At 48.2% G+C, this 142212-nt stretch overlaps 4 protein-coding genes across 16 annotated transcripts in view; 3 read left to right on the top strand and 1 right to left on the bottom strand.

The window, feature by feature from the left end:
• The window catches only part of dmtn (dematin actin binding protein), a 95801-nt gene extending 43000 nt beyond the window's left edge, over positions 1-52801 (bottom strand). Inside the window, exons 1-2 of one of the 10 annotated variants that reach the window (XM_048522869.2) lie at positions 52515-52801; positions 47089-47346 (exon numbers count right to left, since the gene is read on the bottom strand). The gene's annotated coding sequence lies outside the window, so the exon portion shown is untranslated. Of the gene's footprint in view, positions 1-37563; positions 37821-39753; positions 39880-47088; positions 47882-52504 lie in introns of those variants that run through there. The other 9 variants (XM_059641191.1, XM_048522870.2, XM_059641193.1 and 6 more) reach the window with 9 other exon arrangements.
• A 23099-nt stretch (positions 52802-75900) lies between these two features.
• Positions 75901-100999, top strand: lgi3 (leucine-rich repeat LGI family, member 3). Of its 3 annotated transcripts, none has more exons than XM_048522964.2 (8): positions 75901-76380; positions 87743-87814; positions 92579-92650; positions 92759-92830; positions 95965-96036; positions 96736-96905; positions 97582-97746; positions 99043-100999. In XM_048522964.2, exons 1-8 carry the CDS (start codon positions 76172-76174, stop codon positions 99858-99860), a joined length of 1650 nt encoding a protein of 549 aa, XP_048378921.1. In that variant the 5' UTR covers positions 75901-76171; the 3' UTR covers positions 99861-100999. The 3 variants fall into 3 exon arrangements, with proteins under 3 accessions (XP_048378921.1, XP_048378922.1, XP_048378923.1); XM_048522966.2 differs by lacking the exon at positions 75901-76380 and adding an exon at positions 76698-76781; XM_048522965.2 differs by lacking the exon at positions 87743-87814.
• Positions 101000-107285: 6286 nt separating this feature from the next.
• chmp7 (charged multivesicular body protein 7) lies at positions 107286-119307 on the top strand. 2 transcript variants are annotated; one of them, XM_048523131.2, is made up of 10 exons: positions 107286-107603; positions 109139-109310; positions 111337-111522; positions 114120-114253; positions 114830-114878; positions 115152-115271; positions 115564-115662; positions 116229-116289; positions 117743-117931; positions 118549-119307. In XM_048523131.2, the coding sequence occupies exons 1-10, from the start codon at positions 107335-107337 to the stop codon at positions 118617-118619; spliced, it is 1350 nt and encodes a 449-aa protein (XP_048379088.1). In that variant the 5' UTR covers positions 107286-107334; the 3' UTR covers positions 118620-119307. The 2 variants fall into 2 exon arrangements, with proteins under 2 accessions (XP_048379088.1, XP_048379087.1); XM_048523130.2 differs by having other exon boundaries at positions 117740-117931.
• Positions 119308-123902: 4595 nt separating this feature from the next.
• gins4 (GINS complex subunit 4 (Sld5 homolog)) lies at positions 123903-133761 on the top strand. Its single transcript, XM_048523033.2, has 8 exons — positions 123903-124075; positions 125172-125258; positions 127372-127485; positions 128169-128266; positions 129315-129403; positions 130017-130107; positions 131707-131819; positions 133640-133761. The coding sequence occupies exons 1-7, from the start codon at positions 123980-123982 to the stop codon at positions 131801-131803; spliced, it is 672 nt and encodes a 223-aa protein (XP_048378990.1). The 5' UTR covers positions 123903-123979; the 3' UTR covers positions 131804-131819; positions 133640-133761.
• Positions 133762-142212: the final 8451 nt, after the last annotated feature.

Below are 142212 nucleotides of genomic sequence, written 5' to 3'. Positions count from 1 at the left end.
AGTGCTGAGGGAGTGCTGCACTGTCAGAGGGTCAGTACTGAGGGAGTGTTGCACTGTCAGAGGGTCAGCGCTGAGGGAGTGCTGCACTGTCAGAGGGTCAGCGCTGAGGGAGTGCTGCACTGTCAGAGGGTCAGTGCTGAGGGAGTATCGCGCTGTCAGAGGGTCAGCGCTGAGGGAGTGCTGCACTGTCAGAGGGTCAGTACTGAGGGAGTGCTGCACTGTCAGAGGGTCAGTACTGAGGGAGTGCTGCACTGTCAGAGGGTCAGTAATGAGGGAGTGCTGCACTGTCAGAGGGTCAGCGCTGAGGGAGTGCTGCACTGTCAGAGGGTCAGTACTGAGGGAGTGCTGCACTGTCAGAGGGTCAGTGCTGAGGGAGCGCTGCACTGTCGGAGGGTCAGTACTGAGGGAGTGCTGCACTGTCAGAGGGTCAGTACTGAGGGAGCGCTGCACTGTCGGAGGGTCAGTACTGAGGGAGGGCTGCACTGTCAGAGGGTCAGCGCTGAGGGAGTGCTGCACTGTCAGAGGGTCAGCGCTGAGGGAGTGCCGCACTGTCAGAGGGTCAGCGCTGAGGGAGTGCTGCACTGTCAGAGGGTCAGTGCTGAGGGAGTGTTGCACTGTCAGTGGGTCAGTGCTAAGGGAGTGCTGCACTGTCAGAGGGTCAGTACTGAGGGAGTATCGCACTGTCAGAGGGTCAGTAATGAGGGAGTATCGCGCTGTCAGAGGGTCAGTATTGAGGGAGTGCTGCACTGTCAGAGGGTCAGTATTGAGGGAGTGCTGCACTGTCAGTGGGTCAGCGCTGAGGGAGAACTGCACTGTCAGAGGGTCAATGCTGAGCGAGCGCCGCACTGTCAGAGGGTCAGTGCTGAGGGAGTGTTGCACTGTCAGAGGGTCAGTACTGAGTCGCGCTGTTGGAGGGTTAGTAATGAGGGAGTGTCGTGCTATTGGAGGGTTAGTACTGAGGGAGAGTCACGCTGTTGGAGGGTCAGTACTTAGGGAGTGTGGCGTTTTCAGAGGGTTAGTACTGAGGGAGTGCTGCACTGTCAGAGGGTCAATGCTGAGCGAGCGCCGCACTGTCAGAGGGTCAGTACTGAGGGAGTGTTGCACTGTCAGAGGGTCAATGCTGAGCGAGCGCCGCACTGTCAGAGGGTCAGTGCTGAGGGAGTGTTGCACTGTCAGAGGGTCAGTGCTGAGGGAGTGCTGCACTGTCAGAGGGTCAGTGCTGAGGGAGTGTTGCACTGTCAGAGGGTCAGTACTGAGGGAGTGCCGCACTGTCAGAGGGTCAGTGCTGAGGGAGTGCTGCACTGTCAGAGGGTCAGTAATGAGGGCGTGCTGCACTGTCAGAGGGTCAGTACTGAGGGAGTGCCGCACTGTCGGAGGGTCAGTACTGAGGGAGTGCTGCACTGTCAGAGGGTCAGTACTGAGGGAGGGCTGCACTGTCAGAGGGTCAGTACTGAGGGAGTGCTGCACTGTCAGCGGGTCAGCGCTGAGGGAGTGCTGCACTGTCAGATGATCAGCGCTGAGGGAGTGCTGCACTGTCAGAGGGTCAGTGCTGAGGGGTTGCTGCACTGTCAGATGGTCAGTGCTGAGGGAGTGTTGCACTGTCAGAGGGTCAGTACTGAGTCGCGCTGTTGGAGGGTTAGTAATGAGGGAGTGTCGTGCTGTTGGAGGGTTAGTACTGAGGGAGAGTCACGCTGTTGGAGGGTCAGTACTTAGGGAGTGTGGCGTTTTCAGAGGGTTAGTACTGAGGGAGTGCTGCACTGTCAGAGGGTCAATGCTGAGCGAGCGCCGCACTGTCAGAGGGTCAGTGCTGAGGGAGTGTTGCACTGTCAGAGGGTCAGTGCTGAGGGCGTGCTGCACTGTCAGAGGGTCAGTGCTGAGGGAGTGCCGCACTGTCAGAGGGTCAGTACTGAGGGAGTGCTGCACTGTCAGAGGGTCAGTGCTGAGGGAGTGCTGCACTGTCAGAGGGTCAGTGCTGAGGGAGTGCTGCACTGTCAGAGGGTCAGTGCTGAGGGAGTGCCGCACTGTCACAGGGTCAGTACTGAGGGAGTGCCGCACTGTCAGAGGGTCAGTACTGAGGGAGTGCTGCACTGTCAGAGGGTCAGTACTGAGGGAGTGTCGCGCTGTCAGAGGGTCAGTAATGAGGGAGGGCTGCACTGTCAGAGGGTCAGTACTGAGGGAGTGCTGCACTGTCAGCGGGTCAGCGCTGAGGGAGTGCTGCACTGTCAGATGATCAGCGCTGAGGGAGTGCTGCACTGTCAGAGGGTCAGTGCTGAGGGGGTGCTGCACTGTCAGATGGTCAGTGCTGAGGGAGTGTTGCACTGTCAGAGGGTCAGTACTGAGTCGCGCTGTTGGAGGGTTAGTAATGAGGGAGTGTCGTGCTATTGGAGGGTTAGTACTGAGGGAGAGTCACGCTGTTGGAGGGTCAGTACTTAGGGAGTGTGGCGTTTTCAGAGGGTTAGTACTGAGGGAGTGCTGCACTGTCAGAGGGTCAATGCTGAGCGAGCGCCGCACTGTCAGAGGGTCAGTGCTGAGGGAGTGTTGCACTGTCAGAGGGTCAGTACTGAGGGAGCGCCGCACTGTCAGAGGGTCAGTGCTGAGGGAGTGTTGCACTGTCAGAGGGTCAGTACTGAGGGAGTGCCGCACTGTCAGAGGGTCAGTGCTGAGGGAGTGCTGCACTGTCAGAGGGTCAGTGCTGAGGGAGTGTTGCACTGTCAGAGGGTCAGTGCTGAGGGAGTGCTGCACTGTCAGAGGGTCAGTACTGAGGGAGTGCCGCACTGTCAGAGGGTCAGTACTGAGGGAGTGCCGCACTGTCAGAGGGTCAGTGCTGAGGGAGTGCTGCACTGTCAGAGGGTCAGCACTGAGGGAGTGCTGCACTGTCAGAGGGTCAGTACTGAGGGAGTGCTGCACTGTCAGAGGGTCAGTAATGAGGGCGTGCTGCACTGTCAGAGGGTCAGTACTGAGGGAGTGCTGCACTGTCAGAGGGTCAGTACTGAGGGGGTGCTGCGTTGTCAGACGGTCAGTACGGAGGGAGTGTTGCGCTGTCGTAGAGTCAGTACTGAGGGAGAATCTGCGCTGCTGGAGGGTCAGTACTGAGGTAGTGTTGCATTGGCAGAGGGTTAGTAATGAGGGAGTGTCGCCCTATCGGAGGGTCAGTACGGAGGGAGTGTCGTGCTGTCAGAGGGTCAGTACTGAGGGAGAGTCGCGCTGCTGGAGGGTCAGTACTGAGGGAGTGCTGCAACGTCAGAGGGTCAGTACTGAGGGAGTGTTGCACTGTCAGAGGGTCAGTACTGAGGGAGTGCCGTACTGTCAGAGGGTCAGTACTGAGGGAGTGCCGCACTGTCAGAGGGTCAGCGCTGAGGGAGTGCTGCACTGTCAGAGGGTCAGTGCTAAGGGAGTGTTGCACTGTCAGTGGGTCAGTGCTAAGGGAGTGCTGCACTGTCAGAGGGTCAGTAATGAGGGAGTATCGCACTGTCAGAGGGTCAGTAATGAGGGAGTATCGCGCTGTCAGAGGGTCAGTATTGAGGGAGTGCTGCACTGTCAGTGGGTCAGCGCTGAGGGAGAACTGCACTGTCAGAGGGTCAATGCTGAGCGAGCGCCGCACTGTCAGAGGGTCAGTGCTGAGGGAGTGTTGCACTGTCAGAGGGTCAGTACTGAGTCGCGCTGTTAGAGGGTTAGTAATGAGGGAGTGTCGTGCTATTGGAGGGTTAGTACTGAGGGAGAGTCACGCTGTTGGAGGGTCAGTACTTAGGGAGTGTGGCGTTTTCAGAGGGTTAGTACTGAGGGAGCGCCGCACTGTCAGAGGGTCAGTGCTGAGGGAGTGTTGCACTGTCAGAGGGTCAGTGCTGAGGGCGTGCTGCACTGTCAGAGGGTCAGTGCTGAGGGAGTGCCGCACTGTCAGAGGGTCAGTACTGAGGGAGGGCTGCACTGTCAGAGGGTCAGCGCTGAGGGAGTGCTGCACTGTCAGATGATCAGCGCTGAGGGAGTGCTGCACTGTCAGAGGGTCAGTGCTGAGGGGGTGCTGCACTGTCAGATGGTCAGTGCTGAGGGAGTGCTGCACTGTCAGAGGGTCAGTAATGAGGGCGTGCTGCACTGTCAGATGGTCAGTGCTGAGGGAGTGTTGCACTGTCAGAGGGTCAGTAATGAGGGCGTGCTGCACTGTCAGAGGGTCAGTACTGAGGGAGGGCTGCACTGTCAGAGGGTCAGCGCTGAGGGAGTGCTGCACTGTCAGATGATCAGCGCTGAGGGAGTGCTGCACTGTCAGAGGGTCAGTGCTGAGGGGGTGCTGCACTGTCAGATGGTCAGTGCTGAGGGAGTGTTGCACTGTCAGAGGGTCAGTACTGAGTCGCGCTGTTGGAGGGTTAGTAATGAGGGAGTGTCGTGCTGTTGGAGGGTTAGTACTGAGGGAGAGTCACGCTGTTGGAGGGTCAGTACTTAGGGAGTGTGGCGTTTTCAGAGGGTTAGTACTGAGGGAGTGCCGCACTGTCAGAGGGTCAATGCTGAGCGAGCGCCGCACTGTCAGAGGGTCAGTGCTGAGGGAGTGTTGCACTGTCAGAGGGTCAATGCTGAGGGAGTGCTGCACTGTCAGAGGGTCAGTACTGAGGGAGTGCTGCGTTGTCAGACGGTCAGTACTGAGGGAGTGCTGCACTGTCGTAGAGTCAGTACTGAGGGAGAATCTGCGCTGCTGGAGGGTCAGTACTGAGGTAGGGTTGCATTGGCAGAGGGTTAGTAATGAGGGAGTGTCGCCCTATCAGAGGGTCAGTACGGAGGGAGTGTCGTGCTGTCAGAGGGTCAGTACTGAGGGAGTGCTGCACTGTCAGAGGGTCAGCGCTGAGTGAGTGCCGCACTCTAAGAGGGTCAGCGCTGAGGGAGTGTCGCACTGTCAGAGGGTCAGCGCTGAGGGAGTGCCGCACTGTCAGAGGGTCAGCGCTGAGGGAGTGCTGCAGTGTCGCAGGGTCAGTACAGAGGGAGTGTCGCGCTGTCGGAGACTCAGTACTGAGGGACATTCGCGCTGCTGGAGGGTCAGTACTGAGGGACATTTGCATTGTCAGAGGGTCAGTACTGAGGGAGTGCTGCACTGTCAGAGGGTCAGTACTGAGGGAGGGCTGCACTGTCAGAGGGTCATTGCTGAGGGAGTGCTGCACTGTCAGAGGGTCAGCGCTGAGGGAGTGCCGCACTGTCAGAGGGTCAGTACTGAGGGAGTGCCGCACTGTCAGAGGGTCAGTACTGAGGGAGGGCTGCACTGTCAGAGGGTCATTGCTGAGGGAGTGCTGCACTGTCAGAGGGTCAGCGCTGAGGGAGTGCCGCACTGTCAGAGTGTCAGTACTGAGGGAGTGCTGCACTGTCAGAGGGTCAGCGCTGAGGGAGTGCTGCACTGTCAGAGGGTCAGTACTGAGGGAGTGCCGCACTGTCAGAGGGTCATTGCTGAGGGAGTGCTGCACTGTCAGAGGGTCAGCGCTGAGGGAGTGCTGCACTGTCAGAGGGTCAGTACTGAGGGAGTGCCGCACTGTCAGAGGGTCAGCGCTGAGGGAGTGCTGCACTGTCAGAGGGTCAGCGCTGAGAGAGTGCTGCACCGTCAGAGGGTCAGCACTGAGGGAGTGCTGCAGTGTCGCAGGGTCAGTACAGAGGGAGGGTCGCGCTGCTGGAGGGTCAGTACTGAGGGAGTGTTGCGTTGTCAGAGTGTTAGTAATGAGGGAGTGTCGTGCTATCGGAGGGTTAGTACTGAGGGAGAGTCACGCTGTTGGAGGGTCAGCGCTGAGGGAGTGCCGCACTGTCAGAGGGTCAGTACTGAGGGAGTGCTGCACTGTCAGAGGGTCAGTACTGAGGGAGCACCGCACTGTCAGAGGGTCAGTACTGAGGGAGTGTTGCACTGTCAGAGGGTCAGTGCTGAGGGAGTGCCGCACTGTCACAGGGTCAGTACTGAGGGAGTGCTGCACTGTCAGAGGGTCAGTACTGAGGGAGCGCCGCACTGTCAGAGGGTCAATACTGAGGGAGTGCTGCACTGTCACAGGGTCAGTACTGAGGGAGTGCTGCACTGTCAGAGGGTCAGTACTGAGGGAGTGCCGCACTGTCAGAAGGTCAATACTGAGGGAGTGCTGCACTGTCAGAGGGTCAGTACTGAGGGAGTGCTGCACTGTCAGAGGGTCAGTACTGAGGGAGTGTTGCACTGTCAGAGGGTCAGCGCTGAGGGAGTGCTGCACTGTCAGAGGGTCAGCGCTGAGGGAGTGCTGCACTGTCAGAGGGTCAGTGCTGAGGGAGTATCGCGCTGTCAGAGGGTCAGCGCTGAGGGAGTGCTGCACTGTCAGAGGGTCAGTACTGAGGGAGTGCTGCACTGTCAGAGGGTCAGTACTGAGGGAGTGCTGCACTGTCAGAGGGTCAGTAATGAGGGAGTGCTGCACTGTCAGAGGGTCAGCGCTGAGGGAGTGCTGCACTGTCAGAGGGTCAGTACTGAGGGAGTGCTGCACTGTCAGAGGGTCAGTGCTGAGGGAGCGCTGCACTGTCGGAGGGTCAGTACTGAGGGAGTGCTGCACTGTCAGAGGGTCAGTACTGAGGGAGCGCTGCACTGTCGGAGGGTCAGTACTGAGGGAGGGCTGCACTGTCAGAGGGTCAGCGCTGAGGGAGTGCTGCACTGTCAGAGGGTCAGCGCTGAGGGAGTGCCGCACTGTCAGAGGGTCAGTACTGAGGGAGTGCCGCACTGTCAGAGGGTCAGCGCTGAGGGAGTGCCGCACTGTCGGAGGGTCAGTACTGAGGGAGCGCTGCACTGTCGGAGGGTCAGTACTGAGGGAGTGCTGCACTGTCAGAGGGTCAGCGCTGAGGGAGTGCTGCACTGTCAGAGGGTCAGTACTGAGGGAGTGCCGCACTGTCAGAGGGTCAGTACTGAGGGAGTGCCGCACTGTCAGAGGGTCAGCGCTGAGGGAGTGCTGCACTGTCAGAGGGTCAGCGCTGAGGGAGTGCTGCACTGTCAGAGGGTCAGTACTGAGGGAGTGCCGCACTGTCAGAGGGTCAGCGCTGAGGGAGTGCTGCACTGTCAGAGGGTCAGTGCTGAGGGAGTGTTGCACTGTCAGTGGGTCAGTGCTAAGGGAGTGCTGCACTGTCAGAGGGTCAGTAATGAGGGAGTATCGCACTGTCAGAGGGTCAGTAATGAGGGAGTATCGCGCTGTCAGAGGGTCAGTATTGAGGGAGTGCTGCACTGTCAGAGGGTCAGTATTGAGGGAGTGTTGCACTGTCAGAGGGTCAGTGCTGAGGGAGTGCTGCACTGTCAGTGGGTCAGCGCTGAGGGAGAACTGCACTGTCAGAGGGTCAATGCTGAGGGAGTGTTGCACTGTCAGAGGGTCAGTGCTGAGGGAGTGTTGCACTGTCAGAGGGTCAGTACTGAGTCGCGCTGTTGGAGGGTTAGTAATGAGGGAGTGTCGTGCTATTGGAGGGTTAGTACTGAGGGAGAGTCACGCTGTTGGAGGGTCAGTACTTAGGGAGTGTGGCGTTTTCAGAGGGTTAGTACTGAGGGAGTGCTGCACTGTCAGAGGGTCAATGCTGAGCGAGCGCCGCACTGTCAGAGGGTCAGTGCTGAGGGAGTGTTGCACTGTCAGAGGGTCAATGCTGAGCGAGCGCCGCACTGTCAGAGGGTCAGTGCTGAGGGAGTGTTGCACTGTCAGAGGGTCAGTGCTGAGGGAGTGCTGCACTGTCAGAGGGTCAGTGCTGAGGGAGTGTTGCACTGTCAGAGGGTCAGTACTGAGGGAGTGCCGCACTGTCAGAGGGTCAGTGCTGAGGGAGTGCTGCACTGTCAGAGGGTCAGTAATGAGGGCGTGCTGCACTGTCAGAGGGTCAGTACTGAGGGAGTGCCGCACTGTCGGAGGGTCAGTACTGAGGGAGGGCTGCACTGTCAGAGGGTCAGTACTGAGGGAGGGCTGCACTGTCAGAGGGTCAGTACTGAGGGAGTGCTGCACTGTCAGCGGGTCAGCGCTGAGGGAGTGCTGCACTGTCAGATGATCAGCGCTGAGGGAGTGCTGCACTGTCAGAGGGTCAGTGCTGAGGGGTTGCTGCACTGTCAGATGGTCAGTGCTGAGGGAGTGTTGCACTGTCAGAGGGTCAGTACTGAGTCGCGCTGTTGGACGGTTAGTAATGAGGGAGTGTCGTGCTGTTGGAGGGTTAGTACTGAGGGAGAGTCACGCTGTTGGAGGGTCAGTACTTAGGGAGTGTGGCGTTTTCAGAGGGTTAGTACTGAGGGAGTGCTGCACTGTCAGAGGGTCAGTGCTGAGGGAGTGCTGCACTGTCAGAGGGTCAGTGCTGAGGGAGTGCTGCACTGTCAGAGGGTCAGTGCTGAGGGAGTGCTGCACTGTCAGAGGGTCAGTGCTGAGGGAGTGTTGCACTGTCAGAGGGTCAGTACTGAGGGAGTGCCGCACTGTCACAGGGTCAGTACTGAGGGAGTGCTGCACTGTCAGAGGGTCAGTACTGAGGGAGTGCTGCACTGTCAGAGGGTCAGTACTGAGGGAGTGCCGCACTGTCACAGGGTCAGTACTGAGGGAGTGCTGCACTGTCAGAGGGTCAGTACTGAGGGAGTGCTGCACTGTCAGAGGGTCAGTACTGAGGGAGTGCTGCACTGTCAGAGGGTCAGTACTGAGGGAGTGTCGCGCTGTCAGAGGGTCAGTAATGAGGGAGGGCTGCACTGTCAGAGGGTCAGTACTGAGGGAGTGCTGCACTGTCAGCGGGTCAGCGCTGAGGGAGTGCTGCACTGTCAGATGATCAGCGCTGAGGGAGTGCTGCACTGTCAGAGGGTCAGTGTTGAGGGGGTGCTGCACTGTCAGATGGTCAGTGCTGAGGGAGTGTTGCACTGTCAGAGGGTCAGTACTGAGTCGCGCTGTTGGAGGGTTAGTAATGAGGGAGTGTCGTGCTATTGGAGGGTTAGTACTGAGGGAGAGTCACGCTGTTGGAGGGTCAGTACTTAGGGAGTGTGGCGTTTTCAGAGGGTTAGTACTGAGGGAGTGCTGCACTGTCAGAGGGTCAATGCTGAGCGAGCGCCGCACTGTCAGAGGGTCAGTGCTGAGGGAGTGTTGCACTGTCAGAGGGTCAGTACTGAGGGAGCGCCGCACTGTCAGAGGGTCAGTGCTGAGGGAGCGCCGCACTGTCAGAGGGTCAGTGCTGAGGGAGTGTTGCACTGTCAGAGGGTCAGTACTGAGGGAGTGCCGCACTGTCAGAGGGTCAGTGCTGAGGGAGTGCTGCACTGTCAGAGGGTCAGTGCTGAGGGAGTGTTGCACTGTCAGAGGGTCAGTACTGAGGGAGTGCCGCACTGTCAGAGGGTCAGTACTGAGGGAGTGCCGCACTGTCAGAGGGTCAGTGCTGAGGGAGTGCTGCACTGTCAGAGGGTCAGTACTGAGGGAGTGCCGCACTGTCAGAGGGTCAGTACTGAGGGAGTGCCGCACTGTCAGAGGGTCAGTGCTGAGGGAGTGCTGCACTGTCAGAGGGTCAGCACTGAGGGAGTGCTGCACTGTCAGAGGGTCAGTACTGAGGGAGTGCTGCACTGTCAGAGGGTCAGTAATGAGGGCGTGCTGCACTGTCAGAGGGTCAGTACTGAGGGAGTGCTGCACTGTCAGAGGGTCAGTACTGAGGGGGTGCTGCGTTGTCAGACGGTCAGTACGGAGGGAGTGTTGCGCTGTCGTAGAGTCAGTACTGAGGGAGTGCTGCACTGTCGGAAGGTCAGTACTGAGGGAGAATCTGCGCTGCTGGAGGGTCAGTACTGAGGTAGTGTTGCATTGGCAGAGGGTTAGTAATGAGGGAGTGTCGCCCTATCGGAGGGTCAGTACGGAGGGAGTGTCGTGCTGTCAGAGGGTCAGTACTGAGGGAGAGTCGCGCTGCTGGAGGGTCAGTACTGAGGGAGTGCTGCAACGTCAGAGGGTCAGTACTGAGGGAGTGTTGCACTGTCAGAGGGTCAGTACTGAGGGAGTGCCGCACTGTCAGAGGGTCAGCGCTGAGGGAGTGCTGCACTGTCAGAGGGTCAGTGCTAAGGGAGTGCTGCACTGTCAGAGGGTCAGTGCTGAGGGAGTGTTGCACTGTCAGTGGGTCAGTGCTAAGGGAGTGCTGCACTGTCAGAGGGTCAGTAATGAGGGAGTATAGCGCTGTCAGAGGGTCAGTATTGAGGGAGTGCTGCACTGTCAGTGGGTCAGCGCTGAGGGAGAACTGCACTGTCAGAGGGTCAATGCTGAGCGAGCGCCGCACTGTCAGAGGGTCAGTGCTGAGGGAGTGTTGCACTGTCAGAGGGTCAGTACTGAGTCGCGCTGTTAGAGGGTTAGTAATGAGGGAGTGTCGTGCTATTGGAGGGTTAGTACTGAGGGAGAGTCACGCTGTTGGAGGGTCAGTACTTAGGGAGTGTGGCGTTTTCAGAGGGTTAGTACTGAGGGAGTGCCGCACTGTCAGAGGGTCAATGCTGAGCGAGCGCCGCACTGTCAGAGGGTCAGTGCTGAGCGAGCGCCGCACTGTCACAGGGTCAGTGCTGAGGGAGTGTTGCACTGTCAGAGGGTCAGTGCTGAGGGCGTGCTGCACTGTCAGAGGGTCAGTGCTGAGGGAGTGCCGCACTGTCAGAGGGTCAGTACTGAGGGAGTGCCACACTGTCAGAGGGTCAGTGCTGAGGGAGTGCTGCACTGTCAGAGGGTCAGTAATGAGGGCGTGCTGCACTGTCAGAGGGTCAGTACTGAGGGAGGGCTGCACTGTCAGAGGGTCAGCGCTGAGGGAGTGCTGCACTGTCAGATGATCAGCGCTGAGGGAGTGCTGCACTGTCAGAGGGTCAGTGCTGAGGGGTTGCTGCACTGTCAGATGGTCAGTGCTGAGGGAGTGTTGCACTGTCAGAGGGTCAGTACTGAGTCGCGCTGTTGGAGGGTTAGTAATGAGGGAGTGTCGTGCTGTTGGAGGGTTAGTACTGAGGGAGAGTCACGCTGTTGGAGGGTCAGTACTTAGGGAGTGTGGCGTTTTCAGAGGGTTAGTACTGAGGGAGTGCCGCACTGTCAGAGGGTCAATGCTGAGCGAGCGCCGCACTGTCAGAGGGTCAGTGCTGAGGGAGTGTTGCACTGTCAGAGGGTCAATGCTGAGGGAGTGCTGCACTGTCAGAGGGTCAGTACTGAGGGAGTGCTGCGTTGTCAGACGGTCAGTACTGAGGGAGTGCTGCACTGTCGTAGAGTCAGTACTGAGGGAGAATCTGCGCTGCTGGAGGGTCAGTACTGAGGTAGGGTTGCATTGGCAGAGGGTTAGTAATGAGGGAGTGTCGCCCTATCAGAGGGTCAGTACGGAGGGAGTGTCGTGCTGTCAGAGGGTCAGTACTGAGGGAGTGCTGCACTGTCAGAGGGTCAGCGCTGAGTGAGTGCCGCACTCTAAGAGGGTCAGCGCTGAGGGAGTGTCGCACTGTCAGAGGGTCAGTACTGAGGGAGTGCTGCACTGTCACAGGGTCAGTACTGAGGGAGTGCTGCACTGTCAGAGGGTCAGTGCTGAGGGAGTGCCGCACTGTCAGAGGGTCAGTACTGAGGGAGTGCCACACTGTCAGAGGGTCAGTGCTGAGGGAGTGCTGCACTGTCAGAGGGTCAGTAATGAGGGCGTGCTGCACTGTCAGAGGGTCAGTACTGAGGGAGTGCTGCACTGTCAGAGGGTCAGTGCTGAGGGGGTGCTGCACTGTCAGATGGTCAGTGCTGAGGGAGTGTTGCACTGTCAGAGGGTCAGTACTGAGTCGCGCTGTTGGAGGGTTAGTAATGAGGGAGTGTCGTGCTGTTGGAGGGTTAGTACTGAGGGAGAGTCACGCTGTTGGAGGGTCAGTACTTAGGGAGTGTGGCGTTTTCAGAGGGTTAGTACTGAGGGAGTGCCGCACTGTCAGAGGGTCAATGCTGAGCGAGCGCCGCACTGTCAGAGGGTCAGTGCTGAGGGAGTGTTGCACTGTCAGAGGGTCAATGCTGAGGGAGTGCTGCACTGTCAGAGGGTCAGTACTGAGGGAGTGCTGCGTTGTCAGACGGTCAGTACTGAGGGAGTGCTGCACTGTCGTAGAGTCAGTACTGAGGGAGAATCTGCGCTGCTGGAGGGTCAGTACTGAGGTAGGGTTGCATTGGCAGAGGGTTAGTAATGAGGGAGTGTCGCCCTATCAGAGGGTCAGTACGGAGGGAGTGTCGTGCTGTCAGAGGGTCAGTACTGAGGGAGTGCTGCACTGTCAGAGGGTCAGCGCTGAGTGAGTGCCGCACTCTAAGAGGGTCAGCGCTGAGGGAGTGTCGCACTGTCAGAGGGTCAGCGCTGAGGGAGTGCCGCACTGTCAGAGGGTCAGCGCTGAGGGAGTGCTGCAGTGTCGCAGGGTCAGTACAGAGGGAGTGTCGCGCTGTCGGAGACTCAGTACTGAGGGACATTCGCGCTGCTGGAGGGTCAGTACTGAGGGACATTTGCGTTGTCAGAGGGTCAGTACTGAGGGAGTGCTGCACTGTCAGAGGGTCAGTACTGAGGGAGGGCTGCACTGTCAGAGGGTCATTGCTGAGGGAGTGCTGCACTGTCAGAGGGTCAGCGCTGAGGGAGTGCCGCACTGTCAGAGGGTCAGTACTGAGGGAGTGCCGCACTGTCAGAGGGTCAGTACTGAGGGAGGGCTGCACTGTCAGAGGGTCATTGCTGAGGGAGTGCTGCACTGTCAGAGGGTCAGCGCTGAGGGAGTGCCGCACTGTCAGAGTGTCAGTACTGAGGGAGTGCTGCACTGTCAGAGGGTCAGCGCTGAGGGAGTGCCGCACTGTCAGAGGGTCATTGCTGAGGGAGTGCTGCACTGTCAGAGGGTCAGCGCTGAGGGAGTGCCGCACTGTCAGAGGGTCAGCGCTGAGGGAGTGCTGCACTGTCAGAGGGTCAGCGCTGAGAGAGTGCTGCACCGTCAGAGGGTCAGCACTGAGGGAGTGCTGCAGTGTCGCAGGGTCAGTACAGAGGGAGGGTCGCGCTGCTGGAGGGTCAGTACTGAGGGAGTGTTGCGTTGTCAGAGTGTTAGTAATGAGGGAGTGTCGTGCTATCGGAGGGTTAGTACTGAGGGAGAGTCACGCTGTTGGAGGGTCAGCGCTGAGGGAGTGCCGCACTGTCAGAGGGTCAGTACTGAGGGAGTGCTGTACTGTCAGAGGGTCAGCGCTGAGGGAGTGCTGCAGTGTCGCAGGGTCAGTACAGAGGGAGGGTCGCGCTGTCAGAGGGTCAGTACTGAGGGACATTCGCACTGTTGGAGGGTCAGTACTGAGGGAGTGTTGCGTTGTCAGAGTGTTAGTAATGAGGGAGTGTCGTGCTATCGGAGGGTTAGTACTGAGCTAGTGTCACGCTGTTGGAGGGTCAGTACTTAGGGAGTGTGGCGTTGTCAGACGGTCAGCGCTGAGGGAGTGTCGCACTGTCAGAGGGTCAGCGCTGAGGGAGTGCTGCAGTGTCACAGGGTCAGTACAGAGGGAGGGTCGCGCTGCTGGAGGGTCAGTACTGAGGGACATTCGCGCTGCTGGAGGGTCAGTACTGAGGGAGTGCTGCACTGTCAGAGGGTCAGCGCTGAGGGAGTGCTGCAGTGTCGCAGGGTCAGTACAGAGGGAGGGTCGCGCTGTTGGAGGGTCAGTACTGAGGGAGTGTTGCGTTGTCAGAGTGTTAGTAATGAGGGAGTGTCGTGCTATCGGAGGGTTAGTACTGAGGTAGTGTCACGCCTTTGGAGGGTCAGTACTTATGGAGTGTGGCGTTGTCAGACGGTCAGCGCTGAGGGAGTGCCGTACTGTCAGAGGGTCAGTGCTGAGGGAGCGCCGCACTGTCGGAAGGTCAGTACTGAGGGAGAATCTGCGCTGCTGGAGGGTCAGTACTGAGGTAGTGTTGCATTGGCAGAGGGTTAGTAATGAGGGAGTGTCGCCCTATCGGAGGGTCAGTACGGAGGGAGTGTCGTGCTGTCAGAGGGTCAGTACTGAGGGAGAGTCGCGCTGCTGGAGGGTCAGTACTGAGGGAGTGCTGCAACGTCAGAGGGTCAGTACTGAGGGAGTGCTGCACTGTCAGAGGGTCAGTACTGAGGGAGTGCCGCACTGTCAGAGGGTCAGTACTGAGGGAGTGCCGCACTGTCAGAGGGTCAGCGCTGAGGGAGTGCTGCACTGTCAGAGGGTCAGTGCTAAGGGAGTGCTGCACTGTCAGAGGGTCAGTGCTGAGGGAGTGTTGCACTGTCAGTGGGTCAGTGCTAAGGGAGTGCTGCACTGTCAGAGGGTCAGTAATGAGGGAGTATCGCAGTGTCAGAGGGTCAGTAATGAGGGAGTATCGCGCTGTCAGAGGGTCAGTATTGAGGGAGTGCTGCACTGTCAGTGGGTCAGCGCTGAGGGAGAACTGCACTGTCAGAGGGTCAATGCTGAGCGAGCGCCGCACTGTCAGAGGGTCAGTGCTGAGGGAGTGTTGCACTGTCAGAGGGTCAGTACTGAGTCGCGCTGTTGGAGGGTTAGTAATGAGGGAGTGTCGTGCTATTGGAGGGTTAGTACTGAGGGAGAGTCACGCTGTTGGAGGGTCAGTACTTAGGGAGTGTGGCGTTTTCAGAGGGTTAGTACTGAGGGAGTGCTGCACTGTCAGAGGGTCAATGCTGAGCGAGCGCCGCACTGTCAGAGGGTCAGTGCTGAGGGAGTGTTGCACTGTCAGAGGGTCAGTGCTGAGGGCGTGCTGCACTGTCAGAGGGTCAGTGCTGAGGGAGTGCTGCACTGTCAGAGGGTCAGTGCTGAGGGAGTGTTGCACTGTCAGAGGGTCAGTACTGAGGGAGTGCCGCACTGTCAGAGGGTCAGTGCTGAGGGAGTGCTGCACTGTCAGAGGGTCAGTGCTGAGGGAGTGCTGCACTGTCAGAGGGTCAGTAATGAGGGCGTGCTGCACTGTCTGAGGGTCAGTGCTGAGGGAGTGTTGCACTGTCAGAGGGTCAGTACTGAGGGAGTGCCGCACTGTCAGAGGGTCAGTGCTGAGGGAGTGCTGCACCGTCAGAGGGTCAGTGCTGAGAGAGTGCTGCACTGTCAGAGGGTCAGTAATGAGGGCGTGCTGCACTGTCAGAGGGTCAGTACTGAGGGAGGGCTGCACTGTCAGAGGGTCAGCGCTGAGGGAGTGCTGCACTGTCAGATGATCAGCGCTGAGGGAGTGCTGCACTGTCAGAGGGTCAGTGCTGAGGGGGTGCTGCACTGTCAGATGGTCAGTGCTGAGGGAGTGTTGCACTGTCAGAGGGTCAGTACTGAGTCGCGCTGTTGGAGGGTTAGTAATGAGGGAGTGTCGTGCTGTTGGAGGGTTAGTACTGAGGGAGAGTCACGCTGTTGGAGGGTCAGTACTTAGGGAGTGTGGCGTTTTCAGAGGGTTAGTACTGAGGGAGTGCTGCACTGTCAGAGGGTCAATGCTGAGCGAGCGCCGCACTGTCAGAGGGTCAATGCTGAGCGAGCGCCGCACTGTCAGAGGGTCAGTGCTGAGGGAGTGTTGCACTGTCAGAGGGTCAGTGCTGAGGGAGTGTTGCACTGTCAGAGGGTCAGTGCTGAGGGAGTGCTGCACTGTTAGAGGGTCAGTACTGAGGGATTGCTGCACTGTCGTAGAGTCAGTACTGAGGGAGTGCTGCACTGTCAGAGGGTCAGTACTGAGGGAGTGCTGCACTGTCAGAGGGTCAGTACTGAGGGAGTGCCGCACTGTCAGAGGGTCAGCGCTGAGGGAGTGCTGCACTGTCAGAGGGTCAGTGCTGAGGGAGTGTTGCACTGTCAGTGGGTCAGTGCTAAGGGAGTGCTGCACTGTCAGAGGGTCAGTAATGAGGGAGTATCGCACTGTCAGAGGGTCAGTAATGAGGGAGTATCGCGCTGTCAGAGGGTCAGTATTGAGGGAGTGCTGCACTGTCAGAGGGTCAGTATTGAGGGAGTGTTGCACTGTCAGAGGGTCAGTGCTGAGGGAGTGCTGCACTGTCAGTGGGTCAGCGCTGAGGGAGAACTGCACTGTCAGAGGGTCAATGCTGAGGGAGTGTTGCACTGTCAGAGGGTCAGTGCTGAGGGAGTGTTGCACTGTCAGAGGGTCAGTACTGAGTCGCGCTGTTGGAGGGTTAGTAATGAGGGAGTGTCGTGCTATTGGAGGGTTAGTACTGAGGGAGAGTCACGCTGTTGGAGGGTCAGTACTTAGGGAGTGTGGCGTTTTCAGAGGGTTAGTACTGAGGGAGTGCTGCACTGTCAGAGGGTCAATGCTGAGCGAGCGCCGCACTGTCAGAGGGTCAGTGCTGAGGGAGTGTTGCACTGTCAGAGGGTCAATGCTGAGCGAGCGCCGCACTGTCAGAGGGTCAGTGCTGAGGGAGTGTTGCACTGTCAGAGGGTCAGTGCTGAGGGAGTGCTGCACTGTCAGAGGGTCAGTGCTGAGGGAGTGTTGCACTGTCAGAGGGTCAGTACTGAGGGAGTGCCGCACTGTCAGAGGGTCAGTGCTGAGGGAGTGCTGCACTGTCAGAGGGTCAGTAATGAGGGCGTGCTGCACTGTCAGAGGGTCAGTACTGAGGGAGTGCCGCACTGTCGGAGGGTCAGTACTGAGGGAGTGCTGCACTGTCAGAGGGTCAGTACTGAGGGAGGGCTGCACTGTCAGAGGGTCAGTACTGAGGGAGTGCTGCACTGTCAGCGGGTCAGCGCTGAGGGAGTGCTGCACTGTCAGATGATCAGCGCTGAGGGAGTGCTGCACTGTCAGAGGGTCAGTGCTGAGGGGTTGCTGCACTGTCAGATGGTCAGTGCTGAGGGAGTGTTGCACTGTCAGAGGGTCAGTACTGAGTCGCGCTGTTGGACGGTTAGTAATGAGGGAGTGTCGTGCTGTTGGAGGGTTAGTACTGAGGGAGAGTCACGCTGTTGGAGGGTCAGTACTTAGGGAGTGTGGCGTTTTCAGAGGGTTAGTACTGAGGGAGTGCTGCACTGTCAGAGGGTCAGTGCTGAGGGAGTGCTGCACTGTCAGAGGGTCAGTGCTGAGGGAGTGCTGCACTGTCAGAGGGTCAGTGCTGAGGGAGTGCTGCACTGTCAGAGGGTCAGTGCTGAGGGAGTGTTGCACTGTCAGAGGGTCAGTACTGAGGGAGTGCCGCACTGTCACAGGGTCAGTACTGAGGGAGTGCTGCACTGTCAGAGGGTCAGTACTGAGGGAGTGCTGCACTGTCAGAGGGTCAGTACTGAGGGAGTGCCGCACTGTCACAGGGTCAGTACTGAGGGAGTGCTGCACTGTCAGAGGGTCAGTACTGAGGGAGTGCTGCACTGTCAGAGGGTCAGTACTGAGGGAGTGCTGCACTGTCAGAGGGTCAGTACTGAGGGAGTGTCGCGCTGTCAGAGGGTCAGTAATGAGGGAGGGCTGCACTGTCAGAGGGTCAGTACTGAGGGAGTGCTGCACTGTCAGCGGGTCAGCGCTGAGGGAGTGCTGCACTGTCAGATGATCAGCGCTGAGGGAGTGCTGCACTGTCAGAGGGTCAGTGTTGAGGGGGTGCTGCACTGTCAGATGGTCAGTGCTGAGGGAGTGTTGCACTGTCAGAGGGTCAGTACTGAGTCGCGCTGTTGGAGGGTTAGTAATGAGGGAGTGTCGTGCTATTGGAGGGTTAGTACTGAGGGAGAGTCACGCTGTTGGAGGGTCAGTACTTAGGGAGTGTGGCGTTTTCAGAGGGTTAGTACTGAGGGAGTGCTGCACTGTCAGAGGGTCAATGCTGAGCGAGCGCCGCACTGTCAGAGGGTCAGTGCTGAGGGAGCGCCGCACTGTCAGAGGGTCAGTGCTGAGGGAGCGCCGCACTGTCAGAGGGTCAGTGCTGAGGGAGTGTTGCACTGTCAGAGGGTCAGTACTGAGGGAGTGCCGCACTGTCAGAGGGTCAGTGCTGAGGGAGTGCTGCACTGTCAGAGGGTCAGTGCTGAGGGAGTGTTGCACTGTCAGAGGGTCAGTACTGAGGGAGTGCCGCACTGTCAGAGGGTCAGTACTGAGGGAGTGCCGCACTGTCAGAGGGTCAGTGCTGAGGGAGTGCTGCACTGTCAGAGGGTCAGTACTGAGGGAGTGCCGCACTGTCAGAGGGTCAGTACTGAGGGAGTGCCGCACTGTCAGAGGGTCAGTGCTGAGGGAGTGCTGCACTGTCAGAGGGTCAGCACTGAGGGAGTGCTGCACTGTCAGAGGGTCAGTACTGAGGGAGTGCTGCACTGTCAGAGGGTCAGTAATGAGGGCGTGCTGCACTGTCAGAGGGTCAGTACTGAGGGAGTGCTGCACTGTCAGAGGGTCAGTACTGAGGGGGTGCTGCGTTGTCAGACGGTCAGTACGGAGGGAGTGTTGCGCTGTCGTAGAGTCAGTACTGAGGGAGTGCTGCACTGTCGGAAGGTCAGTACTGAGGGAGAATCTGCGCTGCTGGAGGGTCAGTACTGAGGTAGTGTTGCATTGGCAGAGGGTTAGTAATGAGGGAGTGTCGCCCTATCGGAGGGTCAGTACGGAGGGAGTGTCGTGCTGTCAGAGGGTCAGTACTGAGGGAGAGTCGCGCTGCTGGAGGGTCAGTACTGAGGGAGTGCTGCAACGTCAGAGGGTCAGTACTGAGGGAGTGTTGCACTGTCAGAGGGTCAGTACTGAGGGAGTGCCGCACTGTCAGAGGGTCAGCGCTGAGGGAGTGCTGCACTGTCAGAGGGTCAGTGCTAAGGGAGTGCTGCACTGTCAGAGGGTCAGTGCTGAGGGAGTGTTGCACTGTCAGTGGGTCAGTGCTAAGGGAGTGCTGCACTGTCAGAGGGTCAGTAATGAGGGAGTATCGCACTGTCAGAGGGTCAGTAATGAGGGAGTATCGCGCTGTCAGAGGGTCAGTATTGAGGGAGTGCTGCACTGTCAGTGGGTCAGCGCTGAGGGAGAACTGCACTGTCAGAGGGTCAATGCTGAGCGAGCGCCGCACTGTCAGAGGGTCAGTGCTGAGGGAGTGTTGCACTGTCAGAGGGTCAGTACTGAGTCGCGCTGTTAGAGGGTTAGTAATGAGGGAGTGTCGTGCTATTGGAGGGTTAGTACTGAGGGAGAGTCACGCTGTTGGAGGGTCAGTACTTAGGGAGTGTGGCGTTTTCAGAGGGTTAGTACTGAGGGAGTGCCGCACTGTCAGAGGGTCAATGCTGAGCGAGCGCCGCACTGTCAGAGGGTCAGTGCTGAGCGAGCGCCGCACTGTCACAGGGTCAGTGCTGAGGGAGTGTTGCACTGTCAGAGGGTCAGTGCTGAGGGCGTGCTGCACTGTCAGAGGGTCAGTGCTGAGGGAGTGCCGCACTGTCAGAGGGTCAGTACTGAGGGAGTGCCACACTGTCAGAGGGTCAGTGCTGAGGGAGTGCTGCACTGTCAGAGGGTCAGTAATGAGGGCGTGCTGCACTGTCAGAGGGTCAGTACTGAGGGAGGGCTGCACTGTCAGAGGGTCAGCGCTGAGGGAGTGCTGCACTGTCAGATGATCAGCGCTGAGGGAGTGCTGCACTGTCAGAGGGTCAGTGCTGAGGGGTTGCTGCACTGTCAGATGGTCAGTGCTGAGGGAGTGTTGCACTGTCAGAGGGTCAGTACTGAGTCGCGCTGTTGGAGGGTTAGTAATGAGGGAGTGTCGTGCTGTTGGAGGGTTAGTACTGAGGGAGAGTCACGCTGTTGGAGGGTCAGTACTTAGGGAGTGTGGCGTTTTCAGAGGGTTAGTACTGAGGGAGTGCCGCACTGTCAGAGGGTCAATGCTGAGCGAGCGCCGCACTGTCAGAGGGTCAGTGCTGAGGGAGTGTTGCACTGTCAGAGGGTCAATGCTGAGGGAGTGCTGCACTGTCAGAGGGTCAGTACTGAGGGAGTGCTGCGTTGTCAGACGGTCAGTACTGAGGGAGTGCTGCACTGTCGTAGAGTCAGTACTGAGGGAGAATCTGCGCTGCTGGAGGGTCAGTACTGAGGTAGGGTTGCATTGGCAGAGGGTTAGTAATGAGGGAGTGTCGCCCTATCAGAGGGTCAGTACGGAGGGAGTGTCGTGCTGTCAGAGGGTCAGTACTGAGGGAGTGCTGCACTGTCAGAGGGTCAGCGCTGAGTGAGTGCCGCACTCTAAGAGGGTCAGCGCTGAGGGAGTGTCGCACTGTCAGAGGGTCAGTACTGAGGGAGTGCTGCACTGTCACAGGGTCAGTACTGAGGGAGTGCTGCACTGTCAGAGGGTCAGTGCTGAGGGAGTGCCGCACTGTCAGAGGGTCAGTACTGAGGGAGTGCCACACTGTCAGAGGGTCAGTGCTGAGGGAGTGCTGCACTGTCAGAGGGTCAGTAATGAGGGCGTGCTGCACTGTCAGAGGGTCAGTACTGAGGGAGGGCTGCACTGTCAGAGGGTCAGCGCTGAGGGAGTGCTGCACTGTCAGATGATCAGCGCTGAGGGAGTGCTGCACTGTCAGAGGGTCAGTGCTGAGGGGGTGCTGCACTGTCAGATGGTCAGTGCTGAGGGAGTGTTGCACTGTCAGAGGGTCAGTACTGAGTCGCGCTGTTGGAGGGTTAGTAATGAGGGAGTGTCGTGCTGTTGGAGGGTTAGTACTGAGGGAGAGTCACGCTGTTGGAGGGTCAGTACTTAGGGAGTGTGGCGTTTTCAGAGGGTTAGTACTGAGGGAGTGCCGCACTGTCAGAGGGTCAATGCTGAGCGAGCGCCGCACTGTCAGAGGGTCAGTGCTGAGGGAGTGTTGCACTGTCAGAGGGTCAATGCTGAGGGAGTGCTGCACTGTCAGAGGGTCAGTACTGAGGGAGTGCTGCGTTGTCAGACGGTCAGTACTGAGGGAGTGCTGCACTGTCGTAGAGTCAGTACTGAGGGAGAATCTGCGCTGCTGGAGGGTCAGTACTGAGGTAGGGTTGCATTGGCAGAGGGTTAGTAATGAGGGAGTGTCGCCCTATCAGAGGGTCAGTACGGAGGGAGTGTCGTGCTGTCAGAGGGTCAGTACTGAGGGAGTGCTGCACTGTCAGAGGGTCAGCGCTGAGTGAGTGCCGCACTCTAAGAGGGTCAGCGCTGAGGGAGTGTCGCACTGTCAGAGGGTCAGCGCTGAGGGAGTGCCGCACTGTCAGAGGGTCAGCGCTGAGGGAGTGCTGCAGTGTCGCAGGGTCAGTACAGAGGGAGTGTCGCGCTGTCGGAGACTCAGTACTGAGGGACATTCGCGCTGCTGGAGGGTCAGTACTGAGGGACATTTGCGTTGTCAGAGGGTCAGTACTGAGGGAGTGCTGCACTGTCAGAGGGTCAGTACTGAGGGAGGGCTGCACTGTCAGAGGGTCATTGCTGAGGGAGTGCTGCACTGTCAGAGGGTCAGCGCTGAGGGAGTGCCGCACTGTCAGAGGGTCAGTACTGAGGGAGTGCCGCACTGTCAGAGGGTCAGTACTGAGGGAGGGCTGCACTGTCAGAGGGTCATTGCTGAGGGAGTGCTGCACTGTCAGAGGGTCAGCGCTGAGGGAGTGCCGCACTGTCAGAGTGTCAGTACTGAGGGAGTGCTGCACTGTCAGAGGGTCAGCGCTGAGGGAGTGCCGCACTGTCAGAGGGTCATTGCTGAGGGAGTGCTGCACTGTCAGAGGGTCAGCGCTGAGGGAGTGCCGCACTGTCAGAGGGTCAGCGCTGAGGGAGTGCTGCACTGTCAGAGGGTCAGCGCTGAGAGAGTGCTGCACCGTCAGAGGGTCAGCACTGAGGGAGTGCTGCAGTGTCGCAGGGTCAGTACAGAGGGAGGGTCGCGCTGCTGGAGGGTCAGTACTGAGGGAGTGTTGCGTTGTCAGAGTGTTAGTAATGAGGGAGTGTCGTGCTATCGGAGGGTTAGTACTGAGGGAGAGTCACGCTGTTGGAGGGTCAGCGCTGAGGGAGTGCCGCACTGTCAGAGGGTCAGTACTGAGGGAGTGCTGTACTGTCAGAGGGTCAGCGCTGAGGGAGTGCTGCAGTGTCGCAGGGTCAGTACAGAGGGAGGGTCGCGCTGTCAGAGGGTCAGTACTGAGGGACATTCGCACTGTTGGAGGGTCAGTACTGAGGGAGTGTTGCGTTGTCAGAGTGTTAGTAATGAGGGAGTGTCGTGCTATCGGAGGGTTAGTACTGAGCTAGTGTCACGCTGTTGGAGGGTCAGTACTTAGGGAGTGTGGCGTTGTCAGACGGTCAGCGCTGAGGGAGTGTCGCACTGTCAGAGGGTCAGCGCTGAGGGAGTGCTGCAGTGTCACAGGGTCAGTACAGAGGGAGGGTCGCGCTGCTGGAGGGTCAGTACTGAGGGACATTCGCGCTGCTGGAGGGTCAGTACTGAGGGAGTGCTGCACTGTCAGAGGGTCAGCGCTGAGGGAGTGCTGCAGTGTCGCAGGGTCAGTACAGAGGGAGGGTCGCGCTGTTGGAGGGTCAGTACTGAGGGAGTGTTGCGTTGTCAGAGTGTTAGTAATGAGGGAGTGTCGTGCTATCGGAGGGTTAGTACTGAGGTAGTGTCACGCCTTTGGAGGGTCAGTACTTATGGAGTGTGGCGTTGTCAGACGGTCAGCGCTGAGGGAGTGCCGTACTGTCACAGGGTCAGTGCTGAGGGAGCGCCGCACTGTCGGAAGGTCAGTACTGAGGGAGAATCTGCGCTGCTGGAGGGTCAGTACTGAGGTAGTGTTGCATTGGCAGAGGGTTAGTAATGAGGGAGTGTCGCCCTATCGGAGGGTCAGTACGGAGGGAGTGTCGTGCTGTCAGAGGGTCAGTACTGAGGGAGAGTCGCGCTGCTGGAGGGTCAGTACTGAGGGAGTGCTGCAACGTCAGAGGGTCAGTACTGAGGGAGTGCTGCACTGTCAGAGGGTCAGTACTGAGGGAGTGCCGCACTGTCAGAGGGTCAGTACTGAGGGAGTGCCGCACTGTCAGAGGGTCAGCGCTGAGGGAGTGCTGCACTGTCAGAGGGTCAGTGCTAAGGGAGTGCTGCACTGTCAGAGGGTCAGTGCTGAGGGAGTGTTGCACTGTCAGTGGGTCAGTGCTAAGGGAGTGCTGCACTGTCAGAGGGTCAGTAATGAGGGAGTATCGCAGTGTCAGAGGGTCAGTAATGAGGGAGTATCGCGCTGTCAGAGGGTCAGTATTGAGGGAGAACTGCACTGTCAGAGGGTCAATGCTGAGCGAGCGCCGCACTGTCAGAGGGTCAGTGCTGAGGGAGTGTTGCACTGTCAGAGGGTCAGTACTGAGTCGCGCTGTTGGAGGGTTAGTAATGAGGGAGTGTCGTGCTATTGGAGGGTTAGTACTGAGGGAGAGTCACGCTGTTGGAGGGTCAGTACTTAGGGAGTGTGGCGTTTTCAGAGGGTTAGTACTGAGGGAGTGCTGCACTGTCAGAGGGTCAATGCTGAGCGAGCGCCGCACTGTCAGAGGGTCAGTGCTGAGGGAGTGTTGCACTGTCAGAGGGTCAGTGCTGAGGGCGTGCTGCACTGTCAGAGGGTCAGTGCTGAGGGAGTGCTGCACTGTCAGAGGGTCAGTGCTGAGGGAGTGTTGCACTGTCAGAGGGTCAGTACTGAGGGAGTGCCGCACTGTCAGAGGGTCAGTGCTGAGGGAGTGCTGCACTGTCAGAGGGTCAGTGCTGAGGGAGTGCTGCACTGTCAGAGGGTCAGTAATGAGGGCGTGCTGCACTGTCTGAGGGTCAGTGCTGAGGGAGTGTTGCACTGTCAGAGGGTCAGTACTGAGGGAGTGCCGCACTGTCAGAGGGTCAGTGCTGAGGGAGTGCTGCACCGTCAGAGGGTCAGTGCTGAGAGAGTGCTGCACTGTCAGAGGGTCAGTAATGAGGGCGTGCTGCACTGTCAGAGGGTCAGTACTGAGGGAGGGCTGCACTGTCAGAGGGTCAGCGCTGAGGGAGTGCTGCACTGTCAGATGATCAGCGCTGAGGGAGTGCTGCACTGTCAGAGGGTCAGTGCTGAGGGGGTGCTGCACTGTCAGATGGTCAGTGCTGAGGGAGTGTTGCACTGTCAGAGGGTCAGTACTGAGTCGCGCTGTTGGAGGGTTAGTAATGAGGGAGTGTCGTGCTGTTGGAGGGTTAGTACTGAGGGAGAGTCACGCTGTTGGAGGGTCAGTACTTAGGGAGTGTGGCGTTTTCAGAGGGTTAGTACTGAGGGAGTGCTGCACTGTCAGAGGGTCAATGCTGAGCGAGCGCCGCACTGTCAGAGGGTCAATGCTGAGCGAGCGCCGCACTGTCAGAGGGTCAGTGCTGAGGGAGTGTTGCACTGTCAGAGGGTCAGTGCTGAGGGAGTGTTGCACTGTCAGAGGGTCAGTGCTGAGGGAGTGCTGCACTGTTAGAGGGTCAGTACTGAGGGATTGCTGCACTGTCGTAGAGTCAGTACTGAGGGAGTGCTGCACTGTCAGAGGGTCAGTACTGAGGGAGTGCTGCACTGTCAGAGGGTCAGTACTGAGGGAGTGCTGCACTGTCAGAGGGTCAGTACTGAGGGAGTGCCGCACTGTCAGAGGGTCAGTGCTGAGGGAGTGCTGCACTGTCAGAGGGTCAGTACTGAGGGAGTGCTGCGTTGTCAGACGGTCAGTACTGAGGGAGTGCTGCACTGTCGTAGAGTCAGTACTGAGTGAGAATCTGCGCTGCTGGAGGGTCAGTACTGAGGTAGTGTTGCATTGGCAGAGGGTTAGTAATGAGGGAGTGTCGCCCTATCGGAGGGTCAGTACAAAGGGAGTGTCGTGCTGTCAGAGGGTCAGTACTGAGGGAGTGCTGCACTGTCAGAGGGTCAGCGCTGAGGGAGTGCCGCACTGTAAGAGGGTCAGCGCTGAGGGAGTGTCGCACTGTCAGACGGTCAGCGCTGAGGGAGTGCCGCACTGTCAGAGGGTCAGCGCTGAGGGAGTGCTGCAGTGTCGCAGGGTCAGTACAGAGGGAGTGTCGCGCTGTCGGAGACTCAGTACTGAGGGACATTCGCGCTGCTGGAGGGTCAGTACTGAGGGACATTTGCGTTGTCAGAGGGTCAGTACTGAGGGAGTGCTGCACTGTCAGAGGGTCAGTACTGAGGGAGGGCTGCACTGTCAGAGGGTCATTGCTGAGGGAGTGCTGCACTGTCAGAGGGTCAGCGCTGAGGGAGTGCCGCACTGTCAGAGGGTCATTGTTGAGGGAGTGCTGCACTGTCAGAGGGTCAGCGCTGAGGGAGTGCCGCACTGTCAGAGGGTCATTGCTGAGGGAGTGCTGCACTGTCAGAGGGTCAGCGCTGAGAGAGTGCTGCACCGTCAGAGGGTCAGCACTGAGGGAGTGCTGCAGTGTCGCAGGGTCAGTACAGAGGGAGGGTCGCGCTGCTGGAGGGTCAGTACTGAGGGAGTGTTGCGTTGTCAGAGTGTTAGTAATGAGGGAGTGTCGTGCTATCGGAGGGTTAATACTGAGGGAGAGTCACGCTGTTGGAGGGTCAGTACTTAGGGAGTGTGGCGTTGTCAGAGGGTTAGTACTGAAGGAGTGCTGCACTGTCAGAGGGTCAGTGCTGAGGGAGCACCGCACTGTCAGAGGGTCAGCGCTGAGGGAGTGCCGCACTGTCAGAGGGTCAGCGCTGAGGGAGTGCTGCACTGTCAGAGGGTCAGCGCTGAGGGAGTGCTGCACTGTCAGAGGGTCAGTACTGAGGGAGTGCCGCACTGTCAGAGGGTCAGTACTGAGGGAGTGCCGCACTGTCAGAGGGTCAGTGCTGAGGGAGTGCTGCACTGTCAGAGGGTCAGTACTGAGGGAGTGCCGCACTGTCAGAGGGTCAGTGCTGAGGGAGTGCTGCACTGTCAGAGGGTCAGTGCTGAGGGAGTGCTGCACTGTCAGAGGGTCAGTGCTGAGGGAGTGCCGCACTGTCAGAGGGTCAGTGCTGAGGGAGTGCTGCACTGTCAGAGGGTCAGTACTGAGGGAGTGCCGCACTGTCAGAGGGTCAGCGCTGAGGGAGTGCCGCACTGTCAGAGGGTCAGTACTGAGGGAGTGCTGTACTGTCAGAGGGTCAGCGCTGAGGGAGTGCTGCAGTGTCGCAGGGTCAGTACAGAGGGAGGGTCGCGCTGTCAGAGGGTCAGTACTGAGCTAGTGTCACGCTGTTGGAGGGTCAGTACTTAGGGAGTGTGGCGTTGTCAGACGGTCAGCGCTGAGGGAGTGTCGCACTGTCAGAGGGTCAGCGCTGAGGGAGTGCTGCAGTGTCGCAGGGTCAGTACAGAGGGAGGGTCGCGCTGCTGGAGGGTCAGTACTGAGGGAGTGTTGCGTTGTCAGAGTGTTAGTAATGAGGGAGTGTCGTGCTATCAGAGGGTTAGTACTGAGGTAGTGTCACGCCTTTGGAGGGTCAGTACTTATGGAGTGTGGCGTTGTCAGACGGTCAGCGCTGAGGGAGTGCCGTACTGTCAGAGGGTCAGTGCTGAGGGAGCGCCGCACTGTCGGAAGGTCAGTACTGAGGGAGAATCTGCGCTGCTGGAGGGTCAGTACTGAGGTAGTGTTGCATTGGCAGAGGGTTAGTAATGAGGGAGTGTCGCCCTATCGGAGGGTCAGTACGGAGGGAGTGTCGCGCTGTCAGAGAGTCAGTACTGAGGGAGAGTCGCGCTGCTGGAGGGTCAGTACTGAGGGACATTCACGCTGCTGGAGGGTCAGTACTGAGGGACATTCACGCTGTTGGAGGGTCAGTACTGAGGGAGTGTTGCGTTGTCAGAGGGTTAGTACAGTGGGAGTGTCATGCTTTTGGAGGGTCAGTACTGAGGGAGTGTCACACTATCAGACGGTCAGCACTGAGGGAGTGCTGCGCTATCAGACGGTCCGTACTGAGGGAATGTTGCACTATCAGAGGGTCGGTACTGAGGGATTGTCATGCTGTTGGAGGGTGTGTACTGAGGGAGTGCTGCACTATTGGAGGGTCAGTCCCGAGGCAATGTCACGCTGTCAGAGGGTTAGTACTGAGGGAATGCTACACTGTCAGAGAGTCAGTACTGAGGGACTGCTGCACTGTTGAGGGGTTATTACTGAGGGTGTGCCACACTGTTGGAGGATCAGTACTGTGGGGGTGATGCACTGTTGAGGGGTTCTTACTGAGGGAGGGCCACTCAGTTGGAGGGTCAGTACTGAGGGACTCCTGCACTGTTGAGGTGTTATTACTGTGGGAATGCCGCTCAGTCGGAGGGTCAGTGCTGTGGGGGTGATGCATTGTGAAAAATGCAGTTCTGATTGTTAGAGTGCTGCTGTACTGGAGAAGCCGTATCTTAGGGTAGCCATTAAACTGAGGTCTCACTGTAGTGAATGTTAAAAATATCTCCATCCTTTGTGGAGTTCCCCTGACCAACTCTCCTCCCCCAGTCATAACACTCGAGATGGTGTTGGTTGTTTGAGCATTCAACTTATTCAATGTCTTCAGAACAGTGAGGTGTAGGTTCATTGTAAGTACAATAAGTTATCATTTTGCTAAGAAGTAATTTGAGGTCATCATAAGCAAGCTTCTTCTCTATTGAGCTGATTAGATCCAAAGAAATAGTAAGCAAATCTGACGAACAAACACAGAATATTAAATCTTGTTGCTGTCTTTAAGCTAGTGCTGTTAAGTGTGAGACACTTTGTGAAATGAAAGCTAACAGCCCAATGAGTGGACTCGGGATGAACTACAGTCAGTGAGGAACAGGGCAGGTAGAGAGTAAACAGAGTCAGAAGGCGAACATTGGGGTGGAGTAATCAGCCCTGGATTGTTCAGGCAATGAATTAGAACAGGCTTGGTTAGCTTCGTGGCCCCCGCCTTTTGAATTAAACCATGAGGACTCTCTCTGGCATTTCCTTTGCAATTTGTGAGTCTGACTTCACTTGTGTTTGACCTTTTAACACCGATAGTTCTCGAGTAAGGAGAATCAAGATGGACATGGGTTTGACGTTGCATGTAGCCCTTTGAGCAGGAATGCTTATCTGCCCAGATGTAGCACCCTTCAGCATATTGATGTGTCAGTGAAATCAGCTCGTGGCAGGGAGAGCAGTTTAGTCAGACCAGTCCCCACAATATCTGTTCACAATGAGTTCCCATCCCAGTCATGAAGCATAACAGAAGGAGCAAGTCACCAGCCAGTGTTATGGACCAGACCAAACCCCCTCAAAATATGTTAAGAAGAAAACCTAGACCCTAACTTTTACTTATTTTAAAGGTAAGTGCCTGGCACTGCGTTCTGCATGGAACATAGAGAACACAGAACAGTACAACAGAGGAACAGGCCCTTCAGCCATTGCGTTGTGCCGAACATGATTGCAAATTAAACCAGTACCTTCTGCCTGCCCTTGGTGCATATGCCTCCATTCCTTGCTAATCTATAAGTCCGTTAAACGTCCTTATCATATCTGCCTCCTTTACCACACCTGGCAGCATGTTCCAGACTCCTGCCACTTTCTGTGTAAAAAACCTGCCCATCACACTCCTTTAAACTTCCTCCCTCACCTTAAATGTATGCAAAACACGCTTTATTTATACACTACAGTTATAAGATGACAAAAAAATGGAGAAATTGGACTAACTTAACTCGATTGGAAAACTTGACAGAGTAATAGATTATTTAACTACTAAACAGTACCTGTTCCAAAATAATAACATACCATAAACGTGCCCTTGGCAAAGGCAAATTCAGAAAATAGATTGCCTCACATGCAATTCTAGCAGCAGGAAGAGAGCCCCAGCTTTTAGTTGTACAGGAATTCGTTTGCACATTCTCCCCATGTCTGCGTGGGTTTCCTCCGGGTGTCTGGTTTCCTCCCACAGTCCAAAGATGTGCAAGTTAGGTGGATTGGCCGTGCTAAATTGCCCGTAGGGTTCACAGAGGTGCAGATTAGGTGGGTTATAGGGTGATGGATCTAGATGGGATGTTCCAATGTTTGGTATGGACTCGTTGGGCCAAAGGGCCTGTTTCCACACTGTAGGGATTCTATGATTCTAGTTGAGAGGAATAGGAGTTTCCACATCCAGCTTCAAGACCCCAGCAACAGCAGAAAGCCAAAATTGAAAATCTTGGTTGTGTGGGAGCTTGACACCACTCATTCAGGATACTTCTTTTATTCCAACTTTTAAGGAAAAAACCCAAGGACTCGCAAACTGTCTACTTCATTGGCTAGGAGTAGACCGCTCGACACCTCTTTTGCAACCTTTCTTCATTAAACAAACCAAGTCAAAATATACCTCATAAAGCCTTGGTATTGCCACATGAGACAGAGGAAAGCGCAGAGGTTGAGACTTTTGTAGTTATTTGCAGAGTTCAGGCTCAGATTGGCTCTGCATTCTTGGCGAGCAGAATTTGGGTGAGGGCTGTAGGGTCATGCAGGGTGGGGACCTAGGGAGTGCAGGTATTTCAGACCATCGGGTTTTTGACTGTGGTGGATATATGTGTCTTGGTCAGTGAAGATCACACACAGGAGCAGTCAAGGGGACCGTGAGCATGAAATTCTTTGCTCCTAGATCCTATCAGGGGTTAGCTGAATAATTCTTCAGTGTCTCAGACAGAGCTATAACACCAAGGTCACAAGACGTATATACCCACCTCATGAAGGCTAGACAATACAGGATTGATGGAAATCTAGGGACATATAAACTGAATGCTGCCTGGCTCCTTGTGCTTGTCTACTCATTATCTAGATCACCGCTGATCCTGGAACTCTACACCACTTCCAATCTATCACAATTTTTAATATTTCAGCCTTGAACATATATAGCGCCAAGCCTCCACAGCCATCCAGGGTACAGAATTCCACAGGTTCCCCACCCTCTGAGTGAAGAAATTCCTCCTTGTCTCAGTCTGAAATGGCCTCCCACTCATTCTGAGGCTGCTGCCCCTAGGACATGATCCTCCATCACCCCTCCCCACATGCCCAGTGGGGGAACATCCTTCCTGTATCTACCCTATCAAGACCTGTCGAGAGTTTGAACATGTGGTGTGATGGCTCAGCAGTTAGCACTGCTAACCTCATGGTGCCGCGGACCTGGGTTCGATTCCAGCCTCAGGCAACTATCCGTGTGGAGTTTGAATATTTTGCCTGTGCCTGTCCGGGTTTCCTCCCACAGTCCAAAGATTTACAGGTTTGGTGGATTGGCCATGCTAAATTGTCCCATAGTGCCCAGGGATGTGCAGGTTAGGGTGGATTGGCCATGTTAAATTGCCCGTAGTGTCCAGCGATGTGCAGGTTAGGGTGGATTGGCCGTGCTAAATTTCCCATAGTGTCCAGGGATGAGCAGGTTAGGGAGGATTGGCTGTGCTAAATTGTCCCATAGTGCCCAGGGATGTGCAGGTTAGGGTGGATTGGCCGTGTTAAATTGCCCATAGTGTCCAGCGATGTGCAGGTTAGGGTGGATTGGCCGTGCTAAATTTCCCATAGTGCCCAGGGATGTGCAGGTTAGGGTGGATTGGCCGTGCTAAATTTCCCATAGTGTCCAGGGATGAGCAGGTTAGGGAGGATTGGCTGTGCTAAATTGTCCCATAGTGCCCAGCGATGTGCAGGTTAGGGAGTATTGGCCGTGCTAAGCTGTCCCATAGTGCCCCGTGATGTCGATGCTGAATGGGTTAGCCATGGGAGATGCAGGGTTAGAGGAATAGGATGGGATGCCCTTAAGAGGTTTGGTGCGGACTCTCAAAAGGCCTGCTTCCACACTGTAGGGGGGTCTATGATTCAATGAAATTAAGTTTCATTCTTCTAAACTCCAGAGAATACCTCCTCAATCTCTCCACGTACAGTCCCACCACTGCAGGGATTAATGTGGTGAACCTGCATTGCATCCCCTGCTGTGCAAGTATATCCTTCCTCAGGCAAGTAAACCAGAACTGTACAGACAGGGCATCAAGGCCTTAGAGAGCAGACAGTGCAGTGCCCAAACCAGCTGTATGGTACCCACCCCAGTTCCTTCCTGCAAGGGTCTTGCTCACTCTGAAGCTTTGCGACCCTCTCCATAACATGGCCCTGCAGAGAGGTAGGGACCTTGAAGACTGTGGGGACTAACTAAGGGTGAAAATCTGAACTTTAGTTCACTGGGCTCCTGTTTCCATCCCTGTAGTGGAAATACATTGACACTCAGCCAGACCAGGCACAGCACAGCAACTCAAACAGCAGCCACTGAGAGGGAGAGACAACCTATGAGGTTAGGGTTGAAAGCGAAAGTGGTCATAGTGTGTTGTCAGTATGCGGGGAATGACCCACAGCATGGTGCCTTTGCATTCAAAGCACAATCCTGTCTGAAAACACATCAATATTCTGGACAGTTGCTTTCGCAATTGTGTGGTTAATAGGACAAATAAACACTCCATTGTTGCTTTGCTAGACCTTTTCGTTTTTAATAGGCTTAAGAGAATGGCAGCAATGAGTGCCTGATTGTGTGCCGCATTGTGCTGAACTGCTGGATGCTGGCCTCTGGCTTTTGCCATCCATTGTTCATTGCTCTTGCAGGCTGAGAGTGTTTTGCTGACACATGGCCTGCATTCTGCTCAGGCATTTTCGCATTAAGTCTCCACATGAGCTAACTGAAGCGAGTTCCCTTCCACACAAACACACTGACAATTGTTTGAATACAGTGTAGGGAAGAAGTTTGCTGCCTGGTCATGTTTGTAGTGATTGTAATGAGGTAGGCCTCTTAGAATCTGAGTTCCCTGATTGGGGCTGTTTATCTTGCCTCAACAGGAAGCCTTGGCTGACAGATAGAAACAGGATGGTCAGACACCCTATTCACTCCGAGAGCTGGCTCTGAGGGAGCTCGGTCAGTGTCAAGGACTCTCCATGTGAATTGTTTACAGGATACTGGCCTCTGTGGAATGCTTTCAGTGGTGACGAGAGAAAAGCATGCTGCTGAAGAAATTTGCTTGCAACACGAGTCTTTGTTTTGGGATAAGCATTTCTGGCATCATACCATTATTGGGAAGCTTGACTCATACAATCCTGCTGTCAAAGACTGGGCTCAGTGAGTGAAAAGAATGCGTTATTTTTTTCTGGGCTAATGACATTGGGGCAAATGAAAAGCAATGAATAATTTTCCTGACTGCTTGTGGACCCGCTTCTTTTTTTCAGTAATTAGGAGCCTAACTTTCCCTGAGGAACCAGATACTAAAACCTTTCACAAGTTGACTGATTCAGTTCAGGCATATTACAACCCCAAGCCTCCTCTAATTCTGCTGTCAGTTTTAGTCAGCAATTCAAGAACCAGGGTCATTTGTATCAGAAATTTTTTGACTCGGTTAAGGCAACTGGCAGGGGCATGTGACTTTGGTCTAGGAGGAACTGAGAGACAGGTCAGTATGTGAGATCAATGATGTCAACATGCAAAAACGCCTATGACCTGAAGCCCAACTGGACCTCAAACAGGCAATACAACTGGCTTCATCACTGGGAAATGCAGCGAATGGAGCATATGAGTTACAGGGTATTCCAATGGAAGTGGACACCCTTGTCAGTCCAGCTGAGTTTGGGGAACACCACTTCAGTGAAGGCAATTTTGTGGCCTCACTCATGACATATCCGAAACAGAGGGACTCTAGGTCAGCCCACAGCAAAACCCCAAAACAAAGCCAAGCCTCCGCCAAACGGTTAACATTTTCTTCAGGATCTGGCCAGCAAGCCATTATAGTTGCCGCCAGTCTGTGAACTCGAGACAGTGAAAGACCAAAACAGAGTAAGAGAATTCATAGGCTGGTATCCAGGAAAGTGCACACCCTGGAAAGTTCACCTGCATCTGGGCTGGAGCAGCTAAATTGCTTAGCAACATCAAAATCAGAACCAGTCAAAATAAACATCTGGTTAAATGGTCACTCAGTTGTGATGGAGGTCAGTACTGACGTGGCTGTTTCAGTGATCGTAGAACCACTCTTCAACAAAATTCACTCTGGACGCCAACCCTTAAGTTTGGTCAAGACCTCAACCAGACTGAGAACCTATACTGGGGATCCTTTAGAGATGAAGGGTACTGCTTCAGTTCTGGTCCGTCATGATAAGCAGCTGTTTCAGTTATCACTGTAGTAAATGATTCGGGCCCAAGCTTGATGGGACAGAACTGGTTGAAAAAGATTCACCTAGATTTGCCCAATATTTTTCAGTTCAAAAATGGCTGCCTGAGTGAAGTCCTAACTAAATACCTAGCAGTTTTTCAGGAACATCCAGGGACTATTAAAGGAGACAAGGCCACCTTACGTGTTGACCAGGAAGCAATCCCATGATTCTGTAAGGCCTGCCAAGTGCCATTTGCCTTACGGGTAAAAGTAGAGGCAGGAATTAGGAAGCTGGAGAGCGAAGGAATCATCAAACCAGGCCAGTTTGCAGAATGGGCAGTAACGGTCGTGGCTTCTGCGAAGCCTGATGTGTTGGTTTATTGTTGTGTGGATTTTAAGCAAATGGTAAACTGTGTTTTTGCAGCAAAGCTGCCTGGGGTGGGAGCACTGTCCTTCACGATGCTGGACATAAGCCATACCTACTTGCAATTGCAGATAAATTAGGATCTCCAGAAGTATGCTACAATTAATACCCATAAGGGTCTGTACCAATATATGAGATTGCCATTTGGGGTATCATCAACCCGTGCAATTTTTCAACAGATGATAGAAAACATTTTACAAGGTCTACCCCAGATCACCATTTGTCCAGATGACATGCCAATAATAGGGAAGACCAAAAAGGAGCACTTAGAGAACTTGCACATAGTCCTTAGACATTTCTCCAAGGCGGGCGCATGCCTTAGAAGGGAAAAATGTATGTTTGAGGCACTCTAAGTGACCTACTTGGACTATAGAGTCAACAAGACTGGGTTACAACTGCTGGAAGATAAGGTGAGGATGATCAAAGGTGCTCTGGCTTCCACGTCTGTGCTGGAACTTAGGTCTTTCCTTGGGCTGGTGAATTCTTATGGAAAGCTCATACATGACCTCGCCTCCATCATGGCACCCTTGCATCAACTCTTTAAAAAGGGTCAGCCTTGGAAATGGTCAGATAGTCAAGCCACAGCGTTCAGAGAAGTGAAGAAACAACTACCATCCTTGAAGGTGTTGGCACACTTTGTTCCCAAGCAAGATCTAGTATTGACATGTGATACCTCCCTGTATGGCATTGGGGTAGTATTAGCTCATAGGTGGCCCAATGGGGAGGAACTCCCAATAATATATGCACCCAGGATTTTGACTAATGCAGTGTAAGTATGCCCAGATAAAGAAGGGAGGTTTGACAGTCATGTTTGGAGTCAGTGAGTTCCATCAATACCTTTACTGATGTAAATTTGTAACAATAATGGACCACAAACCCCTGCTGGGTCTACCGACAGAGAGCAAGGCAGGGCTGCCCACAGCTTCAGGCTGAATTCAGTGGTGGTCCCCTGTACTAAGGTTTGCATAATTACGTATTGTCTGCTGTGTATGTGTGTGTGTGGGGGTGGGGAAGCAAACACTGATGCTTTGAATCTCCTCCTGCTGGCAGATACAACACAGGTAGTGTTCTGCCACTGGAAAAGTCCATAATGGTCCATTCTGGACTCTCTCCAAGTCACAGCTAACAATATTAGACATTAGATGCAGAAGGATCTGGCCCTGGTGAAACTGAAACAGTTGGTGACAGGGGAAAACCAAAGGGCCGTCACAACCAGAATTAAAACTTTTAGGACCTCGTGAGATCAGAACACAGTGCAAGACGGAATATCATTATTGCCTCGAGTAAAGGTTGTCGCCAGATACCAGCTGAACACCACCAGAGTCATCCAGGGGTTTCCAAAATTAAGATCTGGTGAGAAGTTATGGCCTGGCAGCCAGGATTAAATGCAAACATAGCTGTGTTGGTGGAGAACCGACAAGGACATAAATTACTGCCAGCAGTTTCTTCATATTCAGGGAATGGCGAACTAAACCCTGGACTCGGTTACATGTTGACTACACAGGTCCTTTCATGTATGTTCTTAGCCATCGTGGGCACCCACTCAAAGTGGCTGGACACGCATAGAGTTCATTTGCCAAACATGGAGGGGAATGACAGTAGAAATACAGCACCCATTGTTTGCAAGACATGGACTCCTGAAAGTTTTGGTCACAGATGATGGGCAGGGAATTTGAGTATTTCCTAAAGTCAAACGACATTCAGCATATAAGTACAGCACCATATCATCCATCATCCAATGGTCTGCCAGAAAGAGCAGTCCCAACTTTGAAGGCAGGCTGAATGAAACAGCCTACAGCTTCACTGTCCTAGTACCTATTTGATTATCGGACCAGCTCTCATGCAACTACAGGGATAGCTCCAACAGAAGTTGCTCATGGGGAGAAGACTTTGCACCAGGTTAATTCTGATCTTCCCAGACCTAGGAGGGGTGGGTGAAATGGCATCAGGAATGCCAATACCAGACACAAGACTGTGCTAAGCAAGAGTGAGAGCTTACTTCAAGGGACAAAATTTAGTGTGGGAACCATGGGAATGGCCCTGCATGATAGATGTGCGGTCAGGTCCAGCGTTGGATGAACTTCAGGTAGGTGCTGCGGCCCTGAACAAGCATGTAGTCCATATGAAAGCTGCAAACTCGCAGACGGTATGGGAGTAAAATGATCCAGGCTTCTCAACTGCCTTTCCAACTGTTCCAGAACTTGTCGGTTCTCCCTCTCCATGAAATGCTGAAGTGACCTCAGAATCTGAGATGGACATAGTGGATGTTGCCACCTGAAGAGGAGAATGAATTTGTAACAAGACACTCCGGGCGCAAGAAGCAAGAGTTACATGTCACCTGTATCGGAGGTGGAGGTGGAGGAAGCTGACCTGGCTACCGAACAAAGAACCCGCCATTGTCTTCAAACTCAGAGCGGGAGGAATGTAGTGACTCTGATAAGGTCAGTCAGGTGGAGCTCATAGAAGCTGAGTTCCCAGATGAGGGCTGTTAATCTGGTTCCAATTAGGGAGCCCGGCGGGCAGATATAAACGGGAGGTTCTGTTCACTCTGAATGCTGGCTCTGAGGGAGCTGGATCAGTGCCAAGGACGCTCCACACGTAGATAAGGGGTGACGTGGGAATGAGTTGGAAGCCTCTGCGGAGTTGTTTCAGTTTTGGTGGGCAATTAATGGGAGGCTGTGCACATCCAGTGTGATAGTTTTAATGTGGAAAGTACCGGCTGAAGTGCAGTTCAGTAAGGGCCTGAATTAAGCCCTGCTTCACAAATATAAAACTGGGGTGAAGGCCTAATTCAGGAGCCCACTTTGATATGAAGTGCCAAAAGAGAGAAGAGGCCTACCGCAGCTTAATGTAGCCCAAACAATAAAAGGGAAGCATCTAAACAATTATTGACTTGAAAATACCAAAAGGAGGACTGATCACACTTGGTAAAGGAGCAGATGATCTATGTTTAATTTTCTTATTTTGCTTTACGTTGTAATATCTGCATAATGATACCAGGATCACTTGATCTTTGATTTAAAAGGTACCGTGCGATCTTTTTATCTGTCTAGGGTCTCAGTAATGTCTCATTCAAAAGAGATCACCTGTAACAGTGTAGCATTCCCTCAGTACTGACCCTTCGACAGTGCGGCGCTCCCTCAGTACTGACCCTCCGACAGTGCGGCACTCCCTCAGTACTGACCCTCCGACAGTGTGGCACTCCCTCAGTACTGACCCTCTGACAGTGCGGCGCTCCCTCAGCACTGACCCTCCGACAGTGCCCACTCCCTCAGCACTGACCCTCCAACAGTCCCCAATCCCTCAGCGCTGACCCACCAACAGTGCAGCATTCCCTCAGTACTGACACTCCGACAGTGTGGTACTCCCTCAGCACTGACCGTCCGACAGCGCGGCGTTCCCTCAGCACTGACCCTCTGACAGTGCGGTGCTCCCTCAGCACTGACCTTCCGACAGTGCGGCACTCCCTTAGCACTGGCCCTGTGACAGTGCCCACTCTCCCAGCACTGACCCTCTGACAGTGCCCCCTCCCTCAGCACTGACCCTCTGACAGTGCGGCGCTCCCTCAGCACTGACCCTCTGACAGTGCAGCACTCCCTCAGTACTGACCCTCTGACAGTGCAGCACTCCCTCAGCACTGACCCTCTGACAGCGCCCACTCCCTCAGCACTGACCCTCTGACAGTGCGGCACTCCCTCAGCACTGACCCTCTGACAGCGCCCACTCCCTCAGCACTGACTCTTCGACAGTGCGGCGCTCCCTCAGCACTGACCCTCCGACAGTGCAGCGCTCCCTCAGCACTGAGCCTCCGACAGTGCAGCGCTCCCTCAGCTCTGACCCTCTGACAGTGGAGCGCTCCCTCAGCACTGACCCTCTGACAGGGCCCCCTCCCTCAGCACTGACCCTCTGACAGTGCGGCGCTCCCTCAGCACTGACCGTCCGACAATGCGGCACTCCCTCAGCACTGACTCTCCGACAGTGCAGCGCTCCCTCAGCACTGACCCTCCGACAGTGCGGCGCTCCCTCAGCACTGACCCTCCGACAGCGCAGCACTCCCTCAGCACTGACCCTCTGACAGTGCAGTGCTGTTTCAGCACTGACCCTCCGATAGCGTGGCTCTCCCTCAGCACTGACCCTCTGATAGTGTGGCACTCCCTTAGCACTGACCCTGTGACAGTGCGGCGCTCCCTCAGCACTGACGCATTGTTCGAGAGAAGTTAATGCCATCATTTCTGTGCTTTCAGCATTCTGAGAGGCCCACCATTAGGAAATACCTGGATGTCGCAATAAAATGATCAGTATCTCTTAAGAGTTTCTCTTCCTGAGAAATATATCAATCATAAACAGCTCTGTGGGTACTCACTGTTTATACCAGTTAATTTCATGCCAGCCTTACACAGTGTTGGAAAGAACCATCCATTGATGCCAAGCTGGAAGCTCCGGTGTGCTGGCAAACGGACACTGAGGAAATGGTTGTGTTCCGGGCAACAGTTCACAGACAGAAGGTTTCTCGAGATAACACTTTCTGTTGGTGAATCCCCACCCGAGCTGACAGTCTTATCCGAGAAAAACAAGGCAGCCTCCACCCTGTGCCTGCTGCTCCCGTCACCATGGTGACAACGGTCTCCCAGGTCTGCATCTTGCACATGGCTCTCTGTGAAATGCAGGAGCCTCCCCCAGGAGCCACGATCTGGAGGAGGGCCTGTTCTGTCTTCCGAGAGCTGCTGCAAGCCCAGCTTGCCTGGATTCACACGCCATCAACTTCACCAGGTGTGGCAGCATGTCTCAATCGACAGGTTGTAGCCGTCACAGCTCACAGCACACAGACTAGCTCGCATCCATGCCTGACTGACTTCAGACGCCGGGGTGATTTCGACCCCAGCTAATTCCTGACCTGATAAAAATGCTCAAATTCACAGCTCCAATGCCTATCCCAACGTGCATGTGTGAGGTATAGAAAGGGACCCCAACAGTGGAATCTTGCATTTGTATAACGCCTTTGAGACAGTCATAAGATGCTTGACATGAATGGAATCAAACAAAACGAGACAGTGAGCCACGTGAAGAGCTGTTAGGTCTATGTGTCACTCTTGCAAATTTCATAGCCTTCTCTTCTGCTGCACTGTTCCCTAATTTCCTGTCTCATGCCAACTCCAGCAGCCCTGGGCTGGTGACACACTCGGTCTCCAGGTTGGTATCCAGCTCGATTTTAAAACTCCTCATCCACATTTTCAAATTGACTCCTCCCATGGCTTTGCTCTGGTTTCCAACAACCCACCACCTTCCAAGTTCTCCGCGCTGTCTGATTCCAGCCCCTTGCATATCCCCCAGTTCACTGGCTTCACCACTGGTGGAGTGCCTTTGGTTTCTCACACTGTAAGCTTGATCGAATTCTCTCCCTCTCCACCCTTCCAGCTCTTAAAAATTCCCCTTCAATCCTGCCTCTTTGTCGGCTGTATCTTGGCCTCATTTCAGATTACGCAGCTCAGTGCCTCACTTTGCTTCATGTATTCCCAGGACATTCTATGACAATCAGGACGCTGTTTAAATATAAAGTTGTTTTTCTTGCCTGTCTGCTCTCGGGGAGGGTTGTGGACGATGCTTGCAATGGGCCTGCTGCCAAGGGAGTGAGTCTTACTTACTTTGTTCACATGGACTCTGAAATCACAGCAACCACTATAAAATATCTTTGGGTCTTCTCCCTCCTTGGGTGCTGACAGAAACTCTGTGTTGCAAACATCCATTTTCCCGTCAAACACACAGATGACAAGAAAAGCTTTGGAATGCAGCCTCTCCCTCACTGTACAGTGTTTGCCCCTAAAGTCACAGAATGATGGATAACAAAGGCCATGAGAAGCAGAGTGCATAGTGGAATGAGTCACAAAACATTAAGCCCGCTTGGGAACTCTACAGTGTTCTGGACTCAGTATCAAGTTCGGGGAAGCCAGATCAGAAACGTCAGCCTTCCTGCTCCTCTGATGCTGCTTGGCCTGCTGTGTTCATCCAGCTCTACACCTTATTGTCTCAATGTCAAGCTCAACAAGTTTAGGGCTTGAGCACCCTTTCCCCATGTTTTCCCCTACTCCCACACACCAGGCCTTTTTATCGCACAATCATACAGCACAGAAACAGACCCTTCAGCCCAACCAGTCCATGCCGAACATAATCCCAAACTAAACTTGTCCCACCTGCCTGCTCCTGGCCCATTTCCCTCCAAACCTTTCCTAATCGGGTACTTATCCAAATGTCTTTTAAATGTTGTAACTGCACGCACACCCACCATTTCTTTCGGAAGTTCATTCCACACACAAGCCACCCTTTGTGTAAAAAAAATTGATCCTCGTGTCATTTTAAAATTTTTCTCATCTCACCTTAAAAATGTGTGCCCAAGTCTTGAAATATTCCATCCTAGGGAAAAGATGTGTGCCTTTACCCCTATCCTTGCCCCTCATGATTTTATAAACCTCTAAAAGATCACCCCTCAACCTCCTACCCTCCAGTGAAAAACGTCCCAGCCTATCCAGCCTTTCTTTATAACTCAAATCTTCCATACCCGTCAACATCTTGGTAAATCTTTTCTGAACCGTCTCCAGCTGAATAATACCTTCCTCTCATTGGGCAACCAGAGCTGGACACAGGAATGCAGAAGAGGCCTTCGTTAGCCACTAATAGTCCTCATTAGCAGCTATTCTTTCTCCTCAGCTGATGTTTATACAGTCCTTCATCTGTCCAACTGAATTTCTGTCTCTTTGGGCTCTATCTGTTGAATTTTGGCTTTATCTGTTGAACTTTTAACTTGATTCCTTTATTTTTCTAGTTTATATTAAGGAGGACTTTAATGTTAATAGTTACCTTATTTCTTTTATCCATTATTCACTGAAGGTAATGCTTAACTTTTATAACTTTGTTTCTCTTACTACTTTGTACCTTAGTTTTTTGTATCCAGATGCCTTTTCACCTGAGATGGAGCCTTGTGAGGTGACATTCTGCACTTTTCACTGCATTCCTGCCCTTGAGTATGCATGACAAAAAAAGTCTAAATCCAAATCTAAAATCTAAATCCAAAAATCTCCACCTATCATTTACTCCTTACTGTCTCCTCTGACCCTATCTTCCACGTAAAAACTGACTTTTTCCTTGCTAACATCAGTTCTGAAGAATGGTCACTGGACCTGAAATGTGAACTCTCATTTCTTTCCAAAAATGCGATCAGCCCTGCTGAGATTTTCCAGCAATTTCTGTTTTTGTTTCTACAAAGGACAAGGCAAAAAAAAAATCCAAGTTCTTGAATACATGAAACTTGACACAGGAATGACGTGCAAAAGTCTGTAAAGGTAAACAGGCGATAGATAATATTAACACAGAAACACAAACCTTTGTGAATTAAGGATGCAAAAGGCCTCTGAGCAGTAAAGCAGTGCTCCCAGGGTCAGAGACAGACTTCACACCCACCTCAGCATTTGGGGCACTGAGGGAAACCCGCTAACTCCCCACTCAGAACACTCCCCTCCCTGTGCCACTGCACTGCCAATCCTCCCAATCCATCTGCTTCCCTAGGCCTGCATTAGCTCCCTCAGGCCTGCTCAATCCACAGTCTCTGGATGTATGTGTATAGGCCCTTGCTATATACACAATCACTTACTCTGTACACACAGCCTCTTGTTCTCTAGACACAGACACTCCGCACAGTTTCTGTATTAACACAGTCTCTGCATACACAGTTTGTATATTTACACAGTCTTTGTATAAACATCATCTCTGTTTATATACAGTCTCTGTATAAACACAGTTTCCACATAAACACAGTCTCTGCATCCATACAGTTTCTATCTACACACAGTCTCTGTATCAACACGGTCTCTGCATAAACACAGTCTCTGCATCCACACAGTTTCTATCTAAACATAGTCTATGTATCAACATAGTCTCTTCAATAAACACAGTCTCTGCATCCACATAGTCTCTGTATAAACACAGTCTCTATACATATGCAGTCTGCGTATCCACGTACTCTGTGTATAAACAAAGTCTCTGCATACACACGGTCTCTAATTCAACATATTCTGCACACAATTTCTGTACTCACACAGTCCCTGTGTACACACAGTGTACACACAGTCTCTGGAAAATACTGTCTGTGTATATACACAGTCTCTGTATAAACACAGTCTCCATATGCACAGACTGTGTGTATGCAGTCTCTAGATCCACACAGTCACTGTATAAACATAGACCCTGTTTTTGTTTTTGTATCCACACAGTCTGCATACACTCAGTCTCTGTATAAATAGTCTCTGTATACACAGTCTCTATATAAGCACATTCTCTGTATACACTCAGGCTCTGTATACACACAGTCTCTATATAAGCACATTCTCTGTATACGCTCAGTCTCTGTATATACACAGTCTCTGTGTAAACATTGACTGTGTATACACATAGTTTCTGTACACACAGCCTCTGTACTAGCACAATATGTGTATTCACATAGTGTACGTATGCACACCGTCTCTATCTAAACACAGCCCCCTTACAACTAAATAAAGTCTTTGTATATACACAGATTTCTTTATACACAGTCTGTGTATAAACAGTTTGTATATACACCGTCTCTGTATATACATGGTCTCTGTATAAAAACTTGTGTATATGCACAGTATGTACACACAGCATCAGTACACATGCAGTGTCTGTATAAGCATAATATGTGTATTCACAGTTTTTATATACAGTCTCTGTATAAACACACTCTGTAAACACAGTTTCTGTATAAACACAGTTTCTATATAAGCAGTCTCTGTATATGCAGACCTCCCTGTATGCAGTCTCTATATACACACAGTCTCTGTATCCCACAGTCTCTGTACAAACAGAGTCTGGATACACACAGTCTCTTTGTCCACACAATCTCTGTATAAACACAGTCCCCATAGGCACATAGTCTGTGGATCCACACAGTCTTCGTATCCATTCAGTCTGTATACACTCAGTCTCTGTGTAAACACTGTCTGTGTATGCACACAATTTCTGTACACATAGCCTCTGTACACACACAGTCTCTGTATCAGCACAATATGTGTATTCACATAGTCTCTGTATACATACCATCTCTAAGCACTGTTCCCTTATAAATCAAATTGTACAAGTCTCTGTATATACAGTCTTTGTATGCACACAGTCTCTGTATAAACACGGTCTCTGTATACACATCATCTCCGGTAAAATGCTATTGTGTATACACACAGTCTTGCACTCACAGCCTCTGTACACACACAGTCTCTGTGTGCACATTCTTTGTATGCACACAGTCTCTATATAAATGCACTCTCTGTAACACAGTTTCTGTATAAACACAGTTTCTATATAAATACAGGCTGTGTATATACAAAAATCTCTTTGTACATGGTCTCTGTATACACAGTCTCTGTATCCCACAGTCTCTGTATAAACAGAGTCTGTATATACATATGGTCTCTTTATCCACACAGTATCTGTGTAAACACAGTCTCTACAGGCACACAGTCTGTGGATCCACAGTGTTTGTATCCACACAGTCTGTATACACTCAGTCTCTGTATCAACACAGTTTCTGAACACACACCATCTCTGGATTAACAGAGTCCCTGTATCCAAACAGTCTGCATATAAATACGATCTTTGTATATACAGTCTCTGTATACATGCAGTCAGTGTATAGACAGCCTCTATCTATCTAAATACAATCTGTGTATACACACAACCTCTGATACAGTCTCTGTATAAGCACAATATGTGTATTCACAGAGTTTCTGTAAGCACACAGTCTGTATCTAAACACAGCCTATATATCCACACAGTTTGTATACACAGTCTGTGTATAAACACAGTCTCGACATAAACATAGTCTCTGTAATCTATACAGTCTCTGTGTACACATAGTCTTTGTATCCACAGTCTCTATATAAAAACAGTTGCTGTAGAAACACAGTCTCTAACTGTACAAACACAGTTTCTGTGCCACACAGTCTCAATAAATGCAGTCTCTGACTGTATGAACACAATCTCTGTATACACAGTCTCTGTAGCCACAGAGTCTCTGTATAAACACAGAGTCTCTGTATAAACACAGTCTCTTGCTGTACTGACAGTTCCCTGCTGCAACATTAAGTCTTATGGTATAAACAGTCACTATATAAACACAATCTGTTGAAGAAAACACAGTTTCTTACTGTATAAATCTATTTTCTGGATCCACACAGTTCATTGCTGTATACATAGAGTCTTGCTATATACACACATAATTTCTGTACAAATAGACTCTTGCCATATGCATACAGTCTGTACCTTTGAATGAAGGATTAAAATGAATATTGCAGCCTTGATTCTTGCATTTCTTCCACTTCCAATTCTAAGAAGCATGAACAAGCCTCACAAATGTGGTTTATCTCACTTGTACAATCTGATTTTAAAACAACACGAAAGTAACTCCATTTGAACTGTCTGTTCAGGGAACCAAGCAGCACAGTTTATCAATTGAAGCTCACTCGCTGAAACCATTTAAATCTCAAAGCTGGGTTAAAGGGTGAACTGTGAGGAAGATGCATTGGGAGAGGCTGAGTGAGTGGGCAAGTCCAAGGCAAAAGTGGGTAACTGTAAGGTTTCCACTCTGAGAGTAAAAATAGCAAGATAAATTATTATCCAAGTGGTATAAGTTGAGAGGGGCAATATGCAGTGAGAGATGGATGCTGAAATACACTTAGAGTTGCTTAAAGTCAGCATTTCTTTAGCAGTGGGTAGGGAGGAAGGCCAATGGTATGTTGGCCTTCAAAGTGAGAGGATTAGAGTACAGGAGCAGGGATGGCTCATCGCAGTTGGACAGGGTGAGACCACATCCTGCAGTATTGTGTGGGCAGTTTGGGGTCTCCTTCCCTGACGATGGAGGAAGTGCAGCGAAGGTTTCCCAGACTCTTCCCTGAAATGGCACAGACTGATGTATGGAGAGAGCCCGGATCGGTTCGGACTATATTCACTGGAGTTTAGAAGAATGTTGGGGAATGGTATTTGATAGAAACCTATCAAATTCTAACAGGGACTAGGCAGGCTAAATGCAGGAAGGATGTTCCCAATGACCTGGGGTTTGTCAGAACTGGGGTCACAGTTTCAGGATACTGGTTAAACCATTTAGAACTGAGATGAGAAGAAATTTCTTCACTCACAGAGTGTTGAGCATGAGGAATTCGCTGCCACACAAAGCAATCGAAGCCTAAAAAGAGTCATAGAATCATACAGCATGGAAACAAACTCTTCAGTCCAACCAGTCCATGCTGACCAGATACCTTAATTAGTCTAGTCCCATTTGGCCCATATCCCTCTAAATCCAAACTATTCATATACCCATCCAGATGCCTCTTAAATGTTGTAATTGTACCAGCCTCCACCACTTCCACTGGCAGCTCGTTCCATACACACACTACCCTCTGCGTGAAAAAGTTACCCCTCAGGTCCTTGCGTTGTCCTAACATTCTATGTCTAATAGGTGAGCTTAATCTGCAGTTTCCAGGGTGAAATTCACAAAGCCAGCCTTTTTGAAAATGAGGCAGAGTTGTCGGAACATTGTGTTTAGATTTTCACCATATCAGGTGTCTATGCTCCATGCTGTTGTGCAGTGTTCAGTCTGTGACTGTGTTTGTGCAGTTTAGTGCTCAGTATATAAATCTGCGACTGGTCTACTGTTTATGGTTTATAACTGTTTGTCTGTGCTGTTGTGTGTTCAGTCTGTAATTGTCGGCCTATGCTGTTCTGTGTTCAATCTGTAGCTCTTATTGTATGATTTCAAGAAGGAGCCAGATATAACACCAAGGCTAAAGGGATCACAGTTTATAGGGGGAAGGAGGAACAGGCTATTGAGTTTGATTATCAGCAACGATGTTCATGAATGGCGGAGCAGGCTCAGAGGGCCGAATGGCCTGCTCCTGCTTCTATTTCCTGTACTTCGTGTTTCTAAATCACCCTTCTAGAAGCACAGTGCTGCAGATGCTGGAAAACAGAAACAAGAACAGAAAATGCTGGAGGAGCTCAGTAGTTCTGGCAGGCAACTGGCCCCCTTGACCCTTGCTGAGTCTCTCTCCTGCAAGTTTTGTTTTTTTTTATCAAAACCCTCCGTGTTTGAGCTTCTTATTTCATGTATTTCTGATTGTGTAGGAGACTGAGTTTGATGAGTTTGTCTTCACTCCTTCCCTGTGTCATGAAGCTGCATAAAAGCATTGCTGTTGCAGGAAACATGACACCTTTCATTGAACGGATTCCAGGTCCTTTTATGCATTAGTAAGAATTCACCAGTTGAACAATGACTGGTTTAATTTCAAAAGGCTGCAGAGAAAAGTTGGTTCTCATTTCTGTGAGTGATGCACACAGGTATTTTTGATATATATTAATGACTCTGACTTGGGCGAAGTGGTTGGCTAGTAGTATTAACGCAAGACTAGTGACCTGAGACCACAGTTCATGTTCTGAGAACATAGGTTCAAATCTCATCACAGCAGATGGTGGAGTTTGAATTCAATGGATAAATCTGGGAATGCAAGCTATCTAGTGAAAAGTGTTGTTAAAAAGCTCAGCTGGTTTGTCCATGTCCCAAAGAAAAGAGGCCATTCAGCACATTACTAGGCGATGGGATTTTGCTCTGCACAAATGTCCTGTTTGTTGACAGTGAGCCCTCAGAAGTACTTGATTGACAGTGAGACTTTTCTTGGGAAGTCCAGGGCAGATGACAGACCTCACAACCATTGGGTCCTGGCCTTTCCTGACACGAGTTCATTATTCTGGATTGGGAGAGAATGGAACCCTCCAGCGGTGCCACCATTTTGAATCTCTCGCACTTCCATATGGAATTGCTGTGGAATAAACTCCTAGACTGTTCGAGCTACAGACAGTCGATGTAGACTTCCCTGTTGAGCTGCATACTCACGCTGGTGTGCGAACCTGGCATGGCCAACACCCATTCAACCTCTCACTTTCTTCCTGTACAGTGGCCAGCTATTGCCTGTGAGGGCAACGCAGTGTCACCCAACAATCGTGGACTTCCCAACACCAATGGTGTATCGATGACGATAAGTGACACTGTGACCCTCTCTGAAATTAGGAGGGATCGACAAAGAAAAATCGACAAAACTGTGCAACGATAGTGAGCAGGGCCATTTACCAAAAAACTGAAACCAACACCATAAAGGGAAATGTGTACCTCATTCTGTTGCCCTTGAACCTGAAACTCAAATATTGTGTCCTCTGAATATTTCACAGTGCCAGTCAATTTGCTTGACTGTTATTAACCTCACCGTAGAAGCTCATATTTAAAACAAAAAGCCTTTAACTTCCAATTGAATATAAAAGCTTCCTGAAGTTACGTCATCAATTGTTATTTTATCTTGCTGGGTTGTGGTGGAGAGTGCAACATTCCAAATTTCATTCATAAAACTGCATGCAGATTCTGAAATCTCATGGAACAGCAATGGAGAACATGTCTGCTCACAGTCAACCCAAATATTGTTAAGATCTACATGAAAGACATAAATATTAGATTAGATTAGATTCCCTACAGTATGGAAACAGGCCCTTTGGCCCAACAAGTCCACACCACCCCTTGAAGCTTCCCACCCAGACCCATCCCCCTGTAACCCACACACCCCTGAACACTACCTTTGCAATTTACAGCAGCTGACAATTGAATTAGACTCATACCGAATCTCGTCTCATTCCCCACAGTCGACTGTCACAAGTAATTACTTTCTGACATACAAAGAAACAGAGGGATCTGCTGCTCAGTGAACAAGAAGGACTGTTATCTTGTGGAAGTAAAAATGTCAAACATGCACGGGGGTTTGCAGTATCACTCTGGTTCCTGAGTACTTACCGTCGCCACCACCAGCTTTCTCTCTCTCACTCTTTCTGTGTCTCTGAGCGGTTGTTAAAGCATTGTGCAGAGGCTGGGTACAAGACTATCACTGGACGTCCTTCGCTTTTCCAACCCAAATGTCTTTTGGTGCGAGAAGCTTTGCAGAAAACAGCAAGCACATCCTTTCCGCCCCGAAATGGAACGGCAGAATTCAAATCAATTCCCCAACATTTCAAACAGGCCTGCCTTCTCCGAGAGGTGGGCAGATAGAAAACCCTGAAAGCAATTACAAAATTAAAAATTTGCAGCTTGAGAATAAAGGGTGGGACGTTGTGACCCTTCAGGACTGCCCTCCTATTGCAAATGTTGGAGAAGATGCTTCAACAGGGTAAATGGTAAAAGCTGCTGAATTAAGATCGTGATGTGTAGCCTGTTGACTCCCTCCCAGCCGGTCATCAGCTGGGTAAATCCATTTCCAGAGAGAAGTAGGGGGTGAGGAGGCACCATGACAAAGCAATATCACCAGGAGAGGCTGCTTCTCGAGTCACAAATTCCCAATGTACCAGTTAAAACAACAGAAATCTATGAAGCCATCTCTTCAGTGTTGTCAGGAATAAATTTAGCAGTGGTTCTCCTGAGACCCCAGTAAGATTACATCTGTTGTCACAGATTTATTATTTGTCAGAAATGAAAATAAATGCTTTTCAAGGTCATGGGGAGCGTAGATCTGTTCTATTTTGGGTTCAGAAAAAGCAGCGGTATCTCAAGCTCCATCCTTTCAGAATCATCCTGTCGTCCCAGCACAGCTTGGTCGCCTTGGCAACCATCTCAATGGCACCAAATCTTTGTAGTGTTCAGTCTGAGAGAGTCAGTGATTTATTGAGGCCTTTCATGTTCACCAACATCACAAGGACAAATATAATTGATCCTTCCTTGGGGAAAGATTCGGAAAAACGGGAATTAATTCAACCTAAAGAAAAGCTTCGCATTTGTGTGGTGCTGTGTATAACCCCTGAACATCTCCAAGCTCTTGAACAGCCAATGAAATGTCGGCTTGTTGTGATGTAGGAAATGCAGCAGTCAGTTTCCACGCAGCAAGCTCCTTTAGTAACAAAGAGGCTGTCTGTTTTGGCCATGTCGATTGAGGGTAAATATTGGCCAGCACACTCAGCATAACTCGCCTGCTGTTCTGCTGTAGGATTTTTTTTAACATCCAGCAGCTAAGGTTTAACATTCCATCTGAAAGATGGCACCTCGGGCAACACAGCATTCCTGAAGGGTGGCCCAGGTTTTTAAAAAATCACAAACCATTCCAAGATGATAGAATACTTGAGCCTCAATAGGCCTCCTGTCCTGAGGGATTGCTTTCATCTCCATTTGACTGCATTTATGAACCCCAAAAGGAAGTCTGCATAATCTATACACTCTGTGGTAGTGTGGCGTCTTGGAGATGTTCTCTCCTCCTCTTAAGTGGCTTGAGTACTTCACTGAAGGTTCTTACCTCTCAATGAGGGAGGAAACTGCTGTGCATAATGTGAAATATTTATTTTTGTTAATTGTACCTTCTTGCCAGTTGTGTGTTTCATTGTATGCAGGAGTTGGGTGCTAACTGGGGAAGCACTTGTGCTCCTATCTATCAGAACAGAATAAAACTAAGGTGGTGGGGTGAGCAGGTACATGTTTGTGATGTGTGTCTGTGCGAACAGCCCATCAAAGTGTGTAAAGATTGGCTCCAGTGTATCCTTCACCATCTTGGATTTCTGGTGTGCAACATTCACTGGCAATGACATTTTGCATCCTCACCCAGGGCAATCGCCCAGAAATGGGCTGGGACACTGATGCTGGCAATGTCCAAATTCTAGGTCCTTCGGCAATGGTCAGCAGCAAAAGGCTTGGGTTTACCTGACTTTCTCGTAAAGAGGACAAAGCTGTTTGCTGTGTCCCATTATTCCCAACATACCATTCAACCACTTTGCCAGATGGACAATGCTGAATAGTCATTATAATGATGTTTTATAAGAGAAATAAGATGAGACTCTGCCAAGAAGGTGTGTGATCAGAGGACATGGAATTAAGGGAATTGAAAAACACCATCAAAAACAACAAAGAGGAATGGCACAGTAGTATTCTATAAACAGCGAGCTGAGATACACATATTTTTTAATCAGGAAGGTGAATCAAGGGTTGGGGGAAAGGCGGGAAAATAGAGTTGAGAGTGATCAGGTCAGCCATTGAATGGTGGAGCAGACTTGATGGGCTGAATGGCCTACTTTTGCTCCTGTGTCTTATGCTAATCTGGACTGTGCTGTGTGAAAGGATAACAGGTAGCCTGGTTCAAAAGGCACTTGCAGAAATACTGGGAAAGAAAATTTTCCAAGTCTGTGAGGAAACAGTTGAGGCAGTGGGATCAGTTGGATTGCTGACTGAAATGGTGATTTGATGATTATCCCCGTTTGAATGATTACGCATTAGATCTGAAGCCCACGACATCTCATCTGACAGACATACACACTGATGACTTCACTGCAATGGAGTTTTCTGTTCCCCCCTTTGAATGCAGCGATCCTGTTCCTGCTATCCACCCCACACTGCCAGAGCAGGTCTCCAGTTACACCACATGACATTTTAATCTTACACTCCAGCCTTCTTTGCCCTTCGACATGGCATTCTGGAACAGAGCCTCGATTGTATCTAATTGGAGTGCAGTTTCTGGGCATCCGTCTGCTAGCTGCTGGCTTACAGATTCACAGACAACAGACTTTGTTCTTTTCCCTGGGAGCAGAGTCAAACTCTGGCCATGGAGGCCGCTGAACATTTTTGCTCAATTAATCAATACTGACTTTACTCCACTGAGTCATATTGCTTGCCCTATTTAATCAACAATAACACAAACGACATTTTGACTTTTAAGAACTCAATGTCGCCTGGAGATCTGATTGGCTGCTGGGTGAAATATAGTGTTGTGCAACTTTCTGAAGTATGGTGAGACCAATCCATTTCTCCCAGGTCGATATCCCACAGTCAGGGGAAAGAAACTAATTCAAACACTGAAGCTTCTCAATAACTTAGAAGCAGCTGGGCATTTTTATCCAAAACAAAAAGAGGCAAACTGTGTGCAGGATATCCTCACCTCGAATGGTTGTTCCATACTCCTGGCAAAATATCTTTGGCCATCTTTCCCCCTACCTTGCTGTCTATTGGAAAGGTGCTGCTTGTCCATTAGGATCGCTCACCAGGGCTCTTGTCAACATGGCAATTGGAGTATCAATGCTGCAGTCCGTGATTAACCAATCATTAAACCAAACCCTTTGCGATTCAATCACTGGATAGTGATCAAGGACAGGAATGATTTGCCCCGTACAGCTTAGGGTTTAGAAGCTCGTTGTTGAGGGACAAATATTGGCCAGAGGCTATTCCTCTACTGCACAGACTTTTCAACACCCAGCCAGGCCTTTCTGTACCTGTTTTACCTGAGGGATGATTTATTACAGTTTGGTTATTCCTGGGTGATTATGACAGCATTAGCAGAAAACTAGTTTTCCAGTACAGTGGGTAATAAGGAAGGTGAGACGTAATGACCTTGTGGTATTATCACTAGACTATTAATCCATAAACTCAGGTAATGTTCAGGGGACCCAGGTTCAAATCCTGCCATGGCAGCTAGTGGAATTTGAATTTAACAAAGAATCTGGAATTAAGAGTCTAATAGGTGACCATTGTGGATTGTTGGGAAACCCCATCTGATTCACTGATGTCCTTTAGGGAAGGAAACTGCCATCCTTACCTGGTCTGGCCTACATGTGACTCCAGATCCACAGCAATGTGGTTGACTCTGATGTGCCCTCTGGGCAATTGGGGATGTGCAATAAGTGCTGGCCAAGCTAGAGATGCCCACATCCCATGAGTGAACAAATCTTAAAAAATGGAATTTTTGGCATTTATTGCTAATGGAAGAGTATTATTGCAACTGAATAAGGCATTAGTGGGACCACACATGGAGTGTTGTGGACAGTTTTGGTCCCCCTCCTTGAGGAGGGATGTAGTTGGAGGCAGTTCAAAGGAGGTTCACTAGATTGATTGTAGAGGTGAGGGCTTTGTTTATTGAGGAGAATGAACGCTTTAGGCCCAAATTCTCTGGAGTTGACAAGAATGAGAGGAGATCCAATTGAGATGGAAAAGATGCTAAAGGGGATAGACATAGAGCGACAGTGTTTCCCCATGTGGGGCAATCTAAAACATCATAATTTTAGGATATGGCTTGGGCAGATTTAAAACAAATGAGGAGAAATTACTTCTCCCAAAGGATCATCAATCTGTAGAATTCACTCCCCGAGAGTATGGTGGATGCTGGGATACTGAATAACTTTAAGGAGATCAACAGATTTTTGACTAGTAATGGACGAAAGAGCAGGCAGGAATGTGGAGTTGAGGTCAAGGTGAGATCGTATTAAATGCTGGAGCAGGCTCGAGGGGCTGAGTGGTTTACTCCTGCTCCTAGTTCTGAAGTACAGTTTGGGCATTACATGTCGGCTGTTATACATTGGCTGTTACAGTGTGACAAGTTGCAGCTACTAGTTGCCTTGAGTATCTGACTGTAAACACAAAATGTATTTCACTGATTCCGTGATCGACGGTTGTTAGTTGGTGAGCAGTCCATTGAAATTCCGAAATGAAACACCTTAGCAATCTATTCTTACTTTATAGACTTTGGTATTTTCAGCTACTATAAGTCATCACAGACAAACCAGACTAAGTCTTTCTTACAATCCCACTGCTCCCCTATGCAATATTTCCAGGCTGACACTATTGAGTCATGTGAAAGCGTATTGTTATCAGTGATGTTGGTCATTGTAAAGCAGAGTGGGAGCAGTTATTAAGGGACAGAGCAGTGTTTCAGTTGCTATGAGTGAACCAACAAAGCTGTTAATCACCAGATTCACTCTTATTTAACTCAGAGCACTTTTAAAGTATTATGCCTTGGAGTAAATGCAGATAGGAAGATACCACAACATCTCTCTGCAAATCCTCATCCTGATTTCGCTGGATGTTTTTACTATAAACCAACACAATACTTCTAGTTTAAAAGGTCTGCCACTCAGAATGGTTTATCATGAAGCAGCTTCCAAAATCAAGGAGGTTTCCAACAGAAACCCGAATTAGCTGCTGTCAGCCCGTGTGCAATCTTGTGGAAGGGACGAAAGCAGCCAGGCCTCACCATTGCTGCCAGTGATCTCTGTCAGAAAGTATACATGCCATGGATATGCCAGTTATTTCTGGTTCAGGATTTGACCAACAGGGTGAAGGGTTGTGAAGGACAAATTGTGCTCAGTGAGGTCAGGACAACCACATAGGATGGGACAAACGGGAGAAGGATACAAAGAGATGCCATGAAGAAAAATAACTGCACAGGGTCTGCAAAACATCAGAAGCTAACCTCCACTGACCTGTAGTCTTCTCCTAGTTCCTGTTTGATGTGCTGGGATTTCCAGTTCCAATCTTAACTGAGTAGCTGATTCCCAGCAGCTCCTGATGAGATTATTCCACCTTTGCACATTCTGAAGATGTTTTGAAATCCATTTCCCCACCTTGTCATGTGGACAGAGCCGACCAAATAAAACACTGCAAGCTGGGATACAGCATTAGCGGCCAGGACACCTTTGATCAGAGTTCAACCTTGGCAAACATGAATTGCAGCTTTCAGATATCAGTTTACAAGTGCAAGTACAGAACAATGTGCAGGGCCTGGTGGAAAATTCCCTTTGTGAATTCAGCTTCATCCATTCTTTTGGCAGACATATAAGTTATCTTTTCAAGGAAAAGATAAATCTTTGTATGAAATGCCGACGTTACTCATTAACATGAGACCTGCATGTAGTTTTGTCTATGATTAGCAAGGAACAGATCTGAGAATAAATTGTACCCTGGACTCCCAAAAGTACTGTGTCAAAACAACAGATTGTTCATCTGTGCTCAGACACATTAACTATCAAGAGATAGCTACCTTCAGAGAAATTATAAAGAACTGGTTGAACCAATGGTTATTAGGGGGTTGTGACAAGCAAATATTGATCTGGGCAAAGGCGCATCCAATCTCCTCAATCCCACAAAGTCATTCCCTGATGGGCATATTCAGCAAGGACCCTTAGATAGCACCTTCCAAACCCGTGACCACCTCCATTGAGAAGGACAAGGGGCTGCAGATACATGGGAACAGCATCCCCAGCAAGTTCCCCTCCAAGCTAATCATCATCCTGACTTGGAAATATATTGCTGCTCCTTCAGTGTCATTGGGTCAGAATCCTCGAATTCTCTCCCCGAGGGCATTGTGGATCAACCTACAGCATGTGGACTGCAGCAGTTCATGAAGATAGTTCACCATCACCTTCTCAAGAGGCTCTAGGGACAGGCAATAAATATTGGCCAGCCAGCAATGCACACATGCCACAAAAGAATTTTAAAAATTGCCTGGGGATCATTGTCAAACTTAAGCATGTTGTCTCTCAGACTTCTTTTCAGACAATGTCCCAGGTTCCTCCAGCATCATCCCTCAGCATTTCTTGACTCACTGTGCAGAGGTGGAAAAGAATTGGAATACAGTTGAGAGGGAGTTGCCCTGGGACTCCTCAACCATTGACCCCAGAACACATGAAGTCTCATGGCATCAGGTCAGACATGGACACAGAAACCTCTTACTGGTTACCCCCAACTGCACTCCTGCTTCGGCTCATGAATCAGATCTGCTCCATATTGAACACAGTTTGGAAGAAGCACTGAGGATGACAAGGGGCTCACATTGTGTCTGTGGGAGACTTCAATGTCTATCACCCAGTAGAACTGCAACTGACCACCCTGGATGTACCTATCAAACTAAGCCTTGAGCATCAAAGAACCTACACAGAGGATAAACCTACTGGACTTCATTCTCGCCTATTCACTTTTTGAAGGACACTGTGTTTAGTAGGAGAGACTCTAGACTGATTGAAAGATTAAAAACTGGGTGTTCAAGAGACATTGTGGACCATCAGCAGCAGAATTCAATTTAAATATTATCTGTAATCATGTGGTCTGCATTTCCTTCCCTCTTTACCAGGTAATTAATCCAGGTTCAGTGACATGCCAGGAGCAGCATTGGGTGAAAATGAGATGCCAATCTGGTGAAGGTGCAGTACATGGGTAATGCAGGCTACAGACAAAACTCAGCGATCCCATGGCCAACAGATTGGATAAAATCTTGACAGGCCTGCCACATCCAGCTATGCATAGTGGTGGATAGTAAAGAGTACTGGAGCTGGAAACTCCATGAGGCAAACCCAGCCCACGGGTCAAAACCGAAGCCATTTGCAACAATCTTTAGCCAGAATTGCCAAGTGGATGACTCATCTTATTCTCCACCAGAGGTCTCCAACATCATGGAAAAGAGGCTTCAATCAACTTGATTCCTAAGAGCTTATTAAGAGCAGGAGTAGGCCATTCAGCCCTTCAAATCATTTCAACTGTTCAATATAATCATAGATAATCTTTGACTTCACCACCTATCCTTTGATCCACTTAAAGTTAAAAAAAAGTATAAACCTCAAATGTACTCACTAACTGAGGTAACACAGATCTGTGGAGATAGAACTTCAAAGATTCACAACTTTTTGAGTAAAGATACTCATCATTACAGTCCAAAATAGACATTCTGATTCTGTGTCTCCTCGTCCTGAACACCCCAGAAAGGAAAACCCATCCTTCCAACGTCTACACTGTCAACCCCATGAGGCATGTTTGATGAGCGATGAGATTATCTTCATTCTTCTCAACTCCTAGGAATATCCATCTTGTCCAACTAATATTTTCTCAAAAGATAATTTCCTTAATGTCAGGAATCAGGTGAGTGAACCTTGCTCAAAGGCATGAAATATCCTTCTTCAAGTAAGGAGACCAAAACTGTTCACAGTTGTCCAAGTTTGGTCTCATCAACGCCCTATGGATTTGAAGTGAGACATCGTCATGCTTGTTCCAGTATCTTCATAATACTGGATATAGCAAGGGCAATGGACCCCAACAAGACTCTGGTGATAGTGATATGAGCTTGTAGTACAGAACTAGTTCTGGCTCAAGTAAAGGTATTTTAGTTTGGCTGTAGCACTGACATTTACTACAAAGTGAAAAGTTGCTCAGGTACATCCTATCTCAAAAATCAACAAATCAAATTCAACCAATTAGAACCCCATGTGTCTTCTGCTGATCATCAGGAATGTGACGGAAAGTGACATGGACAGTGTGATCAAGCAGCATGTAGATATCAAGAAACTGCTCTTGATGTCTGGTTTGGGTTCAACCAGGACTACTTGGGTTAATTCTTGTTGTAATCATGGTTCAAACATGGACAAAAGAGCTGGATTCTGGAGGTGAGGTGAGAGTGACTGTCCTTGACATCAAAGCAGCATTTGACCGAACATGGTGTCAAGGAGCCCTAGCAAAACTGGAATCAATGGGAATCAGGGAAAATCTCTCCATAAGTTGGAGTCATACTTGGTACAAATATTATGGTTGTTGGAGGCAAATCATTTAAGGTCCATGACATCTCTGCAAGATTTCCTCAGAGTAGATGCCTAGATGCAACCATCCTCAGCTGCTTCATCAATAGCCTTTTCTGCATTAAACTTGGATTCTCAAGACAGTTGCATGGTGTTTTGTAGCATTCATAGTCCCTCAGATATTGAAACAGTCCATGTCTATATGCAGCAAGCCTTCATCAACGTTCAGGCTTGTGGTGATAAGTAGCAACTAAGATTTAAACCACACATACCAGGTAATTACTATCTCTTAACATGAGAAAATCTAACCATCTCCCCTTGATTCAACAGCACCATCTCCTGCTGTCAACCCCAGATGGGGAGGGCACCATTGACCAGAAATGCAACTCAACCAATTATATTGTTATAATTCCCCCATCAAAACCAAAAACATTTTCAAAAAATGTATGAATTATCTAACAACTGACAGAAAGAATTGCACAAGTTTTACACCCTCATTCTATGAATAACTAAAAAAAACTTAAGTGGTAACAAATAAACTAAATGACAGGAAAGGTACTTCCCCATTAACTGATTGACACACTGAAGATGCTTTATGTTGTGTTTATCAATCACATCACACAGCCAGTGGACATATTATCATGTAGATTAAATCCTTAATTCCCAGCTGGCTTACCAATAGGATCCCTTCCCCGGTTACACCAGAATAACTTTTCAACATCCCCTTTAGAATTCATTTACTCAATCTTCTGAGCATCATTGATCTGACTTCCAACAGTAAACAGTTCTCTAAATCTTTGCAAATTTCATCTCTTCAAACAGGAAATTCATTCTCACCAGTGTTCTGTTTGGTTGAGAATAAAAACATTTTTTTCCATCTGAGTACCAGCAACTGTTTCTCTTCCTTTTCTGATCTCTGAGTCTGTCAGTGTCCATGGCAGCAGCCTTTCCTTTGTTTTGAGGTGTCAAAACTTGCCTATGAGTTTCTTCGGATTTCAGTTTCAACGTTTTACCCCTTGACAACCAAATTGAACAGGTCTGTCTCTAAGCTTTCAACATTCTGCATTCACAATCATCAGATTTTAACATAAATTACAGAAGACAGTTTAAAATATAAAAAGAATTTCTCAAGTCTTACACTCAGAAGGAAAGAAATACCATGGCCACAGCAGCAGGTCAGAAGCTGGGAAGTTTGTGGATAGTTACTCAGCTCCTGATGCCCAAAACCTTTCCATTATCTTCAAGGCACAAGTCAATAGCATGATGGAATATTCTGTATTTTCCTGGATTTGTCCAGTTCCAACAATACTCAGGAAGTTTGATCCTAATCAGGTCAAAGCAGTCCACTTGACTGACACCACTTTCAACATTCAGTCCCATTACTACCAATACAGCCTGGCAGCTGTGTGTACCATTGAAGAGATGCAATGAAGGATCTCATTAAGCCTCACTTTACAAATTCGTGATCTCTCCAGCCCAGAAGAATCAAAACAGCAGATCTGCAAGTGACACACCATTCTGCTTTTTAAAGATATAAACCATTCCCTCATAGTTGCTGGGTCAGAATCCTGGAACTTTCTATGGGAGCATTTGGCAAATGCCTTCACTGCGTAAAGTATGGGTTTCACTACCTACCCACAATAAAAATCAGTGTGAGATGACAATGGCATGCCAAAACCTTTTGAAAACAATGAAGCATCTCAAAGTGCAGTCACTGTTAAATCAACAAAGCAGATGTTTCAGTGATGGTGGGTGAAATATCTTCTCAAGTATTTGTCTCAACACTAAAGTGTGTTCAAGTGTGCTGCTACTGTCAGAAGTGGATCTTCATTAAACACTGTCTGAAATAGCCAGCTAGTTTTTTGAGGCCATGTACGCTTTTTATATTTCCTGTAACATTGCTTAAAACTGTGGCGTTGCCTTAGAGTGATCCATTTGTTCTCAACTGCTCCTTTAAAAAGCCGCCACTGGTAATTGTACGTTTGTTGCAACTGACGAAAGATAGCCGTAAGAACTTAAGAACTAGGAGTAGGCCATTCAGCCCCTCAAGCCTGTTGCACCACTTAATATGATCGTGGCTGATCTCAGACTCAAATCCATTTCGTTTTCCTACCACCTATTACTGATTGAACATGTATCTCCTCCTTAAATTTACTCAATGTCCCAGCATCCACTGCACTCTTGAGGTGGAGAATTTCACGTATTCATGACCATTTCAGAGAAGTAATTTCTCCTCATCTCAGTTTTAAATCTGCCCATACCTAATCCTCGAACTATGACCTGTCATTCTAGATTACCCCACAAGAGGAAACATCCTTTCTATGTTGAGCCTGTGAATCTCCTTTAGCATCTTAAACACCTCCATTAGAACTCCTTTCATTCTTCAAAAAGAGTACAGGCCTAGACTGCTCAACCACTCTCCAGAAGACAAACCCCCACCCACCCCAGCCATTTCCGGAATTGATCTAGTAAACCTCCTCTGAACTGCCTCTAATACAACTACATCCACAGGTAATGGGACCAAAATTGTGTGCAAGACTCCAGGTGCGGTCTCACCAATGTCTTGTCCAGTTGCAGCAATACTTCCCTGCTTTTGAGCTTCATTCCTTTAGCAATAATTACCAACTAGTTTTCTGCAATTCATGAAGTTGGTAGATGTTTGTAAATTGTATGCTCCAAGGCTGAAGAGGCCAACATTTTCTTTTTTTTTTGAAAAAACTTCCAAAAGTTGTCCTGTACCAGTTGCACCATGGAACTATCTATAAGCAGTCATAGAGATACAGCTAATGGAGAAATTTGGAGGAGATGGGGGGTTTCTCTGTCAGATACAATGGGGAAAGTTGATCAAATGTCATTTAGAAACATAGAATATAGGTGCAGGAGTAAGCCATTCAGCCCTTTGAGCCTGCACAACCATTCAATATGATCATGGCTGATCACGCAAGCTCAGTATCCCATTCCCGCCCTCTCCCCATATCCTTTGATCCCTTTTACCTGCAAAGGCCATGTCCAGCTCCCTCTTGAATATATCTGATGAACTGGCCCCAACAGCTTTCTGTGGGAGAGAATTCCACAAGTCCACAGCTCATTGAGTGAAGAAATTCTTCTTTCTGGTCTATATTAATCTTTAATTCATTGTTAAGATTACATTGACCTTAAGGAATACAATGGAATAATTTACATGCAGACATATATTTGTGTCAAAATTTCTTTGCGGGTTAATTTAATACTTATCTCCATGTATAGAATGACACCATTTGCAATTAAAACTTTTAAATTCATCTTTTCTTTAGATTTGGGAAAGTCAGATATTGGAAGAAGGTGGTGAACTATGCAGTTGTTTTGCTGATGGTGTTTCCATAACAGGAATCCATGGCTAGAATTCCCTGCAAATAGAAGTAGAGACTGATACAAAACAGGGAAAGGTAGGTTATGAAAAACGGAATGAAGAAACAGGAAAATTACAGATCACATACCCAAATGAGTACAATGAAAAGTGAAAAGTCCCACTTACAAGGCCAGCTGAGGTCCAAAGGTGCAGCTTCTTCAGTTGCAAAATTTGTAACAGTTGCAGGCTGACACATTCCAAGGTCCAGGACTACGTGCTGAGGGACACACTGAAGCTGGGGACAGCCTCCACCAAGGCACAGTGGGGGAAGACCATTATCTGAGGTCTTCCTGCTGAATTATTTGGAGGACCTTTCAGTTATCAGACCCTCCGAGTGCCTCATTGAATGTCAGTTTAGTCTTGTGTGTGTAAGAGAACCCTTTGGTTTGCTGGGATAGAGTCAAAATCAAATGTTTGTTTACTTGGGTTATTATACAGAACTAAACTGCATTTGTGACAATGTACATGTGCAAAGAGATGTTTTTATAAAAGTACATTTTTGAAATATATGTAAAGATTAATTGCAGTGTAACAATGTCACCAACACAGAGTATCTCGGTAGAATCAAGGAAGTTGAGAAACTTGTGGGGAGATCGTTTTTCTGATACCACTGGATTTAGTAATCCAGAGAGCCAGGCTAATATTCTGAGTACACAGGTTCAAATCCCACCATGGTAGCTCTCAGAACTTAAATTCAATTGCTAAATCTGGAATTGAAAGCTCTGTCCATAACAGCGATGATGTTGATTGTTGTAAAAACCTAGCTGGTTTATTAATGTCCTTTAGGGAAGGAAATCTGCAGTTCTTACCTGATCTGGCCTATATGTGACTCCAGACCCACAGTGATGTGGCTGACTGCTATGTGCCCTCTGGAAAAGGCTAGTGAACCACTCAGTTCAGGGGTAATAAGGAGTGGACAACATATGTAAGACAATCCAGACAGTGATGCTCACGTACAAAGTAAGAAGGAAATTTACAGGAAGGTAAAAAAGAACAGATTGTAATTCTTTAAAGTTTGCATCACAGGTAGACAGGTTGCTTAAAAAGGCGTTTAGCGCACACTTGCCTTCATTGCTCAGTCCTTTGAGTAGAGGAGTTGGGCGCCATGTTAAGGTTGTACAGGATGTTTGTGAGGCCTGTTCTGGAATACAGTGTGCAGCCCCGGTTGCCCAGTTGTAGGAAAGATATTATTAAACTGGAGAGAGTTCAAAAGAGATTTACCAGGACTTTGTCGGGTATGAAAGGTTTGAGTTATAAGGAGAGACTGGGATTTTTTTTTTCACTGGAGCAGAGAAGGTTGAGAGGTGACCTTGTAGAGGTTTACAAATGATGAGGGCTATAGATAGGGTTAACGGTAGGTGTCAATTTCCCTAGGGTGGTGGATTTCAAGACTAAGGGGCACATTTTTAAGGTGAGAGGAGAGATTTAAAAATACAAGAGGGACAAATTCCTAAAACAGAGGGTGGTTCATGTGTGGGATGAACTTCTTGAGGAAGTAGTGGGTGTGGGCACAGTCACAACATTTAAAAGACACTTTGGTAAGTATACAAATAGGAAATGTTTGGAGGAATATGGACCAGGAGTGGGCAGGTGGAACTAGTTTATTTTGGGATTATGGTCAGCATGAATTGGTTGAACTGAAGAGTCTGTTTCTGTGCTGTATGACTCTATGAAAACGGATTTGCAGATGATATAAGGTCAATCCAAAAGATCTTTTAATTATGCAACAAGAGAAGACAGTACAAAAAATGGCGGTGTGACAGTGGGCAGATCAGGAACTTGAACAGAAATGGAGGGCAGGATTGAGGTCCTGACTGAGTACTCAGTCGACACCGGATTGTCAATATGTTGTTTCATATTGATGTACAGAGTCGACAGCCACATGATCAGTAACATTTTGCCTGTCCAAGGGCAAATTAGAGAGAAAGAATATGGCCCACAGAGACATATGCTGGAACTGGGTGCAACTGCTGTGTGACCATTTACATCCAAATGTGAATGTCACGTGTTAAGATACTGTCGAATTGCAGGGAGCAAGTGTACTGTTACACAATATAGTCTCAAAGTAGGATTGTTTAAAATGATAAAGGAGATCTGGAATTCAGACATGAATTGTTGCAAGGAATTATTATAATTTCACGCGGTTTATTTCCTATCAGTTTGAGTTTGGGTTCTTTTTTATTTGTTTTGATTTTGCATTTTATCCCAGAGTTTAGCCAGCACCCTCTTCAACATAAAAATCCTGTTGATTTGACTGTTATTGATTGGCCAAACCAGGGCAAGACTGACACTGTCAATGCTAGAGCCCTGGGGAGTGTTATAGAACAAAGAGTTTCATAGCTGCTTGAAAGTAGAGCCACAGATTGACAGGATGATGAAAGAGCCTTTTGACATGCTTGCTTTCATCGGTCAGAGCCCTGAGGAGAGGAGTTGGGACAATTTGTTGTAGCTGTAGAAGACTTTGGTAAGGTCACATTTGGAGGACTGCCTGCACTTTTGGTCACCCTACTGTGGAAAGGATAGTATTACAGTAGAAAGAGAGCAGAAAAGATTTACTAGGATGCTACCTGGTTCGAGTTAATCAGGCGAAGTTGAAAAGGGTGGGAATTTTTTTTCCCCTGGATCCTTAGAGAGGGGTGACCTTATAGAGTTCTGTAAAATCATGAAAGGCACAGGTAAGGTAGATACCCAACAGCTTTTCCTTGTGGAAGGGTAGTCTAAAACTAGAGGACATTGGTTTAAAGTGAGAGGTACAAAAGGGTCAAGAGGGGCAGTTTTCTCACACAGAGGGTGGTGAGTGACTGGAATGGGCTGCCAGAGGTAGTGGTGGAGGCGAGTACAATTTCATCATCTGAGAAGTGTTTGGACAGGTGTGTAGATGGAATAGATATGAGGGATATGGCCAAACGCAGGCAAATGGAACAAGTTTAATTGTGAAAACTGGGTGGCAAGAAGTTGAGCCAAAAGGCTTATTTCCATTCTGCAAACATCTAGGGCTCAACAAACCTTTACAACTCAACTGAGGAAATCAGTTTGAATGATTGTTCATTTTCATGAATCTGCAGGGAGAGCCAGTCGTATCACTGTAAAGTGTAAAATTCATTATGGTGGGTTTCATGCATCACCAAGCTTTATACTTTATACAGAAAATGAAGAAGGGTCTCAACCCAAAACGTCAACTTTCCTGCTCCTCTGATGCTGCTTGACCTGCTGTGTTCATCCAGCTTCACACCTTGTTATCTTCTTGTATCTCCTGGCCTGCCTTTGCATATCCATGCATTCTTGTTTACTTTCACAATGTGGCTGAAAATTTAACCCTTTCACTGTTCTTCGGAAAAGCCTGAGGTTTTTAGATCCTCACACCAATCTATTAGCCCATGCTAAGGCATTCAACATTCTGTGTATGAAAAGATTCTTGACTGTCTTTTCAAAACCCGCTCATAGGTCCATGCCAGAGAGAGAATGAGAATGCACTCTTTTTGCGCTCCTCGTCTGCTGACTGAGCTTCAGCACCAGCATTGGAGGGATCTCCAGTGGATGCACTGTGTTATAAGTTCAGTGTAATAAGAGTACAGGAGTGGGGATGTCTTGCTGCAATTGTACAGGGCCTTGGGGAGACCACACCCTGGAGTGTTGTGTGATATATAAAGAAAAAGAGAGAAGCTAAAGTAAGTTGGAGCCATTGAAGGATGCAACTGGGGAATTCGTAAAGGGGAACATGGAAATAGCAGATCATTTAAACCAATATTTTGCATTGTTCTTCACAGTGAAGGACACAAGAAACATCTCAAAGTTGATAAGCAAGGTGCTAATGGGAGGAAAGATCTTGCCCCAGTCTCTGTCACAAGGGACAAAGAACCTTGCAAAATAATGGGACTAAAGGCAGAGAAGTCGCTAGGACCTGATGGCTTGCATCCAAGCGTGTTAAAGGAAGTGGGTGCAGAGATAGTGAAGGCATTAGTCCAAATGTTCCAGAACAGGCTGGGTTCAGGAGGGTTCCAGTGGATTGGAAAACTGCTAATGTTGGCACTCCTCTTTGGGAAGGGAGGGAGACAGAGAGCTGGAAACTATAGGTCAGTTAGCACAAGCATAGTCATTGAAAACAGTAGAGTCACCATGAAATAAAAACAGAAAGAACTACAGATGCCATAAATCAGAAACAAAAGCAGAAATTGCTGGAAACTCTCAGCAGAACATCTGTGAAGAGAAGTCAGAGATAACATTTCGGGTCCAGTGACCCTTACGCAGAACTAATCGATCCAGTGCTGAGGAAGGGTCACTGGACCACTCTGATTTCAGGGTCACTCTGATTTCACTTCATAGGTACTACCAGATATGCTGAGCTTTTCCACCAATTTCTGTCTTTGTTATAGATGAACCATTGCTTTACCATAGCACTGACAAGTGTGCTTTGTCTGGGCGATACCAATTGAGATCATACCTGATTAGATCTGATCTCAAAGGATGGAACAGGAGTTCATCCTTACTGAAGTTATGCTCTCATTTTGTACTTGAAAATTGAACAGAATGTCACACCAGACTCATGGCGAGTGTTGACTTTCAACTTGCACAAGTCTGATGAAAACCAGGTGGACTCTGGTGTTTAATTTCAGACAAGATGAGCAGAGGTAAAACGTGTGAATTCTCAAGCATACCCATTTGGACTGAAGGATACTTGGAGACAGTCCTCCAGCAGCCAATGACCTGCCTTGATATCCCAGGAGAAGTATTCACTCGTGTGGTTGAGGCACCTTTAGGCTAGACTGGTGGGGGTTATTGAGAACTGAAGTAGGGTGACAAGGGTAAAAGAAACAAGGAAGGTCAACAAAGAACAAAGTGCAAAATCAAGGGTGAGATGCAAATAGGGCCACAGTACACAGAATAGTGAGGATGATTAAAATGGCAAAAAGGCAAGCCTAAAGACTTTGTATGTGAATGCGTGAAGCTTTTGGAATAATGTGGAGGTGTGGGTGTTGGACCAGGGTGGACAAGGTCAGAAATCATATGACACCAGGTTATAGTCCAACAGGTTTATTTGAAAACACGAGCTTTTGGAGCCTCAGTCCGTCTTCAGGTGTTGGTGAGAGAGGTAGTTATCAGACACAGAATTTACATGTAAAAGACCAAAGGTTCACACCATTGATGAGGATAACTAAACAAACCAAAGATGCTGTTAAATCTTTAATCAGTTGGAAGGTTTTAATTGATTAATTAAGTTAATCTTAATTAGAGTCCATTTAGGAGGGGCTAAGTAACAGCAATGGAGAAAAAGACACTGGTCAGAGTAACATGTAGATCTCCCACTCTGTAGGAAAGGCTATAAAAGTAGGAGCATGTAGAAACAATACAGCAATCATTATGGATTACTTTAATAATTATGTTGATTGGATCAATCACATTGGAAAGTGTAGTTACAACAAGGAACTGATAAAATTGTTATAAAGTGGCGGTTGACTCCCACCTCTGAGAACTAAAACCAAAACACCCACAGAGGAGCACCTTGCCCTATAATCTGTAAAAGCAGTGTAACACGTGGTGTAACCTGCCTTCCAGCAACTTGTAGAGGTTAAATAAAATAAATCCCTGATGCTCACTTTAAAATCAACAAGTAACAATTTATTCATCTAACTCTAAAAGTGAGCAAATTAATTAAACTATTAGCAAACTGAATAAATCCCTTCTAAATACTAACTGTTCCTGAGTAAAACAAAATTCTAATGATATGTTGTTCCAATACATACAAGCTCCTCTGAAATGTAAAATATATTGAACTTTGTCTGCCAAAATTACAGCCAAATTACGTCTGTTTTGGATTGGTCAATGCCTTCTCTGTTGATCCTTCTGTCAGGAATATTAACCAGTTGTGCTGTTGGTACTGTTGTTATTTAGTTGGTGCTTTCTCTAAGACATAGAGGAGGTTGTGAGAGCCAGCGATTCTCTCAAGAGCTGAGGGCTATTAACTCTGGCAGATGGCAGCTAGCTCTAGTCCTATGTCCAACTGCCCCCTTCTCTTTATCCCTTCGATGACGCATCAATATTTCATACAATAAGATTGGTCCTATGTTGTCAAAATCGCAAGATTTAAATTTAATAGGTTTTTGGTATCTAAGTACCTGGCTCAGATTGATTGGCTTCAGTAAAACTGCTGCTTGGCCTACTAACTGTATGGCCTTTTGATACAGATGTTTCAATTTGGGTACCCTCTGTGTACTTGCAAACTTTCAAGCTGCTGCTCATAGACATCCATTTTAAATCTCTAAGCACTGAAAAAGCACACGATCTTTGAAAGGGACCATGCAATGAAATCCCCCCCTAGCAGTTTACAAGCACAAAATCTAACTTACTGCCTCCCAATCAATATGTAGTTCACCCAACTTTGCAACAGAGTGTATTCAGGATGGATACCTTGAGTAATATCTCATGGAACCAAGCAGTGAGCAGGCAATCCTGGATCTGATCATGGGAAATGAGGAAGGTTTAATAAATAACCTAGAAAGTTAAGGAGAGGCTAAAATTGAAAGAGAAACCATATTAGGCAGCAAAAGTCAATGATAGCCCTGAAGCTTGGGACAGCTTCAAAATCGAGCAGAGAAGGGCCAAAAAGATTGGGGAGGAATAAAGTACCTTCATCATCACTGGGGAAGTAGTTTTAGACAAACGAATGGGGTGAAAGGCAGATAGGTTCCGCTGGCCGTGATGGCTTTCATCCCATGATCCTAAATGAGATAGTTACGGAGGTGTTGGGTGCATTGTATTTTCTAAAAATCCTTGGATCCTAGAGAAATACTGGAGGATTGGAAAGCTGCCACTGCAGCACTCCTATTCAGAAAGGAATGGAGGCTTAAAAATGGGTAACAATAGACCAATCAGCCAATTCTACTACTAGAAAATCTTTGGGATCAGTTATTAAGGAAGCAATAGCAGACCACTTGGAAAATCTTAATCTAATCAAAGAGAGTAAGGGGGCTTCATGACAAGGAAATTGTATCTGACTAATTTATGAGAGTTTCTCCAGGAAGTCTCACACAGTGTGGATTGAGGAAAACCAGTTGATGTGTTGTATTTGGACTTGCAGAAGGCATTCTACGAGGTACCACAGCAAAAGGTTAAGTCAAAAGAGCTGATGGTATTGAACAGAGAATTGGCTAATGGGCAGGAAACAGCAAGAGTTCTCGTTCAGGTTGGCAACCTGTTCCCAGTGGGGTTCCACAATGGTTACTGCAGGAAACATGACTGTTTATAAGATCATGAACTCGGAAGAAGGAAATGAAAAAGTTGTAGCCAAGTTTTCAGACAACACAAATCGAGGTGGGAAAGGCGGGCTGTGAGAGGGATACAAACAGTTTACAGCATGATTTGATTGTAAGTGGGCAAAAGTTGGGAAATGGAGCATAGTGTGGGAAAATCTGAAGTTATTCATTTTGGAAGGGAGAACAAAGGAACAGTATTATTTAATTGGAGAAAAACCACACAAAGCTACAACACAAAGAGACTTGGATATACTTGTGCACGAAACACAGAAAGTTAGCACACAGATACAGCAGTTAATCAGGATCGGCTAATGGAATGTTGGTCCTTATTTCAAGGGGGTTGGAGTATAAGAGAGGGGAAGTGCTGGGTGATGGCGAGACCACATTTGGAGTACTGTCAGCAGTTCAGATCCCATTATTTAAGGAGGGATTTCATTGGAGGCAGTTTAGAGAAGGTTCACTGTGATGATCCCTGTATGCCTCATGAGTAAAGGCAAAACAGGCTGGGATTCCACGCACTTGAGTTTAGAAGAATGAGTGGTGATCACACTGAAACAGACAAAACTCTTAAGGGGCTTGGGCAAGGTAAATGCTGAGAGGGTGTTTCCCTTCATGGGAGAATCTAGGACCAGATTGTATAGTCTCAGAATAAAGGTGCACATTTTTATCACTGAAATGAGAAGAAATTTCTTCTCTCAGAGGGTTGGGAGTCTTTGGAATTCACTGCCACTGTGAGCTGTTGGGAACAGAGTCCTTGTGTATATTTAAGGCTGAGATAGACAGATGATCAGAAGCGAAATCAAGGGTTTGGGGAAGTGGACATGAGGAATATCAGAGATAATAGGAACTGCAGATGCTCCTAAGATGCTGCTGGCCTGCTGTGTTCATCCTGCTCCACACCTTGTTATTTCTTATGAGGAATCATTCATAGTGCTGTTGAATGGCAGGACAGGCTCAAGGGGCCGAATGGCCCGAGTAGCAAAATTTGAAGGCTCTTTGCTGCAGTACCACTATTGACCTGAGGTTGTCGCTGGTAAGGTTCTGCCGTTACCTCTACTGACCGGCGGGTAGCGAGAGCGTGGCTCTGTAGTACCTCCACTTACCAGCAGGCGGAGCTGATATTGTTGTGCAGTACCTGCACTGATCGGGAGATGGCGGCGGTATGGTTCTGTAGTTACCCCACTGACCAGGAGATGGCGCCAGTATGGTTCTGTAGTTCCCCCACTGACCAGGAGATGGCGCCGGCATGGTTCTGTAGTTACCCCATTGACCAGGAGATGGCGCCGGTATGGTTCTGTACTTACCATGCTGACCAGGAGATGGCGCCAGTATGGTTCTGCATCAGAGATGGTTGGGACTGCAGATGTTGGAGAACCTGAGTTAACAAGGAGCTTGGATGAACACAGCAGGCCAAGCACCATCAGAGGAGCAGGAAAGCTGACGTTTCGGGCCTAGACACTTCTTCAGAAATGGGGGAGTGGAAGGGGGTTCTGTAATAAGTAGGGAGAGAGGGGGAGGTGGATAGAAAATGGATAGAGGAGAAGATAGGTGGAGAGGAGACAGATAGGTCAAAGAGGCGGGGATGGAGCCAGCAGAGGTGGGTGTAGGTGGGGAGTTAGGGAGGCGGTAGGTCAGCCCAAGGAGGACGGACAAGTCAAGGGGGCCGGATAATGTGAGTAGGTAAGAGATGTGAGTGGGGCTTGAGATGGAATCAGGGATAGGTGAGAGGAAGAACAGGATAGGGAGGCGAGGATGAGCTAGGCTGGTTTTGCAATGCGGTGGGGGAAGGGGAGATTTTGAAGCTTGTGAAGTCCACATTGATACCATTGGGCTGCAGGGTTCCCAAGCGGAATATGACGTGCTGTTCATTTTTCCCTCCCCACCCTTATCTGCTTTCTGGAGGGACCACTGTCTCCAGGATTCCCTTGTCCGCCCCACACTCCCCTCCAGCCCCACTACACCCAGCACTTTTCCCTGCAATCGCAGAAAGTGCTACGCCTGCCCCTACACCACCTCCCTCACCCCCATCCCAGGCCCTAAGAAGACTTTCCACAACAGGCAGATGTTCACCTGCACATCTGCTAATGTGGTATACTGTATCCGCTGTTCCCGTTGTGGCTTCCTCTACATTGGGGAAACCAAGCGGAGGCTTGGGGACCGCTTTGCGGAACACCTATGCTTGGTTCGCACTGAACAACTGTACCTCCCAGTCGCGAACTATTTCAACTCCCCCTCCTGTTCCTTAGACGACATGTCCATCCTGGGCCTCCTGCAGTGCCACAATGATGCCATGTGAAGGTTGCAGGAACCGCAACTCATATTTCGCTTGGGAACCCTGCAGCCCAATGGTATCAATGTGAACTTAAAGCTTCAAAATCTCCCCTCCCCTACTGTATCCCAAAACCAGCCCAGCTTGTCTCTGCCTCCCTAACCTGTTCTTCCTCCTACCTGTTCCCTCCTCCTACCTCAAGCCCCACCCCCATCTCCTACCTACTAACTTCATCCCACCCCCTTGACCTGTCCGTCCTCCCTGGACTGATCTATCCCCTCCCTAACTCCCCACTTGCATTCACCTCCCCTGACTCCATCCCCGCCTCTTTGACCTGTCTGTCTCCTCTCCACCTATCTTCTCCTCTATCCATCTTCTATCCGCCTCCCCCTCTCTCCCTATTTATTTCAGAACCCCCTTCCCCTCCCCCATTTCTGAAGAAGGGTCCAGGTCCGAAACGTCAGCCTTCCTGCTCCACTGATGCTGCTTGGCCTGTTGTTTTCATCCAGCTGTACACCTTGTTACCATGGTTCTGCAATACCTGCAGTGATCGGAAGTTGGTGTCGGCATGGTTCTGCAGTATCCTGAGGACTGGGGATGGCGCTGGGATGGTTCTGCAGTTATCCTGAGGACAGGGGATGGTGCCAGGATGGTTCTGCAGTTTTCCTGAGGACCGGGGATGGCGCCGGGATGGCTCTACAGTTACCCTGAGGACCGGGGATGGCGCTGGGATGGTTCTGCAGTTATCCTGAGGACCAGGGGATGGCGCTGGGATGGCTCTGCAGTTATCCTGAGGACCGGGGATGGTGCTGCGATGGTTCTGCAGTTATCCTGAGGACCGGGGATGGTGCTGGGATGGTTCTGCAGTTACCCTGAGGACCGGGGATGGTGCTGGGATGGCTCTACAGTTATCCTGAGGACCGGGGATGGCGCTGGGATGGCTCTGCAGTAGGCCTTCACTGAATGGAGGAGATGCTGTAGGAGCTGGATTGCATTCTCTGCAGGATGATGCTGGATTTGTGTCGTCCCTGCCTCTAGTTATAAAGTCCAAGATTTCATATGCAGTTTCAACCACTCATTAAACCTGATCTAAAACCCAATCATTTGTTCACAAGTACTTCAAAGTCTCTCTGCCCATGTACTCACAACAGAATTGTAATCTTTCTACTAGCTTTTCCAGTGAACGTGAATGACTGCTCAGGATTATCAATTAAATTGCCTCTTCCATTTGTCCTCATGTTCCACCAGCCTATCTGTGTCATCTGGAGGTTGACCAGTGACCTCCCATAGTTCACAGTACTTTCTCAGCCTTCCCATTGTGAAACTGTGCCCTACCCCACCAAGTCTAAATCAGTAAGAGACCGAGAGAAGCATGGACCCTAGTTCTGACCCTTAGGAAACTCCCCTTCACACCTTTCTCTCTTTCTGCTTCCTATCTCTCACCCAATTTCCTATCCAGTGCTGCCCCTTCTGTCATATCCCACAGGATTTGATTGTGCCAGCAGTCATGTTGTGTGGCTCGGACTGTTGGGCCCATTGCTCACCAAGCTCCCAGATGTCCAGTTGCCCTCACTGTGTTTTATTGATTTGCGGGTTATAGGAAAAAGCAGTTTGTGAGCAGCCCCACAGTCAGATTCGACCTATTCTCTGACAAAGAGATATGGAGTTATGTTGAGCAAGTGGTAATTGGGCTGAATGTCCTCCTCTAATTTCCCATTCAAACATTTTCCAAACGCCTAGAAAATGCAGTTAACCCAAAATGATTGACTTTTCTTTAAAGTTTACTCTTCCCCCTATCTGCCTCTTATATTGAAGCTATATTTGAGTTGGAGAGTCATGCAAACAGACCCTACAGTCCAACTTGTCCATGCCAACCAGACATCTGTTCCCATTTGCCAGCATTTGGCCCATATCGGTCCAAACCCTTCCTTTCCAAGTGCTTATCCAGATGCCTTTTAAGTGCTGTAATTGTACCAGCCTCCAGAACTTTGTTTGGCAGCTCACTCCATACACGCAGCACCCTCTGTGTGAAAAAGTTGCCCTTTAGGTCCCTTTTAGATCTTTCTCCTTTCACCTGAAACTTATGTCGTCTAGTTTTGAACTTCCCTATCCTGGGATAAAAGGATCTTGGTTATTCACCCTATCCATGCCCCTCATGATTTTATAAACCTCTTTAAGCTCACCCCTCAGCCTCCGACACTCCAGGGTAAACAGCCCCAGCCTATTTAACCTCGCCCTGTAGATCCTCGTAAATCTTTTCTGAATCCTTTCTGGTTTAACAATATCTTTCCAAGAGCAGGGAATGAACACAGTGTTCCAAAAATAGAAGGAACTGCAGATGCTGGAGAATCTGAGATAACAAGGTGAAGGAGGGTCTAGGCCCGAAACGTTAGCCTTCCTGCAGCTTGGTCTGCTGTGTTCACCCAGTTCTACATCTTGTTAGCGTAGTATTCCAAAAGTCTATATAGTGAAGCCTTGGGAGCTTCATTATGGTTGTGAATTGACAACAATTCTCCGTCTTTGTAAAAAAATGATGGCTTCAGGATGAAGTTGGCTGGACATACAATCCAAGGGGAGAATTCGAAGATAGCACAAAATTCATTTCGATATGGGATGGATTTGTGACTGTAAAGCTCAGTCTAAGGTTTGCATAAACTTTTGGGACTATTTTCAGATTAGAATGCTTTGTAGAATTGACATTTTTCAAGAACAGCTTATGGGTAAAACCTTATGGTTGCTGTTTTCTTGGGAGTAAAAAGTCTCTGTTGATCACATCTGCACCAGGCTTATAATAATTGATTTTTGTTGTCACATATACCCAGATACAGTAAAAAGTGTTGTTTAGCGTCTTCAGCAGGTAGTTCTTACCATACAAAGTGCAAAAGGGTAGAGCGCCGAGTACAGTGTTTCAGTTGTAAAGAAGGTGCAGAGAGAAAGAACAGAGAGGTCACTTGAGAGGTCCATTCACAAGTCTGATAACTGCAGGGAAGAAGCTGTTCTTGAATCTATTATGTGTTTTCGAATTTTAATTCTTCTGCCTGATGGAAAAGGGTGGAATTGAGTGTAACTAGTATGGGAGGAGCCTTTGACTATGTTGGTTACTTTCCTAAGGCAGCAGGAAGTATTGATGGAGTATTTGGATGGGAGGCTGGCTCGTGTGATGGGGTGAGTTTACAACTCTCTGTAGTTTGGTCAGAGCAGTTGCCATACCATGCTGTGATGCAGCCAGATAGGATGCTTTCTGTGGTGTGTCTATAAATATTGGTAAGAGTCCTTGCGGACATGGCGAATTTCCTCAGCCTCCTGAGGGAATAGAGACGTTGCTGTTCTTATTATCGTTGTGGAAACAAGGGAAGAGCATGGGACTGAACAGGTTGATGAAAAGGGGAGGTAACTTTGTGGTTTCTTGTCTGGCTTGAATGTTGGAAACCTGTAGACCATCCAGAGGATGGGATGAGTGTCGAAAAAATATTTGGCGTTGGAATGGTGTAATGAAGCCTGGATTTGAGCACGTTAAGATGGGAGAGGAGACAAGCTTTGGGAATTTAGCAATGAATCAACGGAAATGAAGTGAATAAAGCTAAATTTGTAATGGTATTTGCCACATTTGAGGCAGAAGTGAGAACTGAAAAGTGACAAAAAAATCACTTGTGGAACAATTTCCAAGTTTTCAGCCGAGTTGTCCTCAACAGTGACCCCACTGTTGCGCGTAGAAGGGATGATTGCAAATGCTTATAATTGGTTGCGTCTTAGAAATAATCTGCCTCACTGAAAATGAAGCCAGCTGCAGGAGGAATGGTGGAGTGAGGTTGAAGGCTTCCATCAGATAAGACTGTCATTGTCAGAGCTGTGCAATGCTGCGCCTGGTCTGTATTAAAGCTCCTGGACACTTGTGAGATTCAAACCACCATGTGTGTGTACAAATGCATTCCTCTTCCGCCTTCCAACAACAGCTAAGAGAATTACGGAGGCTCCTTAACCTTCAGCAGAATGCAACACGCCGAGCATATACCCTAATCAAAAATTTTGGCAGGTTTCATGTGTTTTGGCCGCATTGATGCCCAGCATCAGGCATCTTTCTGTAAAAGTTCAGTAAAGAAAAGACTTGAGCCTTATTGGGTGAAATTTGTTTTCAGGACATGGGGCTACATTTGTGGCTCATCCCAAATTGCCCTCAGGAGATGGCACAGCAAAGATCAATGGGGTAAGACAACGAATTCCAGCACTCTGATTATTCGGTGGTGAAAGAACTAGAACATAGGCATCCAATTCTACCTGGTAAAGGAGGAAGCTACACACACTGGCATTCCAACAGCACTTAAGGTCATAGAGTGGTAGAACATGGGAACAGACCCTTCAGTCCAACATGTGCGCATCGATCCAATCTCCCAATCTGACCTAATCCCATTTGCCAGCATTTGGCTCATATCCCTCTAAACCCTTCCTATTCATGTCCCCATCCAGATGCCTTTCAAATGCTGTAACTGTACCAGCCCCCACCACTTCCTCTGGCAGCTCGTTCCACACACGCACCACCCTCTGCGTGAAAATGTTGCCCCCTCCAGTCTCTTTTAGATCTTTTCCCTCTCATCTTAAACCTATGCGCCTCTTGTTTTGGACTACCCCACCCTGGGGAAAAGACCTTGACTCATCTTATTTGTTCCCCTCATGTTTATAAACCTCTGTAAGGTCACCCCCCACTTCCTTCAATGCTCCAGGGAAAATAGCCCCAGCCTATTCAGCCTCTCCCTAGGCCTCAAACCCTCCAACCCTGGCAACGTCCTTGTCAATGTTTTCTAAACCCTTTCAAGTCGAACAACATCTTTTCTGTAGAAGGGTGACCAAAATTGCATGCAGTACCCCGAAAGCGGCCTCACCAATATCCTGTACAGCGCAACATGACGTCCCAAATCCTGTATTCAAGTGGACAGGTTGCCTGAAGAGATTAACATGCATCAGATCCTGAGGGGACCTGACAAGGTGTGGGAATATTTACAGAAATGTTAACTCTGTTTCTGTCTGCACAGATGCTGCCAGACCTGCTGAGTTTCTCCTCTGTTTTCCTTTCCTCCCAGCGTTTGCAGTAGGGTTATTTTGATTTGATTTTATTTGATTTATTAATGTCACATGTACCGAGGTACAGTGAAAAGTTTTGTTTTGCGTGCATTACTGTAGTAGAACAGAGAGAGGAATACAGTGTTACAGCTGCAGAGAAAGTGTACAGTGAGTGAGATCAGCATTAAGGTGAAAATCTGAGAGGTCCAATCAGAAGTCTAATAATAGCAGGGAAGAAGCTGATCGTGAACCCGTTGGTGTGTGTGTTTAAGCTTTTGTATCTTCTGCCTGATGGAAGATGTCGGAGGAGATTACACCAGGGTGGAAGGGGTGTTGTGATGATGTTGGCTGCCTTTCCGAGGCAGTGGGAAGTGTAGATGGAGTCAATGGATGGAAGGTTGCGTGATGCTCTGGACTGTGTTCATAGCTCTGTAGTTTCTTACGGTCCTGGGCAGAGCAGATAACATACCAAGCCACAATGCATCCAGATAGAATGCTTTCTGTGGTGCATCTAAGAAATTTTGTTCTAATATCCCCTTTACAATGGAGTCAGGGACAGGGAGGTTTGATTTCGGCTTAGGTAATTGGGCTACATGAGAGAGTAGTTCTCTTTAGCTCTGCCTGAAATGAAATTAAGAATTTCTTCAATGGAACAACATGTCCATCACTTTTTGCAATGCTGCTTGAGGGATAAATATGAGCCCAACACTGATGATTTCTTGCTCTTTTTGGGAGTTGCGCCGGGGGTTGATTTCGCACCGACCCGAGAGGACGAATGGGGCCCTGTTTCAACATCTCCTCCAGAAGAAACAGCACCATGGACAGTGCAGCACACCCTCTGAACTGCACTCATGCTGTCAGCCCTGGTGTGTCTCCAGCAGTGGGACTTGAATCTCTGACCTTCTTGAGTTGGACAGTGCTTACTGAGTCACAGCCATTGCAACAGAGGGAAAAGCGCGGCTAACTTTGCTGACCCTGAATACAGGGCTCCCAAACATCTCTGCAGACGCAAAGGGGACATGCAATAGTTGTGGAAAAGGATAGACCTGCGCTAAAAGTATTGAAATTGGAATAAAGCCAATGTTTACGCTACGAGGCAAGAACTCTCAAAAGTTGTTTGGGGAGGCTATTTGCAGGTAAGGGGACAGCTGGAAAGTGGGAGGTTTTTAAAAATGAGAGAACAAGAGTCCAGAGTCCATATGTTCCTGTTGGGGGCAAGGTGTAGGGAATGCTGGATGACTGGAAAATTGAGGCTCTTGTCAAGAAAAAGAAGGAAGCATGTGACAGGTATAGACAGCAGAGATGGACAGCAGAGGAGAATAAGGGCAGTAAGATAACACACACTGGGGAGATGAGGGAGGCAAAAAGGTGGCATGAGAGAGCTGGTCCAAGGAACGACGAGAGAAGGTTGCAAAGTGATAAAAATCAGAAAATGTAAGCAGAGGAGGGAGGGAGGGAGGGCGTGTTCAATAGACTGACCTAGGACAAGGCTGATAACAAACAACAAAAAAAAAGAGTGGGAGTGTCATCCCAACAAGGGTTGAGAGATCGTTCGTACTTTTTCCGTGCAGCCCAACCCCGATGTAATGCAGCTGTGTTGGAGCAGGAACATCCAAGCCATTTTATATGGGGCCACCATTACAACTTCACCATTCAAAACGAAAAGCAACCATCCGACCAATCTGAGATCCTCAAGCCAGAGGGCACAGAAAGAGACTGTTCGATTCTGTGTGTCACTGATTCCAGCTGCATTCATCAAAGCCAGCAGCGATGACCTGCTAATCTGTCATGTGTTTTATGATCAGAGCAATGAAGATGAGGTGGAGTCTTGGGCAAGGGGTGAGCACAGTGAGGACTGTAACCATCAGTGTCTGCACTCATGTAGAAGTGCCCAGTGAGACACATCAGTGTCTGCACTCATGTAGAAGTGCCCAGTGAGACACATCAGTGTCTGCACTCATGTAGAAGTGCCCAGTGAGACACATCAGTGTCTGCACTCATGTGGAAGTGCCCAGTGAGACACATCAGTGTCTGCACTCATGCGGAAGTGCCCAGTGAGTGTGGACTCAGCGTAGAGTCTCACCCCAGTCTGAAGGAATGGTCTCCCACTTGAGCCTGGGCTCTGCTCTGACATTTTCAGCGGTTGTACAGTTTTTGCTCGAGTGTCCCATCTGGGTCTGACTTTAGCTTTGTTTTGAAAGGAGGAATTTCAGCAGTGAGCTGACTGTGCGGTAGAGGACGTGAAGCAGTACAACACTGGCTTGCATGATTTGTCCTGTCTGTGCTGTGATTTTGCAGGCTGTGGAACAGTTCAGCACTGTCAGCTCACTGCTTTCAGCCCCTGGCACGGGACCACACTTAAGTAAACAATTGATCGTATTGAGAGCCTGACATCAGCACAAAGCTCTGATCATTTCACTCCCCTGGCCTTTATGCTTGGAGTGATGTGAAAACCTAAATGTTTGCCAGCAAGGCATTGGTGTTCGAGAGGACCTGACAACTGAAGTGGCTGTGACTGTCAGTTAAGTGGTCGCGAGTCGTTGAGACATCACCTCCCTCGAAGCCTGTAAAGGGGCCAAAACAAGATCCATATCCAAAGCTCAGGCAGTTTCACAGGATGGGCACAGCTCGGGGGTACATTTCCAAGCAATGGGTGCTGGCAGCGACGTCGCTGCTATGGATCTTCTGCCTGTCTCTTTCAGTGGGAGCGAAGAAGGGGCCCGACAATCCCAAGTGTCCTGCATCCTGCTCCTGCACCAAAGACAGCGCATTTTGCATGGCATCAAAATCCATCCCACAGGCATTGGCTGAGAACCTGATCTCCTTGTAAGTAAGCCAGACTGAAGGGTGGGTCAAGTTGGCAGGGGGAGGTGGGGGGGGGGGGGGGGCGAAAGAGATAGGTTCCCTTTCTGGCCGCTGAATCTGTGTTGAATAACAGCCTCCTTCATCAATCCAATGCTCTTGCTCAATCTGTTGTTTCAGCCCGTGAACTGCCGCTCTCAATAAGGGTTTGAGTTTTCGCTCGAATTTTCGTATCCTTCACTTGTGAAGGGATTGCGAGGGCTGGCCTTCAAACCAATGTTTCTCATACATCACCATGCACTGAGTGCGCTGCCGTCACTGCCTGACTGTGAGAAGCGTCACAGTCAAGCTCAAAACTGGTCACATCAGACCTAAATTGAAAGGGCAGGGATGGAGAACAATTTGGCCTGGCCGAATGCTCTCGGGTAGGAAAGTACCAAATGATTACCTGGTAAAATTCAATTGGAAAATAAAGCCTACTTTAGTTTTTTTTTGATCCAAGAGATTAATAACAGTGTTTTAATTGTTCAACAAGAAAGCTTTGTCTGCTGTTTTGAGCATGAATGTTCCTCTGTTGTTTATGGACAGGCTTATAAGTGTTGTGCAAATGGTTGTTGTAGGAACCAAATATTTTTGTTCTCTGCTAAATCATGTAAGTAAAAATGGCACTTTTCTGTATCATGTTTGTAAAGGTTGGGTTACAAGGTGAGATCACAGTGCAGTGTGGAGAACAGAGGAAGAAAAAGCCGATTTAAGAAATGAGGTTTAGGACCTGTTAAACACATGCAAACTGCTTAAAATATGGTGCTACTTCCCAGAGGAATGCTCCGAGTGAATGCAAATTCAATACATTTGGACAACATCTTTCATTGTAGGATGACACTATAATGTTACTGGCTCTATTATGCCATAATATACAACATTACTGCGTGTGATGCTTCCATATTAAGTAATAACAGCCCGTGTTGCAGGCTGAGACACTCCTGTACATATTAAATATAAACGTCCCATGTTAGAGGCTATGAAACTCCTGTACGTATGAAATAATAACGCCCCGTGTTACCGGTTGTGACACTCCTGTACATATTAAATAATAACGTCCTGTTTTACTGGCTGTGACACGCCTGTACATATCAAATAATATCGCGCCATGTTTCTGGGTGTGACACTCTCGTACATGTTAAATAATAACGCTCCGTGTTACTGATTGTGAAACTCTGGTACATATTAAATAATAACACCCTGTGTCACTGGGTGTGACACTCCTGTACATATTAAATAATAACACCCCACCTTACTGGGTGTGACACTCCTGTACGTATTAAATAATAACGTCCTGTGTTACTGGGTGTGACACTTCCGTACACATTAAATAATAACGCCCCGTGTTGCTGGGTGTGCCACTCCCGTACATATTAAATAATAATGTACCGTGTTACTGGGTGTGACACTCTCGTTCATATTAAATAATAACGCCCTGTGTTACTGGGTGTGACACTCCCGTTCGTATTAAATAATAACGCCCCCTGTTACTGGGTGTGACACGTCCATACATATTAAATAACAATGTCCCATGTTACTGGGTGTGACACTCACGTACATATTAAATAATAACGCCCTGTGTTACTGGGTGTGCCACTCCCATACATATTAAATATTAACCTCCCATGTTACTGGTTGTGACACTCCGGTACATATTAAATAATAACGCCCCATGTTACTGGGTGTGACACTCCCATACATATTAAATAATAATGCCCTGTGTCACTGGGTGTGACACTCCCGTACATATTAAATAATAACGTCCCGTGTTACTGGGTGTGACACTCCTGTACATTTTAAATAATAACGCCCCGTGTTACTGGTGTGATACTCCCGTACATATTAAATAATAACGCCCTGTGTTACTGGGTGTGACACTCCCGTAAATATTAAATAATGACACCCCGTGTTACTGGCTGTGACACTCCCGTACATATTAAATAATAATGACCTGTGTTACTGCGTGTGACAATCCTGTACGTATTAAATAACAATGTCCCGTGTTACTGGGTGTGACACTCCCGTTCATATTAAATAATGACGCCCTGTGTTACTGGGTGTGACACTCCAGTGCATATTAAATAATAACGTCCCTTGTTACTGGGTGTGACACTCCTGTGCAAATTAAATAATAACGTCCTGTCTTACTGGGTTTGAAACAACTGTACATATTAAATAATAATGTCCCGTATTACACTCCCGTTCATAATAAATAATAACGCCCCGTGTTACTGGGTGTGCCACTCCCGTTCATATTAAACAATAACGCCCCGTGTTACTGGGTATGACACTCCCGTACATATTAAATAATAGCGCCCCGTGTTACTGGGTATGACACTCCCGTACATATTAAATAATAACGCCCCGTGTTACTGGGTTTGACACTCCCATACATAGTAAATAATAACGTCCGGTGTTACTGGGTGTGACACTCCCGTACATATTAAATAATAAAATCCCGTGTTACTGGATGTGACACTCCGGTACCTATTAAATAACAATGTCCCGTGTTACTGGGTGAGCCACTCCTGTACATATTAAATAATAACGCCCCATGTTCCTGGGTGTGACATTCCAGTGCATATTAAATAATACCGCCCCGTGTTACTGGGTGTGCCACTCCCGTACATATTAAATAATAACGCCTGTGTTACTAGGTGTGACACTCCCGTACATATTAAATAATAATGACCTGTGTTACTGGGTGTGACACTCCTGGACATATTAAATAACAATGTCCCGTATTACTGGGTGGGACACTCCCGTTCATATTAAATAATAACGCCCTGTGTTGCTGGGTGTGACATTCCAGTGCATATTAAATAATAACGTCCCTTGTTACTGGGTGTGACACTCCTGTGCAAATTAAATAATTACGCCCTGTCTTACTGGGTTTGAAACTCCTACACATGTTAAATAATAATGTCCCGTATTCCTGGATGTGACACTGCCGTTCATATTAAATAATAACGTGCCTTGTTACTAGGTGTGTCACTCCCGTACATATTAAATAATAACGTCCCATGTTACTTGGTGTGACACTCCCGTACATATTAAATAATAACGCCCCATGTTACTGGCTGTGACACTCTACAGATTAAATAATAATGCCCCGTGTTACTGGATGTGACACTCCCATACATATTAAATAATAACGCCCCGTGTTACTGGCTGTGACACTCCCGTACATATTAAATAATAATGACCTGTGTTACTGCGTGTGACAATCCTGTACGTATTAAATAACAATGTCCCGTGTTACTGGGTGTGACACTCCCGTTCATATTAAATAATAATGCCCTGTGTCACTGGGTGTGACACTCCCGTACTCATTAAACAATAACTTCCCATGTTACTGAGTGTGCCACTACCGTACATATTAAATAATAACGCCCCGTGTTACTGGGTGTGACACTCCCGTACATATTAAATAATAACGCCCTGTGTTACTGGCTGTGACACTCCCGTACATATTAAATAATAACTTCCCGTGTTACTGGGTGTGACACTCCCGTACATATTAAATAATAACGCCCTGTATCACTGGGTGTGACACTCCCGTACATATTAAATAATAACGCCCCGTGTTACTGGATGTGACACTCCCGTACATATTAAATAATAACGCCCTGTGTTACAGGGTGTGACACTCCTGTACGTATTAAATAATAACGCCCCGTGTTACTGGGTGTGCCACTACCGTACATATTAAATAATAACGCACCGTGTTACTGGCTGTGACACTCCAGTTCATATTAAATAATGACGCCCTGTGTTACTGGGTGTAACACTCCCGTGCATATTAAATATTAACGCCCTGTGTCACTGGGTGTGACACTCCCGTACATATTAAATAATAACGTCCCGTGTTACTGGGTGTGACACTCCCGTACATATTAAATAATAACGCCCTGTGTTACTGGGTGTGACACTCCCGTAAATATTAAATAATGACGCCCCGTGTTACTGGCTGTGACACTCCCGTACATATTAAATAATAATGACCTGTGTTACTGCGTGTGACAATCCTGTACGTATTAAATAACAATGTCCCGTGTTACTGGGTGTGACACTCCCGTTCATATTAAATAATAACGCCCTGTGTTACTGGGTGTGACACTCCAGTGCATATTAAATAATAACGTCCCTTGTTACTGGGTGTGACACTCCTGTGCAAATTAAATAATAACGCCCTGTCTTACTGGGTTTGAAACTCCTGTACATATTAAATAATAATGTCCCGTATTACACTCCCGTTCATAATAAATAATAACGCCCCGTGTTACTGGGTGTGCCACTCCCGTTCATATTAAACAATAACACCCTGTGTTACTGGGTATGACACTCCCGTACATATTAAATAATAGCGCCCCGTGTTATTGGGTATGACACTCCCGTACATATTAAATAATAACGCCCCGTGTTACTGGGTTTGACACTCCCATACATAGTAAATAATAACGTCCGGTGTTCCTGGGTGTGACACTCCCGTACATATTAAGTAATAAAATCCCGTGTTACTGGATGTGACACTCCGGTACCTATTAAATAACAATGTCCCGTGTTACTGGGTGTGACACTCCTGTACATATTAAATAATAACGCCCCGTGTTACTGGATGTGACACTCCCGTACATATTAAATAATACCGCCCCGTGATACTGGGTGTGCCACTCCCGTACATATTAAATAATAACGCCCGTGTTACTAGGTGTGACACTCCCGTTCATATCAAATAATAACGCCCTGTGTTTCTGGGTGTGACATTCCAGTGCATATTAAATAATAACGTCCCTTGTTACTGGGAGTGACACTCCTGTGCAAAGTAAATAATTACGCCCTGTCTTACTGGGTTTGAAACTCCTATACATATTAAATAATAATGTCCCGAATTCCTGGATGTGACACTGCCGTTCATATTAAATAATAACGTGCCTTGTTACTAGGTGTGTCACTCCCGTACATATTAAATAATAACGTCCCATGTTACTGGGTGTGACACTCCCGTACATATTAAATAATAACGCCCTGTGTTACTGGCTGTGACACTCCTGTACATATTAAATAATAACGCCCCGTGTTACTGGGAGTGATGCTCCTATACACATTAAATAATAACTTCCCGTATTACTGGGTTTGCCATCCCCGTACATATTAAATAATAACGCCCCGTGTTACTGGGTGTGCCATCCCCATACATATTAAATAATAACGCCCCGTGTTACTGGCTGTGACACTCCTGAACATATTAAATAATAACGCCCCGTGTTACTGGGAGTGACGCTCCTGTACACATTAAATAATAACTTCCCGTATTACTGGGTGTGCCATCCCCATACATATTAAATAATAACGCCCCGTGTTACTGGCTGTGACACTCGCGTATATATTAAATAATAACGCCCTGTGTTAGTGGGTGTGACATTCCCGTTCATATTAAATAATAACGCCCCGTGTTACTGGGAGTGACACTCCTGTACATATGAAATAATAACACCCCGCGTTACTGGGTGTGTTACCCCCATTCATATTAAATAATAATGCCCCACGTTACTGGGTGTGACACTCCTGTACATGTGAAATAATAACGCCCCATGTTACGAGGTGTGACATGCCCGTACATATTAAATAATAACGCCCCGTATTACTGGGTGTGACACTCCCGTACATATTAAATAATAACGCCCCACGTTACTGGGTGTGACACTCCTGTACATATGAAATAATAACACCCCGTGTTACTGGGTGTGACACCCCCATTCATATTAAATAATAACGCCCCACGTTACTGGGTGTGACACTCCTGTACATATGAAATAATAACGCCCCGTGTTACGGGGTGTGACATGCCCGTACATATTAAATAATAACACCCCGTGTTACTGGCTGTGACACTCCTGTGCATATTAAGTAATAACGTCCCGTGTTACTGGGTGTCACACTCGTGTACATATTAAATAATAATGTCCCGTATTACTGGGTGTGACACTCCTGTACATATTAAACAATAACGCCCCGTGTTACTGGGTGTCACACTCGTGTACATATTAAATAATAATGTCCCGTATTACTGGGTGTGACACTCCTGTACATATTAAACAATAACGCCCCGTGTTACTGGATGTGACACTCCCGTACATATTAAATAATAACGCCCCGTGTTACTGGCTGTGACACTCCGGTACATATTAAATAATAACGCCCCGCGTTACTGGGTGTGACACTCCCGTACATATTAAATAATAACGCCCCATGTTACTGGCTGTGACACTCCGGTACATATTAAATAATAACACCCCGCGTTACTGGGTGTGACACTCCTGTACATATTAAATACTATCGCCCCGTGCTGCTGGGTGTGACACTCCTGTACATATTAAATACTAACGCCCCATGTTGCTGGGTGTGACACTCCTGTACATATTAAATAATAACGCCCCGTGTTACTGGGTTTGACACTCCTGTGCAAATAAATAATAACGCCCTGTGTTCCTGGGTTTGAAACTCCTGTACATATTAAATAATAACGCCCCGTGTTACTGAGTGTGACACTCCTGTATGTATTAAATAAAAACGCCCCGTGTTGCTGGGTGTGACACTCCTGTACATATGAAATAATAACGCCCCGTGTTACGGGGTGTGACATGCCCGTACATATTAAATAATAACACCCCGTGTTACTGGGTGTGACACCCCCATTCATATTAAATAATAACGCCCCACGTTACTGGGTGTGACACTCCTGTACATATGAAATAATAACGCCCCGTGTTACGGGGTGTGACATGCCCGTACATATTAAATAATAACACCCCGTGTTACTGGCTGTGACACTCCTGTGCATATTAAATAATAACGTCCCGTGTTACTGGGTGTCACACTCGTGTACATATTAAATAATAATGTCCCGTATTACTGGGTGTGACACTCCTGTATATATTAAACAATAACGCCCCGTGTTACTGGGTGTCACACTCGTGTACATATTAAATAATAATGTCCCGTATTACTGGGTGTGACACTCCTGTACATATTAAACAATAACGCCCCGTGTTACTGGATGTGACACTCCCGTACATATTAAATAATAACGCCCCGTGTTACTGGCTGTGACACTCCGGTACATATTAAATAATAACGCCCCGCGTTACTGGGTGTGACACTCCCGTACATATTAAATAATAACGCCCCATGTTACTGGCTGTGACACTCCGGTACATATTAAATAATAACACCCCGCGTTACTGGGTGTGACACTCCTGTACATATTAAATACTATCGCCCCGTGCTGCTGGGTGTGACACTCCTGTACATATTAAATACTAACGCCCCATGTTGCTGGGTGTGACACTCCTGTACATATTAAATAATAACGCCCCGTGTTACTGGGTTTGACACTCCTGTACAAATAAATAATAACGCCCTGTGTTCCTGGGTTTGAAACTCCTGTACATATTAAATAATAACGCCCCGTGTTACTGAGTGTGACACTCCTGTATGTATTAAATAAAAACGCCCCGTGTTGCTGGGTGTGACACTCCTGTACATATTAAATAAAAACGCCCCGTGTTACTGGGTATGGCACTCCTGTACATATTAAATAATAACGCCCAGTGTTACTGGGTGTGACACTCGCGTTCATATTAAATATTAATGCCCTGTGTTACTGGGTGTGACAATCCCGTACGTATTAAATAATAACGCCCTGTGTTACTGGGTGTGACACTCCCGTTCATATGAAATAATAACGCCCAGTGTTACTAGGTGTGACACTCCCGTACATATTAAATTGTAACGCCCTGTGTTACTGGGTGTGACACTCCCGTTCATATTAAATAATAACGCCCTGTGTTACTGGGTGTGACACACCCGTACATATTAAATAATAATGCCCCGTATTATTGGGTGTAACACTCCTGTACATATTAAATAATAATGCCCCATGTTACTGGGTGTGACTCTCCCGTACATATTAAATAATGACTCCGTGTGCTGCTAGGTGTGACACTCCTGTACATATTAAATAATAACGTCCCGTGTTACTGGCTGTGACACTAATGTACATTTTAAATAATAACGTCCCGTGTTACTGGCTGTGCACCCCCATACATATTAAATAACAAAGTCCCGTGTTACTGGATGTGACACTCCTGTGCATATTAAATAATAGCGTTCCATGTTACTTGGTGTGACACTCCCGTACATATTAAATAATAACGCCCAGTGTTACTGGCTGTGACACACCCGTACATATTAAATAATAACACCCCGTGTTACTGTGTGTGACACTCCTGTACATATTAAATAATAATGTCCTGTATTTCTGGGTGTGACACTCCCGTACATATTAAATAAAAATGTCCGGTATTACTGTCTGTGACACACCCGTACGTATTAATTAATAACGCCCGTGTTACTGGGTGTGACACCCGCGTACATATTAAATAATAACGCCCTGTGTTCCTGGGTTTGAAACTCCTGTACATATAAAATAATAACGCCCCGTGTTACTGAGTGTGACACTCCTGTATGTATTAAATAAAAACGCCCCGTGTTGCTGGGTGTGACACTCCTGTACATATTAAATAAAAACGCCCCGTGTTACTGGGTATGGCACTCCTGTACATATTAAATAATAACGCCCCGTGTTACTGGCGGCGACACTCCCGTACATATTAAATAATAATGCCCCGTGTTACTGGGTGTGACACTCCCATACATATTAAATAATAACTCCCGGCGTTACTGGGTGTGACACTCCTGGACATATGAAATAATAACGCCCTGTGTTACTGGCGGCGACACTCCCGTACATATTTAATAATAACGCACCATGTTACTGGGTGTGACACTCCTGTACATAATAATTAATAACGCCTAGTGTTACTGCGTGTGACATTCCCGTTCATAATAAATATTAACGCCATGCATTACTGGGTGTGACCCTCCCGTTCATATTAAATAATAATGCCCCGTGTTACTGGGTGTGACACTGCCGTTCATATTAAATATTAATCCCCCCTGTCACTGGGTGTGACACTCCCGTGCATATTAAATAACCCCCCCCCTCGGTTACTGGGTTTGACACTCCTTGTACATGTTAAATAATAATGTCCTGTATTACTGGGTGTGACACTCCCATTCATATTAAATAATAACGCACCGTGTTCGTGGGTGTGACAGTCCCGTACATAATAAATAATAACGCCCAATGTTACTGGATGTGACACTCCCGTTCATATTAAATAATAATGCCTTGTGTTACTGGGTGTGACACTCCGTACATATTAAATAATAACGCCCAGTGTTACTGGGTGTGACTCTCCCGTACATATTAAATAATAACGCCCTGTGTTACTGGGTGTGACACTCCCATTCATATTAAATAATAATGCCCTGTGTTACTGGGTGTGACACTCCCATACATATTAAATAATAACGTCCCGTGTTAGTGGGTGTGACACTCCCATACATATTAAATAATAACGTCCCATGTTAGTGGGTGTGACGGTCCTGCACATATTAAATAATAATGTCCCCTATTACTGGGTGTGACTCTCCTGTACATATTAAATAATAACGCCCCGTGTTACTGGGTGTGACACTCCCGTTCATACTAAACAAGAACGCCCCGTGTTACTGGGTGTGACACTCCCTTACATATTAAAAAATATCGCCCCGTATTACTGGGTGTGACACTCCCTTACATATTAAAAAATAATGCCCCATGTTACTGGGTGTGACACTCCCGTTCATATTAAATAATAACGCCTTGTGTTACTGGGTGTGACACTCCCGTACATATGAAATAATAACACCCAGTGTTACTGGGTGTGACTCTCCTGTACATATTAAATAATAACGCCTCGTGTTACTGGTTGTGACCTGCCCGTACATATTAAATAATAACGCCCAGTGTTACTGGGTGTGACACTCCCGTACATATTAAATAATAACGCCCTGTGTTACTGGGTGTGACACTCCCATACATATTAAATAATAATGTCCCGTGTTATTGGGTGTGACGGTCCTGCACATATTAAATAATAATGGCCCGTATTACTGGGTATGGCTCTCCTGTACATATTAAATAATAACGCCCCGTGTTACTGGGTGTGACACTCCCGTACATATTAAACAATAACGCCCCGTGTTACTGGGTGTGACAATCCCGTACATATTAAATAATAACACCCCTTGTTACTGGGTGTGACACTCCCGTACATATTAAATAATAACGCCCCGTGTTACTGGGTGTGACACTCCCTTACATATTAAATAATAACGTCCCTTGTTACTGTGTGTGACACTCCCTTACATATTAAATAATAACGTCCCGTGTTACTGTGTGTGACACTCCTATACATATTAAATAATAGTGCTCCTTGTTAGTGGGTATTTCGTTTAATATTACACATCTTGCAAATTTGCGCTCTGTGTTACTTCAGCTGCATCTTGTTTTGATTGAATTCAAGCAGTTTGATTGCCTTCACATTGTACCTGGAGGGCCACTTCAGAGTTTGTTTCTTTTGGATAAAAGAACAGCAGCAGTTCACAGCATTGCAGGTGAAGGTAATTGTGTGTCTGTGGATTTAATATGTGCAGTACAGTTGGACCTTTGCTTTCAGGGAGCTTTATTCCATGCCTCACCCTGTTTTGTATCTTTCCCATGTGAGTTTGATGAAGATAACCTTCGGCTCGCTTCACTCCAGTTTAAACAAGTACTCGGTGCCTAACTGTGTATCTAATCCTGTGTTCTATCTGACCCAAGAGAGTTTGAATGGAAAAGTGTCGAGTAGACTTTATTCTCATTTTAAAATTGTAGAGGACGCTTTAGTCCGTATCTAACTCTGCTGTATATGTCCTGGAATGTTTGATGGGGGCAATGTCGATCAAGGTGCACTCTCAGTTCAGTACAGTATAGGGAGTTTTACTTTCTGTCGAACGCTGTGCTGTCCTTGTCTTTGGGAGTTTTTGATTGGGGCCAGTGTAGAGGAAGCTTTACTCTGTATCTAACACTGCGCTCTGTCAGCTGAAGCACATAGGTTTTTTCACTGATATTGCTGGACAGGTAATGAATGGCCCAGTATATTCTCACCACAAAATCTGGCAGTGTGTCGCTCCTGCGTACTACACTTGAGAATTAACTGGTTGATGTACTGAATCCTAAGAATGAGGCTTGAACTCACCACCTTCTGAACATGTGACTGAGCAAAGACTGATATAATTCAGAAATTAAAGCCTGTATTCTGCTGATGCTTCCATTTGCAGAATTAGATTGTGTATGGAAAAAAGCGTTTAGACTCAGGTATTAACAATTCAACGTGTCATCTTTGTCTTACAGAACTTTTGTGAATGCAAAATTCAGGCGTATTTCTGAATATGCCTTCGCTCACCTCCCAGCACTCCAGTTCCTGTGAGTACAGAATGGGAAACGTTATGTTTTTGTTCTTGACATCCTTCTGAACATTTGCCTTTGTGTTTCAGAAACGGCATCTGACGTTTCTTTCATACATGTGTCTGTCCATACCCCAGGCTGCTGGAACAATCATGGTGGCTCAGTGGTTAGTGCTGCTGCCTCTCAGTGCCAGGTATTCAGGTTCAATTCCACCCATAGGCAACTGTCTCTGTGGAGTTTTGCACATTTTCCACACACACAGCCCCCGCTTCCCCCACCCTACCCCCATGTCTGTGTGGCTTTCCTCCAGTTTCCTCACACAGTCCAAAGGCGTGAATGCTAAATAGATTGACCATTCTAAATTGCCCATCATGTCCAGGCTAGGTGCGTTAGCCATTAGAAATGCAGGGCTATCGGGTGGGGTGCTCTTTGGAGGGATAGTATGGACTTGATGGGTTGAATGGCCAGCTTCCACACGTACAGATTCTATGATCATGCTGTCTGGTTTTGAATATACGTACTCATTGAAACAGTGTGAAACATTCTTCCCCAGCCTACATGCCTCAGCGTTCAAACAAAGGAGATTAGCAATCAATTCAGATTTATTCGTCCATCACCTTTGATTGTGTTTTTTTTTATCTTGAGCAATAATGATTGGCAAAGTATGATGCAGTGATTTAAAACCTGGAAGTTGGCAAATTTGCTCATGTGGGTTTACTCTTAATCCTATTTCTAGCTTGATTTGGTTACTTCTCATCACCTGTCCCTATTTAGAGAGATGGCGAGGCCTAATTCCAACCTTAAAAAAAAGGCTGGAGGGTTGTTTCTTTAAAAATGACAGGAATCTGAGAAAAGTTGGAGGGGTGGCTCTGTTAGTTAATGCTGGCAATAGCATAATCGAGAGGGGTGACCTGTGTTCAGGAAACCACAGTGTGGAAACAGTTTGGATAGAATTGAGAAAATATAAAATGAAAGAGTCACTGGTGGAAATGATGTCCGGGCCTCCGAAGAGTTGTCACATGATTAGGTGGGACATAAAGGAAGAAGTATTGGGAACTTGTCAAAGATGGGTAGCAAAAATCGTCGGAGATTTCATATACATTTAAACTGGAAAAGTCGGATGGGCAAGATATCCTAGATAAAGAGCCCATGAAATATTCTCAGGGCGGTTTCTTCTAGCAAGGAGCTGATCAGAGGGCAGGCTGTTCGAGATCTGGTATTGACTAATGAGAAAGGATTAATCAGTACAATTAGATAGTCACGATCATAGTATGATTGAATTTTACATTCAGCCTGAGGGAGAAAGGAGTGGGTCCAAGACGATTTTTAAAATAAATTGCATGAGGAGAACATGAGGAGGGCATGAGAACAGAGCTGGTTAAAGTGAATTTGCAAATTAGATTAAAGGATAAGTCGGTAGAGATGCAGTTGCTGACACTTAGGGGGAATATTTCATAATTACAGAATTAATGCTTTCCAACTAATGAGAAAAAGGATGGGTGTACCATCTGCAGGCTACCAGAAATGTTAAAGATTATGTTGTTTAAAGAAAAGATTTACTCAGATGCTACCGGGACTGGAAGGTTTGAGTTATAATGAGAGACTGGGTAGGCTGGGATGTTTTTGCCTGGACCATAGGTGATTGAGGGGTGACCTTATCGAAGTCAATAAAATAGATAAGGTAGACAGCCAACAGCTTTTTCCCAGGGTCGGGGAGACTAAAACTAAAGGGCATAGGTTTAAGATGAGAGGGGAGAGTTAAACAAATGGGGCAGTTTTTTCACACAGAGGGTAGTGAGTGTCTGGAACAGGCTGCCAGAGATAGTGGTGGAGATGACTACAGTTTTCGAATTTAAGAGACATTTCGACAGGTACATAGATGGGGTAGAGATGGAGGGATATGGGTCAAACGCAGGCAAATGGCACCAGATTAATTATGAAAATTGGGCAGCATGGACAAGTTGGGCTGAAGGGCGAGTTTCCATGCTGTGAACCTTCATGACTCTCTGACTCTTAAAAAGTAGATCATGGTGCAAAGATAGGTGGCAGGTCAAAAGATTGGACAAAATAGTTTAAAAAAGCAAGGCATTGTCAAAAAAATTAACAACCATAGAAACATTAGAGTACAGGAGACAGATGGCCAGAAACACAAAAAAAAATCAAGCGTGTTTTCAAATAGTTTCTTTTAAAATTTTCGCAAGGTTAGTGTTGGTCCAATAGAAAGTGAGGTTGAAGATTTCAGAATGGAAAGAAAGAAAAGGCAGATTGATTGATTGGCTATTTTACTTCAGTCTTCACCGTAAGCGATACATCCCAGGAGCAGCATTAAATCAGGAAATAGAGTCAACAAAGGGAGGGAGGAATGAAGGAAAATCACAATCACCACAGTTATTTGATGAGGTGCCACATTGAAAGTTATTGTGAAAAATAATAGCTTATGTTGTCAGTCATTGGTGGCATATTGGATAGAAGATTGGCATAGACAGAGGATTGGCTTGGATAGAAGATTGGCTTGCTAATGGGAAGCAGCAAGCAGGTATTAATGGGTTATTTTCAGGTTGGCAAGTTACAATGAGTAGTGTGCCACAGAGACCAGAGCCGGGATCACTGTCACTTACAATTGTTATCAACGAGTTTGATGAAGGGTCAGAATGAACGGTTGTAAACTTTGCTGACAGGACAAAACTAGATTAAGTTGTGAAGAGGATGACGTGGAGGCTCTGAAAATTATAGATGAGCTAAATGAGTTACCAACAACGTGACAAGTGGAGAATAATGTTGAAAATGTGAAATTGTCTACTTAGGCAGAGAGAGTGAAGAAAAAGCGTACAATCTAAATGGTGAGAGCCTGCAGAGTTCTGAAATGCAGAACCATCTGGGTGTCCTGGTACATGAATTACAGAAGGTTCATAAAAAAGATACAAGTCAACATAGCCTTACCAAACTTTCGGGGTACAGCAAGTGGTCAGAAAAGCTGAAAAAAAAGTTCTCATTTACTGCGAGAAGAGTTGAATATAAAAGTATAGAGGTTACGCTTCAGTTGTTCAGTTCATTGCAGAGACTACATCTGGCATTCTGTGTACAGTAACGGTCTCCTTATATATGGAAAAATGTCACTGTGTTGGAAGCAGTTCAGAGACTAAGACCTGGAAAGAGTGGGTCATCTTATGTGTCAGGGCTAAGCCTGTATCTGTTGGAGTTTGAAATACAAGGTGATTTCATTGAAACATGGAAGATCCTGAGGGGACATAACTAGGTCGAAATGGAGAGAATGTCTCCTGTTGTGGGAGAATTGAGAATGAGGCATCACTGTTCATTAGACTTCTTTCTCTGGAAGTTCAGTGCGTTTGGAACACTTTTTTTGAAAAGGTGGTGGAGGTTCAACCCTTCAGTATTTTTAAGGCAGAGGTGGATGAATCCTCATTATGAAGGGTGGTAAAAGGTTATTGGGGATAGGCAAGAATATAGATTTGAGGTGACAATTAGATTGTTACCATTATCTTATTGAATGGTGTGGAAGGCTCAAGGGACTGAATGGCCTACCTTATTAATATGCTAATTTGTTCAAATCTGTGCAGTGCGTATTGCAAATCCTCACTAGCTTCGATTGAAACGTCGGAGTGAACAAGCCACCAACCCAGTACTGGCAATGGGAACTTTCCATGCTCATTGCCATTGGTCTTTGCAGCTCCTGTCTAGTTTCATAAAGGCACCACCCAGTCTGTCCCCACATGCCCCTGCAGAGGAGTGTCAACCACTCTCAGTTATAGAGCACTTTTGTACCTGCTAAGGATTATGGGTAAACTGTGCTTCCATTCACACAAGATAACAAGGTGTAGAGCTGGATGAACACAGCAGGCTAAGCAGCATTAGGGGAGCAGGAAAGCTGACATTTTGGGCCTGGGTCTTTCTTCAGACATTAAAAAGGGTCCGGGCCCAAAACAGCAGCTTTCCTGCCCCTCTGATGTTACTTGGTCTGCTGTGTTCATCCAGCTCTACACATTGTTATCTCAGATTTTCCAGCATCTGCAGTTCCTACTATCTCTTCCATTCACATGAAATTGATTTTGTCTCAACTCTCCAGCTGGCAGACAGGAACAGTATAGGAGCATGCCTTGCGATGTTAAAACTGTATATATGGAGTCATACAGCATGGAAACAGACCCTTTGGTCCAACCAATCCATGCCGACCATGTTCCCAAACTAACCTAGTCCCACTTGCTTAGCCCATATCCCTCCAAACCTTTCCTATTCATGTACTTACCTAAACATGTTTTAACTATAACCTCGTCCACCACTTCCTCTTGAAGTTCATTCCACCCATGAACTTTAATGAGATGAAGAAGGTCGCAACATATTGCAGCATTGTTACAGCGCCGGGGGAGGCAATTCAGCCCATCGGGTCTGCACTGGCTCTCCAAAATGAGGTGCCATTTACCCCATAACCCAACACACCCTTCCTTTACAGTTTCCCTTTTGAAAGCTTCCACCGAACCTGCCTCCACCATACTCTCAGGCAATGCCTTCCGACCACAACCACTTGCTGCATCAGAAAGGTTTCTCCTCACATCACTTGCAAAACATTGAATGTTGACTGTAATCTTAAATAAGACTCAAAACGTCCATTTCAAGCCTCTCTTATCTGAGGCAGGGAAATGTGATAGCTGTAACTTGAAGTGGGACGTGGTGTGCCTCAGATAATAAATCACCCCCAGCAGGAGTTTGGAGAAGGACCATAATCACAAGAGCCAGCTGATTCTATTCTTTTCTTTCTCCCTTCAGCTTGTTGAATTCAAACACCTTCAGCATGATTGGAGATGATGCATTCAATGGTTTATCTCATCTCCAGTACCTGTAAGTCCCTGCCATGTTTCTACATTGCTGTATACAGATTTAAGGAAAAGGATTTGTGCTGAACTCTTCACCGCCCCCCCACCCACCACCTTCTCTGTCTTTTCACAGATTCATAGAGAACAACAACATCCAATCACTCTCCAAATACACATTCCGAGGCCTCAAGTCTCTCAACCATCTGTAAGTTTCTGTCTGTCTGTGACTCTGTTTCTCGGTCTGTGTGTCTCGGTTACCGTTTCTCTATCTGCCAATGTATGTCCCTCTGTGTCTGTTTCTCTGTCTCTGTTTGCCTCTCTCTCTGAATCTGTCTGTATATGTATCAATGTGTCTGCATCTATTTGTACCTCTGTCTGTATTTATTTCTGTCTGTCCATGCAACACGTGTCTACCAGTTTGTGTCTCTCTGTGCCTGTGCTGTGAATGAGAGAGAGTGTGTGTGTGTGTGTGTGTATCTGTTTGTCCCTCTGTGTGTCTTTCTGAATCAGTTTCACTGTTATCTCAACTGTTGGTGACATTGTTGTGTTTCTGTGTCTTTCACGGTGACCAATTTGATGCTGGGAGGGTGGGAGTTGCAGAAGGTGCTGCAGAGCAACAGTACGAATGGCTGCTGTGTACATTGAGGTGGGGTGTGGGAGTTAGTGTTCCAATTCTCTTATCCAATCAGATCATATTGTCAGCCGAGTCACAACCTCACAGTCGCCCTGAGATGGTGGAACTCCATCCCCGCCGATGGCCAACAGCCGCAGTGAGCATGCTCACTGCATAAAAATGGGCCAAACCAGGAAGTGAACACTGTCAACGTTGACTGAAATGATGATATTTACGAAGTGCCCTCAATACATTTTCCTCTCTCTCTCTCTCTGTCTACATGCCACGAGGTGTCAGTGCACTCCCTGGTTCTGCAGCTGGGCCTGGAGGGCACCTGCTCTGAGCTGGAGCCCATTGGCACTGGAGGTGTGGTGGGGAGACACCAGATGGTGGAGGGTGCAGACAGACCAGACCTTCCAAGGGTGAGGGGGTGGCAGAGGGCACAGCCACCTTTGTAGTGTCCTGAGTGGAAAGTGCATGGGGCCTATGTGCTTCCTCCTCTGACTGGGTAGCAGCCTGGCACTGCCCTGCCTCCTCATGAAGAGGGGACACCCGGACTTCGGTCTGCTTCCTTGTCATGATGACCTTGGTCCAGGACCAATGGCTGGGGTGGTGGAAGTGTGCAGCAGACCCTGAGGGTGGCAGAGCTGGCACACCGTGGCAGTGCCAACCTGTCCATGGAGGCAGGTGGAAGGTTCAGATGGATTCACTGCATGATTGCAATTTCAGGGTCACTGCTCCCTTTAATCCTCCCTGCAGTTATGGATCCACGTCCCTGACTGCCAACACCACAGGGTCCTCTCCTGCCAGGGAACTGATGCCTGCTCTCTGATGCCCTGCAGATGCCAGCAGCCTGGGCTGCCACAGTGAGATGCGCCCTCCCACTTTCCCACGCGCTCTCTCTGGTTCCCACTGAGTTGTCAGTAGCTGAGCTGCAGAGAGAGGCAGCTTTACTGATGCTTCACCCGAGGCCTCTGCACTCACGTCCTCAGAGACCCAAGAGGGCAGTTCACCCACCGACTTGAGGCTGAGAGAAAGCCAGTGCAATCAAGATTAAAGAGCTGTCCTGGCCAGTGAGGTACAATGATGGAGAGTGACAGCGGGGTTATGTGAAAGTTGGGTAGATGGAAGGTTGGCAGTGACATGCAGGGTGGCACTTAGTCAGCCGGCAGGACATGGATGTCTCAACAACCCTGCCAGAGTGGCCACAGTCTTATTTTTGTTCATGCATGGGACATTGGCTTTGCTGGCTGGACCTGCATTTATATCCCACCCATTGAGGAGGTGGTAGTGAGGTGTCTTCTCAGAGTCATAGAGCTGTAGAGGTTTAAAGCGCAGAATAAGGTCCTTTGGTCCATGTGACAGTCAAAAGCAAACACCAAATGGTTTTAATCCCATATCCCAGCAATTGGCCCATAGTCCTGGCATCACAAGTGCACTTCTCAATCCTTCTTCAATGGGATAAGGGTTCTTCACTCTTCCACCCTTACAGACAGTGAGTTCCAGATTCCCCACCAGCCTCTGGGTGAAAACATTTTTCCTCACCTCCCCCTCTGAACCTCCTTCCCTTCCCTTAAATCTACGTGCCACCCCCTGCCCCAAACAGGTCATTCATCAAGGGGAAAAGTGCCTTCTTGTCTCCTCCATCTATGTCCCTCATTATTTTATGCATTTCAATTGTGTGTCCCCTCAGTCTCCTCTGCTTTAAGGGAAACAACCCCAATCCATCCCATCTCTCTTCATAACTAAAGCTCTGCAGACCAGGAAACATCTTGGTAAATCTTCTTGAATCACTGCAGTCCAGTGCCGTTAGGAATGGTGTTTTGGGATCTTGACTCAGCGACACTGAAGGAACGGCCGATGTATTTCCAAGTCAGAACAGTGAGTGGTTTGGAGGGGAACTTGCAAGCGGTGTTGTTACAATGTACCTACTATCTCAAGATAGGTTTGGAAGGTGCTGCCTAAGGGGGCCTCGTGTGGGCAGGACACACTGCTGCGACTGAGCGTCGATGGTTGGGGGGGAGTGGGATGTTTGTGGATGTGGGGACAATCGAGCAGGAGTGGGGGGCTGCTTAGTCCCTGGATGGTGTCGAGCTTCTCGAGTGTTGTTGGAGATGTCCCCATCCACAGCAAGTGGGGAGTAATCCATCACCCTCCTGACTGTGACTTGTTGATGGTGGGACAGTCTTTGGGATGGAGTCGGGTGGTGTCTACCTGGGTGTACCTGTCTCTGTCCATGTCTACCTCTGTGTGTGTGTGTGTGTGTGTGTGTGTGTGTCTTGTGTCTGTCTGCATCAACATTTTAACTTCCTGTGATATTCCGTAACATTGGCCCATCTGCAAGTGCTTAAGACAACGCTGTTTCTGAAACTTACTCTGCAGTCAACTCCCAGGATGATTAAATATGCCACCGTATTGTCGGGATTATCATGTGGTCAGCCAGGTGGGCCCCACTCAATGTGAGTTCCCAGATTGGGGCTGTTGACAGGGTCCAGTCAGGGAGCCCTGGCTGACAGATAAAGACAGAAGTGTCAGGGGTTCTGTTCACTCTAAGAGCTGGCTCTGAGGGAGCTGGATCAGTATCAAGGACTCGCCACATGTAAATAAAGGGTGACTTGGTTATAGGATACCAGCCCCTGTGGAGTTATTTCACACAGCCCCGAATATTTCTTGATTTTTTGATTGTGCAGTGTTTAATTGTTTGATAATTTCCCTTCCGTTTCCAGATCCCTGGGAAACAACAATCTGCGAACTCTTCCCAGAGACATCTTCATGGATCTTCATGTCTTGACACATTTGTGAGTGTTTTGTTTCTTTACAGCTTGAAAACTACACAGGTCCTTCATTTACAAAACAGAATTGGAGAAAATCAGAGCAGGAGCAGGCCACTCAGCCCTTTGAGCCTGCTGATCATCCAACTTCGTACGCTGTTCCTGATTTCTCCCTTTGCTCCCTTTAACTCTAAGAACTCCTTTTTGGAAAAACTCCCATGTTTCGGCTCCAACTCAGGTCCTGTGGCAGAGAATCCCACAGGCTCTCCTCACTCTCTGGGTGAAGATGTTTCTCCTCATCTCAGTCCTACCCCGTATCCTTAGATTGTGACCCTTCGGTTCTGGCTGTCCTCAGGTATTGAAAAAGGTCCTTCCTGCATTTACCCCTGTCCAGTCCCTGTTAGAATTTGATCGATTTCTACGAAATGCCCCCCGATTTCAAAACTCCAGTGAATATAATCCTAACCCGATCCAGTTTCTCTTCATCCATGAGTCCGTGCCCTCCCAGGAATCAATCTGGGAAACCTTTGCCGCACTCCCTCCATCGTCAGGATTTCCTTCCTCGGATAATGAGACCCAAATCACCCACACAATTCTCGGTGGTGCAGTCTCTCCCTGAGCAATTGTGGCGAGACATCCCCGCTCCTATGCTCCAGTCCTCTTGCCATGAAGACCCAATATACCAATGAACTCTCAGTGCACAATCTGACTTGTGCTCCTTTGCAGGGATCTCCGTGGGAATGCTTTCCATTGTGACTGTAAAGTGAAATGGCTGATAGAATGGCTACAGGTGACCAACACATCAGTCCCTCCAGTGCACTGCACCAGCCCGAGCAAATATCAGAAAGTCAGGGTCAATGACCTGCCAATCAAGGACTTTGACTGCATCAGGACAGGTCGGTACTGAATGCTGTGCCCACAAACTGGCCCAGACATAGCGACTCATTCCTTGTTCATTCGCCCTTCCCTGTTCTCACAGCGGGTGGGAATTTCGCGCTGTTTCCTTGAAGCATTAAACCGTTCAGCATTGCGACTGCCATTTCAATCAGTTCAATCACGGGGTGCAAAGTCAGGGACAATTCACGGTGAGCATCAACCACATACTGCTTTAGAGATCAGCCCGAGATTTTGGTAGGGACAGTGTAGAGGGAGCTTTACTCTGTATCTAATGCACGTTGTCCCTCTCCTGGGAGTGTCTGGGGACAGTGTAAAGGCAGCTTTACTCTGTATTTAACACCGTGCTGTCTGATCCCCTGGGAGTGTTTGTTGGGGGACAGTGTAGAGAGAACTTTATTCTGTATCTAACCCTGTGCTGTCGCTTTCCGAGGAGTGTTGGGAGTACGGTGCAGAGGGAGCTTTACTCTGTATCTAAACCAGCTTTGTCCCTGTGCTGGGAGTGTTGGGAAGCTTTATATTTAAGTTTCGGAGTTTATTCCTGCTGATAGAAGAGTTAGGTCTGAATCTGATGCTCTGTACATACTGTAGCTACATATCAGTGAACACTCGTGTTGTAATGCCCTGATCGAATATTACAAACAGCAATTATCCGAGCTCCTTCATTTATCTTTACAGAATTCAGCGTTTATCAAACCCTGCCCTTCCAGGCTGTCTCCGTTGAGTCATTTGTGTATGCTGATGACCTCTTTGTAACATTTGCCCAGGCTAATAATGGGAACTGCACTTTCTTCATGTGGGACCATGTTGAAATGGTCTTCAGGATATCGGAGAATATATCTGGTAAGCCTGAGGAATTTTCGAGTTGTCTGAAGGTGGCTGAGGCTTCAATGTGATTGGTTGTCCACCTGGTCTAATATCTCCAGGATGTCAGTTACCAGAAGATGGACGATCAAGTGTTGAGCCTAATGTATGCAAGAGCTGCTCCTGATTAATATCTCTCACGTTCTCCTGCATTTGTGGAGAGAGAAACAGTTAACGTTTCAACTCTGATATAACTCTCCTTCAATACTCAATCTTCCCAAGAAATGTCATCAGCCTCATGATAGTAACTCTGCTTTTCTCTCTCTGTCTAATGATGCTGCCAGGCCTGCTGAGTTTGTGCAGCACTTTCTGTATTTCAGATCTCTAGCATCTGCAGTGTTTTGCTTTTTGTAAGATTGGCAAGATTTGGTTTGATTTATTTCTGTCACATGTCCCTAAGTACAGTGAAAAGTTTTGTTTTGCATGCAGTACAGGCAGCTCATAGCACACAAAGTGCATTAGGGTAATAGAACGAGGAATACAATGTTACGGTTGCAGAGAAGGCACACAGAGCGTGAGATCAACAGGAGATTTAAAATTTCAGAGGTTCATTCAGAAGTCTAATAACAGCGGGGAAGAAGTTGTTCTTCAATCTGATCAATTGTGGATATAAACTTTTGTATCATATGCCCAATGGAAGAGGGTGGAAGAGAGTATAAACAGGGTGGGAGTGGTCTTTGATAATGTTGGTTGCTTTCCCAAGGCAGCTAAAGGTATGGATGAAGTCAATGAATGGGATGCTGGTTTGAGTGCTGGCCTGGGCTGTGTTCACCACTCTCTGTAGTTTCTTGCAGTCTTGGGAAGAATATTAACCAAACCACACTGTGATGCATCCAGGTAGGATGCTTTCTATGATGCACGTATAAAAATTGGTCAGAGTCCTTGAGGACATGCCGAATTTCCTTAGCCTCTTGAGGAAGTGGAGATGCTGGTTTAGTGTTTGCCCAGAGCAGCATCTTTTAAGAGTGTGCATGTAGATGAGGAGCCTCATTAAATGAGGATAAACAGATGCTTTTGTTAAATCTTGATTTCCCTGTGCTCTCGGCGTGAAGGTGCAATATCTTGCTCTTGCAATGCTGCTGATAAATGTTTTCACACTCTGCTGAGGTCAGTGTCATGGTAATTTCATTCAAGAAAAATCTTGCTGCAATTTCATCTTGCCACAAGGCTGCGAGAGCAAGATCACATGAAATTGCATCACTTCCTCTGATGTGTATGGTCTCATCTGCAGACAGCACAGTGTAGACGTGATGCCTGTCTTTATATTTGTGACAGCTCACGCCGCTGTGTACTGTAAGCCACTGGTGATCGAGGGGCAGCTGTATGTTGTCTTGGCGCAGTTGTTCCGAGGATCCCACATCTACCGGTGGGACAGCTATGGGGGCACGTTTGTCAAGATCCAGGATATCGACACCGCCAAGACCCGCAAGCCCAACGACATTGAGACCTTCATTCTCGACGGGGAGTGGTACTTTGTGATCGTGGACAGTTCGAAGGCCGGCTCCACCACTGTTTACAAGTGGAACAAAGTGGGGTTTTACTCTCACCACTCCCTGCACCCCTGGCATCGGGACACAGACGCCGAGTACATCGAGACGGACAACAAGCCCAAGCTGATCCTGGCCAGCAGCACTCAAACACCGGTCATCTACCAGTGGAACAAGGTGCAGCGGCGGTTCACCTACCTCACCGAAATCCCCGACATGTTGGACGTGCACACCGTGAAACATTTCCAGTTCCAGAAGGCCGTGTACCTCTGCCTGGTCCGGTTCATCGGTGACTCCAAGCTGGTGAGGTGGGAGGGCCAGCGCTTCGCCGAGATCCAGGCCCTGCCCTCGAGGGGCTCGATGATTGCCGAGCCCTTCCGCGTGGCACAATGGCAGTACATGGTGCTGGGAAGCGATTTCTCTTTCTCTCATGTTTATCTCTGGGATGTCGAGAAGCGGGTCTTTGGCCGCTTCGAGGACTGGAGCGTGCGTGCGGCCCGGCGTTTTCAGATGGTGTCCATCGACGGCATGCACTTGGTGCTGGCTCCCAGCTTCAAAGGGAACACTATCATATACAAGCACATGGTGATCGACACCAGTGCTTAGTGGCGTCACCCAACAGAGTGGCAGCGCCGCCCGTTCGATTGCCACCTTTCCCGGAGAGGCATCCCTCAGCTTCCCACACTAATATGACTTGCATTAGATGTCGATTTGTCCTTACTTAATCCGAAACTTAGCAAGGCTAATCAAGTTTGCAATGAAGCCCCTTCATAGGAAAAGCAAATGATCAGAATTTACCGAATCCTGACAATTCAGGAAGAGGAAAGCTTCTATTGGACTGTTAGTCGCCTTCTAATACTCACACGCCTCGCCTCCAGCGCTGAATTTATCGAGCAATTTTCCACACTTGTTGTTAATCCCGCATCACTGTTTGCTTCGGATGGAATGGGATCACTCCCCACCACCCCCCACCAAACATTCGTCCTGACAAATTGAGACAGTGGTCCGGTGCCCACCCACCCTGTGGGTTCTGTCTGCCTGCGCTGCTCGACTGGAGACGGTCTGAAAAGAATTGGACGGCGGGAGGGGGCTAGCAGAATCCTCTGGGAACGTCTGAGTGTGTCTCCACCCCTCCCATTAGGTATTCCCATTCGATACACCAGGAACCATCCTCCGAAAGAGATTTCGCCTTGTGGCGCTGTTCTTTCAAAAGTCCCCAGGAATGTGGAAGGCGCTATGTACACACAGACTTCTGTTTTGTTTTCGGCTCGTTCTAATTTTCCATCGGCTTGTTACTTTTGGTCTTTGAGGTAATTGTGCTTTGTCGTAGTTTTACTTGATTCAGATGACTTTGCTGCGTTTGTTCATGTTTTGATAAATATCATGACCTGCAGATATTTTCACGGTGCGCCCATCAGTCTCAGTGAAGTGACCTGTCAGTTTCTGGTCCTGACCTTGTTCCCACCTATGCTTTCCGAGTTCTGTGGAATTTGACTCCCGTTGTCATTGATTGACTTGTCGGTTTTGTTTGAAGTATTTCAGAAATCCTTCTTTCGTGACTCCGAACATGCCCTGAATGAGGTCTGACTGAGAGATGTATAAAACAAGCAATTTCTGTGTTTCAGAAGGGAAAACAGAAAGCACTCGGAGAAACTCAGCAGGTCGGGCAGCATTGGTGGTGAAGAAACTGGAGCAAATGTTTCAAGGGATTCAGGTACATAATTCTTTGAAGTTTACGTCACGGTATTTAGCAGACTTGCCTTTATTGCTCAGTCCTTTGAGTGTAGGAGTTGGGGACATCATGTTGAGGTTGTACAGGACATTGGTGAGGCCTCTTCTGAAGCGCTGTGTCCAATTCTGTCATAGGAAGGATGTTATTTTGGTAGAGAGGGTTCAGAAGAAATTTACCAGCATGTTGCCAGGTATGGAAGGTTTGAGTTACAAGGATAGGCTGGGACTTCTTTCACTGGAGCATAGAAAGTTGAGAACCGTATGGAGATTTACAAAATCATGAGGGACATAGATAGAATTGATGGTACTTATCTTTTTCCTAGGATGGGGGATTTCAAGACTGGGGGGCACATTTTTAAGGCGAGGGGAGACAGATTTAATAAAGACATGGGCATATTTTTTAAACAGAGGGTGGTTCACGTGTGGAATGAACTTCCTGAGGAAGTGATGGACGTGGATACAGTTACAACATTTAAAAGACATTTATAAAAGTACATGGTTAGAAAATATTTGGAGCAAGCAGCCGGGACTAGTTTAGTTTGGGACGATGGTCAGCATGGACTGGTTGGACTGAGGGGTCGATTTCTGTGCTGCATGGCTGTATGACTGTTCTTCAAACTTGGAAAGTCAGATCAGATTCAAAATGTTAACTATATTTCTCTCTGCCCAGAAGCCACCAGACCTGCTAAATTTCTCCAGCGCTTTCTGTTTTTATTTCAGATCTCCAGCGATCACAGAAGTTTGCTTTTATTTCTGTGTTTCGGAGCTTACTTTAAAACCACCAGCAATGAGTGCTGTTGTTCACCTGTTCAGATATGTACGTGTTTTAGTGCTGTATACTTCAGAGAGAAGCATTTAGAACAATGTAATATTTCACAGTTGTGGTATTCTTTGAATAAACTGAAGAGAAACAGAACACGACTGCAAGCTCAATGTCCTTCATTTTGGGTTGAGCTTCTGACATGAAACTGTGTGTTTGCCAAGAGCAGAAAGGTCCTCAGATTGGATTGTAACATAAAGCACAATATCAGAAAGAAAGGGCTGTGATCTGTCTTGAATCTTTGAATGATAAGTCCACTTCAGTTCATCTGTTATGGACCAGACCAGACCTGACCCCATCAAAATAGTTTAAGAGGGGAACCTGGACCCTAATTTCTTCTGATTTTTAAGGTCGATAGGAAGATGCAACTTGACGTTAAGTAAAACACAACTTATTTAAACACTATAGTTAAAATACGAACAAAAGAAAGAGGAATTTAGAGTAACCTAACTAATGGAAACTTAAGTAAATAATAGATGCAGTACCTATTACTAATTAATGCTTCCAATATAGTCGTATCCCATAAACACAAGCCTTAGCAAAAAGCTAAAATCACAGATTCTCACATGCAGTTCTCCAATCCAGGAGGAAAAAAAAACATTAAGCAGAAATTCAGAAAGAATAGCAGCCAGGATATATTCAGTGAAGCTTCCAACTCTTTCGAGACGCCAAAGGCTTCTGGGGATACTGAGAAAACCCAAACCCAGAAATCTGGTTCTGTGAGAGCTGGCCACACCCATTCAGGCTACTTCCATTGCTCCAACTTTTAGTAAGAACCCAAAGACCTCACAAGTTGTTTAGTTAAGTCGCCTTCAGTAGCTAGTCTGACGCCTTTGCCTTACAATCGCTTTTAAAAAAAAGATAAAATCTCCTTTAAAAGTGACAACATTGTCATGCTCACAAGCCAGTTTTTATTAAAATAAACTCTTAGTCCCATCTCACCTTTGAGGGATAGACATCCAGTTATAGGATCCCAAATCCCAAGTGATAAGATCAAAGCCTATTTAAGTTAGCATCCTTTTATTTACAGATGGGAAGATGCCTGTTATTTCAACATACTTGTTCACAATAATGTGGGTGTCACTGGCTGGGTCATCCCTGTTTCCCCCCTAGTTCCCCCCTTGAGAAGGTGGGACTGAGCCCCTGCAGTCCATGTGGTGTAGGACCCCACACGGTGCTGTTAGGGAGCGAGTTCCAGGATCTTGTCCCAGTGACGCCGAGGGAGTCAGGATGGTGAGTGGCTGACTATCATGCGCAGGTTTTCACACATATCTGCCACTTAATCTTTCAGAGTGGTCAAGGTCATAGAAGGTGCGGTTTAAAGAGCTTTACCGAGGGAGTGGCACATTGTCGGATGTGTTTAAATTCAGATGAGTGTTTTAATCTAGACACCCTCTCAGATGAGCATACCATTTCAAAGAAGAACAGGCCGTTTGACTTGTATGATAAAGTGGTTCAGGTATTTGACACTTATTAACCATGGCATAGAGATAAGAGTGGGAGGCAATGTCAGAATGATATAACCCATGGGTTTGGTCACATCTCGTGTGTTGCGTGCAGTTCTGGGATCCACATTACAGGACGGATGTGACTGCACTGGAGAGGGGCAGGGAAGATTAACCAGGATGTTGCCTGGGCTGGAGAGTTTCAGTTATCGAAGAGAGATTGGATGGACGGGGGTTGTTTTCCTTGGAGCAGAGGAGACAAAGGGGTGGGAGGAGTATGATTGATAGAGATGTATAAAATCATGAGGGGCACAACTTTTCCCCTTGGTTGGAGGATCAATGACCAGGGAGCATAGATTCAAGGTCAGGGCAAAAGGTTGAGAGGGCGTCTGAGGATTTTTTTGTTCGCACAGAAAACAGTGAATTGTTTTGTTTTGTGAGCAATAGCATTAGATCATAATAGACCAGAACAAACAGATCAGAGGGTGCTTAGACAGGGTTACAGGTGCATAGGAATGCACAAAAACAAGATCAACATTAGATTTAAAGTTAGAGAGTCTAGTAACATTCAACGGTTTAGTAACAGCAGGGAAGAAGCTGTTCTTGAATCTGTTTCAAGCTTCCTTATCTTCTACCTGATGGAAAAAGTTGGAAGAGGGCATTCCCGGGGATGAGATGGGTAGCCTTTCCACGGCAGTGAGAACTGTGAATGGACTCCATGGATGGCGGGGTGAGGTACTGGGCTGTGTTCACAATTCTCTGGAATTTCTAATGGTCCTGGGCAGAGACATTATTGTGCCAAGCCATTGTGCACCCAGGCAGAATGCTTTCTATGGTGCATCTGGAAAGGTTGGTGAGGATCCTTCTGGATGTGTGGAATTTCCAAAGCCTCCTGAGGAAGAAGTGTTGTTGTCCCTTCTTGACTGTCACATCTACGTGGGAGGTCCAGGGCAGATTGTTAGTTATCATCGCTCCGAGGAACTTGACACACTCAACCCTCTTCACCTCAGTTCCATTGATGTGGATAGAGGTGTGATGTCATGAAATTGAAGTATTTGGATGTACACTGACGATACCAAGGCATTTGACCAAACGGGAAATGGGATTAGAATAATTAGCTGCTCATCTTCGACCAGTATTGACTCAAAAAACATAAGAACATAAGAACTAGGAGCAGGAGTAAGCCTTCCGGCCCCTCAAGCCTGCCCCACCATTTAATAAGATCACGGCTGATCTTTTTGAGACTCAGCTCTACTTACCTGCCCACTCACCATAACCCTTAATTCCTTTACTGTTCAAAGATTTATCTAGCCTTGCCTTAAACACATTCAGCGAGGTAGCTTCAACTGCTTCACTGGGCAGGGAATTCCACAGATTCACAACCCTTTGGGTGACGAAGTTCCTCCTGACCTCAGTCCTACATCTGCTTCCCTTTATTTTGAGACGATACCGTCTAGTCCTAGTTTCACCTGCTAGTGGAAGCAACCTCCCTGCCTCCACCTTATCTCTTCCCTTCATAATCTAATATGTTTCTGTAAGATCTCCCGTCATTCTTCTGAATTCCAATGCGTATAATCCCAGTCTACTCAGTCTCTCCTCATAATCCAACCCTCTCAACTCTGAATCAACCGAGTGAATCTCCTCTGCACCCCCTCCAGTGCTAGTATATCTCTGCTCAATTAAGGAGACCAAAACTGCACACAGTACTCCAGGTGTGGCTTCACCAGGACCCTAGACAGTTGCAGCACAGCCTCCATGTTTTTAAACTCAATCCCTCTAGCAATGCCAGACAAAATTCCATTTGCCTTTTTAATTACCTGCTGCACCTGCAATCCTATTTCTGGCGAATCGTGCACAAGGACACCCAAGTCCCTCTACACAGCAGTGTGCTGCAATTTTTTACCATTTAAAACATAGTCCATTTTGCTGCTGTTCCTACCAAAATGGATGACCTCACGCTTGTCGACATTGCACTCCATCTGCCAGACCTTTGCCCACTCACTTAGACTATCTATTTCCCTCTGCAGACTTTCAGTGTCTTCTGCACACTTTGTTCTACACTCACCTTAGTGACATCTGCAAATTTTGACACACCACACTTAGTCCCAAATTCCAAATCATCTTTGTAAATTGTAAACAATTGAGGTCCCAACACTGATCCCTGAGGCACACCACTAGCCACTGACCGCCAACCAGAAAAACACCCATTTAGCCTATTCTTTGCTTTCTACTGGTCAGTCAATCCTCTATCCATGCCAATACATTACCTGTAATACCGCACAACTTTATCTTATGTAGCAGCCTTTGGTGTGGCACCTTGTCAAATGCCTTCTGGAAATCCAGATACACCACATCTACAGGTTCCCCATTGTCCACCATGCAAGTCATGTCCTCAAATAATTCCACCAAATTAGTTAAACATGACCTACCCTTCATGAACGCATGCTGGGTGTTCCCAGTGGGACAATTTATATCCAGATGTCTTGCTATTTCCTCCTTAATGATAGATTCAAGCATTTTCCCCACGACCGAAGTTAAGCTAACTGGCCGAGAGTTACCTGCTTTTTGTCTACTGCCTTTTTTAAACAGTGGTATCACATTGGCTGTTTTCCAATTGGCGGGAACCACTCCAGAGAATTTTGGTAAATAATTATTAGTGCATTTGCTATTTTCCCCATCACCTCTTTTAGTACCTGGGATGCATTTCATCAGGGCCAGGAGACTTGTTGACCTTTAGCCCCATTAGCTTGCTCAGCACTGCCTCCTTAGTGATAATGATAGTTTCTCAGTTCTCACCTGCTATAACCTTCTTGCCGTTAGTTTTCAGCATGTTATTTGTGTCTTCCACTGTGAAGACCGACATGAAATAACAGTTTAATGTCTCGGCTCTTTCCTCATTCCCAGTTATTACATTGGCCTTCTCATCATCTAAAGGACCAATGTTTACCTTCACCACTCTTTTACGATTTACATATTTTTCGAAACCTTTGCTGCCTGTTTTTATATTCTGAGCTAGTACCCTCATAATCTATCTTACTTTTCTTTATAACTTTTTTTTGTGGCTTTCCTTTGGCCTTTAAAGAGTTCCCAGTCTACTAGTTTCCCACTACTGTTTTTTTCTTTGTATGTGTTTTTCTTCAATCTGATACTTTCCCTATTTCCTTAGACTTCCATGGCTGGCTCCCTCTTTTCCTACAGTTCTTCCTTATCACTTGAATATACTTCTGCTGAGCACTGTGAAAAATCGTTTTGGAAGTCCTCTTACTGTTCGTCAATGGACCCATCATAAAGTTTTTGCTCCCATTCTACCTGAGCTGACTCCTCCCTCATTCCTTCATGGTCTCCTTTGTTTCAGCACAGGACATAGGTACTGGATTTAACCTTCTCACGCTCCACCTGTATTTTCAATTCGACCAGACTGTGATCACTCCTTCCGAAAGGATCTCCAACTGTGAGATCATTAATTATTCCAGTCCCGTTACCCAGGACGAGATCGAGGGCCGAAGGGCCTGTATGAGTGCCAGCGACTTCAATGTCTCCCTCTGCTGGCCACGTTCGCGAAATGCAGGCACTGTGGTCCTGCCCACCTCGGTTCGGATTGGTCGTAACTTGCCTGGGCCCGGGGGCGGGAAAGATAGCTTTGACTGGTCGGTGTAGGCACTTCTGGCTCTAATTGGTCTGGGGGCAGGGGGCCGGTAGTTTTGATTGGGTGGAGGGAACGGGTAGGGCTGCTCTGATTGGTCGGGGGCGGGCACCCTTTCTCTGGTTGGTCGGAGGTGTGGGTGCTTTGTGTCCGATTGGTCAGAGGCGGGTACAATGTTTTTAACCGTCGCGGGGGGGCGGGTATCGTTGCCATGATTGGTTGGTAGGCGGGTACCTTTTCCTGGTGGGCGGTTACCATGGATCCGATTGGCTGGAGGGCGGGGACTTTGGTATTAGCCGGACCGTGGGCGGGAATGATAGTCCTGATTGGTCAGAGGCAGGGACTGTAGATCGTATTGGTCGGAGGGCGGGGACGGATGGCGCTGAATGGTCAAGGCGGCTGTCGGTCACGGTGAGTGACAGGGGCCCGGGCAGCGGAGCGATGGCGGAGCCTGACGCCGAGCTTGAGCCTGTGTGCCCGGAGTGGGCGGACGATCAGCGGATGGCGTTCCTGTTCTCGGCCTTCAAACGGAGCCGGGACGTGAACAGCTCGGACTGGGACACCAAGCTCGCGTTCTGGGGCCCGCTGCTGCTGCAGGAGGCCGCCCGCCGCCAGAGGATCAGCTTCAAACCGCAGGAGCTCGGCTCCTGGTTCCGCAGGAAAGGAGCTGTCCCCCTGGGACTGGACACTGTACTGCAGGACATGGCCCGGTGAGAGCGCCAGGGTGACGGCTCCGCCGGTTCAATAGCCCGGGGAGGGGGAAGAGATGTGTGAGGCCCCCTGCTGTTCAATAGCTTGGGGAGGGAGGGGGGGGGCGGTGGAGGTGTGATGACTCCTGCGGTTCAATAGTGGGGGGGCGGGTGGTGGCTGTTGCTGTGGTGTGTGAGGGCCCCCTGCTGGTCAGTAGTGGAGCGGTTGGAGGTGTGATGACTCCTGTGGTTCAATACTGGGGGGGGGGCAGTGTGGTGTGGTGTGCGAGGCCCCCTGCGGTTCAGCAGTTGGGGGGTGGGGTGCGAGGCCCCCTGCGGCTCAGCAGTTGGGGGGGTGGGGTGCGAGGCCCCCTGCGGCTCAGCAGTTGGGGGGGTGGGGTGCGAGGCCCCCTGCGGCTCAGCAGTTGGGGGGGTGGGGTGCGAGGCCCCCTGCGGCTCAGCAGTTGGGGGGGTGGGGTGCGAGGCCCCCTGCGGCTCAGCAGTTCGGGGGGTGGGGTGCGAGGCCCCCTGCGGCTCAGCAGTTCGGGGGGTGGGGTGCGAGGTCCCCTGCGGCTCAGCAGTTCGGGGGGTGGGGTGCGAGGCCCCCTGCGGCTCAGCAGTTGGGGGGGTGGGGTGCGAGGCCCCCTGCGGCTCAGCAGTTGGGGGGGTGGGGTGCGAGGCCCCCTGCGGCTCAGCAGTTGGGGGGGTGGGGTGCGAGGCCCCCTGCGGCTCAGCAGTTGGGGGGGTGGGGTGCGAGGCCCCCTGCGGCTCAGCAGTTGGGGGGGTGGGGTGCGAGGCCCCCTGCGGCTCAACACTGGGTGGGGGGCAGTATGATGTGCGAGGGGCTCAACAGCTTGGCGGGGGAGGAGTGTGAGGCCCCCTGCGACTCAACAGCTAGGCGGGGGTGGTGTGTTGTGAGGCCAACTGGTAGAATAGCTTGGGGGAGGTGTTGTGGAGCCCTCTATGTTTCAATAGCTTGGGGCTCGGTGGGGGAGGTGTATAGTGAGGCCCCCTGCAGTTAAACAGCTTGGGGGAGGTGGTGTGAGGCTCCCTGCGGCTCAGTAGTGCAAGAATCATGATGCCCCCCTGCCTCCCGTGGCACAACAGTGTAACATGAGGCTGCCTCCACAGTTGCACGGCTTGATGTGTGAGTCCCAGGGTCCGGCACGAGTTGAGCCCTGAGCTGATGCCGTGCCATGTCCCGCCTGTCCATCACTGTCACCCATCCCACCTTCTCACTCCCACCCTCCTGAACCTGGCCTTTTGCACGCACCCTGAAAGCGCTCTCCCTACCCTCTTCCTCCACAGTAGCTTTCTGTCTCCTGTCTGCCTCACCCCTGTGGCCCTCTGCGTCCCCTTTTCCCCCGGCCCGAAACATCTCACTCCCTTGACCCCTCTCCCCTCACTAAGCCTCTCTGTCTCCACTCGACAAGCAGCGTTTCCAGTCTGTCATGTTTATGAATTGTTTTGGTCCTCTCTGTCGGCGTGTGCGTCTGTGTGTGTGTGTGTGTCTCTTCTAACCCTATGTTGTCCTCCTCTCTGCATCCTCTGCCAAGGCGAGGGCTGATCCAGAAGGAGTCGTGCTTTGCCACGAGTATTGATGCTGGCTGGTTGGCGTGGGGTGTGGGCTTGTTTCTGATTAAGCCTCTGAAGTGGACACTGACCTCTCTGCTGGGAAATAGCAGCATTTCCCCTGATGATGCCTACGTTATTGTCGAACGCGTTCAGGTGAGAATCCATCCTTGATCTGACGTTGGTTTCAACGTGTTCCTCGTTGTCCCTTTTTACCTATTATAACTGCACCAGACTCAGAATTCTTAATCAGAGCCCTGATTTATTCCTTGACTTTGTAATTGCACTGGGTTTAATCATTCGAGCATAATGTGTAGGCATTAGAAAGCCGGTCATATTAACTCCAAGGCATACCTAGTTTTTAACCTGTGTCACGGAAAACTCTTTCCCCTGACTCGAAGAGCAACGGGAAGTTGGCATAGCTTTAAAGTTTGGAGCAGGAGCTTTGTGGGGTGGGAATCTGGAATGCACTGCCTGACGGGCTAGTTCAATCGGGAAACCTTTTAAAAAGTACTTGGAATGAACACCTGAAATGTTGGTAACATTTATGCTGCAAACTGCAGATTTGGAGTGGTTTTTGTCCATGTGGTCTTGATGTGTGATGCCAGGGGTAGTACACTGGAAAATTGAGCTGTATTTTGCTCCTACAATTTCCTGTGTTGTTCTCCTCCGACTGTCCAGCTTTGTCAGATCTGACGGTGGACCAATTTTAAAATGTTACTGACTTGGGAATCAAATTTGCAAACTGGCTACCAGGGGTATTGACACAGCCTGGTCAGCGAGAGCGCTGGGGAGCGTTAACACAAGTGACTTGCCCAGTTCAGATCAGTGAGTTAAACAGCGAACAGGGATGAGCGCTGGGTCCACTTTTGTTTGACGTTTGGACGAGAATAAAGGAGGCGTGGTTAGTAAGTTTGCGGATGACACCAAGATTGGTAGCATCGTGAACAGTGATGTAGGTTATCTAAGATTACAAAGAGATCTTGATCAATTGCGCTGTAGGCTGAGGAGTGGCAGATGGAGTTTAATTTGGACAACTGCAAGATATTTCATTTTGTTAAAACAAACAAGGGCAGGACTTATACAATTAATGGTAGGAGCTTTGGGTAGTGTTGTAGGACAAAGAGACTCAGGGGTTCAGGTACATAATTCTTTGAAGTTTGTGTCACATCTAGACTGGTTGGTTAAAAAGATATTGAGCACTCTTGTCTTCGTTGCTCAGTCCGTTTGAATATAGGAGTTGGAAAGTCATGTTGAGGCTCTACAGGACATTTAATGAGCCCTTTCTGGAGCACTGTGTCCAGTTCTGTCTGCCCTGTTTTAGAAAGGGTATTATGAGCCGGAGAGGGTTCGGAAAAAAATTACCAGGATGTTGGTGGGTATGTAATGTTTGAGTTAAAGTGAAAGGCTGGATCGGCTGGGACTTTTTTCACTGGAGTGTAGGAGGTAACCTCACAGGGGTTTATAAAATAATGAGGGGTATAGATAGGGTTAATGGGAGGTGTCTTTTGCCTAGGGTGGGTGATTTCAGGAGTTGGGTGTATATTTTTAATGTGAGAGAAGAAAGATTTGCTTAAAAACATAAGGGGACTTTTTTTTGCACACAGTCACTCGTGTGTGGAATGAACTGCCAGAGGAAGTGGTGAATGTGGGGACAGGTACAACATTCAAAAGACATTTTCATAAGCACCTGAATAGGAAACTTTGGATCTGATGTGGGCCAGGAGCAGGGAGGTGGGACGAGTTCACTTGGGGAACACGGTCGACGTGGACCAAAGGGTCTGTTTCCACGCTGTCCGACTCTGTGACTGGATCGCTGACGTCGGGATGAAATTTCACACAACCACAACACTCTGTCTGAAGCAGCAACAGGGTTCGAGGCAGTGAATTCGGCGATGTGTCAGAGATAATGGGAACTGCAGGTGCTGGAGAATCTGAGATAACAAAGTGTGGAGTTGGATGAACACGTGATGAAGGGTCTAGGCTCGAAGCGTCAGCTTTTGTGCTCCTGAGATGCTGCTTGGCCTGCTGTGTTCATCCAGCTCCACACTTTGTTATCTCAGTGATGTGTCATATCTGAAATGGTTTATCTTCTTGTTTCCTTGCGCAGTTTGCAGTCTGTACTTTGTAACCACAGCGACCGAGCTCTGACTGTCAGACTTTGCCACCCTATCCTATCCAGGAAAAGGCCGCTGAGGTTTATCAGCTCTGTCAGAGTCACCTGCAGACTTCGCATTCGGTGGTTTCCTTTGTACAGCTGCAGGAGATGTGTCAGGCTGTGTGCAGAGATGAGAAGACCTTCTACCTGTGTCTGTTGCAACTGCAGAGAGAGAAACGGGTCATGGTGACTGAGATTGATGGCGATAAGGTGAGTGCACATCCCACAACTGCACCTGAGCAGCTGGTGTTGGTGGGGGGGGCGCGGTTTCAGCACATGTACCACGCAGCAGCGCATCGAAACGTAGAAGATAGGAGTGGGAGTAGGCCGTTCGGCCCCTCGAGCCTCCTCTCCCATTCAGTCTGATAGTTGAGCTCGTTTCCTGCACATCCTCCGCTCCTGTTGTTCCCTTTCGCCACAAGAGCTGGATCGACCATATTGCCAAGAACTGCCTCGCGCTGGAGACCAGAAATCCAAACGGAAACTGCTGGAGAGACCCGGCACCTGTGGGAAGAAGGCAGAGTTAGCGTTTCCAGCCGCGTGACTCTTCAACAACTTCAACAGCTTTCGCTGCACAGATACTGCCAGACCTGCTGAGTTTCTCCAAGCAACTTCTTGTTTTTGTTTTAGAGCACTATCTACCTCCTTCTTGAAAACATTCAACGTTTTGGCCTCAACCACTCCTTCTGTGGCAATGAATTCCATAGATTCTGTGGATGAAGGAATTTCTCCTCATCTTAGTCCTCAAATGCTTACTCTTTCTCCTGAAGCAGTGACCTCTGGTTCTGGACTTCCCCAGCCCCAACATTTTCCTGTCTCTGCCCTCTGCAAAATTTGTAGTTTTTGATGAGATTTCCCTTGCCCAATTCTTCAATACAGCAGCAAATATGATCCTAACCAACTCAGCCTGTCCTCATGCAGGCCTTGCAATGCCAGGAATTAATCTGGGAAACCTTTGCTGCACTTCCTCCATCACCAGAACCTCCTCCCTCAGACAGCGAGACCCCAAACCTCCCACACACAATACTGCAGGGTGCAGTCTCTCCCTGTCCCATTGCAAAGAGACATCCCTGCTCCTGCACTCCAATCCTCTCGCAGTGAAGGGGCGCAACATCCCGTTGGCCTTCCTTACCACCCACTGCTGCTGCAACATGGATTTTCTGTGACTGGCGTCTGAGGGACACCCGCGTCTTGGTGGAGATAGCCTTCTCTCAATTTACAGCCATTCAAACCATAATCTGTCTTCCGATTATTGCGACCAAACTGGAGAACCTCGCATTGATCCACGTGAAACTGCATCTGCCATGCGTTTGCATCAGCCTGTCCAAATCACACTGTAATGTCACTGCACCCTCCTCACAGCTCACCCTTCTACCCAGCTCTGCGTTCTCTGCACACTTTGAGAGATTACATTTAGTTCCCTCATCTAAATCATTAGTATGTATGGTGACTAACTGGGGTCCCTGGCACTAATCCCTGCGGGCCCCCAGTTCAGAAAAAGACCCATTTATTCCTGCTGTTTGTTTCTGATCTGATAACCAACTTTCTGTCCATCTGAGTACACTATCCCCGACATGCTTTTTCTATATGTTTGTCTATAGCCCTCTTTGTTCGTGTCTGAACCTTCCACATTGTGTGTGTGTGTGTGAGTAAAATACTAAGCTCCCAACTGTACCTCCACAGAAACTAACGCACAGTTATCCGCACAGACCCTTGCAGTCGGATGAAATATCACCCTAAATGTTACTGGCCATTCCGTGCGGTATAACTGCGCTGGTTTAGTTCATAACGTTTGCCATTTATGTCTGTTTCTTGATGAATTTTGTATCGATCCTTGTCATGGACTAGTCTAAACCCCTTCAAAATACATGGTAAAATATAGCCTAGATTACAACTTTATTTAAAAGCGTAAGGCATTGTGTTTTCGATTGTAATTAAACTATCAGGCTTGAAGCAAAACACACTTTGTTTTTACAATGTAGTTAAAATATAGGCCAAGTAGGAATAAACAGTTACATTGGCTGCAACTCCATCAAAATACTGAGCAAGATAATATGTATTTACAGCAACGTTCCAAAAACACACCCTTAGCAAAGGCTAATTCAGCAAAATAGATTGTCTCACGGATGATGTTTCTCTAGTCCAGGAGGAAAGAAAGAATATTAAGAGCAAACTCAGACCTCCAGTGTTGTGATGTAGCAGGGAGAGATGGGTAGCAGCTTCTAAACCCCACAGCTGCGGAAAGTTAAACTGAAACCCTGGTTCTTTTGAGAGTTTCACCCCACTCAGCCAGGCTGCTTCTATTGTTCCAAGTTTTTAAAAGCAAAACCCAAAGCCTCCCAAACTGTTTACATAATTGGCTTGTAACAGACCAGTCATCACCTCTGTCTCAGCCTCTCTTCATTAAAATAAAGACCAGGACACCATATAACTCTTAAAGTCATTGTATCATCACATGGAAAGTAATTTCAGCGAATGCATTGTGACCTCGACCTGGGCAGAGGCAGCATAGGGTTAGATACAGGGTGAAGCTGCCTCTACTCATTACAACTGACAGTAAAGCTCTCTCTACAGCATCTCCATCAAACGCTCCCAAGACAAGGTCAGTGCAAGATTAGATACAGAGTAAAGCTTCCTGTGCACTGTCCTGGTAATCGCTGACAGTCATCGTATGATATTTTGATTGGTTCTGAGCACCATTCCCAGTGTTTCCCCCAGCAGTGTTTGGTTGACAGAGCAGCCTCGTGCATGGGAACCTGCAGGACTATGCTCCAAACTGGCTGTTGGCTCTAAACCTGTTGTTACAGATCGTCAAGTTCAGCCATTCTCCGACAAACAGAGTTTCAGCAGTGACCGAGATTGATGTGGGTGTGTACCAGTTGGTCAAGTGTGAGAAAATGCTGTCCCAGAAAGTGGACACCCTGTCCCAGGAGGTGGAGAGGTATGTGAGAACTCTCAGTAGAGCAGTCAGAGATTTGATGTTTCAGTTGCGAAACGAAGTCTGAAATTGCTTGTCTCCAACAAATGAGGTGGGTGAAAGGGATTGTGGAACCAAACGAAAGATTCTAGTAAAGCAGCGGGGCAGATGAGGGTCTGCTGAGCTGTCTTGTCTCCATTGGCACTCCGATTGAACACAGACCCCCCCTGGGGGGAGCGGGAGAGTAATGCAGGATGTGGAAGAGATGAGAGCGAAAGTGGGGGTGGGGCAGGGTGGATCAATTTTTACATCAGTAAACACTGGATCAGCACCTTCCGAGACAGGGATTCTGAGGAAAGGCAATTTACTAAGGAAGCGGTTTTGGAAAATTCCAGTCATTTCCACCCTGGGCAGGGGCCGAGGGCATGTAACGTCGTCCTGATGGGGTTCCCCTGAGATGTGGGTGGATAGAGTACCACTCTAGACAGTGGGATGGAAGGGAGTGGGTATGATGTGGGGGGGGAAGAGAGGGAGAAGATTTCCTGAAGCAGAGATGGAGCAGTGCGATAGTTCACTCAAACACATCTTTTCTGTTTCCAGATACAACGAGGATGCAAGGAGTCGCCTAAAAGCTGGCAAAAAGCACTTGGTGAGTGAAGAGTGTTCGAAGTTGTCTCCTCCAGCAGATTTAAGCTGCTGACCGTGCTGGTGTTTGCCGGTATCCCCAGGATCCCATGCGTACGATCGCTTCGCCAGCCGCCCACCGGACAGAGCATTTCGCTGCGTGCTTGCGATCTTACTGTGTGTCAATGCAGCTCCCCCTGCACCTCGGCCCGGGGCCTCCCCAGGAACGCTGTGAGTGGGGGGTGGTTGGTGAGTGTGGGAATTGCTGGGATAAATGTTCCTGTTGTTTGTGGTGCAGGCCCTGAAGTCTCTGAGAACGAGGAGGAGAGCCGAAAAACGGCTGGAGAGCATCGAAGCCAAACTCAATACCATTCAGGTCATCCTTGATCGTATTTACTCCTCGCAGACAGACAAAACGGTACGGAGAGCGTCAGTCATTCTTCACTCTCAATCATTCTTGGTCTCCTTCTCTCATTGCATTGCTACCGCCTCCCTCTCACCCCATTCATCCCATCCCCCTCCCTCTCGCTGGTTAGACTTTGTACCTGTAATTTTGAATGAACTGCTGCTGTGAGGATACAGTCGCCTCACTCCGTCTGCGCTGTAGTCCGTGAGACCTGGTAAACCTCTGGTTCTGGTCCTCACGGTTCTGTCCAACTGAACTGTCCAACAGCAGCAGGTTGCATTTACGTGACTCCTTCCTCGTGCAGGTCGTGGAGGCCTATCAGGCTGGGCTCGGAGCCTTGAGAGAGTCCATGAAGGATGTGAGTGTGGCGAAGGTAGAGAAGCTGATGGACCAGATTGAACAGGTAGGGCAGCTTCAAATGGGACATCTACCGCGCCCCCCCCCCCCACCCCGTCTCAGGGTCTGGGGGGTGGGACGGTGTTGTGAGGGGGAATGGGGGTCACGGTGTGACCCATTGCAACAGTTTGTAATGGGATAACGATGCTGAAGGAAGGCTGCAGTCCCGTTGATGGCCACAGCCCACTCCGATCCTGTGTAGCTGGACAAATACAGGCTGAGGGATCTGGAAGAAGGGGACTTCCAGCTGGGAAAGGAGCTGCCCTTTAGGCTGGGTCAGCAGCAGGAAGATGGAGGTCCCAGTGTGGGGGAGGTTTGGAGCCTGGATGGCAGGGTCCTGTGAGTGATCAGACTCCAGGCAAATAGCCAGTGAGTCCTCGAAGGCCAGGAAACTAGGGTCAGCCCTGAAGGTGTCGAGAGCATGGAAGGTGGAGTTGGGGCCCGTTGTCTAATTGGTCAGACTGAATGGGATCTGACTGTGTCTTTGGTCAGGCCAGACAGGGGTCCGACTCAATCTCCCAGTGATCTGAGCTATTGGTATTTAACCGTCTCTCTCTGTCTTTCCTCCCTCAGTTCTGTGATATGCAGGATGACATTAACCAGACCCTTGCTGGTGAAAATCTGGATGCTATGGGTGAGTTGTGGAACCATCCGCTGTGTCTGTCTTGTCAATCAGTTTCCACCCCCGCACTGCGGCTAACCCTTCGGGCGTGAGTACACAGCGATTGTGTTGGGTGGTAATGCCTTTGACACAGCCTTATCCCCATCTGTCTTGAACCAGAGACGTACCTATCCAGGAGCCCCCCTCACTACCCTGGTCTGCCTTGCCCCAGGTGGGAATCTGCATTTGGTGTAGTGGGTTGTTTAATGCCATGTTCATTCAAACGGCTGCACAAGATGAGGACACGTTTACACCTTGGGAGTGGGAATGGTCCTGCTTTAAGACATCAAACGATGAAAGCAGCTCTTGGTTGCCTGAGCTCAGTAAATCCATGAGTGTCTCCTCTGTGGCTAAGATTGTTAAAGGAAAGAGAGCAAGTTAGATGTGGCAAATTTTTACTGGGATCGGGCAGAGTCACCACGGCTGTGTGAAAGTCATGATTTCACTGTTTGCTTGGTAGTGTTGTCACCCAAGAAAAAGTGAGGTTTTCATCCCGCTCCGTCCAGGATTCGGGATTGGGAAAGGAAAGGGGGATTCTGTTACTTCCGGTGTGAAAAGAGACCATTCTTTCAGCCCATCATAGGAACGTAGAGACAGCAGGAGCAGTAAACTGTCAACCTCTGCTCTCCAATACAGTGTACTCCACTTTGAACGAGGTGTTTAAGGCAACACCTTGGGCATCGGGTGGGCGAGGGTGTAAACACAGAAGCACAGTTTGATTGGCAAACAGTTAGTAGGCAGGGATGACTCCTCCCATACCAACCTGAGCAGTGTGCCAGGGCTCAGTGATGGGGACCTCCAATATCTCCAATCTGGACCAATGACTTGGATGAAGGGGCTGAATGGGTGGGAGCTACATTTACTGAGGAAAGTAAGCTGTCAAGAGGAGGCAGAAGGCCTATAAAGAGGGCTTGAGTAAGAAACGTGGCAGGATGTGGTGGGAATATGTAGCTGGTCATGTCTGAGGCGGAATTGAAAATGAGTGTGACTTTCAAATGGCGACAGACCGCTCAACCGTGCAGTTCAGAAGGATATCGGTATCCTACACAGATATCACAACAAGCTAGTCCGTAGCTGCGCTAAGGAGTTACAAAGAGAAATTCGGGGGGCGATGTTCATTTGAAAGGGAGTGGAGTATAAAAGTCGCGAGGTTTTACTGCAGCTGCTCTCCAGTCCAGAAGGTAGTGAGGTCTGGGCCTTGGTACTTATCCGAGACAGTGTTTAATTTTACATTGGTTAGGCAGTGTACAAGGGCCCGAACAGGAGATAGGAGTTGAGACCCCCGACCAGATCAGCGTGAACTTGTAGAGTATAAATACAGATGCCAAAGCCTGAATGGGTCCCTGTTCCTAAGTCCCACCCACCATTTGGGAACGATGCCTCCTTTGTATGTTAACTGCTGGCTTTGTCTTTTGTGGCCCAGAAGCTGTGGATACCGATGAACTGGAAGCTGAGTTGAATGCTCTCCTGGACAGTCCTGCAGACGAGACTGTTCTGCTCCCAGATGTGCCTGCGCTGCCCGGGACACTCGACGTTAAACCGGCACAGGCCGAGCCTGAGGTGATGGAAGAGCAACTGGACACTGCGCTCAGTAAGCTCTCACTTTCTGATCCTGGTAAGTCAGCTGGTATTGGGTGGGTGGGACCGGGAGGTGCTCATGTCTCCCTGGGGAGGCTGTGTGCATTGCCTGTACGCACATACACCACCCACACATTCTTTCTCTCTCTGTCTCATACGTACATACACGTACAGAGATGTGCTCTCTCACATGTGTACATACAGACTATCTTGTTCTTGCACGCACGCGCCCCTCTCTCTCTCTCTGACATATACACACTGCTTTCTCACCCAGGGTGCGTACTGACACACAGATATGGACAATGCGCACAATCTCTCGTGCACACGGGAGACACAAAAACAAACATGTACACACACGTACAACCCTGTGCCCACCACCGTGACTGTCTCTGTATCTGCCGCCTGTTGCCTTGCTAATGCTCTCAGATCTCAAGGCACCAGCAGATCTCAGTGATTGGGAACTGGTAGCAGATGTTGGTGGGAGGTCACTGAAGTCTCTTGGGAGGTTCCTTCCACCATACACCACCCTCCCCCACGTACCCATCGCCACCAACTCCACCCACCCCGTCTCCTGATGGCACTAAGTCCCAGAGCCTGACCACGTACAAGGTATTTGAAACTCCGTGTGTGTCTCTCTGTGTCTCTCATATCCAGGTCTGCGAGGCAGCGGTGCTGCTACTGCTCCGCCTCAGAGAGGCTCAGCCTTGCTCGAACCTGCCCAGTGAGAGCCTGCACTGAGCGAGTGGTGAGCACCATCGAATCTCTCTCCCTCAGCTTGTGGGGGCAAGACAAGGGGAGGTCACCGTCAAGAACACACTGCGCCCTCGATATGTTTGGGATCTGGGAAACAGGTGATCTTGGAGAATTCTGTATCTTGTTTTTTTAACTTTGGGAGGACAGTACGGAGTGATTTTTTTTTAACTTTTGAAGAAAGTTGGTGGGTAAGAAGCTTCAGTCCTGGCTCCTTCAGGATGAAGAATCGCCCTGTCCCGGTGGGACTCTCTGATATTTGCCATCGGAAAGAGCCAGTTGTAACCAGAAGGTGGCAGTTCTGAGCTCCTTTGGAGAGACTCAGTGAGTGTGTGACCCCCGTGAATGGCAGGCCCAGAAAGAGCCAGTGCTGAGCCGGAAGATGGGGGAACGTTGTCAGCTCTGAGCGTCAGAGAGCATTATCTGGGCAGGACCGAGACTGCACTGAGCGGTATTTATGTGGCTTGTTGTTTGTCTTTGTCTTGAGTAGCGTAGACACTGAACCCCGCGGAGAACATCCCAGGAAGGACCCACTTCCCTCTCCACCCCATCCTTCTAAACCTGCTGCTTGTCTGAAGTCATCGTGACACGTGCTCTTGTGATCGTCTGTTTGCATTGAATGTGTTTTGTTCAAGAACTTGACATTGTACAATATTCATGTACTTTTTCAAATAGAAATAAAGACTTTTTTTAAAAAAATATGTTAAGTGCTTACTCCTGTAAGTGTCCTCATTTAGCCCTTGGGGGTGGGTTTGGTCAATGTGGAGGGGGTGAATGACTTTAATAACATGATCTGGGAAGGATCAGGCCTCTTTTTCACTTACACCTGATATTTCACAGTCTAAAACAAGGTTTGTGGTTGCACTCCCTGCTTAGTATTTCATATAAAACCTGCTGTTGTTCCTCAGCTTGAACTTCAGCCTGAGACCCCTGTGATCTCTGGGGACGTGGTGTGCAGGTGTGTCGGTGGTCAGAGGTTGGTGTCCCCGACGGTCAAGATCCAAGATCTTAGTCTCGATGCGTGCCAGGGAAGGGGCTGGTTGTTCTCCCCTCTGCTGTTTTTGGATTAGATTGTGTTTTTAGCAGGCCAGGAGGCTGCTGATAAATTGCTAACTTGGTCAAACAGCAATGGATGCTGAGTGCATTGGCCAAGTGAAACTCTGAAATCACGAGGACACGGCAAACACAGCAGCCTGGTGCTGATGACGTGAGCCGAATGTAAAAGGCAACAGTGATCCTGGACAGAGACATCCCCAAAAAAGTGTTGTAACATTAAGGGGCCAAATGGGATAAAAGAGAGTATGTTTAGCATTAAAGCTGATTGCAGTTTCGTTCCGAATAAAGTGGGGTTGTTTTCCTTTGGTACTGGCTTGTGTTTGTAGTGATCTGACCACTGTGGGGCATCTGGACAAATTATGTTCAAAACATTCTGGCTGCATTCTGTAATTTGTTTAAAGAAGAACAGTGGTAATGTCTTTGCAATCCAGACCCTCCAAACGAATGCTCTGGGGACAAGGGATCAAATCCGACTATGGCAGCTAGTGATATGTTAGTTCAGTTACAGAAGCTGGACTGAAGATCTAATCTAATGTCGAACGTTGATAACCAACAATTTGTCCTGAACTTCCCACATAGAGGCGACAGTCAAGAAAGCAAAACAGCACCTCGTCTTCCTCGGGCAGCTCAGGAAATTCAGCATGTCCGTGAGGACCCTCACCAACATTCACAGATGCACCATTGAAAGCACACTGTCCGGGTGCATAACAGCCTGGTAATGGGAACTGCTCCGTCCAGGACCATAAGAAACACCAGAAGGTGGTGTGCAAGCCCAGACCATCACAGAAGCCAACCTTCTACCCATGGACTCCCATCCACATTTCTCATTGCTGTGGAAAGGCAGCTGATGTTATTGAAGACCCCCCTGCCCCCCGCCACATCCCAACCCCAGTTCTACTCTCTTCCAATCTCTTCTGTCAGGCAGAAGATACAGAAGCTTAAACACGCATGCCAACAGGTTCTAGAACAGCTTCTTCCCTGCTGTTATTAGACTGCTGAATGGACCTCCCCAATTTCAAATCTAATGTGTTTCGGTGCACTCCTATACAGCTGTAACCCTGTATGCCATGCTTTGTTTGAACACCCTGTGGTCTGTATGTTACGATCTGCCCCTACTGCTCGCAAACAAAACTTTTTACTGTGCTTAGGTACATGTGACAACAATAAATCAAGTCAAACCATTGTCCGTTGATGATGAACAAAAACTCATCATGTTCACTGATGTCCTTTAAGGAAGGAAACTGCCATCCTTACCCAGTCTGGCTGACGTGTGACTCCGGACTTGCAGCAATATAGTTGACTCTCAACCCTTCTCTATGCATTTAGAAGACATCCCGTAAACAGATACATCAACAGTTTTCAGCCCTTCATTTCTGCAGAAGGACCTTGACCTGAAATGTCAGCTTGCCTGCTCCTCCGATGCTGCCTGGCCTGCTGTGTTCATCCAGTTCCACATTGTGTTATCTCAGACTCCAGCATCGGCAGTTCTGACTGTCTCGAAACAGTTTTTAGCTGTTCATCTGCAGCTCCAGTCTAATTACTTGTTTAAAAAAAATAGTGATAGCAGGTGAAGAATTAGTTTCCAAAATGGATCGTTGGACAGGCTGTGCTTGAAGTCTCGGAAGTGGAAGGGGATGGATTTAGTGGCAGATGCACCAGACTAAGCAGGGTTTCCTCAACTACTGACTCAAGAGGGATTGAAAACGAAAGCAAGGATCTTGAAAGTAGAGCTAAGGGAAAAAATGAGACCTATAGTTGTTGAAAATGCTTGAGCTACAGGATCTTCGATCACCTTAAATCTGTCTGCTGCTTAGGGTAATGAAACATCTGCTAAGTAATGAAGCAGCTCAGCGAGTGAACGAACCACAGCATTCACAACCTGAGCTACAAATCTACTCAAGAACCGGAGAAGCTGACTCAGGAGCGGCACAGTGGCTCAGTGGTTAGTATTGCTGCCTGACAGTGCCAGGGACCCAGGTTCGAATCCACCCTTTACGTGGAGTTTATATGTTCTTCCTGTGTCTGCATGGGGTTTCTGCCACTTCCTTCACACACTCCAATGATGTGCAGGTTATATGGAATGGTCATGTTGTAGTGTCCAGGGCTGCACAGGCCAGGGATACGGTGGGGTCTGGGTGGGATGTTCTTCCTGCGGACTTGATGGGCCAAACAGCCAGCTTCCACACAGTAAGGATTCTACAAGGAAACCACTTGCAAAACCTATTCTTGATGGAGACAGGAAGGTATGCACAGGGAAGATGACGTTCGATGACAGACCTTCATGGGGGAACAGCACCTCTCTGACCTTGCAAAGATAGGCCCAAGCTGAAATAGAGTGGCATTTAAGGACAGTGAGCTAGGATGTGGTGTCTAAAGAGACATAAGCATTTAATCTGTACTTAACAAAAGAGTCTGGCAAATCGATCATACGCACTGGACAGCTGGCCATTAAAGGTCAAGCAAGCATTATAATCACTTTATCCGTGACCATAATACTAAGGTTTTATCTGAAATTATCACTTTGTAATACACTAGTACCGAAATAAAAATTAACTGTAATGGTTCCCAAACAATATTGATTTGCATTCAGAATCTCCCTTTTGCCTAACTAAGGATGGATGAACATAGGCAAAAGGAATAGATTAAAAATGGGAGATTTTTTCAGTTTTGCATTTGGCAAGTCTCCAACAGCAATTATAATTCAAGATTCCATATTTGAATGTGTTAATTTTTAATGCCAAAAGGTCATTTGTGAAAGGGTTTAAGACTGGATTTTCAGAATTTTACTTTTCTGTGGTTTATTTCCAAGTTTCATGTTGACTATTGTAGGAAAAGTGGACAGGTTAGCACTGAGAAATGGTGAACTGTAAATGTGACTATTACAGAAATGATCCTTTTTGTTTGCATAGTGCCAGAGACAGTCTACTTCTTAATCTAATCTGTCATTGCCTGTGGCCAATAGCAACAAAGGGCAATGTACTCGTATTCATTTTCCACAGTGAGGAATGATGCATAACCACTTGGGTAAGGTTTTAATGCAAACAGCTGTATTAAAACACTGAGGAAGGAGATTGCGCTTAGGCACAATTGAGGATATGTTCCTGCATTCATGGCCATTGTAAGAATCAAAGGAACCTTCTCTCTATCTTCGAGACACTACATTCCAGATAATAATTTGCAGCCTGCTCCTTCTGCTAAAATTCTCTTCACTCTCCATATACATTATTGAATAATGTCAAATTTGACCTAATTTAATGAGCAGCAAAGTTATCCACTGGCTGAAAGATCACTTGAGGAATAAGGTTCTCATTGTCACCCTGTCCTAAGATTTCAGGGTGAAGGGTTACAGAAAATCAGGTTGTGATCAGAAAACCGAAGAACTGTACAGCACGGAAACAAAACCTTCGGTCCAACTGGCTGCAGCACAGACACCAGAACTGAATGCAGTGTTCCAAAAGTGGCCAAACCAATGTCCTGGACAGCCGCAACATGACACCCCCAGTCCTATACTCAATGGTTAGAGACAAAAAAACTAGAATCTGGAATCCAAGGTGGACAAACAGGAGGCTGGAAGAACACAGCAAGCCAGGCAGCAGCTGGACGAAAGGAGAAGTCAACATTTCCGATATTACCCTTCTTCAGGACTGAGGGCCTGGCTTGTTGTGTTCTTCTGGCCTCCTGTTTGTCTATCCTTTCCTCAATGCACTGACCGATAAAGACAAGCGAACCATCGCCTTCTTCACTACCCCGTCTCCCTGTCACTCCAAAGAAATCTGAACCTGCACTCCCCCACGGCATGACCGTGAAGTGTTTTAGAGAAACAAAAGTCGATACACAGTTAAGTTTTCTATGTTTTTTTAAAAAAAATTCACAATTCAGTCACGTTCAGGGGGATAACAAATCGAAGGAAAACAACACACAAACTTAAGGACAATGCAATGGGATGGGCTGGACTAGTTTCCCTTCGTCAGGCTGCAGACAGCTACATCCGCCTGGAAGAAAGATGGCGACGATTCCAATGGTCACAGGGGTTCGGCGTGGGGGACGCGGCCTTGTCTGCGCGATGACGTCAGACGTTCGGCGAAGCGGGCGTCCTCGCGGTGCGGTGAGGTTACCGCGTTCGGGACGTGTGTCCGGATGTCAGTCAGGAGGCGGGTCCACGAGGCGTCGGGCTGCGCGGTGACGTAAACGATGGGGGCGGGTCCCGTGCGCGATGACGCCAAACGTCGCGGCCGTGGCGGGAGTTTGCAGTTGAAGCCTCGGGTCTGCGTGAGTGACCATGTCCGTGGAGGTGATGGTGGGTGGAGAGGGCCTTGACGACGAGGAAGAGGAGGAGATCCTGACCCCGGCGCAGCTCATTGCAAAGCTGGAGGAGGTGAGGGGGGAAGGTGGGGTTAGGCCTTGGTCGCTGCACAGTAAGATCCCACACTGAGCACGGGCTTTTCCTCCTGACTCCCCGCAGACCCTGTCCCACCATCGACAAGTCAGGAGGGCGATGGAATACCCCCCACTCGCCCCGGATGGGGGCAGCTCCAACAACAGTCGAGAAGCTCAACACCATCAGGGACAGAGCAACCCCCCCCCCACTCGATTGGCGCCACATCCTCAACCATCCCACTCCCCCACCCCCAGCACTCAGAGTCACAGCAGTGTGTACTGTCTACGAGATGGACCTCAGCAACTCACCGAGGCCCCTCAGGCAGCACCTTCCAAACCCACCACCCACTTCCATCCAGAAGGACAAGGGGCAGCAGGTACATGGGAACAGCCCCCCAAGCGGGTTCACCCTCTGAGCCCCTCATTTCCCCCCTGACTTTGGGAAACATATCGGCCGTTCCTTCAGTGTCGCTGAAACCCTGGAACTCCCTCCCTGAGGGCACCGTCCCCTACACCCCATGGGCTCCAGTGGTTCAACAAGGCGGTTCACACCCACCTCGAGGCCTGTGAATAAATGCTGGCCCGGCCAGTGACACCCACACCCTGTGAATTTTGTTTTCAACGCATCCCTTTCGCTGGTAGACACTTGTTGTTGGTTTGTTCCTGAGACCACCCTGTCCCTGCACAGCAGAGGCTGAGAGTTTTCTCTGTCAGATTTATCTCAGGAATTCCTAGACTTAATTGTACATCTCACATTGATTCCAGTGTTTGGTGGTGTGCTATCTTCACGCATTCAGACTTTGCAGAGGGTGTAGAAAGTGAGGTAGTAATGGGGTCATGGACTATATTATGTTCGATTATCCTGATGTACTTATGGAAGTTATGATGTGTCCGGTTACTCCCATTAACCAGTATTTTTTGCTGTATCTCAATACATGTGACAATCATAAATTGAATCAATATACCTGATATGTAAAACAATAATACTGTATCTGTCTGCAGTCTAGGTTTTGATCGCTCTGTGATATTCAATTTGGGATTGTGTCTGCTCCTCTTACAGTTACTGTCCGTGCCTGTCTTTCATCTCTATACAGGCGTGGCTGAATGAGAAATTTTCCCCTGACCTTCTTGAACATAAGGCTGAAATTGTGGAGTGTGTCATGGAACAGCTGGATCACATGGTAACAGTTTTGTATTTTTCGTTGGGGGAGAGGAGGTGACACCTGTTCGGTGCAGTTTTGAATTTGCGATTGACGGGCACGACCAGAATCTGATTTCCCTGCCAAATGAGATGATAACGATTTGCTGTCCTGGAGTTACCTGGCAGTGCAGAAATTGATTTTTGCTGAGTTACTCAAGTCATCAGGACGTATGCCAGAATGCCGAGTTTCAAACAGTCATAATGATTTCTTTTTTTGGGAGAAAAGGGAGTTGATCAGTTGGCATGTCAATTCTGACTGGTTACAATGTCAACATGGTGAAAGCAAGGGGGAGCAAGAGTTCCCCAACGTCCTGGATAACGCAATTAACTCCGCAAAGGCCAGTATCCCACCACCAAGTCACCATTCATTTACACGTGCATAGTATATGACACTGAGCCGGTTAGCTCAGAGCCAGCTCCTAGAGTGAGCAGAATGCCTAAAACTCCTGTATATGTCTGTCAGCTAGGTCATATTCTGTGAGGTCCACCTGGCTGACCTTGTTCCAATCATTTTGAGTGCAAAGTGGTTCACGGTAATCGCAACTTTGCAGTCATGGCTCACCTCTCAACCTCCTATGCTCCAGTGAAAAAAGGCCTTGCCGATCCAGCTTCTCCTTATAACTCAAACCTTCCATTCCCGACAACATCCTGAGAAATCTCTTCTGAACGCTCTCCAGCTCAATAACATCCTTCCTATAACAGGGAGACCATAAACAATGAAGTCAGCTGTGCTAAACACCTTAACCATCATGTGTACATGTGACGCGAGCTTTGAAAAATTATGTACCTGCATCCCTCTGTCCTACAACACTACTCAAGGCCCTACTATTATTTGTACAAGTCCTGCCCAAAAGTGCAATACCTCGCATTTATCCAAGTTAAAATCCATCTACCATTCCTCAGCCCATTGGCCCAGTTGACCGAGCTTGCTTTGTGATCTCGGATAACCCTGTTTACTGTTCACTATACCACCAATTTTAGTGTCATCTACAAACTTACTTAAGATGCCTTTTATATTCTCTTTAAAATCATTTCTATAAATGACAAATAAACGTGGACCCAGTACTGATCCCTGTGGAACACCACCGGTCATGGCCCCCTGTCTGAAAAACAACCCTCCACCACCACTCTGTCTCCTGACATTAAGCCAATTTTGATTCCAATTGACAAGCTCACTCTGAATCTCATGTGATATAACTTTTCCAATTAGTTGATCATGCAAAACCTTGTCAAAGGCTTTACTAAAGTCCAAGTAAACAATATCTACTGCTCTGCCATCATCAATCTTCTTAGTTACTTCCTCAAAAAACTTAAATTAGTGAGACACAGTTTCCCTCGCATTAAACCATGCTGACTATCCCCAGTCATTTCTTGCATCTCCAAATGGATGTAAATCCTACCTTTCAGAATCGCCACCAGCAGCTTAGCTACCGCTGAAGTCAGGCTCACAGGTCTGTAGTTCTCAGATTTCTCTCTGCACTCCTGCTTAAACAGAGAAAGGAATCTGCAGGGCTTGAGGTGAAAGAGCATAGCCTGAGTCTAAAACTGGAGAATTTCACGACAGAGCCAGTGTCAGTACAGTGGGCCGAATGACACAATCGGGTGCTGGTTGTGTTCTCAATGTGACAGCAGCTGTATGGCAGAGGACTGTAACAACTCTCTTGTGACACCTTTTTAAAAAAATCAGTGAGGCAAGTCCCATCCAAGACCACGATCCATTTGTAAAAACTGACAGATGTAGTGAAAACCTCAGAGAGGATTGAAACGCAGTGCAGGGTAAGACATTGTTTTTCCTGAATTGTGAATGAAGACCGAATACAGTAATTTGAATATGTGCAAAGCAGCTGGAGCACATGCAGACCCAGGCTGTCTCTGTAATTTGACCTGGATTAACAGGACAGACTGGGATTTTTAACCCTGTGTGTCCAAATTATATCCCAACTATGAAGATCTGCAAAACTGAGGCCGTGACCCAAGTGTTTAGATCTTCTTTGTTTTGGCTGCCTTTAGCCAAAGTAGAAGGACAGGCTTTATGTGCCTTAAACCGAGGGTTCTGGTGGTTCACCATACCTACCTTTCAATCCTATTCGCAGGAACAGAACCTACAGCGAGCGAGGAAGGGAGATCTGAAAGTCACCGCCCACCGAATGGAGACTGAGAGAATTCGCTACGTCCTCAGCAGCTACTTGCGATCCCGTTTGCAGAAGGTACACGATCCACCCCAAAGCACGAAATGGGAGGGAGGAGAGCTCTGTGAGTCCATTCAAAATCCATTAAGGCTTTGGCTTGTGGACGTGAGTTGGGGACATGACCGGATATGATGGGGTTAGTGCGCCCAATGAACACTGTGCTTCTCCTGTACACTTTGAGGGAGGGGTGAATGGTGTTTTTAGTGTGTTTTTTATATAAATGTGTGTGTGTGGATGTGCATGGTGGAGCCAACATTTCTTGCTCATATCTCTTTGCCCCCAGAGAAGGTGGTGATGAACTGGACATTGCAGTCCACGCAGTGTAGGGGCAGCCCACAGTGCAGCGGTTTGGTACAGCTGAGCAGCTCACATGGCCATTTCAGGCACCTCTGAAGAGTTCACCATATTGCAATGAGTCTGGAGTGTAGTCCAGACCAGATAAGGATGGCTTTCCCTGACAGAATCTGCTGTTACCATAATCCAACAAGACCTGCGTTCGATTTTGGATAAATTAATTCTCCCAACTTAAGACTCCCCAGTGCTGCGTGAGATTTCAGTGTAAGCCTCTGGACAATTAATCAGATTGCGCAGCCAGGACCAGTGCCTCTCAGTTCTGAACTGGATCTTTTGCCTGAAAGTTTGCTTCTAATTTTAAGTTGTCCAGAGGACATAAGCTGTGTTTTTTTTTCTATAATTCTTAGATTGAGAAGTTCTTCCCTCATATCCTGGAGAAAGAGAAATCCCGCCTCGAGGCAGAGCCTTCCTATTTGTCTCCGCAAGAATATGCTTTTGCAAAAGAGTGAGTGCACTATGGATTTCAATCTGGCTTTGACCGGGAGCTGTCGATGTTGAGGTTGATCAGTTTGTATTGGGTGAGGGAGCGATGGTCGGGAATTGGATTTTGAATCAACCGCCTTCCTGCTGTTCCTTGGAGTTCAGTCTCACTCCTCTCATTCAAACCCCAGGCAATCCCTGCTTTCAGCAGCTCTGAAGGTTTCGGGTTTGTTTTTTTCCGATCTATGGATGCTAAACAATCGGAATGTACTGATCCCTCTCTGCTCCCTGCTTCACAACAAGAAAATCCCAATTGACTCTCGTTCTGGGCAGAACATGCTGATCCCTCCCTGCTGTCTACAGAAAAATCCCCCTTTGTTCTCAGTCTGAATCGCTGAAAATCCAGACGCCTTTTCGAGGTTCCACTGGTGGGGAGCTTGCTTTGATTGAATGGAGTGAGGACAGCTGTTTTACCATGGTATCTCTTGGGGAATCCCTGAGGTGGCTGAAATCGGGAGCTTTGATGCTGTCAGTGGGCCCTACTGCTTATGTTTTAAACCTGTCGCTGAAATTGAACAGGAAAGAAATGCGACTTTTTGAATGGAGGGTAGGTGGGAATTTTGTCATGGATTGGAAGTCAGGTCCATAAAAGCCTCTGAAAGGTCAAGGGATAATTATCTGGAAAAGGGACTAATTGAACATGCTTAAAAAAGTGCAGGGAGAGGGAGGAGACAAGACGGTGTGGAGCTGGAGGAACACAGCAGGCCGGGGAACAGGAAAGTTTCCTGCTCCCCGCCCATCTGTGTTCCTCCAGCTCCACACTGTGTTGTCTCTGACTCCAGCATCTGCAGTACATGCTGCCTCAGGGAGAGGGGGCAGGCTCCTTTGCCAGAGAAACAGCACGTGGACTGTGGTTCGCTGCAGTAGAGGCAGGTTAGGATTGCAACACAGTTAAGGCCGCTGGTTGCAAAGGTGCCACAGCACTGGGTTACAGAGAGAGGAACAGGACCACAAGCGGGAGTGTTGAAGTCTACTCCATCCTCCCTGAACTGCAGCACTGATCTCCTTCACAGGTACATGGCCAACTGTGAGACCTACCTCAAGAGCCTTGCCCTGAAACACATGCCTCCAAACCTGCAAGCATTGGACCTTCTGAAAGCTGGTGAGTGCTTTTTTGTCTTTCCCTGTGGCCCCTGAAGCCACACGGTTCCTCCTTTAAGGAGAAAAGACGAGAAAGAGATTGATTTTTCTGCCCCTCTCCCATCCCCCAGTGGTGAGGTCTCTGCAGGAGAAGCAACTGGAGCTTCAGTCTCTACATTTCAGAAAGTGTATCCCTGTGGAGAAATCCCCAGGGTTAGGAGATATCCTATCTGCTTTGGAGGCGATACAATTCTTCTGGGGGCTGGGGAAATCTAGAACCAGGGCATGGTCTCGGAATAAAGGGGCCGATTGCTGAGGCAGAGGCTGGGACCTTGGGAATTCTCTGTCCCGGAGGGTTGTGGGTCACTATGTTCATTTAAGGCTTGGGTAGATTTTTGGTCCCTCATGGATTATGAGAAGTGGGTAGCAATGTGGACTTGAGGCCCCAGACCAGCAGGGCTTGATGGACTGAATGGCCTTCCCTGCTTGTGTTTCTCATGTTTGATACAGAAGGCTTCACTTTCTGCCCTGTTTGGTTAACACTGTAAGGAATGGGAAGTGGCGAGCTTTTGTGTAAGCGTGGCTACTTTTTGTTTGTCTTGTATTCCGACATGTTTGTCTCCTTGCCACCTCAGTTCCCAAGCCCAACCTGGATTCCTTTGTCTTTCTGCGGGTCAAGGAAAAGCAGGAAAACATCCTGGTGGAACCAGAGACTGAGGATCAGAGGTAAGAGGTGGGGAGCAGCACTTGATGTGTCACCTTGTGTCTACAGCTCGCGGTGAGGTGGGCAATATGTGGTACTCTCTTGCTGCTCTTCTGCCTTGGCACCTGAAATATCCGCCATGTCAGGTTGACCAGCTGAACGGTGTTTGATGTCTCCTGGAAGCACTGTCCCATTGAGTCGTAGAGTTTTACAACATAGAACGGGGCCTTGCAATCCATTTGTGTCTGCACCAGCCCATCAAACATACATTTATTCTCACCCCATTTCCCATTATTTGGCCCATAACCCTGTACACTCTGACATATCAGGTCCTCCTCTAAATATCTCTTTCTGTGTTATAACACATCTTGACTCTCCCTCCTTCACAAGCAGGGGGTTCCAGATTCCCACCACTATCTGGATGAAAAAGAACTCCCCATTCAACTTCCTGTCACTGATCTATGGCCCTCCCTCATTAACCCCTCGACTAAGGTTCAGAACATTTTTTTTCCCTAAATACGTTATCCATGCCCTTTGGAACTTTGTACGCCTTGATCAGGCACCCCCTCGGCCTTCTCTGCCCTGAGGAGAGCAATGCCAGCCTCTCCAGTCTATCTTTGTTGTTGAATTGCTCCCCAGGCCAGGATACATCCTGGTGAATCTCTTCTCTAATCCGTTCTTCCAACAGTGTTGTGGCCAGAACTGCACCCAGTCATCTAGCTGTGGCCTCAACAACATCATGTACAGCTCCATGATAATTTCCCTGCTCTTGTATTCGACAGCTTGACCGATAAAGACAAGTATCCCATCCACCACCTGTCCTGCTGCCTTCGAGGACGTGTGGACGTGCGCAAGAAGTTCACTGTGATCCTGTGTCCCTCCGAGGGCCTGACTGTTCATCCTGTACCTCTTTGTTTCGTTTGTCCTCCCAAAATAGACCATGGGGAACTGTCAAATGCACCATGTGCTGTTCGCATGGCCTGTCAGTGAATCAGACCTAGGTGCGTGTGAAGATTGTTTTCTGTGACAGGGTCATCAGCTATTGCTGCCCCGAAGGGGTTCTGGTTTTGCTCTCGTGGATTGTCTCTGTGAGGGTCAAGAGGTGGAAACTGAAGAGCATGGACAGGTCATTTGCTGTCCATTCATTTGAACTGAATGGCCCCAGGGCACTTAGTAAGCCCCATGTAGGCCAGACCGGGAGAGGACGGAAGATTTGCTTCTCCAGAGAACTGTTGTGAAGTCGGGGCGTTCTGAGAACAATCAGTTGGCAATTTCACAGTCACTCTTGCTGAGGCAAGCTTTCAGTTCCCCGGTCGGTGAAGATAAAATCCAGCTGCTGCCCGTGGCCGGACTCAAACCTGTCTCCCCAGACCACACAGCCTGACCTCCTGATTACATTCTCACTGCACCGTCTCTTCCCCCTCGGCTGTCCACCTTGACCAAGATGTTTGGGAAGGTCCAAATGAGATAGGGAAGTGTAGTCACCGGAGACTAGCGGAGGACGACTGAGCTTCCCGTTTGATCCTCAGGCTCAGACTGTAAAGGGGAAGGTTTGACTGCGTCGCGGATATGTTGTGGTGCACTTCAGTCTTCTGTACATTTCTTTGTTTCCTCGGCTGCAGGGAGTACACTGTTGATTTGGAAGAAGGGACCCAACACTTAATGAGATACAAGACCATTGCTCCCCTTGTGGCCAGTGGAGCAGTCCAGCTCATATAACCAGAGCTGTGGAAAGGTGAGATCAGATGGATTTGAAATGGTCAGAGTGGCTGGTAGCTCTATCAAGCTGATACAGTGGTTTGAAGCAGCTTTGATGGCAGTGTCCAGGGGCTCGTGATAGGGTGCTTCCAAGCCGTGATGTTTCCAGATTCATTGGCCTTAATTGCTTGTCTGGTTTTTATAGTTTGAGCCGTTTTCTCGAGTCCCCTCCTTCAGTTGTGGGTGTGTGTTCCCGTATTTCCAGAATCTCAGTTCCCCAACCCTGTATACAGGGTCAAAACAAGCCATTGGCAGACATGAGAGATAATGGGAACTGCAGATGCTGGAGAATTCCAAGATAATAAATTGTGAGGCTGGATGAACACAGCAGGCCAAGCAGCATCTCAGGAGCACAAAAGCTGACGTTTCGGGCCTAGACCCTTCACCACAGAGGGGGATGGGGAGAGGGAACTGGAATAAATAGGGAGAGAGGGGGAGGCGGACTGAAGATGGAGAGTAAAGAAGATAGGTGGGGAGGTAGGGAGGGGATAGGTCAGTCCAGGGAAGACGGACAGGTCAAGGAGGTGGGATGAGGTTAGTAGGTAGGAGATGGGGGTGCGGCTTGGGGTGGGGGGAAGGGATGGGTGAGAGGAAGAACCGGTTAGGGAGGCAGAGACAGGTTGGACTGGTTTTGGGATGCAGTGGGGGGAGGGACGAACTGGGCTGGTTTAGGGATGCAGTTGGGGAAGGGGAGATCTTGAAACTGGTGAAGTCCACATTGATACCATTAGGCTGCAGGGTTCCCAGGCGGAATATGAGTTGCTGTTCCTGCAACCTTCGAGTGGCATCATTGTGGCACTGCAGGAGGCCCATGATGGACATGTCATCTAAAGAATGGGAGGGGGAGTGGAAATGGTTTGCGACTGGGAGGTGCAGTTGTTTGTTGCGAACTGAGCGGAGGTGTTCTGCAAAGCGGTCTCCAAGCCTCCGCTTAGTTTCCCCAATGTAGAGGAAGCCACACCGGGTACAGTGGATGCAGTATACCACACTGGCAGATGTGCAGGTGAACCTCTGCTTAATGTGGAATGTCATCTTGGGGCCTGGGATAGGGGTGAGGGAGGAGGTGTGGGGGCGAGTGTAGCATTTCCTGCGGTTGCAGGGGAAGGTGCCGGGTGTGGTGAGGTTGGAGGGCAGTGTGGAGCGAACAAGGGAGTCACTGAGAGAGTGGTCTCTCCGGAAAGCAGACAGGGGTGGGGATGGAAAAATGTCTTGGGTGGTGGGGTCGGATTGTAAATGGCGGAAGTGTCGGAGGATGATGCGTTGTATCCGGAGGTTGGTAGGGTGGTGTGTGAGAACGAGGGGGATTGGCAGACATGGGCCATCACCTGAGTCAGTGATCTGGAAATAGGCACCAGTGTGATGGATCCACGTGCTTGCCTTTTCACACTTTCTGGAGTGAATGAAAACTGTATAAAAGTTGGTTTTCTTCTTTCTCAGGCGGCTATTTCGAAAGTTATTAAGGGAACATTACCCCCCCCCCATCTCTCCTCCTCTTCTGTCTCTCTCTCTCTCTCTCTCAGCGCCGCCGCCCCCCCCCACCAAAAAAAAAGTTTCTTTAAATTCTGGCCAGCTTCTGTGATTTCCATTACATTTGGCAATTTCCTCGTTGGCTACACGTGAGTTTATTTGCTTTGCCAGTCAGTTTGTGTCGTTGTTAAGTGTCAGGGTTTGTTGGATACAACACTGAGATAGGGAGAGTGTGTCAAGGTTAGAGGAACAGGGGGCCAACAGAGTGGTGTACTCTTGGAAAGAAGAGGAGGATCTAATGAAGTTTTGTTTTTGAAAATTTCTTTCCAGAACCTGTTACCTGCATGAACATCCAGGATTTGTGAGCCCATGTCGTCCCCACGCTAAGTTGTCCTGTTTGTGAGTGCGTCTGCTCATTGCCATGAAAGCAAATAAAATTATTTGTCACTTTTTTTGACCAGCCTTCACAGTGATTCGCAAAGGTTCAGACCAGAAATGAAACATGATCCTGTGTACTAAAAAAGAGTGAGGAAATTGAGGTTACAAAAATCAGCAAAGGGATTGAAATTCAACAATTCAGATGGCCTAAACCCAACCTGAATAAAAGACCTAATTGCAGAGATAGTGTACGAGCTGGTTATATTTTCCCAGCATTGCCTAGATTCCGGAATAATATGTTCGGGAGTTAGTGATTTTGACACTGCTAGGGGGAGAGGGAACAGGGAGTGCCGTCCAGTTGGCCTGACATCAGTCCTCTCTCAAATGCTGGAATTTAAGAAAAAAATTCCCTGGGATGCAAGAGTTGCTGGCAAAGCCGACTTTAGCTGCCCATCCCTCCTTGCCCTTGAACTGAGGGATTTGTTCAGCCATTTCAAAGGGCAGTTCAGACAGAACCAGGTTTCAACCAGGCTGGGTTGAAAACAACAAAATTCATTCCATGAAGGACATTAAAGAATCAATTTATTCTGAATTATGTCCTCAACAGTTCACCCAGGAAATCTGAATGTGATCAGAGACACCCAAAGGGAGATTGTGTTGTAGCTTTTGTACTGAAGCAGAGTAGATTAAGGGGAACGAGGACAAGCTGTACATTTGGATTTTGAAGAGAACATTTGATAAGGTGCCAAACATAAGGGTTTTAGTCATAAGGAGGGACTGCATAAGCTGGGATTGTTTTTACTGGAGTGTCGGGGGCTGAAGGGTGACCATGCAGAGATGAATGGCAGTTGTCTTTTGCCTAGGATGGAGGATTTCAAGACTGGGGGGCATATTTTTAAGGTGAGAGGGGAAAGATTGAAAGAAGACATGAGGGGCAGTTTATTTTTACACAGAAGGTTTTGTGTGTGGAATGAAGTTACAGAAGAAGTGGTGGATGTGAGTACAGTTACATTTTGGCTAAGTATATGAATGAGAAGTGTTTGGAGAGAATACGGGCCAGGAGCAGGCTGGTGGGACTAGTTGAGTTTGGGATTATGTTTGCCATGGACTGGTTGGACCAAAGGGTTAGCCTCCCTGTTCTATGACTATGACAGAGTAATATGCAAGATGAGAGTTGGGGGTGTGATATACTAACATGGATAGAGTTATGGTTAATAGACAGAAAGCAACGGGAGGCATAAGTCGGGTATTTTCAAATTGGCAGCCTACAACTGGTAGTGTTGGGGACCTTAGCTATTGCCAATGAAGCAGAACAGTAATGGATCGCTGATGGAATGAAGATCGGTGGAAATGGAAATTATCAGGGAGGACACTTGAAAGAGATGTTGACAGGTTCTCAGTGAGGAAGCAGCAAAGTGCCGGCTGGAGTTTCGTGCAGGGAAGTGTGAGATTGCTGACTTTGGCTTGTACGAATCGGAAAAGCAGAATGTTTACGAAACGTATAAATGTTAGTCTTCTGAGAGACTTTGGTATAAATGAGCAAGGACCTCACAGCTAACATGAGGACAGAGTGAGCAATTCGGAAGGCGAATGGCAGGCTTTCTGAATGGGCCGCTCAAATTTTACATTTAATATTCATCTCACTCTTTGTGCACCTTCTCTGCAGCCGTGACATTGTACCCCTCGCTCTGTTCTGCTACCCTAATGCACTTTGTGTGGTGTGATCTGCCTGCACTGCACACAGAGCAAAACCTTTCACTGAACTGAGGCACATGTGGCAAGAATAAATCAAATCAAAATCAAACTAAGGCTGACCTTTACTGCAAAGTGGTGACAGCACATGGATGAAAATGTTTTGCAACAGTTGTGCAGGGTTTTGGTGAAACTGCAATTTAAATTCTGTCTCCATATCCAGCAGGTTTCACCTTCGCTTTTGAATTCATTCCTTTCAGGGCCATAAGTAGAACAAGCAAAGACTGGTGTCTGGGATGGTGAAGTGGGTGGCTTAATCTTCGTGGAGAAGCTGAACAAATTGGGTTGATATTTGCTGGAGTTTAGATTAGATTAGATTACCTACAGTGTGGAAACAGCCCCTTCGGCCCAACAAGTCCGCACCACCCCTTGAAGCATCCCACCCAGACCCATCCCCCTATAACCCACACATACCCCTGAATACTACGGGCAATTTAGCATGGCTGATCCACCTAGCCTGCACATCTTTGGACTGTGGGAGGAAACCGGAGCACCCGGAGGAAACCCACGCAGACGCGGGGAGAATGTGCAAACTCCACACAGAAAGTTGCCCGAGGCTGGCATCGAACCCGGGTCCCTGGTGCTGTGAGGCTGCAGTGCTAACCACTGAGCCACCATGCCGCCTTTTAGCAGAATGAGAGGTGAACTCGTTGAGATGTGAGAGATAGTGTCTCAGTGGTTAGCACTACTGCCTCAGCGCCAGAGATCAGGTTCGATTCCACCCTCGGGCGACTGTCTGTGTGGAGTTTGAACATTCTCCCTGTGTCTGCGTGGGTTTCCTCCGGGTGCTCCGGTTTCGTCCCACAGTCCAAAGATGTGCAGGGTAGATGGATTAGGCATGCTAAATTGCCCGTAGTGTCCAGGGATGTGTGGATTAAGTGGGTTACAGGAGGATGGATCTGAGTGGGATACTCTGAGGATTGGTGTGAGTTGTTGGGCCAAAGGGCCTGTTTCCACACTGTAGGGATTCTATGATTCTATTTAAGACTGGGAGCGACCAATTGCTTGTTTTCTTGTGGAATCGAGGGTGCGGGTTGTAAAGTTGAGTCCAGATCAGTCTTTCTCCTTTTGGCGGATGAATGGTCTGTAGTTCACAACAGAGATGCGTCTGCAGTCTGAGCTCAGGACCACTTGCCAAGAGCTGATCCAATCTGAAAATGTCAAAACGCATGAGCTCTGCTGACCGTCTTGCAGCCAATTGCAGCTGTTGGTCTCCAGTTGAACCTTGCTGCAGAGTTCAAATCAATGCAGTCGCTGCTGCTTCAGGGCTGAGACAGCAAACGTCTCGTTAATGATTCCTCATCTCGATCGCTTGTTTCCCCACCTTTGAAGACCTTTGGTGTTTCAACAAGCGATTATGAAGACTCCTGCCCCTTCTACCCTGGGTTTGTGAAGAGTTAGTCAGTCAACATTGAGGGTGCCGTGATTGGCATCGTCCTCCGTAAGAGAGAGGCAAAGGGCTCCTCTTTGATCGCTTTAGCATTCCTGAGTTGAAGTCTACATTTGGTGAGAGCTGGTTTAAATCCGCCGTCACTTCCTGACCCCCACCCCATGTTGCCCAGTCAGAGCTCTAGAAAACACAGTGAATTGGGCCAAAGATCAACCAAGCCCATTTGAATGGGACATTCTCTTGTTGAATCCACACCCGGGGGATCCTGGGCTCTCGTTGGCCTGTCGTTTGAAATCTCCACCTTGCTCTGGCACTGACATCTCTGTCCTTGGCCTGCTGCATTGTCCCGGTGAAACCGAATGTCAGCTCCAGGAGTGGTCGCCATCTCTCACTTGGGCACTTGGCAGCCTTTCAGACTTAATGCTGAGTTCCACACTTGTGGAGGATGATCTCTGCCTCCCGTCCCCACCAAGTTTTGTTTCCTTTGCTTCACTACTTCTATTCTTCCCTCTGTCAGACGGACTGCTGCTTAGTGCGCACATTCTCGTGCCAACCTCCACTCTCTTTGACTTCTTTCGTTCGGGTCTCCCGGACCGTCCTTGTCCCTCACACCCCCTTCCTCAAAGCTGTCACGTCTCTGCAGTCGGCCAGCTCCGATGGACGGTCACAAACCTGAAACACAAAAGCTGGTTTCCATACCTGCCACCGCATACACTCTCTCTGCAGTCTTTTCTGTGTCTGTTCTGACTCGAGGAACTGACATATTTAGTACTTATTAGCTGGTAAAGGAATCACCTTGTTTTCTATCGAATTTGGGCCAGCAGTAGACTTGTGCAAAGCTCTGCGGAGTTGTTGCAGCTGGAGCTATTTGAAAGCTTGCTAAATTTGAGAGCACGCAAATAGGTCATGGAGACAACTGGCTGTCACTGATTTGATCTAAATCCTAGTGCAAACAGACGAACAAACGTTGGATTAAATTTAATACCGACTGATGGGCAAATTGAGGACACGATATTTGACACTGGTGTGTGCTGAGCAGAATAGCAACAGAGACTCTGTACAAAGCATTAATTGCTGTTAGTAAACTGTCTTGAGTGAGTGCTAAAAAACAACTGAAAGAGCTGTGGATGCTGCAGAGCAGAAATTGCTGTAAAATCTCCGCAGGCCCAGCAGTTTCTGTGGGGAAGTCAGAGCTAACACTTCAGATCTGGTGACCCTTTGGCAGAACGGTTGGGTTAAAGTCTGTGAATTTAAATGTGAGAATTGGGACAGCTCGATGGCTCAGTGGTTAGCACTGCTGCCTCACATTGCCAGGGACCCAGGTTCGATTCCAGCCTCGGGCAACTGTCTGTGTCTTTGAGCCTTCTCCCCGTGTCTGCATGGCTTTCCAAAGACATGCCGATTAGGATAGATTGGCCATGCTGAATTGGTCATAGTGCCCAGGGATGTGCAGGCTGGGTGGGAAATGCAGGGTTACAGGGATAGGGTAGGGGGATGCCATTCAGATGGTCACTGTGGATTCCATATAGCCCTGGCCTGTGTCCCTGCAGTCAGAAACAAAGCAAACAGCCATTTACCACAGTTCTCTTTTTGGCATCTTCTTCAGTATATTAGCCACTTTAATAAGCAGCCCATGGACTTAATATTCCTGGTAATCCAAACGTGATTGTTCTGGTAATCCCTCCAATTTCCACCTAGTCACGAGCAGTCAAGAACGCAATTATGTGAACTCCTCTTCAGTCCTATCAACTTTGCGCACCCGTTGTTGATACTTACTGTTTCCCAGACCTCCTTTTCCTCTTGTAACTTAGATAAAAACAGACAGATTGCCCAGATAATACTGCCCCCTTAAGAAGGGCAGAAGGGGAAGGTCGGAGATTCTTAGACCGTGTGTTGCGGAAAATTGTTGGCGCCTGTGATCCAACATGGATGAACTAGGCACCTTGAAAATTCTCCTTTAGTGAGGGAGTGCCAGCGAGGGTTCGTGACAGATAGGTCATGCCTGGCAAACACCACTGAATTTTGAAGGTCGTCGACTGGGGAATGTCTATGCATGTTGTTCTTACGGACTTGCAGAAGGCATTTGCTGAAGTCCCACATGAGGGTGCTCTGGACCAGACCGAACCCTGTCAAAATATATTAAGAAGATGCCCTAGACCCTCACATTTTCTTATTTTAAGAATAAATGTTGTGTCCCAGATGCAATTTGGTTGGTCAAACCACTCGATGTTAAACGAAACACAATTTATTCTAACACTATGTTAAAATACAACAAAAGAAGGAACAAAGAAAGCAATTCACTGAACTGTAATTCTATTGGAAAACTTAACAGAATAATAGACACAGTCACTATTACTAATTAACTGTTCCAATATACTAACATCCCAAAAACACACTCTTGGCAACAGGCAAGTTCAGAAAAACAGATTGACTCATGTGCAAGCTGGAAGAGAATGCCCAAGCTTTTAGCTGTAATCGAGACAAGGGGAAAAAATAGCTCCCACTCCCTCAAGACCTCAGCAGTAACCGTGACTGAAAAACTAAGAAACTGAAAATTCTGGTTCTGAGAGAGCTTTACCCCACCCATCCAGGATGTTCCTATTGTTCGAACTTTAAAAACAAAACACGATTGGCCTCACAAGCTGTTTACAAGTTTTCAACAGACACCTCCTCACCTCTGTCTTAAAGCCTCCCTCGTTGTAAAATAAATCCCCGACAATATAACCTCTTAGAGTCATAGCATCGTCGCGAGAGACTGTTAACTAAAGTAGAAGCCCAGAGAATGGAAGGAATTGGTCGAGTGGCAGCCAACAGAAAGTAGGGATAGTGGGGAGTTGCTCAAATTGGCAGGACGTGACCAGTAGTGTCCCCCAGGGGCTTCAGTTATTCACGTTATTTGTGAACGCCATGGATACGAGCACAGAAGGTCATAAATCCAAACTTGCTGATGACACAATGTTAGGTAGCAGTTGACAGTGTCGATAATAGCATCAGATTACAAAGGGATGTTGACACATGCAGGGAATGGTCAAAACTGTGGTACATGGAGTTCAACGTTGGCAAGGGCGACATTTTGGATGGATGGATCAGGGTACTTTCTGGATGGTATGAAGTTGAATACATGGAGTGGTGGTGTCATACAGCATGGAAACAGACCCTTTGGTCCAACCCATCCATACCAGCCATAATCCAAAATGTAGCTAGCCTCACCTGCCTGCGCTTGGCCTATACCCTTTCAAATATTTCTTATTCATGTACTTATCTAAATGTCTTTTAAACATTATACCTGCACCCACGTCCACCACTTCCGCTGGAAGTTCATTCCACACACGAACCACTCTCTGTGTAAAAAATTGTAGCTCAGGTCCTTTTTAAACTCTTTCTCCTCCTACCTTAAAAATATGCTCCCCAGTTTGGGGTTTTTATGAAGATTTTGTAGCTCCGGTTGTGGATGAGGTTGTTGGCTTGCTCGCCGAGCTGGCTGGTTGTCATACAGACGTTTTGTCGCCATTCTAGGTAACATCATCAGTGCAGCCTCCGATGAAGCACTGTTGTTCTACTTCACTTGGAAGTTAATTTCTGGCCTGGACTGTTAATTTAGGTTGTGTCATTTTCGGTTCTGCTCTCTACAGGTTTGTATGTGGGGTCTCATTCCACATGTTTTTTTGATCGCTTTCCGGGTTGAAAACCAGGCCTCTAGGAATTCCCGTGCATGTCTGTGGTTGACGTGCGCTAGGATGGTTACGTTGTCCCAGTTAAAGTGGTGGCCTTCATTGTCTGGGTGCACTGAGATGAGGGAAGGTTCGTCGTGGCATTTTGTTGCTAGCTGGTATCTCCTGATGGCTAGTTTCCTTCAGATCTGGCTAATGTAATGTTTGTTGCAGTCATTGCAAGGTATTTTGTAAAATACGTTGGTCCTGCATGTCATGGGTATGGGGTCTTTGGTGTAGTGTGGCTGTGGATAGCGGCGTGGAAATAATGCAGTGTTGTAGACCAAGTCCGGTTCAGTGAGCGCAGACAGGCAATGCAATGTATCTCGTGCCTTAGTCAGGCGAGCTCCTGAAGGGGGGAAGGTAACATCACAGGTCACTCCACTCCACCTCTGAATAATTGGCATCACTTTCATAGCTGCCACCAATATTACGGTGGAACCTGCATTTGCACTGTCCAGACCCCAACTGGATTCAGCTTGTTGCAAGATAGTAGAGCAACAACAAGAGTGTGTAGCAACTGACGAGAACAAATTAAAACATCGTCGACCGATGACAACTTAGAGCAACTTTCGACAGTAGCTTGCATCTTGCAACAATACCTGACAATTTACAGCAATAACTTAAAGCACCACCTTAGAACAGCAACAATCGAACAACCTGCACCATCTTGCAACACCTTAAAACATCAATTTATAATCACAACTTGCAACAACACCTGACGAGAGTAACTTTAAAGAATAACAACATCGTAAAACTGCTTTCAAAGAACTGTGTTCGGCAAAAACAGTCATGAACGCAGCCCGCTCCATCACGTAAACCAGCCTCCTGCCCTTTGACTCCATCTCATCTTCCTGCTGCCTCAGGAAAGCAGCCAACATAATCCAAGACCCCCCCTCACCCTAGTTCTACTCTCTTCCACCCTCTTCCATAAGATAGAAGATATAAAAGTTTGAATACATGTACAAATAGACTCAAGAACAGCTGCTTCCCTGCTGTTATCAGATTTTGAACGGATGTCTCAAATGTTAATCCTGATTCCTCTGTCTCTCTGCGGCTGTGACACCGTATTCTGCACTCGGCTCTGCTACCCTGATGCACTTTGTACGGTATGATCTGCCTGCAGAACAACGCTTTTCACTGTATCTCGGTATGTGCGGCAACAATAAATCGAACCAAACCAAACAGCTTGCAGCAGCAGCAACGCACTGCACCTGAGAGCGTCATCTGACGGGAGCAGCTCGCAACATCTTTCAGCACGTTCAGTAAAAACCTGCAGCAGTGGTAACACTACACACCAACTTGCAGGTGGTCTCTGGTTCAACCAGATGCACTGGCTGAAGGCTCTGCCACGCACGAGCATTGTAAAACGACAGACTACGCTGAGCTAGTTGGATCTGTTGACCAAACGCTCAGTCTAAGATGTTTCCTGGAGTTTTTTTTAATTGAAAGGAGGAAAGGGGCAAGGCAGCAGATGAAAATTCTGACTGCAATTTATTTCTTCATTCCCTGCTTGGGGTCCACGAGGCATACCCGACAGACGGACATCGCTGCTTTGTCCACGCTTGCAACCACTGCTCCCTGCGCTTTGAAGTACCTCAGTAAGAACCACTAGAAGTGCTGGATGCTGGAAATCAGAAACAAAAACAGAAGTTGCTGGTAAATCTCCGGAC

The sequence above is a fragment of the Stegostoma tigrinum genome, chromosome 40 (genome assembly GCF_030684315.1).
Source record: "Stegostoma tigrinum isolate sSteTig4 chromosome 40, sSteTig4.hap1, whole genome shotgun sequence".
In the NCBI taxonomy this organism is placed as follows: domain Eukaryota; kingdom Metazoa; phylum Chordata; class Chondrichthyes; order Orectolobiformes; family Stegostomatidae; genus Stegostoma; species Stegostoma tigrinum.
Note: the sequence above shows the minus strand (reverse complement) of the source record. Positions and strands in the feature narration are given on the sequence as shown.

Bases quoted from the DNA above. Each gene is read 5' to 3' on its own strand.
- lgi3 (XM_048522964.2), top strand. From the start codon at position 76,172: ATGGGCACAGCTCGGGGGTACATTTCCAAGCAATGGGTGCTGGCAGCG. The intron at 92,831-95,964 runs GTAAGTTTCTGT...TTCCGTTTCCAG, and splicing joins CTCAAGTCTCTCAACCATCT to ATCCCTGGGAAACAACAATC. The intron at 96,037-96,735 runs GTGAGTGTTTTG...GCTCCTTTGCAG, and splicing joins CTTCATGTCTTGACACATTT to GGATCTCCGTGGGAATGCTT.
- chmp7 (XM_048523130.2), top strand. From the start codon at position 107,335: ATGGCGGAGCCTGACGCCGAGCTTGAGCCTGTGTGCCCGGAGTGGGCG. The intron at 109,311-111,336 runs GTGAGAATCCAT...TATCCTATCCAG, and splicing joins TTATTGTCGAACGCGTTCAG to GAAAAGGCCGCTGAGGTTTA. The intron at 115,272-115,563 runs GTACGGAGAGCG...TTCCTCGTGCAG, and splicing joins CCTCGCAGACAGACAAAACG to GTCGTGGAGGCCTATCAGGC.
- gins4 (XM_048523033.2), top strand. From the start codon at position 123,980: ATGTCCGTGGAGGTGATGGTGGGTGGAGAGGGCCTTGACGACGAGGAA. The intron at 128,267-129,314 runs GTGAGTGCACTA...TCTCCTTCACAG, and splicing joins GAATATGCTTTTGCAAAAGA to GTACATGGCCAACTGTGAGA. The intron at 130,108-131,706 runs GTAAGAGGTGGG...CCTCGGCTGCAG, and splicing joins CCAGAGACTGAGGATCAGAG to GGAGTACACTGTTGATTTGG.